Source organism: Hippocampus bargibanti, linkage group LG12, assembly GCF_051943395.1.
Source record: "Hippocampus bargibanti isolate YZ-2025 linkage group LG12, ASM5194339v1, whole genome shotgun sequence".
In the NCBI taxonomy this organism is placed as follows: Eukaryota; Metazoa; Chordata; class Actinopteri; order Syngnathiformes; family Syngnathidae; genus Hippocampus; species Hippocampus bargibanti.
In genome coordinates this window covers 6,964,082-7,077,447 of record NC_142745.1, presented here as the reverse complement: position 1 = coordinate 7,077,447, position 113,366 = coordinate 6,964,082, and the positions used below count along the sequence as shown (strand labels likewise).

Sequence of the window (113,366 nt, the reverse complement as noted above, 5' to 3'; positions counted from 1 at the left end):
GCATCATCACACGTAAATCGAGGCATTTTATGCCATAGACGACATGTAGTTCTCTTTGTTTGATGTTTAGTTTGACAGCAGAATTCATGTGAGTGGCTTTAAAGAACAACCGACGCCACTTTTTTGTTTCTTAACTGACATCAGAAAAACGTTTTATAGCATCTAAAATACTCAAAACATGCAATATGATATTTTTATTCAAATGCAAAACACTAATAAAAATGACTTAAAGTGTCCAAAATCTGCAAAAAAATTGAACTGCGAATTGGGCATTTTCAGAAAGTCCCGCCCCCAGTTCGTGACGTCACGCCAAGACGTCTTGCATTGCTGGAGAATCAAAACAATGGTTTCAGATTCAGAGAAGGTGCTTTCTTGTTACACATCCAGTTATGAATATGATTCAAATAGTTCTGAAGAGGAAAGCATACATGTTTGCAATTGATTAAATAATTTATTCTGTGCCATTATGAGGCAACATTGAGAGGAAATGTCTCACCGAAAAAGAGGCACAAAATGACAACCTCCTGTGGCCACCTCTGTTTCCACAGGCTGATAAATTCCTTATATGGAGCTTGGACGCCCTCTTCTGGCGGCTTTTGGGTGCAAAATAAGGTCCCCAGACCAAACAAGTACAGCAAAATACATTGACGTGATGAAAGGACCGCTACAATGCATGTTTTTTTTTTCGGTCAGGGGCGTTCCTTTAGTAACGTCACGTACGGACTCATCACCAACTCAAAAACAAGACTTTCTGAATATTCAGCATGAGTCTTAAAACGTAAAATATAGCTATATGCGGTGGAATCTTATTAAAATACGCTCAGTAGAAGTCATTTGAAGCCCTTTTACAAATTATGGACGCAACTTGTCAGGAGACGTCGGTTTTCCTTTAAAGTTCTTTTTTAAAGATTTCTATCTGGCAAACTGATGCTTGTTGTGCAGAATTGTGTTCACTGCCACCATGAGTATCACATGTCATTTTTTACCGCAAATCAAAGCAAAAATTGCGAATAATTCAAAACATGGAAAAAAAAGTAAGACCACTCTTTACACACAACCTCACTGACAGCGTCAATCAGGCAGTGTTACTTGGGTTAAATTATGAAAGAGCACCTAATTAATTGACCTATGACTGACTTAAATGCAGCACCTTTTGAACATATGCCGTTTAAAATAAGTAGGCCAAAAAACAAAAACAACTCAGCAGTGAGCAAAAGTGAGCCGCTCCCTTTGCCCCCAATCAACCTTCGCATCCCCAAAAAGACAGCACGCTATGAAATGACAAACACATTTATGTCGTTGGGTGAGGAGGACACAAGGTCTCAGCTCACCCGCGTCTCTCCAGGGGAGGCATTCGGCCCAACATTGCAATTCCCAATTCAGGCTGCAGGTGTGGAATAGGGAAAGCAAGGAGATCAACAGGGACCCACAATCTCCCACTCTGGGTTTTCACTTGATACACTTTGCACTTTTTTTTAATATCAAGGGGAAGAAACTCCGATTTTGACCTCTTACTCAACCGACCCAAAATGATCCGGTGAATTATGCGATGTTATAAAGCCAATGGGCATGTTACATTTCTAAACTCCTTATATTCGGTTTGTGGTGTACTGGCATGAATTGTGAGTAAAGACTCACAATTCATGCCAGTACACCACAAAAAAAATCTATTTTATTTTGCTTCTGCACCAATTGACATATCCAGTAAACAATATAACCCAGATTAATTTCATATCATCATGTTTTCATCGGTCAGGCTGATAACGGATCAGGATTTAGTTGCAGCGGGATGCAGGTGGTCAATTAATAACGTAAAAGTTACTTAGTACCATATTTTCCGGTGTAAAAGGCGCACCCAAAAGACTTGATTTTCTTCTAAAGATGACCCTGCTCATTATACACAGTTGCACCTTGTAAGTGAAGTAATATTGAACCACAACAGGTCTCGCAACTACTGTCAGCAGCCACCGACTCCATTTCCCACCGTAGAAGTCGTGCGTAACCCCAGCCTCGACTGTAGTGCCTTATAACGCGGTGTCGTTATATTGGGAAACATTTTTACATTTATATATTATATTATATATTTATTGGTCAACATTACACACCTGTAATGTCAGCGCGCCATGCGGGTCCACTCACTCAATCATCAAGCTATCGATTTGCTATTATATCTAGCTGGCTAGATAGCTATCTATTAGGTATATAGCTATCTAGCTGGCTAGCTGTTAGCTATATAGCTATCTAGTTGGCTATATATTAGCTATATAGCTATCTCGCTGGCTATATATTAGCTATATAGCTATCTAGCTGGCTAACTATCTATCTGTTGGCTATCTATTAGCTGGCTAGTTCGCTTTATATCTGTGTGAGTTACTTCCGGGTTGAGTGCGTGCGGCTGCCGCTGCTCACCCACAGAAAAACATATCCTGTGACTGTAAAGTGAGCTTGAGAGTTTTGACAGGCACTTATAAGTGAAATATATTATTCAAAGTCAAAGTCAAAGTCAGCTTTATTGTCAAATATGCTAATATGCATGACATACAGCACAGATGAAATTACTGTCCTCTCGGACCCAGCATGCAAGGCACTTATAATTACTGTAACAAACATAAACATGAAAACGCCAATTTGCCGGGAGAGGGGAGCCGCTGCGTGTTCACGCGCCGCCATCTTGGGAAAAAAAATTGAAAAAATAAATATGACAACACAAAGACACAGAGTCATTCATTATTATTATTATTATTATTATTATTAGTAGTAGTAGTAGTAGTAGTAAAACGTTTGTCATTCAATGATATTCGGTACACTCCTGGTTAGCAATAACTAATTACCATATTTTCCATTGTATAAGGCGCCCCCAAAAGCTTTCTGTTTCTTCAAAAGTTGACCGCGCGCCTATACTCTTGCGCTTTATATTTAGAAAAAAGTTTGAAAATACACCATTCATTGGGGGTGCGCCATATACTCCGGTGCATCTTATACACTGGAAAATAGGGTAATTGAATTATCCTATTTTTTTATATTTTACTCAATTGAATTGAATTGAAAGTTCCCGCATGCATCATCAAGTTTTGGTGCTTTTTTTTTTTACACGTGCATAGGACAACTCAATATGAAAAAGCTGCACAACCTCATGTGGTCCGAGTTGCCTCTTGGGTGAGATGAGCTCGCGCGCAACAGTTGATCAGGCCGCCGCCGAGGGACGACAGGCTGCGAGAGGGCATGCAGCAAACACCTGCTCACATGCAACTTCAAGCTGTCACATACAGTTAGGCTCAGGCCGATGAGCGCGTCTCCCCAAACGTGCTGCCTCACTGCAACAAAGGGCCCCCCCCCTCCGGCCATCCGCAACCCCCGCCACCACTGCAGTCCGCACACACACAAGCAGACACGCACGGGGGCGCCGTGCGGGGCCTCAAGCCACGGGCCGGCCACGCGCAACTTGCTCGATGGGGGGGAGGAGCTTGTCAGTGGAGGTTAAATCCAGAGCCCATGCAGGGTGACCCTCACTGAGACTGCGCTGCAGCTCCGCAGAGGCGCACAGTCACACACCTCTGATTGATGGACAGATGAGCAAAAGTTTGACTGTTGGACGCAAGACAAACTTCCAGAAGACAGGTACGTCTCTTACAAGTATTTTCCCTTCTTCTTCTGAGTTTTGAGCATGTTTGATTAACCTCGATAACTCATCAACATACGAAGAATAAACAACACCATTTGTGACATTTGAGCCAAATAAAACAAAAAAAAAAACGATCTGCTCAAAACAGAAGAGGAAGTCGCATATAACGCAGAGTGACATGATATTTCTGCATTTGGATCTTGCGTTTGAATTCATCCAGAGTTTTGTGTGTCTGATCTGGGGTCGTCGGGGTTTCCTTTTTAATCCCGTGGTCGCTGCTTCATCCCCGCGGAGCAAATCCTACGATGGCCCAGATTGGAGTCTCAACCTGTCAGTGACTTGATCCTCCCGCGGGCTTTACCAGTTCAGACATTGACTGGGATTACAACAAAGTGAGGCGGAGAGAGAAGGAATAGGATTGCGTAGATGTGTGGATGAACAGGATGCCTTAAAATGTTTCTTTTGGTGTGCTTTAAAAAAAAAAGTTTGGACCAATTGACAACTGTCAGTGAAGGAGAACTGTCCAGTGCTGAAAATGGAAAAACGACAAACGTTATCAAACACCCAGCGGAAACATTTGCATTCTTTTACACTTATTTTGTCATGAAGGTCAATGTTTTGGATTGTCACGTTATGTTATTTCACACATCTCCTCCCAGTTTCATTCGTTGTGGAGACATTGTAACTTCAACTGTAATGATTTAATAAGCCGCTCACACCCGCCATTACAAATGATATGATAGAAAATAGCATACTATGCACAAAAAAAGGAGTAAAGGCAGAAACACAACCAGCAACCACCATATTAAAATATAACGAGACCCATAACAGATTTGAATACATACTGAGAATAAATAAATAAATGAATAAATGAACAATTGAGTAAGTGAATAAGTAAATAAGTAAGTAAATGAATAGGTAAATAAATAAGTAAGCACATAAGTAGGTACAAACGTACATAGATACATGCATGCATACATAAAAAATAAATAAATACATAATGAATAAAAATGAACAAATGAATGAATAAACAAAGACAATAAACAAACAAATGAATAAATAATTTAAAAAAATACATACATACTTACATAAAAAAGTAAATAAACAAATAAAAATAAAGAAATGGATAAAGGAACATATGTATGAATAAACAAAAAAAATGAACTAATAAATAAATACACACACACACACACCGACACGCATGCATGAAAAATAAACAAGCAAATAAATAAAGAAATGGACAAACGAACAAACAAATGGATAAACAGAGAATATAAACTAACAATAAACTATAATAATGAATAAATAATAAATAAATAAAAATATTGAACTCATAAAAATAAATCCATACATAAATACATACACAAATAAATAAATAAATAAATAAATAAATAAATAAAATACATAAACGGATAACTAATTAACTAACTAACTAAATAAATAAATACTTACATAAAAAAGTAAATAAACAAATAAAAATAAAGAAATGGATAAAGGAACATATGTATGAATAAACAAAAAAAATGAACTAATAAATAAATACACACACACACACCGACACGCATGCATGAAAAATAAACAAGCAAATAAATAAAGAAATGGACAAACGAACAAACAAATGTATAAACAGAGAATATAAACTAACAATAAACTATAATAATGAATAAATAATAAATAAATAAAAATATTGAACTCATAAAAATAAATCCATACATAAATACATACACAAATAAATAAATAAATAAATAAATAAATAAAATACATAAACGGATAACTAATTAACTAACTAACTAAATAAATAAATACTTACATAAAAAAGTAAATAAACAAATAAAAATAAAGAAATGGATAAAGGAACATATGTATGAATAAACAAAAAAATGAACTAATAAATACAAACACACACCGACACGCATGCATGAAAAATAAACAAACAAACAAATAAAGAAATGGACAAACGAACAAACAAATGGATAAACAGAGAATATAAACTAACAATAAACTATAATAATGAATAAATAATAAATAAATAAAAATATTGAACTCATAAAATACATCCATACATAAATACATACACAAATAAATAAATAAAATACATAAACAGATAAATATCTAAATAAATACATACATAAATAAGTAAATCAATAAATAAACAAAGAAATAAATACATAAATAGTGCAAATGAGTGCTTCCAAACTGTCACAACTAGAGTATTTTTCTATTTCATAATTGAATTTTTTTCACAGGGAAATCCTTAATATTCCATTTGATACATTTCGTCTCATGATGAAGTGAAGAAAATATTGCATTACAGCTCACGTGAACGATTGCCTTTTTTGCAGAGACGATGATGATTAAGCCCTACGCAAGACAAGGGGAGGGAGAGGAAGACATCAGCCCCATGCAGTGGATGGAAGGTGACATGAGCTCACCTGACGGCGATGCACCTTTGACCGCCAATCAACAACTGGGAGAGGAGGGCAGCGAGGACGTCGAGGAAGACGAGGACGAAGGAGACGATGCCCGGGAGGCCGAATCCAAACAAGGCGGCCCCAAGAGGAAGCGGGTGACAAAGGCCAGGCAGGAGCGTTTCCGCGCCCGGCGCGTCAAGGCCAACGCCCGGGAGCGCTCGCGCATGCACGGCCTGAACGACGCGCTGGAGAACCTGCGCAGCATCATGCCCTGTCATTCCAAAACCCAAAAACTATCCAAAATCGAGACCCTGCGTCTGGCTCGCAACTACATCTGCGCTCTCTCGGCCGCCTTGGACGGGGGTCTGTCCATGGAGAGCAGGGCTTTCATGGAGACCCTCTGCAAGGGCCTCTCGCAACCCACCACCAACCTGGTCGCCGGGTGCCTTCAGCTGGCGGCGGCACCCGACGACAGAGTCCGTCCCCCCGCCGTGCCACTAGGCGGCATGGCGAGCTACGCCTCCCCGGGCCTGCCGAGCCCGCCCTACGGCAGCTTTGACTCCGCTCACCTGCTCCACCTGAGGGCGGCGAAAGGGGCGTACGAGAGCCACTCGCCAAATGAGTATAACACCGGCGGGGTCGGGACGCCCCCCTACGAGGGGCCCCCGACCCCACCCCTGAGCATCAGCAGCAACCTGGTCGGCAAACAGGAGCCGTCGCCGCACTACTTGGCCCCGTCGCACTACTCGCCGTCCCCCGCGGACCACGCCCTGTACCCGCCCCACGGTGGTTATGGCGTCCAGGCGTCCTATGACTCCTACCGTGCGCCTCACATGACCCCCCGACAGATGAGCTCCGTTTACAGAGACTAGCAGAGACTCTTGCAAACTATTTCGTCAGATGTGTGGTGCACAATAGGATAGCTGAAACTACTAGAAACTACTTGACATGCTGTACTTTGCATATTTCTTTCCAAAACGGATGACCAAATGGATCCAAGTCAGGGGTTTCAAAGTTATTTTTTGCCGCGGGCCACATTGTAGTTATGGTTTCCTCTCGAGAGCCGTTATGAATTTGGGGAACCCATTAGAATGTTTACATCCCTTCAAATATTACATATAGAGCACACAGCAAATTAATGAATAACTCGTTTTCAAATCTGAAGTCACTTTTATTGTGGTTGACATCCAAAAATATGACATTTTAGCTCAGATTTTAGCAATCATCATGGAATTTAACAAGTTTGATTTGCTTTCGCGGGCCGAAAAAAATGATGTGGCGGGCCGGATTTGGCCCGCGGGCCTTGACTTTGACACCTGTGATCCAAGTGATCATTTTCATGATGGATCATCTGCAAATGTCTATTCATACGAGGCCTTCGATTTTAGCTTTTTTGGGTAGCATAGCAACAAATATTTTACGTAAATGTAATGTATTTTTTATTTATTGCCTAATTTAATACACACAGTATTTCATTTTCTTGATGTATTTTTAACGATTGATTTTGTATTTGTGTGACGTCATTCCTTGACAGTCTTCTCTTTTTGTGTGTGGTTTTTCTTTGTTTTTGTGTCACCGATTTTGAAAGTCTGGAAATATTCCGTTTTGTAGCGCTGCATTGTGAAAACCAAGGAGAAAACAAAAAGCAAAATGAAAAAAAATGTGAAGAAGGAAATGAATAAGTGGATCACAAGAGAAAAAAATACTCTCAGGTTAGCAAAGCTTTTTTTTTTTTAAATGGGTGGGATGTTGCTTTTGGATTTGTTTATTTTGAAAACTGACAAAAGATAAATAAGCAAAGGACGGATGAGTTTTGTTGTATTATTTATCATCCTATCTTATCTATTATTTTGACAATTTTACAAATGGCGTCATACTGACTGCATGTGTTATGAAAGCAGTCAGTATCTAAATAAAAAGAAGTAATCCATTTTGTTATTTATATTTGTCTTACTGAGGTATGCTCAAAAATACAGTCTGTCGTCCAACATCTGCCGGCGACAGGCTTTTTAAATTCGAGTCACATATGGTCTGTTATGCCTCTATAACTATTTGCTATCTATTAGCTAGCGAGCTAGCTAGCTCTCTAGCTATTAGCTAGATAGCGAGCTAGCTAGCTATCTACCTATTAGCTAGATAGCTATCTCACTATATCTATTAGCTATCTAACTAGCGAGACAGCTAATCTAGATCTAGCTAGCTAAATAGTTAACTAGTAGCTATCAGTTAGCTCTATGTTAGCTAGCTAGCTAGCTTTCTATCGCTAGTGCATGTGGCTGCACCTGCTCTCCCACAAAAATTTATCCAGTGACTGTAAAGTGACCTTGAGAGTTTTGAAAGGCACTTATAAATGAAATGTATTATTATTATTACTAGTCGTAATATTATTATTAAAAATGAGTAATATTGTATTTTTGAGCTTCCTTGTAGATACCCCGACTTTATTTCAGTTGTTTTTCTTTTTAACAGATTTTGTGGTTTATCCACACTAATCCCGCAGCAGTCTTTGAATGAAACCGTCAACGCACAATGTAGGATTGAAAGATAGAAATGTGTGATTATGGCTTAAATTTCCACTTTGCTTTTCACAAACGCTGGGATGGCATCCACCATTGCCGAGTTGACACACGCATTGCTTTCTATCTGTCTACCCAGATACCCGTCCGTCCATTTATCTATCGGTAGATGTGAGAGCGTCAAGTTGAGCCGTTTCGTGGTTCCCCGTTGGTCAGTGTAGAGGCCACCCACTGAGAGGTCACTTAGCTAAGGGTGACAAGGTCAGTGCGGGTCAGAGCTCATTGGTGGGAACGGTCTTCAAGGATTCCCGGTCATCAATGGCACTGTCACACTTTGTCTCGCCAATAGGGTACGACCAAATATGGAGTTGTCAATATGCACTGGACTGTAATGTTTGCAAAGCACATCAGCTAAATACATTGTGAGCTAAATATGATGTTGGCAGATGATATATTGCAGATGATAATCCAGACCAACATCCCTTGCTAGGGAGAAACCTATCGCCTTGCCCCCCGCCCCAGGGATTAGCAAAAGCCTGAGTGTGTATTTGCACTAGACTGACCAGGCAAACTAAGTGTGTCGCGCATGATGAATAACAAAAACAATCCCTGTGGCAGACGACATGAAAGATATTTGATTTAAGCATCAATCGATGAATTGTTGGTGACCTGACCGTTGGACCCGACGACCCATGAAACCGCTCTGATGGAGGTTTCAGAAGCTTTTGCTCTTTGAGTTGAGCAACTCCAAATGAAGTCCAGGATACACTCACATGACAGTTGAATCATAAAAAAAAAAATCACAGAATCAGTGACTTCTCTTGACTCTGAACTCGCTTGATACATTTTTTTACCTCTCTTATTGTATACGAATATAACAAGGTCAAATGTAAGCAGCCCCACCCTGCACCCCAAAAACCTTTGCCGGAAACAAAATGTGATGCGGCACAATTGGGGCTGTGCACCACTGTAATCTACAACCATAATAATAAACTGTCAATCAAACATAAAAATGATGATTTTTGTATCTTCTGCTATACAACAAAGAAACTGCATTCAATAATCAAAAATGTATTTTCATATCTGACCAATTTATGTTAAAATTGCCCCAATGGGCACGAAAGTGGGAAAGTTGTTTGGCACATGTGTGAAGTTTAGGGTTCAATACCCAATGCAATAATGTGATAGTTTTAATGCTTCATATTAAGTGTCTACATTCATTTTAATAAGCGGGGTGTGGGAGCGGGATTGTTAGACACACGATATTTTTTATTTATTTATTGGTATACGTTATTCGAAATGGTGGTGGGCCGTTTCATTTCTGGTGTGTTCAATAAAGGTTGAGTGACGACGCATCGAATACCCTTTCGGTACGTTGATTCGAGAAAGAACAGCGAGGTTGTAGCGACGACTAGTGTCGAAATGCCATAATTACAGTCATGAAAGCGGTTTTGGATGACGTTGCAGCGTTTGGCCACTAGAGGTGAGCATTTCACCATGTGGCAACTTCACGAAACTGATATTTCGTCACGACTGTGTGGATAATTTGAAAAAAAAAAAATCTAATTTGGAAGAAGTCACTTAAGTCTCCGTCGTGTGGGTCATACGTGTTAGTGGGAATTTGATGAGATTTGCACATGCCACCAGTAGAGGAGGAGGAGGAGATGGGGTGGGTGGGGGGGGGGATAGAATTAACCTAATTATCTGCAAACTGGTGGATGGAGTGTGTTTGGATGTGCATAATCAGGCTAATGAAGGTACCTGGGGACTGCTCAGTCAAAAGTGCGCATCCAACCAAGGTTCATATCACACTTGGTGATTATGTGCCGTGAAAGGACATACGTATATAGCAAATTAATCAAGGAAATCTGGTTGATTAAATCTTCAAAGCAAAAAAAAAAAAAAAAAACTGAGAATCTCCGCCTCATTTGAAAAAAGGAATGTGATGTGTGCTTTTTATCTTGGAGGCGCACACGAATAGTGGGGAAGAAAAGCAGCCTTGCGGGAAAATTACATGACGAGGAGCCAGAAACAAAAGAAAGACTGGCACAATTTGAAATAATTGTTGGATTAACTGCCTGATGATGATAAAACAAAAGACTCATTGTTCGTTTTACTTATAAATAAAAAATACTGAGCTTGGCTTTTCTTGCATTTACAGTATTTAACAGCCATATTTCATGGCGCTGGGGGATATAATTGGACATAAAATGAGGGCTATATTTGACAAAAACTGATTTACTCTCAGGGCTTGAACTGAGATTCAAACCCAGGACCTTGGAGTCTTGCCTCTCAAGGTCATCAGAAGTGTGCCCCCCCCCACCCTCTCAAGTGAATTGCAGGACACTTCAAGACAAAAAATATTTTTTCCAGTTCACTTTAAATGTATACAGTAAAGTCTCGTTATATCGATATTCAAGGGAGTCCGAAAAAATATCGATATAACCGGGACTATCGATATATCCGACCCTGTTTGCATGTGATTTTCTCCGTGCGTGCATAGAAATAGTATCGATATAACCGGGACTATCGATATATCCGATATCGATATAACGAGACTTTACTGTATTTGGTAATTCGAGCAAGAACCACGGATATTGACACACGTAATTTGCTTTTGCCGGCCATATGAAAGTATGCGGCGGGCCAGATATGGCCCCTGGACCCTGACTTTGACACCTGTGTTTTAAAAAGCAAACGTGCACTATGAAAGCAAGCTGTGAGTTTGTAGGTTGTAAACAACTGGCCTCAAGAAACCTTCTCCGGTCATATAAGAACGATTTCTAAGTCAGTCACAAACAATGTCAAGGTAGCATCCTGAAAAATGAAGCAGGCTGGGCTTGTTTCTCGTGGTCGGTGGTGTGGCTTTCAAGCTAAAATGAGCAGCTACACAAGTTCAAAAGCCCTCACACATGGAGCCGAATGCACGAGTGTATAAACGCTGATGAGCTATAAATAGATCAGAGCAGAAAATTCGACTTCCTGCACTCCTCGGCCAGATGTGATGCTGAACCGACTGGTGAAAGTTTTATTGCGGAGGAGAGGAAGGGGCGCTTTTGAGAGAAGAGTGCAGTTCTCCTAGTGAGGGAGGATGGTACATATGGAAGGTAGTGAGAGGGTGGGGGGGTGGAGAGAAGTGTTTGCATGTAAGAGTATCCCCCTTGCTGAAACGTGCTTACTGCTCCACTTTGTCGCCCTTGTCGTTGTCCCCTCACCTAACCCCTCGGTGGCATGTTGACAGAAGGCGCATGTGTGTCATGCAAATGAAATAAAAATAAACCAGAGTTGAACAAATAATTGGGTCGTTTTGCTTCCCACGCAACCTCTCCCTTCAGTTTTGTAGCTGGAACGCTCAGGCCAACCAGGTTATGTTTTATTCAGCGTTTGTTTCCATCTCAGCGGCATCGCACAAAACGACCTAATCGAGAGACTTTTAAAGGGGGCGGGCGGGCCAAAGATGAACCCATGATTCATAGAAATATTTTTATGTTGATTCAAATAAATCTACCATAGTAGTTCTAAAAGAAATTTGCATTTGGGGTAGGTGGGTGTCATTTCAGTCTTCTGACATTTCTAGTATGCGTACAATACAGTGAGACCTCAACTTACACAAACACCTTTTCTTACAAACTTTTCGTCTTACAAACGTCAAATTTATGAAAATTAAACCTGATAATAAGCACTATTTTCATAATACACACCCACCACGACTGGCAGAGTGATCTTCGGCGGAAGCAGACGACCGAACAGCACCAGAGGTTAAGTTACCAACAGTCCTTATGGAAGGTGACTCTCCTTCCATAAGCCATCAACGACCATCAAAAAGGTAAATAAAACTTTATTTTACAGCACAGTTTATTTCTTTAATTACAGTCGTCATGTAATGTGCCTCTCTTTCCAAACAGCAATTCCCTTTGACCTTTGGCCTCAACGCCATTCCATCAAGCCATAAATGACCATCACAAATGTAAATAAAGTGACTGTATGATACAATGCAGTGTATTTCTTTCATTACAATACAATAGCACATTTATTATACATAGAATAAGGTATGTTGTGTGTAGTTTTAAGGCTTATTTAGTTGAAAAGTATATTTTATGGAAACCCGGGAACGGATTATTCCCATTTTAATGGTTTCCTATGGGATTTTTTTTTTTTGATATACACACTTTTCACCTTACACACTCTGTCTGGGAACCAATTAAGTTCGTAAGTTGAGGTCTCACTGTACTTTGTTTTAATTTTTTCACCCTCCACCCTTTCAATTTTGCTGCTGTAGATTGCAAATTTCCCCATTGTGGGACTATTAAAGGCTTTCTGATTCTGGTTAGTCTATAATATATTGCTATAGGTGTGTGTATTCACTCTATTTGCTATGAGTAATAGCTCCAAATATTTTCAATAGTTTCTTGGCCTCAATGAATTCTGTCAGGCAATAAAGGCCAGTTCAAAAACAAAATGATGTTATTTTTTTTAATTACGTTGACAAATGAACCACAAAAACATGATGCGATTGTCAACGAAGATGCAGATTACAAAAAAAAAAAAGAATCAAATGTAACAAGTTGTACTTTGGAGTTGGTCAGTACAACGTGACTGTTTGGATTTCCTTCACATAAAATTAACTCATCCGGCGTGATTTGGAATTTTAAATTATAATGCTGTAACCATCTGACTGAATGGGCCCATCTTATGTGAGTTAGGCCACATTCATCAAGATAAGTGTAATTGTAGAAATAGAACCATCCAGCTAAATGGCTTTTTGCATCATTTTCAAATCAATCATTTTAGGATAGTTAATGTTTTTGAACAATTACAGCAATATTTTTCTTTAATAAAAATGCACTGTAAATACAGTGATACCTTGGCTTATGAACCTGCTTCCCAGACAGAGTGTATAATGCGAAAAGTGTGTATCCCAAAAATTAATTTCCCATAGGAAACTATTAAAATGAGAATAATCCGTTCACAGGTCCGCATAAAACATAATTTTCTACTTTCTAATTTGCTAAGCCTTAAAAACTACACAAAATATACCTTATTTTATGTATCATAAATGTGCTATGGTATTATAACTAAAGAAATAAACTGTACTGTGTAATAAAGTCATTTTATTTACCTTTGTGATGGTCATTGATGGCTTGATGGAATGGAGTGGCCGGTTTCATCAGCATTAAACACTTGATGAGGAACGTAACCTTCTTCTTTCGCCATCTTGAGGAATGATCCTTTGTAGGTGCTATCTCTGTGATAATTGTATCTAGTTCCTCATCAATTGTGTTCTGTTTAGCTGAGTTGATAGCTTTTTGCATCAAGTGTACAGATGGCTTGTGCGGGTTGTTTGTAGAGCCTGGTTGATGGGATATTTTAACCGTGCAGTCTACACTCTGCCTTTGAACTATCAAAGTTGAAAGTCTCACTGTCGTCTGCCTGTCTCTTTAATGTTTAAACCACCACGTAAACCAATCACGTGGCTTTAACCGAAGACTGGCGGGGAATAGAGGACAAAAACAGTCGGCTGCCATTTTGTTGTTAGAAGAAAGGGCTCGTTCGCGAACCACACATCACTCAATGAGGCAGCTCCGTGTACGAAAAAAAAATCCTATGCCAAGGTAAAGCTCGTATGCCAAGGTAAAATCTTCATAAATGTAACGTTCGTAAACTGAAAAAGTTCGTAAGCCAAGGGCTTCGTAAACCGAGGTATCACTGTATACTGAAATAAAAATCTCTTTCAATCAAAAATAATTTGACAGCATAGTTAACGTGCAAATTCCAATAACTTAAATCCATCAAAGTTTCTTTACAGGGTGCCCAAATAGCCTCCCGGTGCTACTTTTGGGATATAAAATGCCTCCCGCCCTCATAAATCTTTTGCTACATCCGCCCACTTGAAAGTGCAGCTGATTTTTTTGAGGATGCTCCAACGTTTTCTCAAGAGACTCATTTTGTATCGTGACAATTAGTAGTGATGTTATTGTCACAGCCACATCAATGTCTTGTTAATTAAAGATGTGAGTGAATGTCACTTTCATATAAAGCCTGAAAGGTCATCAGGGTCTTCAAATATGACTTCACTCATTCAGTGAGAGGTGTGAAGCACTTAATGGGGTGGAGCTGTCTCCAAAAATGATATTTGATCCTATCAGAATTAGACTGACATTTATCCGACATTGTGTCATATGTCAGTCGGTCGGTCGGTCGGTCTATTTGGCTCCTGCACGTGCACTCAATAAATCCCTTACATGTGCAGAACATCACTTGTAAGCACATGAATGACATCTGATCTGATGTTACACCTTTAACTGGTAACGGGGAGGAATGCGGGCACGGTTTCAGTACGGTGGTATCATGTTTGATTTTGTGTGACCGTGTTCGTCTCGCAGCAGTCCAAATAAAATTGTGATGCGTTTGCAGCTGGCACTTTGGTCAATGTGTCTCGTTGCATGACAAAGTCAATCGAGAAGAGCGACAGAGATGCTGAGAACGCGAAGGAATTTTGAGCGCATCAGCATTTTTAAGTTGGAAACCTACTTGAATATTTTAGCTTGTGATGTTTGAGGCAATGCACCGTGACAGAAGAAAAGGTCTAAACAACATTTAATTATTTACCCTGTCAAGACATTGTGGGAAATTGTGTGGGGACAGTGTGGGGCAAAATCCAAATGGCAAGTTTGGAGCACAAAAAACAGAGACAACAATAATCTCCAATTGTGTATGCTTTGTCACTTTCCTTTTGATTTTTGCCTTCCACAGTGGAATCAAATACAGGCAACTGGTAACAGGAATTCTAGGGCAGGATGATTAGACGAGACTACACAAGCCCTCAATTTTGACACACCACCATTATTCCAAACACAACCATACGGGATGGAGCTCATTTAATAATCCCAACCATGATCTGCGCAAGTTTTCCTTTGATCACTTTTAATATGAACTGAGAGGCGGGAAAGGGTTCATGCCCCAATTATTCACAAGAAGAAGATCATATGATAGTAATACTGGAATGTTGATGAACCACCTGACTCCTCGTGCAGGAATTAGGACATGAGTAGAGAAAGGAGAGTGAAATAAGAGTCAGTTTTAGATGCTTTTCTGTCAGTTAGGAAACAAAAAATTGGTGTCGGTTGTCCTTTAAAGGACAACCGACGTCACTTTTTTGTTTTTTAACTGACATCATAAAAACGTTTTATAGCATCTAAAATACCCAAAACATGCAGTATGATATTTTTAGTCAAATGCAAAACACCAATAAAAACGACATTAAGTGTCCAAAATCTGCAAAAAATTGAGCTACGAATTGGGCATTTTCAGAAAGTCCCGCCCCCCTTTCATGACGTCACGCCAAGACGTCTTGCATTGCTTGCGAATCAAAACAATGGCTTCAGATTCGGATAATATGCTTTCTTGTTACACATCCAGTTATGAATAGGATTCAAATAGTCCTGATGAGCAAAGCATACATGTTTGCAATCGATTAAAGAATTTATTTGGGCCATTTTGAGGCAACATTGGGGGACAATCTCTCACCAAAAAAAAGAGGCACAAAATGGCGACCAGCTCCGGTGAGGAATTAATCAGTCCGTTTCCACAGGCTGAGATATTCCTTCCATGGAGTTTGCCTCCCTCTGCTGGCGGCTTTTGGGTGTAAGACATGGTTTAAAAAAAAACAGTACAGCAAAATACATTGACGTGATGGAAAGACGCTACAATGCGTCTTTTTTACGGTGAGGAGGCGGTCCTTTTCTGACGTCACGTACGGACTCGTCACCAACTCAAAAACAAGACTTCCTGAATGTTCAGCGCGAGTCTTAAAACGTAAAATATAGCTATATGCGGTGGAATCTTATTAAAATATGTCCAGTAGAAGTCATTTGAAGCCATTTTACAAATTATGGACACAACTTGTCCGGAGACGTCGGTTGTCCTTTAAGTGTGCTGTAATTCTGTATCCTTTGTGTATATTGACTGAAATATTGCTTTTTAAGAGACCTGTGAATGGTTTTTTTCTGACTGCATAATAAGTCTCCTAATAAGTCTCGTGAAATACAAGAGCTGTAATGAACATTCTGCCATCGCAAAGATAACAATTGGTAGTTATTAACCTTTGTGCGGGTGTGTTTCTCATTGCTTAGTCATTTATTCTGGCGACAGCTGCGATGCCTCTGAGATGGTGTCAACAGCTGTTCTATTCTACCTCTCATTCCGCCACCAAAGGACAAACAAGCTATTAGTCACATCACATGCCATAGATGCATTACTCAAAACATAGGTGTCAATCAAATGTTGCCTCGGGGAACAAGATTTTACCATTTAAGTCACTGGTGTCAAAGTCAAGGCCCGGGGGCCAAATCTGGCCCACCAAATAATGTTATTCGGCCCGCGAAAGCAAATCAAACTTGTGAAATTCAATATTGCTTGATAAAGTCCGAACCAAAATTTCAACTTGTCCTATATAAACCACTGTAACATTCATTATTTTTGACTTACTGTATTTTCCGGTGTATAAGGCGCACCAGACTATAAGGCATACCTTCAATAAATGCAAAATATTTTCCAAATATAATATAAAAATAGATAAAAGTTTTCCAAATATACAGTAAGGCACACCACACTATAAGGTGCTATAGTAGTGGCTGTTACGCACTACTTCAATAGGAAGAAATAGAGTCATTGGCTGCTGACAGTCGTTGCGAGACGTGTTGTTGCTTAATATTACTTCACATATAAGGCGCACCTCTGTATAAGGCGCAGGGTCATTTTTTTCAAGAAAATTAAAGGACAATTGACATCTCCGGACAAGTTGTGTCCATAATTTGTAAAATGGCTTCAAATGACTTCTACTGAGCGTATTTTAAAAAGATTCCACCGCATATAGCTATATTTTACGTTTTAAGACTCACGTTGAATATTCCGGAAGTCTTGTTTTTGAGCTGGTGACGAGTCCGTACGTGACATCACTGAAGGAACGCCCCTGACTGAGAAAGGACATACCTTGCATCACCCAATGCATTTTGCGGTACTTTGTTCGGTCTGAAAACTTTGTGTTGATCCGTGTTGATGGCGAAATTAGAAGGTAAACACATAAATAACGCAATTGTGAATCATTGTATGTTACACCGAGACAACTCTTTGATATTCGTTGAAAAAAATTACAAGCTGAAAAAGAAAACTATTTCCAACGGAGCTCTGGCGCCATCTTCTGCATTTTCTGTGACACTACACATCAGTCTTGAGCCATCAAAACGACCCAGAAAACCTTCTTTAATCAATTGCAAACATTTATACTTTCCTCTTCAGAACTATTTGAATCATATTCATAACTGGATGTGTAACAAGAAAGCATATTCTCCGAATCTGAAGCCATTGTTTTGATTCTCCAGCAAGGCAAGACTTCTTAGCATGACGTCACGAACTGGGGGCGGGACTTTCTGAAAATGCCCAATTCGCAGCTCAATTTTTTTGCAGATTTGACACTTTAAGTCATTTTTATTGGTGTTTTGCATGTGACTAAAAATATCAGCCTGCGTGTTTTGGGTATTTTAGATGCTATAAAACGTTTTTCTGATGTCAGTTAGGAAACAAAAAAGTGATGTCGGTTGTCCTTTAAGGCTTTTGGGTGCACCTTATACACTAGAAAATACTGTAAATTTTAAAAACTACTTATTCATTAATTTGGTGTGCGCTCTATATGTAACATGTGGAGGCGATTAAACATTCTAATGGCTTCCCCAAATTCATAACGTCCCCCTTAGAGGAAACCGTAACTACAATGGGGCCTGCGGCAAAAAATGACGGACCAAATTCTTGTTTCTCAATACTTTTCTTTCTTAATGTCTCTAATCATGATAGGTTTGCAAAATAGTTTATCCAAAATGACTTTGGGCAAACTGACTAGTTGCCAGTCGATTTCAGAAGGAGTGTGAAATACTTTGCTCATATTGTATCTGCTTTTGACCTCAAGGCGTTGACCAACACGCGGATGACAACACCGGTGGGCCTCCTGAGGACTTGCCGCTAACGGTCGCAGCTAAAATTAGAATACGACAAGTGTAACCCGCTGTTTCTGAGATGTGGTGCTCGCACGCGCTCACGTACACTTGCGTGGAATATCCTTCGCTCAACCATTTGGTCATTCAACCATTACATGTCCTGTACATATTTGATAACATTTTACGAGTCTTTGTGAATAAGAAGAGACGAAGCTCACATTTATACACACACACGTACGTACACGTATATTCTGGATAACATGTCACTTGAGTCTCCAGGTCTAGTTTCAGTTTACTTTAGTAACATCCATTAAAGTCATGCTATGACTGCCCCCACCCCTCCCCTCGCCACACATTAGCACCTGCTCTATTGGTTCCAACAATACGTCTACCTGCATTATTAAGCCCGGGCCCCACTAATGGGGAAACCTTATCTCTCACACACACATGAAACATGAAGGACTGACTGAGGAGGTCATGTGGGATGCACGCTAGCCTCGACTTCCGCCTGCATTTGGGGACCCCTATCAGCAGTGTCAAAACAGCCGTCAGCGCCTATCCTTAGCCCACTCTTTGAAATTCCACAGTCAGTGCGCATTAAACTCAATTTCTCCTCCACTCCCTCAAACGTTCCATCCATTCTCAGGGGCTGTCAGTCTCTTGTGACACCTCTGCCTCTCCATCTTATTTATTTTTATTTATTTTTGATGCGTTATACATCACAAGCAAGCGAGCGTAATTACATATTGGTGGATTATGATAGGGTGTGAAAACAAATGGCTGGTAAAAAGGAAGGAGAGTAACAAAACTGCTGCCTCCATGATTCAAACACCCTGAGAAAACACACCGCATGGACCGGTCTGATTGGCTGAAGTTGCAGCCAATCACGGCACGGGAGTGCAAGGTGCCTTTAGGTTATACCCAAACCCTAAAAATGTGAGAAGGAGGGGAGAGAGAGAATAGTGCAGAGGCTGCTCCAGTGAAGCGTCACCTCAGCTCTATTCGCCGTTTGTTCCTGCCGCCGAACTGTGAGCGTCGAGCAGCGACTACATTAGTGGCTGGCATGCAATAGATTATTCTGAAGCGTGTTGCAGCGGGATCGGTGTGCTTCTCCTCGGGCAACGACGTGACCTCGAGATCACAGGCGAGCGACGAGAGTTGGATGCAAAAGTAAAGCTTGTCATGTCGGAGGTTTCTTATGCATTGATGCTGAGTTTTGAGAGAGGTGCGCTCGAGTTTAAGGACATTTGAGAGGAAAAGGAGAAGGACGACATTGTGGATAAGAAGTTGTTCCCCGTGGAAGGCTTCAGGATGATTTTGGGTGAGTGTCACGTTGATGTTATGGCGCAAACTTTTTTTGTGTGCGTTGTGAATATAAATTCAATGCAGGTCGTCACTCAGTCACAGGCATATAAAACAAAGTGAAACTTTTTATGATTTATACCTGATATATTTTATATGATTTGACATGTTCAGCGAAACAGTGTTTTTTTTACATGTCAACAAAGATATATAAAGGTTAAAAGCCCATTTTCACAATATTATATTTCATTCGACGGATGAAATGATAATTCATCTCAGTTTGGTGCTTTCCATAATCCAACAGAAAACAAACGTCAAAATATTTTTCACATATATTCATCAGGTTAAATCTCCTTAGCAAGGAAACTTTTATTTTGAAATGCACTGTGAGTCAGACATTGTTTTAAATTCAACAATTCAACAAGAAAATTCATTTTAAAGCCAGAATGTCAAAAAATTCACAATAAAAAAACAAATTGAAGGGAGTAGATTAAATTTCAATTAATTACACAATATTATTTAAATATTTCAGTGAATATTATTCAAAAGTGGAACGACTGAAATTCCTGAATAATATACCTCTGTTAAATGAAATTTTAGCACCATAGGATATTTAGCGTGTCTTTTTTTTTCAATAAACAGATCCCACCATCTTTCAGCGCCATTTTTCTACAGTCGCCCTGAATGCACAAATGGTGAGGACGGTGTTTGTTTGTCAATCAAACGGCGCTTTGGTCAACATTTGAAACCACACCAGCGCTGAGTCAGTTGCATTGCTGATGCTATCATGCAAAGAAAATGTTGTATGATGACAACGTTTGAAGGTCATCTCCCCTCCTTGCTAAAAAAAAAAGGGGTGGGGGTGGGGGGGGGGGGGGTGTCAGTGAACAATATATAATTTCACTGCCCCCCTCCCCCTGTCCAGAATGTACCTCTTTGGTCAGGCTCCATTCTGAATGTTGTATTTTATTCAAAGGAATGCCACATGACGCAGGTGCAAATGCCAAAATTCCCCATCCCTAATTTGTTGGACCATACGGATTAATGGCGCCACGCAAGAAGGTGCGTTCATATCAGGTTTAACTCATTCACTGCCAGACATGTGAAAAATGTGTCCACTCCAGTGCCAGGGTTTTTGTCATTGTCACTCGAATTCCAGGACCCACAGAATATTGAAATTTAGGACTACATAAACATTCAATGCAGTGTAAGAAACCTTAGACTGTCTTCTTTCTTCAGGAAAAAAAAGTTAATTCCCAAATTATATGGGTCTGCAGTAATGTGAGGTGCAAGTGAGGGTGGCTGTACAAAAGACAAATGCTCTACAAAAAACAAAAAATTAGTTAATTCCTAAATTATATGTGTCTGGAGTTATATGATCGTGAAATTAGGCCGGTTGTCCAAAATACAATGCAATACGTATATATTGGTTTATATAGTGTTTTAACAACAGCTGAAGCTGGAATAAAGCGCTAACATGGAAAAAAAACCGAAATGCTGTGAAAGGGAAATACATTGCTAGAGGTCTGGCCAGCATTTTATCGGCACCAAAGCAAAAAAAAAAAAAAAAAAAAATCAGAACCCAAATTAATTCAGGAATGGCGCTCTACGTCATCTTTTAAATTCCCGATTAAATTCGTGAATGGCAGCGAATGAGTTAAGAGTGTACATCTTACTGTCATTTTGGCCTCGACAATTAATCGGATAAAGTGCAAAGACAGCGTTGCCCATTGTAAATTCTGTGACTGAATATTTGATTCCAATTTATTTTAGATTTCACGCTCAACCGATCACCCCCCCCCACCCCCACCACTCCTACGAGCCACAATAAGCATAATCAGATTTTAACAGCCGTATGCTGTAAATCTCAAAAAACACACTCGCATGTCATTATCAGTCACAACCCACAATCAACCCACAACCCTCAGCCACCATTTGAAAACCAGAGAGCAAAAAATTGACACGTTCTAAACATGTGCTAAATATGACTCATCTCCCCCGGTGCAGAGCAGCGGTCGGTGACTCTTAGTGATATTTATTTATTTTTTGATAATGAATATTTCACAGCGAGATGTTTGAGGCTTTTACTTATTCAGGATAAAGGACCTTTTTTTTCCTTTTTTTAACTCTTATACACATAGTCTGTATTTGGGATAAAAAGGGAGCTAAGTCCTGCAAATCAGCATTCCCGACTAAAAAGAATCACAGGGGCATGTTGCCTTCGATAAATAACATGACCTTTAAATCAAGGCGACACATCAAAGGATAACCGCCATTGACATTTTGAAATGTATGCTTGACAAAGTGACACACGCAAGACTGACCAAGTCAAGAATTATGAGCCAAAATGTCACATTTGATTGGATTGAAAAATGTTGCTACATATAAGTAACACATTTCATAAAGCAACAAATCGGATGTCCTTAACTCATCCACTGCCAGACGTGTGCATTCCAGTGCCAGGGTTTTTATCATTGTCATTTGAATTCAAGGACCCAGAGAATATTGACTTTTAGGACTACATAAACATGTAATACAGTGTGAGAACCATTCGACTCTCTTCTTTCATCAGAAAAAAAAGAGTTCATTCCTAAGTTATATGGATCTGGAGTTATATGAGCTTGAAATAAGGGTGGCTGCCCAAAATACAAGGTAACGTCTCCGGACAAGTTGTGTCCATAATTTGTAAAATGGCTTCAAATGTCTTGTACTGTGCGTATTTTACAAAGATTCCACTGCATATAGCTATATTTTACTTTTTAAAACTCGCGCTGAATATTCAGGAAGTCTTGTTTTTGAGTTGGTGACGAGCCGTACGTGACGTCACGAAAGGGACGCCCCTGACCGAAAAAAAGACGCATTGTAGCGATCCTTCCATCACGTCAATGTATTTTGCTGTATTGTTTGGTCTGGGGAGCTTGTGTTGCACCCAAAAGCCGCCAGAAGAGGGCGTCCAAGCTCCATATAAGGAATTTATCAGCTTGTGGAAACGGAGGTGGCCACAGGAGGTCGTCATTTTCTCTCGCTTGCTCTCGGTCACTCTCTCTCACTCTCTCGCTCACGTAAATGAGCAGGTGATTGATGAATCAGTTGAACTCTTCTTCATGTGTATTGCTGTCTATATATCCCCCCAGTGGCCAAGGTTGGCACATCACAAATAGCACAAGGGCTGGAACAGATTAATAGCATTTCAATTGTGTTAGTTAAAACATTGCCTATAAAGCTTAAAAATATATTCATCATTCTATTAATTTTCTGAACCGCTTATCCTCACAAGGGTCACTAACTTCGGCCATTCTCATGGCGCCATCTTGAAGTCAAACAACAACAAAAAACAAGACAACGAATTATGTAACACAACACAAAACACACAGTCAATCAATCTTACACACTTTTCTGTACCTTCTTTGTTGTATGAAGCAGTTGTAGATGAAAGAAGAGAGGATCAAAGCCTCCTTTTCACCAGTAGATTAAGGATATCATGGTGAAATGTGCATGTCTGCTACAAGTTACTGTAAATGTTGAAAGCTAACACAAAGCTGTAGCATCCATTGACAAAAAGAAATTGTCTCATCTCCTGTCCCACGTAAATCCGCTTCAATTCCATGCCGCGGCAGTTCCACATACGCATCAGCGCCCTGCACTGACGCTCCTTTCTTCTCATCACGGGCTACTCAAGCCATTCATCCATCATTAGGGTGGTAAAATTCCATTATCGTAGGTGTTATTGTCAGAAAAGTGACTGGGTTTTTTTGTCACAAAAATAAGCCAGTCGCTATTTCAAGAACCGGTCAGAATGTCTTTGAAGGCACAAATACAGTGAGACCTCAACTTACAAACACCTCAACGTACAAACTTTTTGTTTTACAAACGTCAAATTTATGAAAATTAAACCTTATAATAAACACTATTTTCATAATACACACCCACCACGGCTGGCGGAGTGATCTTCGGCGGAAGCACACGACCTAACAGCACCACAGGTTAAGTTACCAACAGTCTTATGGAAGGTGACTCTCCTTCCATAAGCCATCAACGACCATCAAAAAGGTAAATAAAACTTGATTTTACAGCACAGTTTATTTCTTTAATTACAGTCGTCGTGTAATGCGCCTCTCTTTCCAAACAGCAATTCCCTTTGACCTTCGACCTCCAACGCCATTCCATCAAGCCATAAATGACCATCACAAATGTAAATAAAGTGACTTTATGATACAATGCAGTGTATTTCTTTCATTGCAATACAATAGCACATTTATTATACATAGAATAAGGTATGTTGTGTGTAGTTTTAAGGCTTATTTAGTTGAAAAGTATATTTTATGGAAACCCCGGAACAGATTATTCCCATTTTAATGGTTTCCTATGGGAATTTGTTTTTGAGATACACACTTTTCGCCTTACACACTCTTTCTGGGAACCAATTAAGTTCGTAAGTTGAGGTCTCACTGTAAAGGCTTTCGCGGAGCCAAAAGTCTGGTGACCAGATATATAATAAAAAGGGCTTGGACACAAAGACAGAAATGTGTAGATCTGTCATTTACTGGTTTCAAGGTTGCCAAATAAGGCCTGAGGGCTACAAGCCTGGCGCCGACCCGTCATTATCTTTGTGTGTTGTGCTATGCCATCAAAACCACAGAGGCTCTCAAAATATAACCCGCAATTACTGCTCCCCAAGAAAATGACACCCTACTTCTATAGCGTCGGTCACCTGAACATCTATCCTTTGTCTTCTCCCCTTTGAAAGAAAACAAAACAGCAGTGGATGCACCTGCTGGCTTCATTATGATCAAGTTATGTTGACTCTTTTAAATATGATTTTTTTTTCTTCTCTCTGGTTCATTACACGCTCAGGTTGCACAGTACTGGGTCAGTGCGAGCCCTATTAGTCGAGTTATGGCAGGTGTGTAAATGCTCAAATAAAAGGATCATCATAATGTGGCGCGGCGGCAAGGCTGCGTGTTGTGTTGACACAGTGGATTTTTTTTTTCTTTCCATGACCTTCACTTCCCTCGCTGTGGTTTCATGCCATATGTTCCTCTGTCGGCCTCAAGACTGCGTACCGTGGTGACCTCGCTATAATGAAAAGAGACTTTGAAAACAAGCTTTGGGATGTTGTAACATCTCCCTAAACGACTGAAACTCGAGGGGAGTTAACAAGCTTCCTTGAATAGAGCTGTGATTGTATCTATGATCATGCTTTGGGGGAACTCACAATTATGTCAAGAGCAGTTATATGAAAAAAATGTGAAATAGGGGTTTTGTGAGCGTTTATAGTTGAATATCTTCTGCATTGGTTTAGTTCAGGGGTGTCAAACTCGTTTTTTGCCACCGGCCACGTTGTACTTACATTGTCCTCTTGGGGGCTGTTATTAATTTGGTTTAATCCCCTCCACATATCACATATAGAGCGCGTAACAAATTCATGAATAACTACTTTTCAAATTTCAAGTCAAGAATAATGACGACTGTTATTGTGGTTTACATGGGACAATTTTACATTTTGCATCATGGCACTTGACATGCTTGGTTTGCTTTCGAGGGCCAAATGAAATGAGGTGGTGGGCCAGATTTGGCCCCCGGGCCTCGACTTTGACACTGATGGTTTACTTGCTTTTTCTTGCGTTTTCGGGGTGGTTGCATGCTACTTACAATTCACATTATGCCCGTGTGGAGGTTTGTGTTCCGATTTATAGATTTTTATCTATTTTTATTTTATATTCAACATTTTATTGACGGCATTTTCTATTGATATCGATCAAGTGTTTATTGTGCTACATATTGATCTTGAATTATTGACCGGCCTACTTTTCAATTGAACATGGATTAGGTCACATAATAAATAAATAAACCAACAGACAAATAAATAAATGAATAACTAAATGAATGAATAAATAAATACATAAATGCACAGACGAAAAACAACAATAATAATAATAATAATAATAATAATAAATAAAACAAAAAAAAAAAAACCTTATAGGTGGGTTGTGGGGCCAATGACAGTTTGGTAAATGCTTTCTCAAGTAAAGCATTGTGAAGTCTGCATAGTTTCACAAAACCTCTATTATGGCAGGTTCATGTAAAATGTAATGGCATTTTCTTTTTTTTTTAGACTAATGTGCTGGTTTGTGTCATTTTATTGGTGTAAATGCTGCAAGTATGAAACACTATTGCTGTAGATCTCAGGATGTTTTATGGCTCGAATGAGACAAGACATATCTATCCTATGAGGTGAGATGCAAAATAAACTCCAAATCTCTCATGCCTATGTGACATTTTGCATGTGACAGCCAAAAGTGAAGCCTCGGAGGCAGATATAGCCGCATGTGTGGAAACTGCTTGATAAAACGAGCTAACCAATGCCCGAGTAATCTCCTACAACCGCCAATGATGTTCCTCCTGTACATTAACCTGCAGGTTGCACAGCTCTTTACATCCTCCGTTCACCTTGGACTCACCTTAAAACATGCGGCTTCCCCCAAGCCCCCTCCCCAACCTCGGATGCCTTCCCTCGCTTCTTATTCCAGTGCCACCCCTCCCCCCCACTCGTGCTCGATCGACTCCATCCCTCTCATCTGCTATTATTCCTCCCCTCCCGAGCTCATCTCTTTGCTAATCAGTGGATGCTTCCCTCTATCGTAATCCGGCAAAATGTTAAAATGGCGTATGCGGCGAACAGGAGATTTTGACACCAGCAATCAGAATCAGAATCATCTTTATTGCCAAGTATGTAGAACACACAAGGAATTTGTTTCCGGTAGAACACGCTGCACTAGTATCGTCGTCAAAAAAACTGCTAAGTGGCACTATACAGTTCCATTTTGGCTACTGTTGAAAGAGTTCAATTTACAGCGCGCTTACGTCCTTCTCATAATACACGTGAGTGATGAAAATAATGTCAAATGGTTAAAAAAAACTAAGAAATCAGAGAAGTGAACTGCAGAAAGACGAGCTGATGCGCACACAGTCACTCTTCCAGGTTGTGTGGCAGGCAGCATTTAAGCCTCGCCACTGGCGCGCATAGCATCTATCATTAAAATGAAGTGCAAACCTAAATCAAGTGCCTCTCGCAGATCTCACACACTGACAAAACATTCATCTGGACCGAACCCAGGAGAACACCGCAGTGTTCTATGTGCTCGGTCGCCTGTCCCCTCGCCCAGGTTGAAATAAACTGCGTATGACTTTGGGGGTAAATTGGATGTCATGCTGAGTCCACAGCAGCATCAGAGTCAAGCTAGCAAATGCAAAACAAAGCTGGCGGTGTTCCTTCACGGGTTCCACGCTTCAGATGGACAACATTACGAGCGCTAACACCGGAGCTCTTTGAATTATTTTACAGAGAAGTGACAATCAAATTAAATTTCTGTCAGCGAGGGAGCTAAAAGATGCTCGTAAATGACCGTCTGCACTTTACGGTGTCATTTACCACCGAATCAACTTGAGGATGTGTGACGTCACCGTATAAACTGGAGTGTGTGTGTGTGTAGGGAGTAAACACGAGCAGAGTGGGTCAAGACAGAGCTGCGGGCTCAGACATTGGAGGTTCTGTACACCAACGTCGTCAAGGGAGGCGGTTGAGAGGTATCTGCGCACAGTAGCTCATTTACATGCAGATGTGAGTCGCCTGGTGTTTTATGTCCATTCGGTAAACCAAGGTGGCTGTTTTCCTTTTCTCTTTTTGACTTATTTTTCTTCCTAAATTTATTTTGGCAGCCCACCTCTACAACGGTTCCTCCCACTCGCCGCCACGGTCCCAAACAGCGATGCAGTCAGGCCGGGAATACTGATCGTCGTCACTGACATTGACATTACCTCTGTGATCATTAAAGCTAAATTGGCCAAATGAATTGCCAATTTCAGAGCCCTTAGGCACAGCACGTTGGCGTGCATGTGCTTGCGTATGCGCGCCGTGCTTTGTGGTGATAAGCCGCTGGCCCGTGGATGTCATTTTTTTTCGCCCCCCCCCCGCGAACCCCCTACCACCTCTTTATTGCACTCCACCTTCCGTCTGCATGTCTTCATTTCAGGCTGCCTCTCACAATTCTACCCAAAAATTCAATAAGCTATTACATGGGCATTGATCTTTTTCACAACCAAACATTTGCATGAGAAAACAAAAAGGCAATGGCGAGAGGGGTCGGGAGAGGCGGGCTGGTTCCTTTTTCTGAGTTAAGGGCCAGTAGATGGTGTGGTCTGGATTTATAGAGTTTGACAGCACTTTGACGCTTTACCTCTCCTCCGAATGTGTACAATCAATGGCAGTCGTTTGACGTGAAGGGGTGGCGCATTCGCGTATCTGATGTCATTGTAAATCACGTTGGAAGGGCAGATAGGAACAGGAGCTGTACGAGAGATGATAGAGAATGTGACTCGAGAAAGGCAGCACGATAACTTGAAATATGCGACTCTATTGGGGCATGCTGGAACGTTAATGAAGGTACAGCAGAAATGATTTGACTTTTAAACTGTAATGTGGTGGAAAACGAGCAGCCGGTGCACGCTTGGCGAGGCGAAGAGGAAATACTGCACCTAGCGACAAAATCCATCCCGCTCGAGATTTGCATTGTTAACCAAGCATTTATTTACATCACGGAAAGGTTCCAGCCTGCTTTGATTTGTTGTAAAGGCAAGAAATAAATTGCAGGCATTTTGAGCCTCATCTTTCATTTTGTCAAGGTTTGCAAGGTGGTGGGGGACGTCAAAATTACAGCAATAGTGATGGGCAGGGTGTATTTGGCAAATTGTATTAAATAAAGTCAGCAGGAACAAAATCTCAAACAACAAAGTCATCACAACAGAAAGGTCCAAAGTAGCAAACAAAACCATTGGGTTAAAAAAAGGCAATTTATTTTGATTGTTTTAGTACAATTAATACAACAGAGTCACACAGTCACATTGTTGTGACTGTCACACATCCTAGAGGTGTGTTGGTGCAGCAAGTATTGCACCTGCACAGAAATCAGGGCATGACACCTGTCTCATTCTTTACTTCACTGAAATTTGGATCCATATTATTTTTTCGTGAACACCCTCTTAATTAACCTTTTCATGCACAAGTAACAATTACCAGTAACCCTATCACCGGACCAACTGTCCACTGTTGTAAACGATGTCCCTGTATATTTATATACTGAATGGGGTTATTATGAAGTACGTGCAGGTCAAATATGATCCATGTCATGTCTACAATGATCCTTATTATTATGATCATTATTATGATCGTTATTATGATCATTATTAATATTATTTATTAATATGTTTATATGCGAATCAAACCTCTGAAGATGGATGACTGTGGCTGTGGCGACCCCTGACGGGAAAGCCGAAAGGAAAAGAAGAGGAGATTGTTATGATTATTGATTATGATGATGATGATGATTATGAGTATGATCAATATTGTTTTTTTGATTAGTATGATTATTATCTTTATTATTGTTATTTTCATTATTATTATTATTATTATTATTATTATTATTATTATTATTATTATTATCATTATTATTATCATCATTATTATTCACATTATTATCATTATTAGCATTATTATTAGCATTATTATCATTATTATTATTTCATTATTATTATTGAAGAGGATTTCAAATGCTTTTGATTTCAGATCAACAGTCCAAATTTTGTACAATTATGTCTTAAGAGTTCTATGACACAGACTTGTAAAGTTGCCATCGGGAGGAATTGTTTGTCATCCCCATAAAAATAAGCTTTCTGCTTGTAATGTAGCATATGACTGCTCCAGGGTTGCAAAAGCTATGAAGATGAGAGCAACAAGAGGGAGAAAAAAATATTTCCCCTTTGTCCATGTTTGTATTCTTCGCATCGTTTCCCCACACCAACCCCATCAGTGAAAAGAACGTGTCTGGAGTCACCAAAAACAGCATTTCTCCCATTTCCCCTGAAACAATTTCTATTTGAATATTTAACAGCAATAAGTAAGCAGTCATCACAAAGCAGTAGCAATAAAAGATGCTGATTGCGTATCGTCTCAGGAGGGGGAGGAAGAGAGAAAAAAGATGCATACAAATTATTTCTTGCGTTGTTTGATTGGACCACGACGGTATTGCAGGTTTCCCCACCAAGCGCCTTGAAAGTGGGAGGAACGTGCAAAATAGTGGCAGGGATAAAGAGGCAGAAACAAAAACTAGTAGTATAGGTTGGACCGCTGCGGAAGCGAGAAAGCACAGATGCAGGCTGGCAGAATAAGAGACCGTAAAATGAGGACAGAAAACAATGTCTGGTGTCAGAAAGAAGCGACAGAGAAAGTGAGAGGAGGCAGATATCTGCAGCCTGCCAGTTTTGAGGCTTAAGGTGCTTATCCCCCCCCCCAACACACACACACACACACACACACACACACACACACACACACACACACACACTCCCCCGCTCCCCTTGCCCATCACATAAGAAGTCATTAAGTACAGGCAGCTACTATGACAGAGTTGCAAGTGAGAGGAAAGTGAGCAAGGGATGCCGTGGGAGGAAGTGGATGAGCATTTTTTTTATTCAATGCAGGTTTTTTATTCCCAATAAAATAGAATGACATGAATAACAAATACATGTCTCTGCATTAGGCCCAATCAGTTCGTTAAATTCAGGGCGATGTTGCGATGTCACGCAAATCCCAAATCATAAATTCTGCAATTTGGGGAATAATCAAATAACTGCTTCATTTTGTTGGGTTGGTAGGATTTATTTTATACATTTTGGCACTCGGTAAACGGTGTACCTTATTTTCCGGTGTATAAGGCTCACACAAAAGCCTTCCTTTTCTTCAAAAAATGACCCTCCGCCTTATATGCAGGTGCACCTTAGATGTGAAGTCATATTGAGCCACAACAGATCTCGCAACTCCTGTCAGCAGTCACTGACTCCATTTCCCCCTGTAGAAGAATTAGTACGTCACCCAGCCTCTACTGTTGCGCCTTATAATGTGGTGTGCCTTATATTTGGAAAACTTTTATACAGTTTATTTATATATTATAGTTGGAAAACGTTCATTTATTGAAGGTGCGATTTCTAATCCGGTGCGCCTTATATATGGAAAAAGTTTGAAAAGACACCATTCATTGGGGGTACGCCTTATACTCCGGTGCACCTTATACACCGGAAAATACGGTACCGACTGCTCAAAGACAGCTTGGAGAGGCTCCAGCACACCTGCGACTTCTAAACAGTTTGTGTGGTAGAGAGCCAGAATAATCTATTGACACACATCCTTCATTTTAATCTCATGTTGCCTTTTTTTGTACAGGAAGTGTAAACCGAGCGGGGCCGGTCCCTGCCTTCCTCAGGAGCCCGGCTGTCCTCCCACCTTCCCCCTTGGACATGAAGCCTTTCCTACAGTTCCCCCTGGAGTCGCCACACCCCGCAACTCTTGGTCTCTTCCCCAACTTTAATACAGTAAGTGGTCCTTGTCATGTCACCAAGAGCGGGTGCTAACGTGGTTATAAGATGACACCAAGTTGGCGTTTGCTAACGTTGGCTCCTAGCCAACAGAGAGTATGAATGATTTACATATTTTCTGACTATTTGACAGCTATTCATATTTTTATCCAAAAGTGAGACTTATGAAAAACAATAAAAACAAACAAAAATCAAGAAGTGAAGCCTTAGCAAGTGTTCTACAGCGCTAAAATGACTTGCGGCTAATCAATTGTATAAAGAGGCCTTAGCTGAGTCAGCATTTTCTGGTTCTCATTTCCAGATTGAGTTTCATGTGAAGGTCAACGTGACCACACACATTCACACGTCATCTCGGTCATCTGCGTGCGCTCGGGGAAAAGGACCCCTGTGTGAGTTTAGGATTCATCTTGCGTTGTCGAGGACGTGGAGTGTGGCCGCCAATGTCATCAGACCTTAGCAAATTACTCTTCAGGTTATTAGGAATTTTAAAAAATGGACTGCATTCTTTAACGGTCTTCTGAATACACTTGCCTACAATAGAATTTCATTCATAGTATTTAAAAATTTTCTTGGTTGGAGTTCCGTCATTATACTGCGTTTTAACTCATTCACTGCCAGACGATGTGCACAAATGTATCCACTCCAGTGCCAGGTTTTTTTTTGTCATTCTCACTCAAATTCCAGGACCCACAGAATATTGAGTTTTAGCACCACATAAACATTTGATGTAGCGTATGTAACCTAAGTTAATTGCTAAATTATAGGTGAGTACCTATAGGTGTGAGCTTGAAATGAGGGTGGCTTTCCAAAATACAATGCAATACATACATATTGGTTTATACAGACGATCCCCAATTTACGAACGATATACGTTCCGAATGGTCATTTCCTAAGGTGAATTTGTTCGTAAGTTGCTTCAGTACTATTTTTTGTATGCAATGTATGTTGAAAGCTTATAAAAGTATGTTTACGATTTATATAAATATGTTTAAGATTTCAGTGAACGCTGGCGCGTGTGGCTCCCGCTGCTCACCCGCAGAAAAAATATCCTTTGACAGTAAAGTGTCCTTGAGAGTTTTGAAAGGCGCTTATAAATGAAATGTATTATTATAAGAAACCTGCATTGGTTTGTACTGAAAAATAAATATTTAAAAATATATGCTCGATAAAGATACGCACATGTACAACTGGAGAGAATACTTCATGCAACAACAAAAATGTTCGGATGAAAGTTGGGGACCGTCTGTATAGCGCTTCAACAACAGCTAAAATTGGAACAAAGCACTAACATGGAGAAAAAGTGAAATGCTGCCCCCTCGTGGAAGACAAAAAACACTGCCAGAGGTCTGGCCAGCGCTTTTTTGGCACCCCCAGAAAGACAAACAAAAATCCTAACAAATTTGGGAATGGCGCTCATATTTTCAATTCCCGAACAAAATTCGGGAATGGCAGTGTATGAGAGTAAGAATCGTCAACTATTTTGGTGAGAATAAATTGCAGTTAGTTAAAAATGCTGCCATCCCTATTTACATTAAATTATCACTACATGGCTGGCATGGCTTCTATTAGAAATGCAGTATTGAAGCATTCTTACATGGATGATTACAGACAAATACAATCGGCAACTCTCACCTTAACCAATGCCAATGTTAAGTTTGTATTTGTGTGACCTTATTCACATTTCGCAGCTGTATGATGAATTATTTTGACTAGCCTTTGAGAAAAGACTGAAATGTAGAAAACTATGATAGGAGGACCAGACCATTATTCAGATGACACATACATTGATTCATTCAGTAGGACGACTGACAATGATTTTCATACACAAAGGCGATAAGGAGAAGAATAGGGAGACGACAAGAGGGAAAAAAAGCCCAAAATAAACAGAGTGCTTGTATATGACAACAATACATTCCAATAACATTCTGATTTTTCAAACCAACGCATTTTCCTCGGGTGTCTGCAGCTGTGGTGCGTAAACACTCTTTCATTTTAGCTGCATGCGTCCAAAGTGGAGGCAGCAGATGATAAGCTGTGTAAAACCACAGAGAATTTTTGGTGGTTGCTGAGGGCAACACCCTCACCGTCTGCATGTTTCGGAATACTAACAGGAAGCACCAGCGACTTCGCATGCAGTAAAGTCAATGCTGCATCCGAGCTCCTGCAATAAGATTGGCTGATTTTTTTTGGTCCTGACCTTTTTTTCCTGCATTAAGTGTTGAACCCACAGAGGCAACAACTGGGCTGCAGAGGAATTCCGACACAATTGCATTGGCAGCAATACGTCACCCGTGAATACAAAAAAATAACTTCCGTATTCTCTCATGCCCAAGTATTCATTATGAATCTTTGAAATAAATTAAAAGCAACAAACCCAATCACACACATTGGATTTTATATTGAATATATGAACTACAGCAGGGGTGTCAAAGTCATTTTTTTCCGCGGGCCACATTGTAGTTATGGTTTCCTCTCGAGGGTTATGAATTTGGGGAACCCATTAGAATGTTTAAATCCCTTCAAATTAATGAATAACTCGTTTTCAAATCTGAAGTCAAGAATAATGACTTTTATTGTGGTTGACATCCAAAAATATGAAATTTTGGCTCAGATTTTAGCAATCATTATGGAATTTAACAAGTTTGATTTGCTTTCGCGGGCCGAAAAAAATGATGTGGCGGGCCGGATTTGGCCCGCGGGCCTTGACTTTGACACCTGTGAACTACAGCATCTTTGTAGAATATGCAGGGAGTCTATATTTAGGCCCCTAAAGTCACAAAGTGAATGAAAGTATTTGAACCACACCCAAGAAGTGAGGCCCCGCAGACAACAGCAACTGCTGAGCCACCCCCCCTTCACCCCACCGCCACCCACATCAATCACCCCTGCCCGAATTCACGCTTCTTGTTTACAACTCTCCTTTTAGCGACTTCTCCGTCAGTCACCTGCACCCCCTGATCTCATCCGCTGTTGTTGAATCTGTCAAGTGACCTTTGCGCTAACTTAACCTTTTCAGATGGACCCCATCCAGAAGGCAGTTATGACGCACACCTTCGGGCATCCCGTGGCGAGGACAAAGCGCCCCATCATCTCCTGCAATGTCTGTCAAATTCGGTTCAACTCGGAGGTATGAAATTTGACATTGCACACCTCCCCGTAATATTGAATGGCCAATAAATATTCATTATTCCAAACCAGGCAGACTGAATATTTTTTCTTAACATGATTGTTTCTATTAGGTTGAATCGTGTCCTGAACACCAAAGGCACTTAGTTGATTTGTTGAGTCATCATAGCTCGACATAAGATAGCAAGTGTCAGGGTATAGGAGCCTATTAGATTTACTCTGATGACAATTTAATAGAAGGGGTGCGAGAAAAGACCCACGGCCAAGAAATGAACGGTAGTGTGTCTTTAAAGTTCCATTAAAGCTGATTAAGCATTTTTTGACGGATGGTGCACCGCCAGCTAAAAGCAATGTGCCTGAAGGAGAAAAAAAAAGTTTAAAGGAAAGGAATTTCATGTTCCCAGTAAGAGAAGTAATTTTGCAACTGGTTCCAAAATGATAACTAAAGTAAAGTTTCACCAATTAGATCAGTTGGCTTCTTTTAACGCTCAGTTCTTTGTTTATGTCACGGTCCCCATAAGGGTGCATTTGCACACAAAGCTGGGTGTAAATTGACACAAGAAATAAATGTTTATCAAAGTTTGTCTTTTACAGCCACATACCCAGGAAAGAATGACACATATCTCTGCATTTATGCCTCTCTTTGAATATATTATTTTACACAAATGAGTATTTTTACTATATGATTGTAAAACATGTAACAGTAGGTATACGGTTCCTGTTTGCATCATTATGAGGTAAAGTAAAGTGTAATGCTTGATGGAGATGGGGTTTTTAATGTGAGCATCTCAGAAGACGATTTATGTGTTGGCTGTTTGTTTGACATTTACAGCGAGAGAGCCCTTGTATGTCTGTCTCTGGGCAAAGTACTTTAAGATTTAAACCTTGTAAGATAAATGTTTTTTTTAAACTGTGTGCACTTAAGTAATGGTCGGTTCAAATGTATTAGTGTCGTTTTTAGGATTATCATAAAAATGTGGCTGTGTGAGCAAGAAGGAAACGGTCAGAAGTGATTTTTATTTCCTGGCCAAACATGTTTACACGCCAAAAATACAGTGAAAATATGTTAGTATTTATGCTTGAAAATATTTAACTCATTGACTGCTAGATGATGTGCAAAAATGTGTCCACTCCAGTGCCAGGGTTTTTGTCATTTTCAGTCAAATTGCAGGAGCCACAGAATATCGAGTTTAAGACTGCATAAATATTCAATGAAGCGTAAGAAACCTTCGACTCTCTTGTTTCATCAGGAAAAAAAAGTTAATTCCAAAGTTAAATTGGTCTGGTGTTATCTTAGCTACAAATGGGGGAAGCTGTACAAACGGCGAATGCTGCCTCCTCGTGGAGGGAAAAACTTTGACAGAGGTCTGACGAGCGCTTAATCGGCAAGAAAAATCAAAACCCCAAAAAATTCGGGAATGGCAGTCAATGAGTTAATGACTGGCTGCAAGTGCAACACAGTTTTGTGTCAGCATTCTGGCTGTAAACTACTCATATATTCCTGCACAGTTTGTTTTCACAGAAGACACGTTTTGTTTCAGAGCAAGAGATTCAATTTAAAACAGGGGTGTCAAAGTCATTTTTTGCCGCGGGCCACATTGGTTTCCTCTTGAGGCCCGTTATGAATTTGGGGAACCCATTAGAATGTTTAAATCCCTTCAAATATTACATATAGAGCACACAGCAAATTAATGAATAACTCGTTTTCAAATCTGAAGTCAAGAATAATGACTTTTATTGTGGTTGACATCCAAAAATATGAAATTTTGGCTCAGATTTTAGCAATCATCATGGAATTTAACAAGTTTGATTTCCTTTCGCGGGCCGAAAAAAAATTGATGTGGCGGGCCGGATTTGGCCCGCGGGCCTTGACTTTGACACCTGTGATTTAAAACATGTTGGAAGTGCAAAACTACCACGATCTTGTAAACAAACATACGAAAATGACAAGGACTACAGTGATGATCTCAAATCAAATCACTACTAATATTGTTTCTGGGCGACTTGAGGGGAAAAAAAGAGATGGATGACTACTGTATTGGCAGTCAAAAATAAAGATGCTCCCCATGCAAAGAACATGAAGGACCTGAACCAGCCTGCAAAGTTTAGTGAAACAAAATCAACTTAATTGATCACTAAAAATAGAAACCACAAACAGAAATAAATGGTATTCAGACAAAAATTGAATAGAGCGTACAAGCGGAGCCTAAAATATAAATACATTGTGACGATTAGGTGCTAAATACTTGTCCTCTAAATGCAGCAGTGCAGAAAGGACAGAGGCAGCGGAGTCATCTGAAACTAGTGTAACCCTGCGCAGTTCTCCGTGAGGGGCCACATAATTATATCCCCCCCACTGCTGTTCTCACATGGTCCACAAGTGCAGCAGATGTGAACATTTCGTTCACTACGGTATGATTTCATTTACATACTATAAACCGTAAGGTAAAGGTGTCAAACTCATTTTTTACCGCGGGCCACATTGTAGTTACGGTTTCCTCTTGGGGGTTGTTAGGAATTTGGGGAAGACGTTAGAATGTTTCATGCCCTCTACTGTATATTACATACGGAGCGCACAACAATTGAGGAATGACTAGTTTTCAAAATGGAAGTTAAGAATAATCATTGTTATTTTGGTTTACATCTGACAATTTGAAATTTTGGTCCAGACTTTAGCAAGCGTCATGGAACTTGACACGCTCAATTTGCTTTCGTGGGCCGAATGAAATGATGTGGCGGGCAAGATTTGGCCCCCGGGCCTTGACTTGGACACCTGTGCCATAAGGGCTCTCTTTTTAAGACCAAGCCAAGTCTAGTGAGCGGTGCAATCTGACTCTTCGCAGGGGCGGACTATAGACTGAGTTTTGGTATCTTGCAAGCAGGTAAAAGAAAATGGATGCTTTGCCGTTGTGGGCGTGAACAGAGCCGACTTGATTTTTGTGAATTAAAGTGGCTTCTCTAGCGGTGTTTAAAATTGATCTATAAGGAACTGCAAGCAAATGTTTACTCTGGAATTAAGAAAAGTATTGCCAAAGAGAGACAGATCGGTGACATGGGTATTTAGAGACAACCTTCCTTTGACCGGAGTTTGATTTTTAAAAACACTGTTCAATAAAGATAGTCATGATCTCTAGCTATGACTCAGAAGATTCTATGCACGGCCCTGTTATATTTATATATGACATCCATCACACGTCTCCTCAACGCATCGAATCTGTCTTCATCCACCTCAGTCAAATTAACACAAATCACTTCACACTACCTGCGCCAATAGTTGGCTCCAGCACACATGATAATTACTCTAATTTCAGTCATCAAATTGTCAGCTGCGTCAGGGGCACGACAAACGAAATGTCCTCCGTATGCCAGAATACCCACTGTGCCAAAGAGAGATTCCTGAACAAGCAAAATGAGATTCATGATGTTCCGATCCTTACGCTCGAGTGCTACCGCGCATGCTGTCTACAAATAAAGAGCCCTCACGTTTCATTTCCCAAAGATGCACGTCAAGTCGATGTGCGATTCCGTCCTTCCAACCTGTACGAACGAACACAAAGTTTTGCACCTGTGCTCAGGAGCAAGGACAAAAACTTCCCAGCGTAACAGGAGAGGATGGGAACTTTGCGAACGCACTTTAATAATGAAGTAATAATCTGTTGGGAGTCGAGTTTCAGCAGGTGGAAGGTGGACCGTTTTTTTAAGCCTTCCCACGACATCTTTTGCATTTTCGTCGTAAACCTTACCCCCGACGTTTTCTTGTTTACGCCTGAGGGAAGCCATTGTTAAACAGATGTCAAAGTAAAAGTGACTGAAGTGATTGATGTAACCACTCCGAATAAAGTGCCTTTCATGGCACCCCCTTCTCCTCGCTCTACACGTTGTAATAATAACATTGCCAATTCATCTGGGGCCACAGAGGACATATTAGCCTGCAAGTGTTGGAGCACAGTCCTGCTGCAAGGCTGACGTCACGTCATGCTGCATTAGCCGTCGTCAGCACTGCAGAACGACAGCGCACATCGTTCGATCCAGACTACTCCGTCGACGCACTTTTTCTCTTCACCTTCCTTCCTACCGGTTTTCGACGCTAGTTTATAATGTTCCCCTTTCATCCTTCGTGGGGTTTACTGTCTTCTTCTCGCCAGTTTTTTCCCACCCCCCCGTCACGTGACTGTCGCTGCTGCCTGTACCCTGATTTGTCAGAGACCGGCTCGCTCCATTTTCTGTGCCTTTGTCACTCTATAGATAAAACATCAAAGCATATCCTGCTTTGAGAGAAAAAGGATTTCAGGGACATTCACTGGCTCCCGTTTTCTCCCCCCACACTCACTTTAAAATCCCATCCTTGCCTTTTCACTCATCCTAATCCCCTTTCTACGTGGAGTCGTCTTTCGTTTTGTCAGTTTACTCTTCTGCACTTCATTCATATTTGATCATTATTCACTTCGTCCCTTCACCTCAACGACCCGTTGGCGTAATCCGTTTTCTGTCCTTGCACCTAGCTAGCGCATCCTCGCGCCATTTCCCCCCCAAGGCTTTCCTGATTCTTTGATTCATGGCAGACTTTCATTGATTTCTTCGGACCTGTATTTTAAGGTCACGCAGATAGTGAAAGTATTTGAAGTATGTCTGAAAGACAGCAACCGAGTAGTTACTCCTAAAAGAACGACTGGTGCTCTACAGCAGTTGTTTATCGACATGTAAAGCATCATACCCTCCTCTAATTGAAGGCTTAAGGAAAGCAGCAGCCACTGGGTTGAGTTACAAAAGCAGCGAGCTGTGGATGCCATACTGTCATCGCCAATCAGGATGAGCGCTATATATGGGGAACTGTCATCGCTAGCTAATACTTGAGGCTTACAGAGGCATCTTGAATACCAGCCAGTGGTCCATCGAGCTCCAGTTGTGCATCCATTAAAAAAAAGACTTATGGGCTTCTTTCAAAGTTGTTTTGAACATCATCTTAAATTGTTTTAGCTTGTATTTATGCACTCAACATTAACACCATGCAATGTGATCCAATACAAAAGTTTTGTTTTTTTTGCCTTTAGTGGATTGATAATGCTCATTTCTCGTCCTCCTCTTCCTCAACTTTATGTTAAATAACACATCTGTGAAAGTATGAACCCATATTCAACTTTGGTGAAATGTAAAGACATGTTTTTACACAGCTTTTCGTGATACTTAGAGCTGTATCTAGTGAGGGGGGAGCCTAGCAGCTTTTGGGGGGAAAAAAAATAAAATAAAGTGAGCAAAAATAAATATGAGACTAATAAATATTACAAGTTCTAAAATCAACAAGGTCACACGCATTAAGGGAGATCAAATTAACTCATTCGCTGCCATTGTTCGGGTTTTGTTTTTTTCTTGCGGCGGAGGGTGGCCGATAAAGCGCTGGTCAGACCTCTGGCTATTTTTTTTCCTTCCACGAGGGTGCAGCATTTTCCTTTTTTCGATGTTAGCGCTGTGTTCTAGCTTCAGCTGTTGTTAAAGCGCTATATAAACCTAGCGCTATATAAACCACTTGCACCTCAGATAACTCCAGACCCATATAATTTAGGAATTAACTTTTTTTTCTGATGAAAGAAGAGAGTCCAAGGTTTCGAACACTGCATTGAATGTTTATGTAGTTCTACAACTATATTCTGTGGGTCCTGGAATTCGAGTGAAAATGACAAAAACCCTGGCATTGGAGTGGACACATTTTTGCACAGCGTCTGGCAGTGATTTAGTTCAAATGCGTTCCCACTGCAATATTCCACATTTACACCATAAAGTCATCAAACACTGGAAGGAGTTGGACACCTGCAAATTACAGTGAAGATTTTTTTTTTTAAATCTACCAAATGGCCATGTCAGATTACTCCCCACCCCCAAATAAGGCAACCTAAAGATTGAACTAGAATTGCCTTTTATGTGACAGACACACGGCCCCCGTTGGCTCTGTGACTCAGTTGGACGTCAGCAGGTAGATAAAAAAAATGATGATGATGCAAGTGAAATGAACATCCTCACAAATCTTTACACAGCCACGAAATTGTTTTTTTTTTTTCTTCTTCCAGAGTCAAGCGGAGGCTCATTACAAAGGCAACCGACACGCTCGCAGGGTCAAGGGCATCGAGACGTCCAAGACAGGTCGTCTTCAGGATGGCGACAAGCAGCACTCTCCCCCCACCACTTCACCCTCACCATCAGGTCCCTCGCCACTCAACCTGGATCCTGACCCAAATAAGCAGGGTGAGCATCACCTGTCACTCCGACGTGTGATGATCCGCACACATACAGACACAAAATCTGGCACAACACGATCCAGATGCTCGACACATCTGCTCGGAGCTTTCAGTCCTCTCTGGGTAGTTCACATTATCCTACTGCTGTATCCGTCATAGTGTATTATTCTATCATATTCATATTGTCCCGGTATGATTTGACAGCAAAGCGTTGTCTCGTTATTTTCACACATTTATATAAAGTTCCTACGATGTAAAGGTTTCTTCAGCCCTGATCTGTACTTCTTTGAAGGTGTCGGACGTTTCGCTCCTCATCCGGAAAGCTTCGTCAGGGAACAAAAAATTTGCTGGTAGCTCTGAGCGAAACGTCCGACACCTTCAAAGAAGTACAAATGACGGCTGAAGAAACCTTTTCATCGATGAACCACTCCTGTACGATTGAGAGCTTACACAGACAAAGTTCCTACATGTTGAAGCGGCTTTTGGAAGTCTGCTTACTAACCGGCAAATATATCTACTGGTTTTAGACGACACTCAATCCCATGCCAACTCAGAGTCACCTTTGACCCCGAGCCACCTCACGACACCCACGGTGAAGTCAACAGAAGCAGCGTGCCCCTTCTCGGAGTCGACAGGCGCACCTTTGCCATCCTCCCCCTCGCCGGCCGCCATTGACAGCGCACCACTCGCGGACTCAGCGGGGGCGCCGTTGGCTGACAACCCGTCGCCGGCTCCCAGCCCTCCCTCTGGAGAGTCTGAGGAAGAGAAAGCAAAGAAGCTTCTCTATTGCTCTTTATGCAAAGTTGCAGTTAATTCCCTCTCACAGCTGGAGGCCCATAACAAAGGTAATTTGTACATATGCATGGCTCCACAAAAACATGCACCAAAAATGAGGAATATGCGTAATTGGAATCGGCGGATAATGGCTGCCGGGAATGTCAAGTAGAAGCGGTAGCACTTCTGCCACCCAGTGGTTTAAAATAAATATTGCAAATAGCATTTTACCACCCTCCATGTCAAATATCATAAAATTTGAATATGACCTGGACCTTGTCACACTTTTTAATCACTCCAGGTACAAAACACAAAACAATTTTGGAAGCACGGAGTGGACTGGGCCCCATTAAAGCCTACCCACGACTGGGTTTGAAAGGCAGCGCTGAGCAGGGCGGGGACCTGTCGTCTGATTCCAACACTCAGGAAAGAACCTTTCACTGTGAGATCTGCAATGTCAGAGTCAACTCTGAGCTGCAGCTTAAACAGGTGAGACATTAAAACGTATTTTAAAGGAGGGAAGAAAAAAAATCAAAGAGTGAAGAAAAGCAATCCATTTCTTTGATCTGGCCGGTTTCTTTTCGCCTTGCAGCATATTTCCAGCCGGAGGCATCGAGACGGGGTTGCGGGGAAACCCAATCCTCTATTGAGTCGTCACAAGAAACGTGTTGACTTCATGGTATTGTATCCACCTTTCCTTTGGCAAATGGACATTCGTTTTGTGCCAGACTTCACTGTCAATTACAGACGCTTCTCAACTTACAAATATTCAAGTTATGAAAGTTTGGTACATACGAACATTTTTGCGTGTACAGTATGTCGAAAAATGAGATGCTGCAAGTTAGATTTTGTGTTCCGCGCCTTTTTCAGGCCAAGCTCGCTTGCGATTGGCTGCATGGCTTCACACACACAGCCACATTAGAGTTTTCATGGGCTGGATGTTTACGCGACGGACAAGGCTGCCCAATCTGCACCCAGCTATGCTGAAGTGCTGCAAACGAGTTCAGGCCCCGATCCGCCGAGCTCGCTTACGATTGGCTGCGTAGAGTATGTGGGCTGGGAGGAAATCCCTCTTCCCAGTTGACACTCCAGAAGGACTCGATGCATAACGCAAAGTAATGGCTGCTGGCACGTAATTCAATAATTACAGGCCAGTAACTTCAGTAATGGCTGACTGAAGACCCAAGGACATATGTCGTCGTCCTACAGTATGTGTGAATTTATTTTAGGAATGTTAGAGCGTCTGTGTTTCATACTTCCCCGTTCAGTGTTTGAATTAAACATACATTCAAAAAAAAAAAAAATAACTGAAGCAACTTACGAACAAATTCACCTTACGAACGAACAACCGCTCAGAACGTATCTCGTTTGTAAGATGGGGATCGTCTGTACTACAATTCATTGATTATTTAGTGTCCCGGTACTTTTGTCCATGTGTGTTTTCGTCACTATCTCCTTGTCTCTCTCTCAAAGGAACTTCCAAAAACACTAGCGGCGGGGCTCTTACCAAATCCTCTGGCCGTCGCGGCAGCCATGGCCGCTGCGGCGTCCTCAAATCATCTGGCACTGCGACCTCCTGGCCCGCCAACCCACCCCCATCACCACCTGCTACAGGGGGCACCCCTAAGCCTGCTGAGGCCCGCCCCGGGGCCCATTCGCACGACTCACGGGCCAATTCTCTTCACTCCATACTGAACGCGTGAGAATGAGGAGTCGGGCAGAAGCACACTGTGAAGCCGCAAGCTCAACTCAGGTGGTGTTTCATTTGAGTCAAGCTTGCGAGCGACGCTTAACGGTGCAGACTGGAGTTGCAGACTACCGCTGTTGTTGCGCTAACAGGCAGAGCCAAAAGTATTTCACGATCTGAGAGACAACATACATTTTCATCTTTCCCAGCGGCCCCGCATCGATAAAATACCAACAAATCACCGATCATGACTCTCCAAGAAGCGGACTATGACATGCGGTCTGACTTTGCAGATGGCTTCACCGCTGAATTCCAAACCCTACCTCTTCAACAATTTGAATTTTCTCCATATCCGATGCATCAATTTCATCAGAAAAAAAGCCCACTGGGTTCCATATCGTGGTCTACTCCGATATTAACTGTTAGCAATCACTGTGTACTGGGTCCCCCACTTTTGTGTGGTCAATGAATTTGTGTTGCTGCTGGAGTCTCCTGCAACATTTTTCTGTACTGTAAGTCTAGATCTTCCCAGCTGGCTTAGGGGGTCTGTACGTACCTCTGTGGGACACAAACGGGGGAGGGGGTGGTAAAAGAGGAACACAATATACAATACGTCTTAAAGAAGATAGTCAATGAAGCACCTTAACCATGTCAATGGGTTGTTGGCAAAGTTGTAGTTGTGGTAAAGAAGTACTATGCAGCTATCAGTGTTTATATTTGTGGTCTGATTAGATGTTGGAGAAAAGGAAAAAAAAAACAATATCAGGGAAGCCTAGGCAAGTATCTTTAGGTTTAGGTCTACATGTTAATTGTCAGATAAAACTCCAGATTTGATTCCCCAGAATTTCCCTGGTGACTTGTACTAAAAAAATGTGAGTAGGCACTGGGGTAAACGTTTGCATGTAATGTTAAATGCATTTAAAGTGCTTTAATTTACGTTTCACTGCACAAAACAGAAAAGTTTCAGGATCTCAGAGAAAGACTTTCAACACTGTGAGCAGAGCAGGCCAATGAGTGAGGAATAAAATAGCAGCTATTTGCAACATGGACATATGCAGCTCACAAAAACACACACGTAGATAAAACCATAAATATTATAATAATAGACATAATAGAAATAATAATAATAATCTAAGAATATAAAACATGCTAGCTTTCTGTTATACAATATTAAGAAACACACACAGCAAAAAACATCGTTTTCGATAGCTTTGTAGGTGTGCGGTGGGACGAAACAATGGTTCGTTTGCTCAGCTTCGTGACTCAACATGAACCCCAATGAAAACTGTCACAGCAGCATGTCACACATTTGTGGGAAACTTCAGCAAACAGAAACTAGCAATACTTTCTGCTCTATTTTTTATGTAAATGCAAGAAATGCAATAAAAAAACGTCAAAGTCAAAAGATTATTCATTGTTTTTAGAAGTGATGCATAGAAACATTGCTGTAAATGTTGATTATTTAAAAAAAGACAAATGGAAAATGTGTGTGGGAGGGGGGGGGCTTGCAAATTGTTGGAATTAAATAGAATTGTAACCAAAATCATTAAAGTCAATTAATGATTTTACTGGAAGAGGACAGTTTTTATTTATATTTATTTGTCCACAGTTGAGATGTATTTTAATGATGGCCAGATTGGACAACATCACTGAATGAGATTCCAAAACTGGGTTAAAAATGCAAAAATAAATTCAGAAAAACAAACCTAAAACAACTAAACAGATTTAGTCTTGGGTTTGATCAACATGACATTGGGCACGTATACTGAATCTCTCAACTCGACATTCATTTTTGCATGTTACCTTGTTACGGCACGTCTTTGCCTTGACTCCAATGAGATACAAATGCGTGGTCACAGGTGGCAAACAAAGCTTCACCTGAAAGTGAAGAGTAAAACAACAAATAAATATAGCAATACCCCCATTATTTTAGGTACGCGATTTAAGTGGAAATGCTGAGACCAAAGTGGTAGTGGGGAGGTAATTGTGATGTTATCGAACATTTTAAATCACGATAACTATACCACGTTCGCGATACAATATTTCAGTTCGGGGAGGAGAATTACTGTACATAACACTTCACAACTGCTTGCCTCACTGCCGAATAGAATTAACAAATGGAAACCGAAAAGGCAAATAGCCATGTCTAAGTGACACAATTGAATCGATGGGAGAATCTAGGCAACCGAAAAAAAAACTACAGATCACCGTGCTAAATGCTCATGGTAGAATATGTCCCTATGTGCGTACAAAACCTTATCAAATTAGCTGTGATTAACTTTGTTATTGAATTTTGCACAATAGGTGTGTTAAGTGTGGTGGATTATGACTTCCCCGGGTTGTGGCTTGGTATTGCCAACATATCACAGATGTGTGGAAGAAGCTAAGTGAACGCTTTTTGGCAATCAAGTCAAGCTGCCCCTTGCATTCTCATTACTCACCGTTGCAGTCAATCTGCCATGAGATATGTAAATATTCGCCTAAGAGAGGACATGTGATGACATGCCTATGAGAGAATTGGCTACCGTGAAAGAAATCGACACATGGTCGTCGGGCTCAATAGTGGACTAGCTCAGGTGTGGCATCAAGCACTCAATTAAACTCAGATTGCACAGTCACTCACTAAAAAAAACTTAAATTGCAGAGAGCAACAGCACCATCAATTGGTACAATTGTTGTACTAAAACAAAGGAGACAAATATCACGGCCAAAACGCTGAGAATAGTACACAGCGGGTCCACACTGAGGACAAAACACGGTACTACAGTGCCATTTTGGGATGAAAATAACCCATTACAGTCAATTGTAATGAAAGTGAAAAAAAAATCTGCATCAAAATGAAAACAAAATACTATGTAGGAACTCTAGACTTCGAGGAATACCGTTTTCTGTTAAACATGTTATCTTTTCAAATATCCCTGTTGATACGAGCAAAACTCGCCAACCAAGTCATTCAAATGCTAATGAAGTGAGGGCCGGTTTGTCGCGCATAAACTGCTCACGTCACCCGGGGAGTGGGGTCAGTGGTCATATTGCTGTGACAGCTGTCATATTAATATTTCACCATTATCGTCAATTTACGTGCGTTTCTTCTTAACGCAGCCGTGTCATCATTTAATTATGCATTTGATTTATGGGCCAACGACCATTTTGCAGCTCCAAAATGTGCATAGAAGAGCCTGCTCCTCTGGTCACTGAGGCAAAAAAAAAAAACTTCTGAAAGAAACCATATGGTCTCATGAGGACATCTAGTAAATATTTTCTCAAATATCTGAATAAAAAGAAAACATCATCTGTTACTTTTGAAACCAAACGTACTAAAAGAATACATGCAACATTGTTCTCTTCCTGAATTTCTCATGACACAAGGCGGAAAAACCCTACCTCCAACAATTACATCATACCTATAGGGTACTTTACCAACACACATGAATTAAAATGCCGACAGGAAGCCAAACAGTCGAGCGGGTCGGTGCACAGAAAGAGCTTTGTGTTGATTTTTCTGATAAGCGGCAGAAATATTTGGCTTTGAGGTAAGAACATGTTTGAAAATTGACTTTGACCTTCATGGATTTCAGCTCCAATTATAGTGAAAAGTGAATATGGTGTGTTAAATAAGCTACAGTCATCAGATGTGTTTAAAAAAATACCCAATCCAATGAGGTTTTTCAGATCTACGTATCTTAACTCATATCCATCATATAGGTTATGACTAGCTTTCTCTATATTTTTAAGAATAAGCATGGTCCGTATGACACGATATATTTTTGTACTTTGCAGTTATGTGTGTATTTAATGTATTTGAGTAGAATAAATAAGATTGCGTATAAGCGCTTCCGAAAAGGTCAGCATTGTTTTTTCACTGTATTTGCAGATGAGTGCACGTCTCCCTGGCCTCAACGTTTGCATCATTAAAATGAAAAGCAAATACATATCTTGAACTAATGCTCATTGAACTATTACTAAAGAAATCAAAAATATGTTGCTTTATTTGGGGGATAGGGAGGCAAATGACCAAGTTTGAAATCAAACACAAGTGAAAGTCATTTGTCATCTTCAACTGCTATTTTTGGGTCATGCTGTCCGACAAACATGTTCCTCTTTTGGAAGAGGAAGAACATGTTAGCGAACAGAAAAACATGAAAGGGAGGACGTTAACGTTTTAAATATTCGAATCTCACCAGAAAATGGAGATGAAATTAACCGTTTGACAATAAGCAATAGTTATGAATTCGCTGTTGGTAAAATGTATGCCATATTTTCCGGCGTATACGCTGCGCCGGTGTATAAGGTAAACCCACAATGAATGGTGTCGTTTTAAACTTGTTCCACATATAAGGCACACCTGTGTATAAGGCGCAGGGTCATCTTTTGAAGAAAATTAAGGCTTTTTGATGCGCCGTATACAGCGGAAAAAATGGTTGCTAGTTATTGCTAACCAGTAGCGTACCCAATATATCATTGATAAAATATGACTATTTGTCTGATCTTTCTTCACAACAATATCGTCTACGGTCCCATGCACAAGAATTAAATGTTCTGCTAAATCACAGAAGTTATGAATACACAGTTTTTACTCTCATTGTGCATTTCTGTGAGAGGATGATTATGAAACCCTATTTTTAGATTGCACATTTCTTGACGTTGGGAATTTGAGAATTGCACTTTCTAGGACATAACAAAAGCAAAATCATTTGACAGGATGTCGCTGAACGTCACCGATCAAACAGAGAACGACTTTTCCTGCTACAGTGCTTCAGTGGAAGGCTACCGCTACTTTGCCGTTCTGTGGGGATGCGCCGTTATCATCACTGGCACAGTTGGGAACCTGATGACCATTTTGGCTTTTGCCTTGGACTCGCAACTGAGGACCCGCTTCAACGTGCTCATCATCAACCTGGCTCTGGCTGATCTTCTCTACTGCACCATACTGCAGCCCATCTCGGTTGATTCCTATCTGCATCTCAGATGGCGCAGCGGCGTGTTGTGGTGTAGGACCTTCGGGCTGCTTCTCTTCCTGTCCAACTCTGTCTCCATTATCACCCTCTGCCTCGTAGCAATGAGTCGCTACCTCCTGGTTGCAAAAAGGGCCTTGTTTGACCGTGTTTTTTCAAACTGGGGGTTGGTTTCCCTCGTGGTGTTGACGTGGGCGGTCGGCATGGCTAGTTTTGCCCCACTGTGGTCTGTTTTTGTGTTTGTGCCTCAGGTGTGCACATGCAGCTTCCATCGAACCAAGGGCCGCCCCTATACCACCATTCTGCTCTTTTTCTACTTCTTCGTGGGACTAGCTTGCGTCGGCACGTTCTATCTCCTCATATACCGCCGCGTCCGGGTTGCGTCAAAGGCCCTGCTCCGCTATAGGTTCAGCCGGCGGTCTTCTAAGAAGAAACCAGCACAAACAGCACCAGTCACTGATGACATTAGTGTGGAGAGTGGGATGGCCACGGCGAGTAGCGATCTGAGCTCCCAGTGCAAATCCACACAGAATAAGGAGGACATCAACAGTGACAGCGCCCCTCCAAAAACATACGCTGAGCCAACAAATCAAGCAGGAGAAAGCCAAACAAAGCCTGATGTTGTCAGTGAGCCGCACTCAAGCGCACCTGCGCCGGCTTCCGCGGCGTCCACCACAAAAACCTCAGGAGACGATACAGAATTTAAGCGTGTGACCCGCATGTGTTTTGCAGTTTTTCTGTGTTTTGTATGTTGCTTTGTCCCTTTCCTGATACTCAACATTGTCGATAAACAAGGGCGTGCCCCGCAGGTGTTGCACATGTTTTGTGCAAACCTCACCTGGCTCAACAGCTGCATCAACCCACTTCTCTATGCTGTCATGAACAGACAATTTCGAAAGGCCTACCAACAACTGCTCACCAGTGCGGTGAAACCCTTGACATGCCTCTGGATGAAGAGTGCCTAAATAACCTCAGCGTAAAACCTTGCTAAATGCCAAAACAGATTCAATTATTATCTTCTGCATTGTGTAAATCAGGGGTCTTGATCATAGCACCTGTGAAACTCAGGTAGCCCCCCCCCCTTGCCCCCATAAGTAGACCACAGGCCAATTCTAAAGTAAGGGGAAGTCGTGATTTACTTGGAATGCTGTAAAAGTGCTCTATTGACACTTGCAAAGATTAAGCAAGTGTGGCATGCTGCTTTGTTACTTAGGTTGTTAAAGCTTGCTTTTAACGCTGGTCAATAGACAATGAGAATCACAGATGACCTCATTTGTAGCTATGACGATTCCGAAACGAATGCCTACCTGTTATGAAACCTAATTTATAATTTAAGAACTATTACCTTATTGTCAGCAGCCACCGATTTCATTTCCCCAGTAGTAGTAATGCGTGGTCCATGTTGATATATAAAACGCCATTTCATTTAAAAAATCTCATTTTTTTCCCTCAATTTCGCCATAATTCTGTTTTTTTTGGGGGCACAAAGATTAGAAATGGATTTTTTTTTGTGTTTTTTTGTTCTTATTTTTTGTTTTTGTCTCAAGAAAAACAACATTTGTACATGTTTGAAAATGTTAAGGCCAAAATATTCCATGAAAACCATTAAGGAACATCAAGGTTTGAAAGAACAAAGATTTGTTATCTCTGAAAATTATATTTATTATTGTATTGTGAAAAACTCTGATAAAACCCTGGAATATTCAGCATCTAACTGTTTTGTTGACAATTCCTTCAGCGCAGGACGGTCTAGTGCTGGCTGCCGAGCCGAGTATGCAAATTTCAACTGCAGGTAGTCTATGTTTGTGTGCTCGGCGACGGTACACGTGTTTTGTTAGCGCGTGAAGGCGAGAGCGTCAGTGAGGAGTTTGTTGAGCGCGCGGTCAGGACAAACCATCTATGATTTGGCGGAATTTAACACAAGTAGGTATTATTGAGCTTGAATATTTCGTTGTGTAATAATATGTTTTGAATGTTGAAAGTGATTCCATTTTTCAATAAATGTTGATTTCTTTGCCCCTTCGATGGAAACTTAAAAACAGACGCAATCTTGATAAATCACAGTGCATATGTTATTTTAATCTATTTCCATTTCCTCCTCCAAGTATCTGCGAAATAGTTTGTAAATGCCATATCTTGCATATTCCTTGAGACAAATTTATTAACTGATCAGGGATATTTTTCACATTTGAAAGACAGTTAATAAATTGGGTTGTAGTGTTTTTACTGTGCTATGAGGTTTGTACATACTACATTCTTCATAATGTACTGTAGCGCCTTATAATGTGGTATGCCTTATATATATGGAATAAAACATTTTAAATGTCATTCATTGAAGGTGCACTTTATAAACCGGTGCGCCCTATACAGTATATGGAAAAAGTTTGAAAATACACCATTCATTGGGAGTGTGCCTTATACACCGGAAAATACGGTACTTACTAAAGAATCTAAGTACAGAGTAAAGAATCTACCATAGAAAAGTCACCTGCAAATGATGTGAAAGTGGCCATAAGAAAGAAATAGGTTAGAGATACTGATTTAACATCTCAAATTCCTTTCAGATCCTCTTTAATTGATCAGCCAGATTTCAGATTTTTACTGTCAAGTGTTTGCTTTAACCTTACTAGAACCTTTGTAAATAATATTCCATTGTTACATGATGTGTCACGCTGTATGAAACCTCATCGTGTTGCGGAATCAGCAGGGATTTCCCATTTGGTGCAAGACGATAAATTTTGTGCTGTCGATTGAGGAATTTGTGATTCTTTTGGAAACTATTGAGGCAAGTTTGAAAAAAGTGAAGAGTGTGTACCAGTGTAAATGGCAATTGCATTTCATGGTGACTATTTCACCCTGTATGAGACTTGAAGTTCAAGTTCCTGTTACTTTTCTTACATAATTGGAGACAATGCGGCTGTTTAAAAGTTGTTACTGAGTAATCCATCTTGAATATTGATCTTAATTTTGTATTTACTGTCCTATGTATGCTTTTCATCTTGTGGAAAGCGTTTGGTCCCGATCGTGTTTTGCATCCATACGTACTTGTTATTTGCATGGAATGATTTCAACCTCGTCCAAAGTCAGCAGGGATAGGCTCCAGCTCACCCACAACCTAAACAAGGACAACAACTATAGAAAATGAAAAGACTGGTTAAAAAAAGATCCACTGGATTTAGAATTTTAAATCTATATGATATGTTGCATTGAAGAGTAGGTATATAAAACAGGTCTGCACTGAATTTCCAGTGTGTTATTATACAGTATACTGTTGTAGTTGTTCCACAATCCTTTTCAGAAAATCTGAGAACCTACAATGTGTCTTTTTCAACATTTGTCATCGACCCCACAATTAGTAGTGTGAGTCCACATAAAACAGTATACAGTACTGTATGTATACGGTGTATTACCCAACCACAAACACCATTTCCAAATGTGTCATTTATTTCATGAATGTCTGATATTTTTAAACCACGTGTCCCAAACAACAGTTGGAGAGGAACACAAAACTGAGAGTGAAGGAAGTGATCTTGGTAGGATGGAGCAATGTATTAGAGACTGGTCGGCAGCGAGGGGTCATATATACTCATTTCCGAGTTTAAAAAGTGATTCGAGTCGCTAGCATACAGCAAGTCATCTCTTGAGGTTCCAATAAAGTCCGACAGCATGGGGTCAAGAACCAGAAGGGGCTCCAGAGAATCCACGGTTTTCCCTAAAAGCAAGAAATGACATGAAATGAACTCAAAATGGCAATGTTTTACTCATATTTGTATGTACTTCTGTGACAAAAATAAACACATTCGACTGTAATTCCTTCACACTATGGTTGTTGCACAATAATTTTTTCCCATATGACTATTTTTTTTCCCTCAATTGATATATATATATATATATATATATATATATATATATATATATATATATATATATATATATATATATATATATATATATATATATATATATATATATATATATATGTATAGTAAAGTCTCGTTATATCGATATCGGATATATCGATAGTCCCGGTTATATCGATACTATTTCTATGCACGCACGGGGAAAATTACATGCAAGCAGGGTCGGATATATCGATAGTCCCGGTTATATCGGTATTTTTTCGGACTCCCTTGAATATCGATATAACGAGACTTTACTGTGTGTGTGTGTGTGTGTGTGTGTGTGTGTGTGTGTGTGTGTGTGTGTGTGTGTGTGTGTGTGTGTGTATATATATATATATATATATATATATATATATATATATATATATTAGAATCAGAAAGCCTTTAATCGTCCTACAATGGGGATGTTTGATATATACATACATATCATAATCTGTCATGAAGTGGGTTTTCGTCCCAGGAGGCAAAAGAACAATGGCAATGTGTAGCCACAGACTGTATTTTCTTAGCAGGCTATCATAGCTCAAAATTATTTTTGTAGCAACACTGCCCCCTAGTGTAGAGTCAGATAACACAGCAGTGGAAAGGGACACCCATTTAATTAACATCAACCCAGGCGGTGAAAAAAAGGCTGTGGTGAAAAAAGGCTGTGCGGTCTCTCTCGGTAACCATTAGACATGCTGATGGCTACGATTTCCAGGTTACATTTTATCATTATGATTTCATTTTATCAGAGTAACTAGAACTAGAACACTAGAACAAAGAAAAAATAGTGTATAATGAATGTGAGGCCATTTTGTGTGATTGATTGATGGATGGATGGATGGATGGATGGATGGATGGATGGATGGATGGATGGATGGATGGATGGATGGATGGATGGATGGATGGATGCTCGCTCACCGGCAACCTCTTCACGTAGGCTATTCATTGACTGCAGGACTTCATCCTCTGTCCCGTCTGTGGTCATGGTTGGAACAGCCTCCAGTGAATCCCTATATGACCATTGACAAAGTATGATGATGACAGATTATGATTCAGTTCTGATAATGAAGTTATTTCAAAAGTGGAAAGGATTTTATTGTCTTCGTGAGTGATTTTTATTTCACATAAACAGACTGAAGTAAACTATGTTTGTGGTGCAATGCTGCTAATTGTGGCCTCAGATTAGGTGTTCAAGTTTGGACATGAAAATTCAGCAAAAAAAAGTAAATACGTGAATTCAATTTACCCCTTCAAGACAAACACAAGCCTGGTTTTGATGTACTTGATGTAAGGAGACTCATCTAGAAAAAAGAGATTATTTTAAAGCCTGCCTTCAAATATAGTTAAAAAAAAAGTGCCTTACCTCCATTCATTTCAACATAGTACTTTCCAAAGGCCTCATCTTTGGGAATGTTGGGGTATAAATAAAGCAAAGGATTTTGAGGGACCTCTTTTAAGATAAGGAAATGCCTGATGATTTCATGGAAGGGAATCTTGGAGAGGTCCGTTTTGGTGAATGGCTGGATTGTCTTGACTTCCGGATCACCTGTTGTTATACATGGCAAGTGGACAAAAAGTGATCACGCCATCGCTTATAGTAGCAAATTTAACATGCTCACCAGTTGTGCCGATTTCCACCCAGGAGAAAGTGATCCCTCCAATTACACTTTCACTAAAACGAATTAAGAAGGTTCCCTTCTGTTTTTTCTTCAGAAGGAGCTTCTCTTTACATTTGGTCACAAAGCCCATGATGAGGCTACGATACAGATGAGGGCAAACTAATTGAAAGAAAATGAAGGCCTCAAATTTGAATCAAGCATTTCGTATCCTCCACATACCCGTCCCTCCACAGGTTTTCAAGATACGTTTTCACCATCACCACGATGCTGTCAAACCACACCCAAAAGGTGTCAGGACTGTTTTCCTAGACCAGGGGGCAAGACAAAGCAGGTGACAAAGTTGCATGTTGGAACGCACGGGCAATGATGCAACACATTGATTCAGGTTGTAAAGACCGTCAGAATAAGAAACAAGAAGGTCATTTAACTCATTCACTGCAATTCACGAATTTATTTGGGAATTGAAAATATGGCATAGAGCGCCGTTTGGTTGTTTTTTTCTGAATTGTATGCAGGTAAAGCGCTGACCAGACATCCGGCAATGTTTTTCCCTTCCACAAGGGGGCAGTATTTCCCTTTTTTCCATATAGCGCTTTGTTCCAGCTTCAGATGTTGTTAAAGCACTCTATAAACCAACCATTATGTATGTATTGCATTGTATTTTGGACAGCCACCCTCATTCCAAGCTAACACTCCAGATCCATCTAATTTCGGAAATGACTGTTTTTTTCCTGATGAAAGGAGAGTCTGAGGTTTCTTACACTGCAATGAATGTTTCCCTGGCACTGGAGTGGACACATGTTGTTTGGCACATGTCTGGCAGTGAATGAGTTAAGTGTGAGGTTGTCAATTAACTAGGCAAGCTGTTGTTATGCTCCCATTTTCTATTTATGGAGTCATTTGGGTGATTTGTAGATTCTTACCTTTGAGAATTTAGACCAAGATACTCTACAGATGTCGTAGCTTTGTTGCTTTCCTGGATGGACAAAAACATATAATAATAATAAAGTGTAAGAAATGTTTTTTTATATACAGTATATCTACAGTGTATATCCTATATTATACAATATTCCAATGTGTATGTCAACAGAATTGTAAATAAAAAAATGCTCTTTCTAGTCTTGTCTGATTCTAAGCTCTCACATTTGTCCATCCATGCTTCAACCTTATGGCGGAATACATTTAAGCTATTCAGAATTTTGTGCAGGACACAAGAGGCGGCAAATCATGGTTTTCTATTCAATCAACTACTGGTTTTGGCCATGGACATCAACTTACCAAAGAGTCTGTGAGCGATCATTTCCAGTTGGGCGTCATTTAAACCACGTTGAGTGGCAGACAGAAACTGCCAACTCAGCATCTCTCCAAATTGCGGCCAAGTGGCTGCCGGACATTTGGCAAAGAACATTATATCCTGTGGGGAATGAAAAATAATAATAGTTTAGATCTCATTTTTTTCTGGTGGCTTGTAGTAGCTGACAAAAGATTTCTCACTTTAGTGTCCTGACTGAGCATGTTGAACCAGAGCACAGATGCCCAGGCACTTTGCTGTTGACTGGAATTGGAGATAATAACCACTGGTAGAGAGGTGGCCTTGGTGGGGTGCAGACATTTTATTTACAACTTAAAATTGCTCTAGTCATTTGAAGTGACTGCTTGACTTTTCTTTTTATATGGAATAAATATACTTTACCTGCAACTCAACAGACATCCCTTTCAGCTCAAATAAAGTGTTGAAGTAGAGAATGTGCAGCTCTTCCGTCACGCTCAGAGAAATCTTTCACAAACATATCACACACAAGAACGGTTAGAAACGCTTTTATTAAATGATACGCATTGTGTGCGTGTTCCTCATGTTAAGGAGATCAACCTACCTCACCTTTACCACCACCTCCTGACTTTTGCTCCTTCAGATTCTACCAAAAAAGCAAACATAAGGCATAGAGGTTGGACAATTGACAACAATTTATACAATTTTGGATGCAACAACAATAACAATCAATCAATAGGACCGGGAGACGTTAGGAGGGATCATACTGGAGTTCAAATGGTCTATGGGTGAAAATGAAAATGTTATGTGTTCACAAAACCGAGCCATAATGTTGGGCACAACTGAAAACTGGCAGATATTAATCTTTCAGATAGCCAAAACAAATCTACTCATGGCACAACTCCTCAATGTGGCATTGTTCACTGGTGGTAAGGAAACAGGAGTTAAGAAACGTCAGCAAGAGATTTTTTTTTTTCCCCGATAGGGAATCAGGAAAATCCCTAATTTGAATCACTTCCGCTTGAGGATGCAATTGAAAAGCAAGGTCACTCACGATATGCCTGAAGTCTGCCACCATGCTTCCACTCTGACTCGCTGACAAGGCTTTGCTTGTGGTGCCGAGGACATTAAAATGACGATATCTATAAGCAGGAAAAGGCTTGATCAAAACAAAACAAGCTTGAAACAATTCATAATATAATTACTGTATCACTTGGAGGCGAAAAATGAAAGAAAATGTTTACCCTTTTATCTGAGGGGCCTCCCTAAGACGATAAAAAAATAAGGATGAAACACAAAGTGCAACAAACCATCATAGACGCACGCGTGCGCTGAGATTTTACCGGTCCATGGATATGCTGACTTTCATGGAATTATTCAACTCGGGAAACTTGATGAGGAGCCTGGAAGATTTTCAAAACATGGTTTTCACTTCTCACTCATTATTATCATTATTTTAACTGCAAAAAAAAAACAAAAAAAGCCCATGCTCAATGCATCTACTGGCAAGCAGGTCATGCATGTCAGGTGCTAGCAGATAATTTAATATCTTAAAGGAACCCAATTTTTCATTCATGCTTATCAGCTGTTGGATTTTTAAAATGGCAGATGTTACACAACAAAATGCCAAATATCGGCTCCAATAATCTGGGCCGATAATCGGTCTGTCACGAAAACAGTTTTGAATAACATAGCATTTAACAGATTTGAAAACTGACCTGGTCTTAACACCAAACTGTATACTTGTGTGGAAAACCAGAGGCACTGACCTGGTTTTAACAGAGAACTGAACACTTGTGCGAAGAACCAGGGGCCCTTTCCCCAAATGCATGGACGGCTGAGTCTCAACCACGAATGAACTTCAAGAAATTATGACAAAAATACTATCAGTATTTTTTTAAACGGAAATAATCGGGGAGAAACATAATGTAGCAAACAGTGAATGAAGCTGATACCTCTTGAGTAAATCTGTGAGGAATTTTTCGGTCCTCCTTTGCAGAAATGGTTTCTGTGCCTTCACTGGGTCGTTTTCATAGCTTATCTTTCCAACCAGCTCCTCCAACTTACTGAGGAACTCACGCACTTGGAAGAGACATTCTGCAACGCAGGTAAACCTATAAGGCGAATGAATGGCCGCACAAGTGTTAGACAGTAGAAAAAAAATGAATGACATCACAGCCAAATAGGCTATGGAGACTTTTGTCTGTTTCATTTTTAGGGATACCAATTTCTCAAGTGAGATGATGACCATTAATACCTTCTGAGCATGTGGCACTTTTCATTTATATTTAACTTGCATTAAATTACATTTCTCAATGTAGCAGACAGATAAGACCAACAAAAAGCACCAGTGTCAGAATAGTCACAACATAAAAATAAACATAACTTGCAGATTTCAATCGATATTATTTGAAATAAATCTGAACCCCCAAAAAATGCTGTGTTTATCCACACAATGCAGCATACCATTTCTCAAGCGGATCCAAACAAACTCTGTCTGGAGCTCCGATGCAGGATTTTTGCTGTCTCCTCTGCCATTGCGACATCTCTTGGTTCACCAAGACATTTGTCAAGTCCTCGGCTCTGTCCAGGAGTTTATTAAGGCCAGATAGAGCACTCTGAATCCAAAAGACAAACATGAGAAAGGAGAAAATACAACTAAGGATGAAACTGATTTCATTCTGTGTATCCACTGTCTCTTACCATCCTGCTCTTGTTGAGGTTGTTGATAAGTAACTGAAATTTGTCTTGTTGTGGGTTTGCGGAGTTGTCTTTCGTGGCGGCATTTTCAGTTTCCAAGCAAGATCAAAAAAAAAAAAAAGAATGTGACACATTCTCAAAGAACTTTCAAATTTAGTAAGACATTGCTCTTTGCTTACCTTCTAACAAGTATGTTTTGTATTTAAAATCAAACTCATCTTGCTGCTCCTCCAGACACATCATTGTATGTTCCATACACTGTAAGCCCGCAATTAAAAAAAAAAACACAGAAAGTCACATATTTCATCTACATCTTCAAAACTAAATCAACAATATCTTGACCTGCACTTCATTTTTAAGGCTGGCCATTTTCCGGTCAAGGTCACGCTGAGTGCTGGTCTCAAAGCCTCCTTGTTCTACTTGCAAAACTCGCACCTGATAAGGGACAGTAGAACAAAATAATTAAACATAGACTGTCTTCTAGGACAGTGGAATCAAATGTGGCAATATTGATGTGATTTGGCCTACTTGATTTCAACCAAAATGTTCCCACGAAGGAACAATCTAAAAACCACCATATTATAATACTTTGTATGTAAATTTGTAACATTAAACATGAAGTATCATATTAGAATGAAGGTACACATTATGACTATTATATAATTTAAAACAGATTCTTTACTTACAGATAGTGTAGGTGTTCAAATACGAAGGCGGAAGTAGATGCCGAAACATGTCAGGTATTTGAACACCTACACTGTCTGTAAGTAAAGAATCTGTTTTAAATTAGATATCAAGTAGACAGGATGAACTTAGTACAATGACTATTATATATTTTTCCCCAGGATTTTTTTCCTGTAATTCCAATTGTCTTTTGTAACGTCTTCACTAGAGTGTGCATAATATGCATGACTTCTGTCACACACAAAAAAAAATGTTTCAACCTGCTCAGCCAGATCCGCAGTCTGCAAGATCTCTTTCTCTTTATGCAGGAACCAATACACTGTGTTAGCCAAGGCACATGGGTACTCCTGGTACCTCTGTGAGAGATTGCGCAAATCATAAACAATATGAAGAAATTATCAGTTTCAGTTTGGCGGAAAAAAAGCATAATATCATTAAGACATTCATTATACCCTTAAAATGTGGAAATGTGTACCAGAAGATAAAAATTAACATTTTTTTATTCCCATAAAATAATTAGCGTGATGCATATTCAAAACATCCAGTCCAGACCTGAAAATTCTGTTTATAACGTCGAATCTTATGCTGCATTACGAAGGACTCCTCTTGTACAAAGCGGCTATACTGAATGTCAAGATTCTCCAACAGGGCCTGGAACAATACCATAGCCAAATCATAGTCGCTCACTGCTCGTTCCCTGGAGAGAAGCATACGTGAGAACAAATCGGTGTTTTGTCAAAAAGGTGAATTAGATGTTCATTGCAGTCAAAAGTGATTTGTATTTTTACTCATGAATGCAGCTCTGGCACTAAGGTGTCAAATTGCTGGTGGCCATTTGTATTCAGATCTGTCCATGTGGTGCAGTAATAATTCACGTCAACAATTCTCAGAGCCACGAAGAATGGATGTGGGAGTTGTTGTCAAGTGTTTTATGTGTTCACATTTGTTTCTTGAGGATGGCACAGACATTGTATCAATGCGAGAGCCCTTTCCTTAAATTATCTAATATTAGTACAGTATATTCCAAGTGTTGTTTGAAGTTGCCCAAGCTTACCACTGCTGTGATTCGATCCACCCAGACAAGTAATGGCGGACATCCATGGGAAGGCCCTTCCTGTCATACAGGTCGTCTAACTGTTGACTGAAAGCATCAGGCAGCTGCATCAGTCTCTCCCACTGGGACATCTTGGGGACAAGGGAAGAAGAACAAGGAGTGATAAGGTGACATTTTTGCCGATGAAGATGATTAAATACACTGCTGATAACCTTACACCATCAAAAGTCAGCTGAACGGTAAAATTGCAAACTTTGGACTTGGAGTAGATACTGTACTACCCCTCTTCTCAAAGTGGAGACTGTATCTTTGAAGAGAATACTTCTGTAAATGTATACAAGTTCACCTGGGCAACATGTCCATACCTTGCTATCGGCAGATTCCAACGTCAACTCGTTGTCGCGACAATGGTCTATTAAATATTAGATTTCTGGCCGTAAAAAGTAGACTGGAAGTAACCGACGGTTTCCATCAGACTGCGAATCGAACGAAGGCGTGACAATGTTATGGACTGTATTTCCTTGACTCTCGTTTTCGTCGAATAGCTTCCTCCCACAACTGTTAAACGCGACGACGCCATTTTGGTTCCAAAATATTACACTAAAGCGCCATTCAGAGCCACAATGGACGTTCGTGATTCCACAGTTACCGTAACAAAATCAAAACAAACTGCTGATTGGTTGATTCGCAGCCGGAGCAGCGCATGTGGTTTGTCGAGCAGTCCGTCAATCAAACAACCTCATGATAAATCGAAACTTAACTTGGGTATGCGATTTACGAGGAAATTGACAATGAAAGTGGAAAGTCCGACCTGCTTTCTTTACGGGGGGAAATTCATTTACCACTTCTCTGCATCCACGCATGTAACTCAACTTGATTTTTCTTTAGTTCCATTTGTTTGGAAATAATTAATTTGTTGATATTTAAAGAACAACCGACGTCTCCGGACAGGTTGTGTCCATAATTTGTAAAATGGCTTCAAATGACTTCTCCTGAGCGTATTTAAAAAAGATTCCACCGCATATAGCTATATTTTACATTTTAAGACTCACGCTGAATATTCAGGAAGTTCTGTTTTTGAGTTGGTGACGTCCGTACGTGACACCACGAAAGGAATGCCCCTGACCGAAAAAAAGACACATTGTAGCGGTCCTTCCATCAGGTCAATCTATTTTGCTGAACTTGTTTGGTCTGGGGACCTGGTGTTGCACCCAAAACCCGCCAGAAGAGGGCGTCCAAGCTCCATATAAGGAATTTATCAGCCTGTAGAAACGGAGGTGGCCACAGAAGGTCGCCATTTTCTCTCATCTCATTTTCCGTACCGCTTCTTCCTCATTAGGGTCGCGGGGGTTGCTGGAGCCTATCTCAGCTGTCTTCGGGCACGAGGTCGTGGTCGCCATTTTGTGCCTCTTTTTTGTTGAGACGTCTCCCCTCAATGTTGCCTCAAAATGGCATGGAATAAATTCTTTAATCGATTGCAAACATGTATGCTTTCCTCTTTAGAACTATTTGAATCATATTCATAACTGGAGGTGGGACAATGAAGCATATTCTCTGAATCTGAAGTCATTGTTTTGATTTTTCAGCAATGCAAGACGTCTTGGTGTGACGTCACGAACTGGGGGCGGGACTTTCTGAAAATGCCCAATTCGCAGCTCAATTTTTTGCAGATTTTGGACACTTTAAGTCATTTTTATTGGTGTTTTGCATTTGAATAAAAATATCATACTGCGTGTTTTGGGTATTTTAGATGCTATAAAACGTTTTTCTGATGTCAGTTAAGAAACAAAAAAAGTGACGTCGGTTGTCCTTTAAAGATTTTTCAAAAGCCTTCATTTTCTGATGACCCTGCGTCTTATGCTGGTGCGCCTTTTGTGTGAAGTAATATTAGCAGATCTCGCAACTACTGTTAGCAGTCAACGACTGTAGAAGTAGTGCAGGGTCCCTGCTGGAATGTATGAAACGTAAGCCCAGCCTCAACTGTTGCGTCTTATAATGAATGCAAACGTTTTCCATACATGGAAACCTTTTTAAAAACATGTAATTATTGGGGGTGCGCCTTATAATCCAGTGTACCTTATACACTGGAAAATACGGTACTTAACAGGTTCCATGATACATACCATACTTGTTCTGAGTAAAAGTAGTAATTGGTTTCATCATTACCATAATGTCTCATTTGGGGGTCATCATTGGACAATACTGTATAACCATTGGATGGCATGTCTGAAAATGAATGGATGGATTACTACAATTGAGAAAATAATCAATCGACATTCATATGCAAATTTTATATATGTGTTTATATATGAAACTCAAGACGTGACATATTAACCTTTTCACAAATGTAAGTATAGTTGCACAGACTCATACACTTTGGTCTCTAGAGTTCCAGATAAAAAGCTCAGCAAGACTCAGGAACTTAAAATTAGGCGCTTGAAAACATAAACACCAAGATCCATTGTATTTGTTTTGTTTTATTTAAGTAACAGAAAAGAAAGCCAGTGTAACGCTTGTAGTTTAAAAATTAAGACAACACGACTCAGACAACATATTAAAAACGTTTTATTTTAAGTAGAAAATATACAAAGAAAAACAATTTTGTTCATGTCAAATTGTAAACAAAAATACTGGATATCGCTTGTTACATGTTCTTTTTTTTTGTCCTCAGTCCTTGCTCATATATCTGTAAATGCCCCACTGGCAATCCTGAATACAGTAGCGTACATTAATAATATTTATCGCTCAGTTGAAGTGGGCTACATTTTAGCTGTCCTGTCTTGTCATGTCCTTCATGAATAGAAATAAGCATGGAGCAGATGAGCCTTCTTCATGTGGGCACTGCTTTGGGCTTGAGGAACATCCTGCTGTGCCAATAGTCGGGATTGTCAAAGGATCGGTCTCCACTTACAGTATCTCCGACATCAACTCCAGCTCGCACTTTTACATAAGGATCAATGCCAAACTGACGGGCTGTGGCGCCATTTGTCTCTCCCTCGTTGTCTGTTTGCATGTTCTGGTACACTGCTGCGTCTGCAGGCTTCATTGCGGCGAAGCAGTGCATATCTTCGTATTCATAAGACCTGCCGTCATCCCGATCCTGAATCTTTAGCTTTTTGTTTTCTCGAAGAGCTTGTCTCAGCTTTGGCTGTTTGTTAGTGTAATGATAATCACTATCTTCCACATACTCCTCTTCTATATCCTTCTCTTGTTCTGTCATCCCAATAGCTATGGGAGGAGGAAATGGAGGAGGGAGAGGGGGATCGTGGGCCGGAGGATCATCATCCTTCTCACTACACCTGATATCCATGTACTCATATTTAACCTCTTGAGAAGCAATCTGTTTGGAGTTGTGATTATTCCTGATGAATGGCGTGACATCGCCTGAGCTGCCCATCATCTTTGACGATAGGGAGGATGCACGCTTCTTGTTGGGCTTCAGAGATGGGGCGTTGTCCATTAGGTGACTGTTAATTCGGGGCGAGAAACGCGTCTGCTTGTTCATGTACTCGTATTCCTCATCGTTCAGGTTGTACAAGAGCCCGGACGATTGGGACTTGCCTATCCCACTGGGAATGACCCGAGATGGACACAGCAAGGTTTCTGTGAAGAGAGAGGAACATTTATTTACAGAGGCAGAGGTGCTCAATCATTCACTTATAATGATACATCGAAATACAAAGGTATAGTTCATTTTTTTGTAAAGTCCACGCTATTATTCCTACAAAAAAACATCAAATACATCACCTCTTTCCGGGCTGTCTCCAGGCAGCACATAACCGTTTTGGTCCTCTTCATCCATTTCTGGGGGTGGCGTTTCAGGCGGCCCGCCAGACAAACTGTCTCTCTGCGACATATAGGCGCTGTCCAGCCTCTGACGTCTACGCTTTGGGCTCCCAGTCAGGCATGAGTCCTCGATCATCTCCAATTCGGTGACGGTGCCGCCGCCCTCCGAACTCTCGGACACAGTGCGAGCAGAGTTGAGTCGAGAACGTGACTGCCACACAGCCTGAAATATTGTGAGTTGTGCAATATTAGAAGGGCATTTTGAACACTTTTAATGCGTAATTTAAAAGACAAGCGACACCATTTTTTTTGTTTCCTAACTGACATCCGAAAAACGTTTTATAGCGTTATACGTTTTTATAAAATACCCAAAACACACAGGCTGATATTTTTAGTCAAATGAAAAACACCAATAAAAATGACTTAAAGTGTCCAAAAACGACTTCAAAATGAAACCGGAAATGGCGAGTTTCAGAAAGTCCCGCCCCCAGTTCGTGACGTCACACCAAGACGTCTTGCCTTGCTCGAGAATCAAAACAATGGCTTCAGATTCGGAGAAGATGCTTTCTTGTTACTCATCCAGTTATGAATATGATTCAAATTGGAAAGCATAAATGTTTGCAATCGATTAAAGAAGTCATTTTGAGGCATCTGGACTCCAATGTAGCGTCCCAGAAAATGCACAAGATGGCGCCCAAGCTCAGTTGGAAATGGCCTGATTTCTCTACTGGGAATTTGTGTCAGCTAGTATCAAATAGTAGTCTTGGTGCAACACACAACAATTCACCATAGCGTTATTTAAGTGTTTTCTTTCTAATTTCACCATCAACACGAAGTTTTCAGACCAAAAAAGTACCGCAAAATGCATTGCGTGTCGCTTTCTCGGTCAGGGGCGTTCCAAACGTGACGTCACGTGGGGATCGTCATCAACTTGAAAACAAGACTTCCTGAATATTCAGTGCGAGTCTTAAAACGTAAAATATAGCAATATGCGGTGGAATCTTTGTAAAATATGCTCAGTAGAAGTCGTTTGAAGTGATTTTACAAATTATGGACACAACTTGTCCAGAGGCGTCGGTTGTCCTTTAAGGATGATTATGAACATACAGTAAAGTCTCGTTATATCGATATCGGATATATCGATAGTCCCGGTTATATCGATACTATTTCTATGCACGCACGGAGAAAATTACATGCAAACAGGGTCGGATATATCGATAGTCCCGGTTATATCGATATTTTTTCGGACTCCCTTGAATATCGATATAACGAGACTTTACTGTAGTTGATTTCATGGCACACTTTCAGTGTTTTGAAGCTCTTACCTGTCCGGGGTTGTCAACACCTGATGTCATTGGCAGATAACCAGCACCACCCGGTGAACTCAGAACCACCTTAAGAGACACCAGTTGTATTTAGATCAAGGAAGTTACGTTAGAATATGTCTGTTCATAAAAAAAAGATAAATGCAGAGTGACTTTCTGATAGAAAATAGACAGAATAGAAGTTATCATATTTATAAGTTTCATTTTGTTGTATGCTTTGGTGGCCGAACACAAGGCCCACAATGGAAGCACAGAAAATCTCAGGTCAATCTGAGGTGAACAGACACAGCCTGTTAAATTGTCAACCTCAGGTAGGAAATCTGGCCTTGGGCGGAATTTATGACTTGGTAAACCCCTTCACACGAAGAGCTCATTAGCCAGGTTACAAATCTGTCAATTCATGGAAATACTACCCATTAAAATGTATGTTCTGTTGGTTTATGGATGTTGGTGCTTGGGACGTCCAGGGGCGTGTTATTCAAATCAAGAAGACTTTGTTTTATTCGTGTATCACTTAAATTTGCATATAGTCTTAATAAATAGCTTGGCAGAGGGTTGGGTGTCAGTCATGAATGGCTGCGTCCCTGCCGGCAGTAAAAGACAATCTTCCTGTATTCGACCCTTTGTTCACAGTGTCCGAATAAACATCTCTGACACTTTCCCAACGTCCTGTATTTTAAAACGAGATGGGAATGAATTACTCTGTTAGAATCCAGCCTGCAAAGAGCATTGAAGCTCCTCGACTTAGTAGGAGACAGGTAGTGGGAGGGCGGGTTGAGGTCTTCGAATGATATTTGCTCCGGCTGGTCCTCCAGCTCAAATTCGAGATCATCCAGGTCATGGTCTAGGTCTGCGCTACGTTGGGTGAACTCATCAGAGGGGCCATCATGCTGGCTGCACTCCTCCTGTTGATGGCAAATAAAATGTGTGATACAAAGAACATGACCACACCCACCTGTGTACTGCGTATGCCATCTCACCTTGATCACCAGGTAACGAGGAGGATCTCGTGCCATTCTGGTAAATTCAGTGGCGAGCTCTTTGAATGTGGGACGGACGTTCTCATCAATCATCCAACCTGTGAGGTTGTTGTCACATTTGACAAGATCAAATCCAATACAGTATATTGAGGAGGATGTAATTATAAGCAGAAACCAAACTTAAAGATGATAAACTCACACTTGACCATGACCATGTACACATCAATTGTGCAAATAGGGGGTTGGGATAATCGCTCCCCCTTTTCCAACAGATCCGGAACTTCTTGCGGGCGCATGTTTGAGTACGGCTCCACTCCGTGCGACATCATCTCCCATATTGTTACTCCTATCAATGAAAGACAGATTTAACGTGGCATCGAAAGAGCACAGCAAAGAATTATAGTGAGACCTCAACTTACAAACACCTTATCTTACAAACTTTTCATCTTACAAACGTCAAATTTCTGAAAATTATAGTAAGCACTATTTTCATAATACACACCCACCACGGCTGGCGGAGTGATCTTCGGCGGAAACACGCGACCGAACAGCACCAGAGGTTAAGTTACCAACAGTCCTTATGGAAGGTGACTCTCCTTCCATAAGCCATCCACGACCATCAAAAAGGTAAATAAAACTTAATTTACAGCACTGTTTATTTCTTTAATTACAGTCCTCATGTAATGCGCCTCTCTTTCCAAACAGCAATTCCCTTTGACCTTCGACGTCCAACGCCATTCCATCAAGCCATCAATGACCATCACAAATATAAATAAAGTGACTTTATGATACAATGCAGTCTATTTCTTTCATTACAATACAATAGCACATTTATTATACATAGAATAAGGTATGTTGTGTGTAGTTTTAAGGCTTATTTAGGTGAAAAGTATATTTTATGGAAACCCGGGAACGGATTATTCACATTTTAATGGCTTCCTATGGGAATTTTTTTTTGAGATACACACTTTTCGCCTTACACACTCTGTCTGGGAACCAATTAAGTTCGTAAGTTGAGGTCTCACTGTACAAAAACCCCCATGTTCGTTCCACCATTAATATTCACTCATAATTGAGAACAAGCCATTTTCAACAATTGGTAATGATCAATAATATAATACACACATGAAGATTAACCAGTGGCGGACTGTCAAGGCCTGCAAAGCCTTCTCTGCTGGCCTAAAAACATCTGAATCATGGACTGATATTAATTATATTTTGTCCATGAATTCTTATTAAATAATTCCTTTCATTACTTTTCCCCTGTTGCACTGCTTCCCAGTGTGTGTTTTCGTATTTAAGCATTTAACCAAATGACCCACGGACCGGTAACGGTCCGCGGCCCGTGGGTTGGGCACCTCTGCTCTAGTGGAATTAGTAGTAAATCACACCACACACGTACGCCTACTGAAGGCCTAGCGATGAAATCAAGGGCCCGCCGCGGGTAATGGAAGAAGCACTTTGCAACAAAGAGAGCAAACGTGACAATTGTGAAGTTACAGATACATATGAATTAGAACATTTTTGTGTATTATTGTAAAAGAGTCAATCTGCTATATTGTATTAGTACAGCAAATAGAATGAAAACATGACTCACCATAACTCCAGACATCACTTTGATGAGTGTATCTGCGAAACAGGATGCTCTCCAAGGCCATCCACTTGATTGGTGTCTAGAAATGAATTTCAAATATTTAACAACGCATATATAATCCAATTATCTTTATTTAACAGAAAATCAATGTTTTAGCCAATATACAAACCTTGATTTCATTATAAAAATACTTTTTGTCATCAGGGTACAGTAGGTCGGCAATGCCGTAGTCGCAGATTTGAATGGTGTAATTTTTCTTCAACAGCACATTTCTGGCAGCCAGGTTCCTGTGGACCAGCCTGTTCTCCTCCAGGTAATGCATACCCTGAGATGACAATGAGGATGTCACCTTGTCTCGTCTTGCATAGGAAAGCGATGCTCAGTCAGACCATTTGACTTTTACCTTTGCGATCTGCACACACCAGTTGAGGAGCCTCTGGGGACTGAGTTTGTTCTTGTTGCTTCGGACGTGCTCCAACAGGGAACCTTGGTTGTTGAGTTGGGTGATGAGCTGGAGGTCGGCACCAGGGCAGATACCGAGGATCCGGACGACATTGACATGGTCCAAGCTTCCCATCACCATCATGTGCTGTGGTCGACATTGAGAATTTGTCACGGTTGTTGAACGTTAAGTTTTAATGGCACATTTATGCATAGTTTTGCTTTTTTTTTGAATGGGCTGTGCCGATGACCATTTTGTCTTTGGGAACCTTTTACTCAGCATGTACATATTTATGAAGTTTATATGCAGTAGTTGCTTGTTCTGTAGCCACAAGGGGACAGTGTCTTCTTGTGCCGGTCCCAAGCCCGGATAAATACAGAGGGTTGTGTAAGGAAGGGCATCCGACGTAAAAGCTTGGCCAAAACTAACATGCGAATCAAACCTCTGAAGATGGAGGACATTGATTCGCTGTGGCGACCCCTTGAAGGGAAAAGCCGAAAGGAAAAGAAGAAGAAAATGCATTGGCCATGATTGTTTGGCTTTGAATCTTACAGAAGCGCAAAAGCCTTCCTCAATACACATTCTGATTTTAATTGAGTTTTCCAGTTTGCTAACTAAAAGAAAAACAACAATAACATTATTCACAACTTTTTCTCAATTTTCATCCCTTAAAAACACTGTTTAAAAATTGCTAAGAAATCAATCTGAATTGTTAATTGAATTAAATTTATCGCCTAGCTCCCAGCTATTCTCTTTTTCAAATAAGCGGTGTTCGGCTTTCTCACATCTGTCACTTCGAAGAACGTCTGCCGCCCAGTGCGATCATGAATCGTTTTTATGGCAACCGGAAGCTTGACCGTGTCTCCTTCAGGGATCCAAATACCCTGTGAAATGCAGGAAGACTTGAACATGCTTTTCAATAGTCGCAAGGGGTGACACCATTTTCACTACCTTATGAACTGATCCAAACACGCCGTTACCCAGCAGCTTGATCTTACGCAACTCAGTGGACTTCAAGATCCGAGCGTGAACTTTGGGCCCCTTCTCACCAGGATCAGGTGGCTCACAACCCTGAGTGTACACAACAAAAAAAGTGTATTTTAAACTTTTAAAGTCTTAGGTGGAGGTGACGACATTGAATTTCACTGGACATCCTCCAATTGTTTAAAAAGAGAACACAAAAATAGTGTTAAATCAGTGTTAAATAGTTAACCAAAAATCACATTATTTGATATTTGAGTCCCATGGGGAAAATTCGCACTAAGCATCAGTGTAAATATAACCTGAACTTAATTAGATTTTCTCCAAACCTTTAATGTCAAACCGTTCACATTTTATTAATCTTAGCAAAATTTGATGTTCTCTAACAAGGAACGTTATGGTAAATTTCACAACAGGTGTTTGCTCCAAGAAAATGTGCAAAAATGTCAAATTATCTCCTCTGTTGAAACATGCTTTTAACAGAAATCCTGTTTAAATCTTGGTAATGTCAAAACACTGTGGGTCAATTGTTTTTTTGTTCTTGAAATGCACAACAGTAAGAGACTAGTGGTTCTTAAGTCCCACCACATCAAATATTGCTCTCTCCACCACGACGAACCGTATTAAAGTTGCATCGTGGACCAAAGTGTTTATGTACAATGTGCCCTAAACAACCCCGGGTGTATGTACATACTACTTCAAGGTTACCTACTGTAAAATTAAAAATACTGTAAAAATTCATAAAACTGCTCAAATACTACCTAATAGGAACCTAAATGTACCACGATATATGCAAACCCTTACACTTAAATAAGTAAAATAATCCCCAAGTGTTCTAAATACACAAATATTTCAAAATTACCCAAATACTCGTAAATATATGAATATAAAAACAACATAATTCAAAATGGAATTCTGTAATTTCTTTGTACAGTATGCCACCAGAGGGAGCCCGCGTATTCCAACTGGTCGTGTACGCCTGAGAATTGGCGACTGTCGAGGACTGTGATATTGTCTTAACCTTCATTCCAGTTGAAACAACAAATGCACTAACTGGCCCATTCATGGCTTAACAACCTGTTATGGATTTTGCCTCCCAGCGTTTTAATACAGAACCGAAGAAAAATACGGACACAATGAAGAGTTGGACATGTACATTCAAACATTAGTTGGCTATCTATTAGCTATCTATAAGCTATCCGTTAGCTAGCTAGCTAGCTAGCTTTCTATTAGAGTTACTTCCGGGTTGAGTGAACGCTGGCGTGTGTTGCTGTCGCTGCTCACCCACAGAAAGAAACTTACCCAGTGATTGGAAAGTGACCTTGAGAGTTTTAAAAGGCTTATAAATGAAATGTATGATTATTTAGAGATGGTCAAATTAAGTTCACCACGAATGCATTTTAGATTCATCCTGAAATTTCCTCTGGAAAATCCCTAACTTTTTGTGGGTGATTGTGGCTTCTTTTGAGATATAAACTACAGTTTCAAACACAAAATTTGATCATAATCCATTTGCAATGACAGACTAACAACTATAAATTCAACGTATTAACCAGAATTCCGCAAAAATAAGCCAATCAGGATATAATAACCATTATCAAACTGAAACTAAAGACTCACCTCCCCACTGGCCATGTACCTCCTCATAGCTCGTTTACGGCGGATGACAAGCCCTCTGTGGTACAAAACGCTCAGCACGAAAATAGAGGAGCTGGCAAACAGAATGGCGATAACTCCCAGTACTATGCCTGTGGTTGCTTGTCTAAGAAAACACAATTAGAGAATACAGATTTCAAATTGCGGACATGTAAAACATGAATGCAAATTCTGACACATGTGAGGGGAATCCTACCCAGAAATGTATCTGGAAGACCCAATACAGCCTCCAGTACCTGGACCAAAGCATCTAGAGAGGAATTATATTTGAGCAAAATGCCGAACAAATAGAGAGTTGACAGAGTAACACGTGTTTGACTTACCCTTGAGTACAGTTGATGTGACACGGCTCACAGCGACCTTGCTTGTTCGGGTACTTGAAGATGACCCCCTCACCTCCCATGACACCCTCCGGACATGAGGAGACACAATGTGGGCCGTCCTGTTGGTTGGCACAAGCTACACATTCGTCTGCTCCCTGCACATATGAACAAACGGATGGACTTGGTTTCAATATCATTTAAATATAGAAATAGAACAAGAAATGTACTTAATGCATTCACTGCCATTCACGAATTTATTCGAGAATCGAAAATATGACGTAGAGCGCCATTCCCGAATTTGTTCGGTTTTGTTTTTTCTTGTTTGGGTGCCGATTTCCACAAGGGGGCAGCATTTCCCTTGTTTCCATGTTAGCACTTTGTTCCAGCTTCAGCTGTTGTTAAAGCACTATACAGTATAAACCAATATGATTGTATTGCATTGTGTATTGGACAGCCGCCCTCATTTCAAGCTCCTATAACTCCAGAACCATATAATTTAGGAATTAACTCTTTTTTTATGATGAAAGAAGAGAGATTTAGTTTTTTTACGCTGCATTGAATGTTTATGTAGTCCTAAAACTCAATACTCTGTGGGTCCTGGAATTCTAGTGACAATGACAAAAACCCTGGCACTAGAGTGAACACATTTTGCCATGTCTGGCAGTGAATGTGTGAAATAATGATTCAGTTCAAAAATCAAAAAAAAAATCCATCCATCCATTTTCAGATTAATTTTATTCTCATAAGGGTTATGATGGAGCCTATCCCAGATGCCTTTGGGCAGTCGACAAGGGACGTATGTTCAATACACCATAACTGTAAGTAACAAATGCAGTATACTGGAGGTTTAAGGCATGATGATATTTAAAAAAAAATTGATTTGGGTGAGCATTTTTGTGAGCTTTTATACCAGGCCCGTGCAGGTCTCCTTTCCATCTTGGACTTTACACTCAGGGTGGCAGGGCATACACTCTCCTGATGCATCAGCAAACTCACGTGTCTCCCTACATTCACATAGAAATCATCTCTCAAAATATTTCCACAGACCACAGATGACAAAATAAGCAGCATCGGGTCAGAAGGACCTTATGGATGAATGGATGAAAACTGACCCTGTCACAAACATGCAGTCTGGCACACAAGTTCCTCCTCTGCTGTACTTTTTGCAGGAGAGACACTGATCCGGGCCTGGACCCCAGCAGCCTTCCGATGAGCATAGAGGGTCGCACACGTGGCCCATCTCAACTGCACAAAAACACAGAGACATAAATGTAATAAAAAATGTCACAAAATGTTTTTTTTTTCCCAAGCCCTGACCCAAACCAACTCACCGCACTCATTTCTTGGCCTGTTTTCCTTAATGTCAATATACTTTTGGCGTCGCTGCGGGCGTGAACTGCTGGTCAAGATACGCGTCCAGTTGACGGTGTCGTGGTAGCACAGTTTCTTGTTTCCTGTGATATAGACGCTTCCGTCATTTATTCTTTGAAGCGATCGTAAGCCCAGAGATGTCAAAGACGGGATCTTCATCACCAGCAGAGAGTAGCCCCTGGAAAAGAATGGCAATGAGCTCCAATGATTGACAGGCAACCATTCTCTGTCTCATTCACTGCCATTCTGAAATTTATTTGAGAATTGAAAAGAATGACGAGGAGCTCCATTCTCGAATTTGTTCGGGTTTTGGTTTTTCTTGCAGGGGGGCGCCGATAAAGCGCTGGTCAAACCTCTGGCAATGTTTTCCCCTCAAAGGGGGCAGCATTTGCCTTTTGTACAGCCGCCCCCATTTCAAGATGAGATAATTCCAGACCCATATAACTTAGGAATTAACTCTTTTTGATGAAAGAAGCAAGTCTAAGGCTTCTTATGCTGCATTCAATGTTTATGTAGTCCTAAAACTCAATATTCTGTGGGTTCTGCAATTTCAGTGAAAATGACAAAAACCCTGGCACTGGAGTGGACACATTTTTGCACATTGTCGGACAGTGAATGAGTTAAAAAACATTAAATTCCAAATGAGATTAAATCAGGGTTTTTGTCATTGTCACTTGAATTCCAGGACCCACAGAATATTGATTTTTAGGACTGCATAAAAATTCAATGGAGCGTAAGAAACCTTCAACTCTCTTCTTTCATCAGAAAAAAAGAGTTAATTTCTGATTTATATGGGTCTGGAGTTAACTCAGCTTGAAATGGGGTTGGCCGTCCAAAATACAATGCAATACATAAATATTGGTTGATATAGCGCTTTAACAACAGCCGAAGCTGCAAATAAGCGCTAACATGGAAAAAAGGGAAATGCTGCCCCCTCGTAGAAGGAAAAAAAAATAGCCAGAGGTCTGACCAGCACTTTATCAGCATCCAAGCATGACAAAACAAAACCCGAACAAATTAGGAAACGGCGCTCTATGTCATATTTTCAATTCCCGAATAAATTCATGAATGGCAGTGAATGAGTTCAGAACCCGAAAAATGTGGCCATGTGAAAACATTAATATACCTTCGAGAGCTCACGCCTCTAAATAGTTTGAAAGGATAGAGTGACCAAGGGAAAAAAAACAAGATACAATATGATTAGAAAGTGTGTCATTTGATATTGCAGATAGAGAATAAAAACATTTTTTAAATCACCGGTAAAGTGTTCTGCCTTGAATGGTTTGCAGGTTGGAGAACACGGATAGATCCGTCATATTTTCAGGCCACGACTGGATACTGAGGATGTCTGAAAATATTACATTGCGAGTGTTCAGTGGTCATATCAATCAAAAATGTCCACGATCATTGAAGAATCTTGAGATCTGCGTAAACACAAACCTGTAATCTCTCGCACCGTGTTGAAAATCTTCAGTTTTTCAGGCTCAAGGGCTGGGATGTTGTTGTAATCGTCTCTTTGATTGGCATAAAAGACAGAAATGTAAGTTCAAATAGCGCTAATATGAACATTTATAGTGCGGAGAGTGTTGTTACCCATGGATCCCGGTCACCAGGAAGTGAAGACTGCCTTGGATCTTTGTGCAGTTAATAAAACTGTCGATGTTAAGAGCATCCACTGTCTGTCGGTTCTGAGTTCCTGTACCACGGCAGGCTACAAGGGACAATTTCACTTTAGGAATACTACAAATGCTCAATACAGTTGTAAAATTGTTGAGTTCGGGAGTTGAAGAAAGTGAAGAGTGTAAACAAATAGATTTTTTTGACAATGCTTGGTGGACCACATCAATGAACAGAGTTTTTTTATTTATTTATTCCATGATTGTTTCTTACATGTATCCAGCATTGTATGTTTAAGAAAAACGCAAAAAAATCTCAAATTGTAATGACATCACAGTCCTTCTTTGAGCATTCAATGCAGTGCATACCTTTAGGACAGAGGCCTCCACAGAGCTCACACCTTTTCACCCCGTTTTTCTCCACCTCCATTTTATGGGTGGGACAATTGCTTACGCATGAGCTGCCATCCACCACAAAATTTGCTATGTAAATAAAAACATACAACATGTCATCTTAAGAGACAAACGGCACAAATGCATTACAAATAGTAGTAGACCGATAATTGCTTCAGACTCACTGGGACACTGGGACACACAGATGGAGCCATACTGGTACTTTGCATCGGGATTGGGTTCGAGTTTGAAGGTGTGCTTGTTGTAGATCACCGTCTGAGGACATTGAGGAACGCAGGAACCTGAGTTGTTGAAGTTTCGACAAGCCTGCAAAACGGGACAGATGACTAAAATTAGACATTTGAAAAGGTGTGAATTGGTGACAAAAAAAGTGCTAAGAGTCCTCAAATGTTATTTCGTTTTTTTTTTTAACAAATCAATAATTTCAGTACCTTGAATGTCATTGATAAGAACAGTAATCAATATTTAATATAGTTTTAGCATTTAGTCGCAGTGAGTATTCATATATTAATGTTGAAAAGCAACTCTCGTGCCACTTTTTAGTACTGTACATACATCTCCACACTGTAATTTTCCTTCCAATGCGCCGGAAAGTTTGTGTTGCTCATTTCTATTCTTTTCCTGAATCATGTAAAAAGATGGAATATTGAATGAGAAGACAGGGGGTGACCTCATCTTGTGATTCTTAGCATTTAACTCATTCACGTGGAAAAATGTGTCTACTCCAGTGCCATAGTTTTTGTCATTGTCACTCGAATTCCAGGACCCACAGAATATTGAGTTTTAGGACTACATAAACATTCAATGCAGAGTAAGAAACCTTAGACTCTTTACTTTCATCAGAAAAAAAGTTAATTCCTAAGTTATATGGGTCTGGAGTTATATGAGCTTGAAATGAGGGTGGCTGTCCAAAATTCAATGCAACACACATACATATTGGTTTATAGAGGGCTTTGACAACAGCTGAAGCGGGTACAAAGCGCTAACATGGAAAATGATGCCCCATGTGGAAAGGAAAAAAGATTGCCAGAAGCCATAGCCAGCGCTTTATCGACACCCAAAAAAGAAAAACCAAAACCCGAACAAATTCGGGAATGGCGCTCTACATTATATTTCCAATTTTTGAATAAATTTGTGAATGGCAGTGAATGAGTTAATTGATATTTGGTGGACCTTCAAAATCTCCGGTTTGTCTCATACTAAGTCCAACTATGTGGATAGGCAACGGTTGTTTTTGCCCGATCAATAATTTGACTTCATTATGATAAAACGACATCAAATGATGTGGAATTTGGGTGAATGTTTTACTATTGAATTCAAAGCCACGTTAAAGCTAAAGCTAATTAGCTCAGGATAAAGAAAAACAAATTTTATGCATAGCGCCCACCTGTACGTTGTATGTGAATCAACATGCTTTTGTGTCAATGCTAATATAAACTACGCTCAAAAACTGTTAAAGAAAGTTAGCTTCATGTAAAACGCAGGCGCATTTGGCTACCGCTGCTCACTCGCAGAAAAACCTCTGCTGTAAAGTGTCCATGAAAGTTTTGAAAGGCGCTTATAAATGAAATGTACTATTATTATTATTATTATTATTATTATTATTATTATTATTATTATTATTATTATTATTATTATTATTATAACAACTTACAAAGCAATCAGTGTCAAGGGGTCCAGTGCAGCCTCCCGCACATTCATTGTGACAACACTCGCTCGGGTTCCTGCCAAAACAGCGGCCATTGCATTGGGGGGCGCACACCGTCTTTGTCACTGGAGCATATTTGAGGCAAGATGTCAGTCAAACAACCATTAAAAAAAGTAAAGTGATGCTGTTGTTACTTACAGATCTGACACGTGTCATTTCCGGGACCCCAACATGGCACGTCCTCACATGCTTCACTGCAAGGTTCTGATGCAAACAGAAGTACGTATTGAGGCATGAGAGAAAGTAAAATGGCTTATGTTCTTTTATAACTAAAAAGCACGTTTAGATATTCCTGCAAAGATTTAAAAAAGTCATTGTGAGGCCGTGATGTTTTAAGTTAGAGATTTGAGGTGATACCAAAATTCATTAAATTCTTCACACTGTTGCATTTTGTACTACAGTGATACCTCGGTTTACGAGCCCCTTGGCTTACGAACTTTTCGATTTACGAACGTTAAATTTATGAAAAATTTACCTTGGCATATGAACTTTACCTTGGCATACGAACTTTTTTTCGTACAAGGAGCTGCCTCAATTAGTGATGTGTCGTTCGCAAACGAGCCCGTTCTTCTAACAACAGAATGGCAGCCGACTGTTTTTGTCCTCTATTCCTCGCCCGCGGTCTTTGGTTAAAGCCACGTGATTGGTCAAGAACGCAGTAGTGAGGGGGGGTGGTTTAAACATTAAAGAGAGAGGCATGCAACAGTGAGAGGGTTTCAACTTTGATAGTTCAAAGACAGAGTGTAGACTGCGAGGTTAAAATATCCCATCAATCAGGGTCCACAAACAACCCGCACAAGCCATCTGTACACTTGATGCAAATAGCTATCAACCCAGCTAAACAAAAAACAATTGATGAGGAACTAGACAAAATTATCACAGAGAAAGCACCTACAAGAGATCATTCCTCAAGATGGTGAAAGAAGAAGGTTACGTTCCTCATCAAGTGTTTAATGCTGATGAAACCGGACACTCCATTCCATCAAGCCATCAACGACCATCACCAAGGTAAATAAAACGACTTTATTATAAACTACAGTTTATTTCATTAATTATAATACCACAGCACATTTCTTATACATAAAATAATGTATATTTTGTGTAGTTTTAAGGCTTAGAAAATTACAAAGTAGAAAATGATTTTTTTCATGGGTACGTGGGAACGGATTATTCTAATTTTAATGGTTTCCTATGTGAAATTAATTTTCGGGATACACACTTTTTGCATTACACACTGTCTGGGAACCAATTAAGTTCATAAGCCAAGGTATCACTGTATTTCCTTTACGTGCACAACGCAAATGTTTGTTTGAATGTATAGTGGTTATTAAAAGTCTACACACCCCGATTCTAATCCCAGATTATTATGATAACCCCCAAAAATATTATCACAATTTCTAAGATAATTTCACAAGATTTTCCACCACCACGTTTCAACTGGAGGGGGGGGGGGGGGATGAAACGTTTTAAAAGGTAGAATAAAAATAGCTTGCACCACCTGTTTCAACAAAGGTGTAATCAAAAGACCTCTATTTAAGGCCAAATAAAGTTCAGTCATGAAATGTTTTATCTTGGGCTCATTTTTTTATATCACAAAAGCATTTAAACAAGGGTATGTAGACTTTTTAGATACACTTCAGCTGAAGTCAGTTAGGCGTGTTTACGTTTTTATCCCTCAAGCGACTGCATTTCCCTTCAGCCTTATTTACCCCTTGGTAGAGTTAACCATTGATTTGAAATTCAGGAACAAACCATTCTGTAGGCATCTGCACATCATCTTATTTTTTTTACCGTCATGACAAACCTCGTTGACCAGTAAACTGCAGATGATTGAATTTGAGAGTACTCTTCACTCACTTTCAGGTCCATTGTCCTCCAGTACAAGAGGCGCTGCCCCATCCTTTACAATATCCTGCCAGATGACCTGTGAGGCGTAGCTCAGGTACTTATTTTGGATGATCTTGACTCCTCCTTCCAATATTTCTGTGGGTGGCATTACATGTAAATAATGAGACACAAATAACAAGACGCAACATGCCCATAACTCAATGATATCAGCCTCAGACATTATTTGATAATGCAGCCCTGGAAAACACATTATCATGGGCAAGGGCTCATGTTTCGCATGCGGTTGAAAGGCATATTCAAGGTATTGCTGTGACCTCACCAAATACAATACACAGTCGACACACACATACGCACATACTAATGCTGTTCAACGACAGGTATGCTGAAGGCGTGGCAATGTGTGGGGCTCCAACAAGCAGCCTCTTATCTGCACGGCCGCCTACACTTACTGTAAGCATACAATACTTTAACAGACTTTAACGGTGCTTTTTACTGCACACCAAAACGTACTTTTTCAACTCACAGTAATACTCTTGAACACACACTGAACTACATAGAGTGAGCCTAAACATAAATTAAAAGTACTGTACTGTGAAATGAACCATCTACATTCTGACAGAGTAAACTAAATAATAATATACATCTTAATGGATGCCCTTAAACCCATCCAATAAACATATACATTATGAAACATAGACTTCATACACATTGTATACTGTACTGTGTATTCTAACAGAACATTTTGGGGGGAGTTATCAATTTTTAAAAATTGTCATATTTGTTAAAACTGTGTATAAACCTGACAGTAGTAGAAAATCATCAGTAACATGAATCAATAAATGAAACATCTACCTCTGGCCTTATCTTAAGAAACCACCATTTTGAAGAACAGGCAATGCTGAAAGTATGCTGGAACATCCACTTCTGATTTTTGATATTTGATTTTACATTCCAAAATACAATTTCAAACTGATAACATTGACAGACATAAAAACACACTGTTGTTTAACAAAAATATGAAAAAAAACACTTGCAACGTAGCAGCCATCGCTAACATCAGCATATTTACAGTGCGAATGCTATCTTAATGTTGTCATCGCTGTTTTTTTCGGTCATTCGTGACTAGCTATCACAACTATGCACCTTCCTCATCGCATGCCATCATGAATAGTCACGTTAGAGAATTGTGTTCGTGCACGTCACGGTGGTTTTGAATCGAGGGCGGGCGGGATTAGCAAAGTGAGGTTATATTCAAATCTTGCTAGCGAAGCTACACAAACTTATACATACGCTACTCTTCAAAAATAAACTGTGCATTCTCACATAGTTAAAAATACACCAAAAGAAACACTGTAAAATATCCTTTATACCACAGGTGTCAAAGTCAAGGCCCGGGGGCCAAATCTGGTCCATCACATCATTTTATTTTGCCCGCCAAAGCAAAAATCTGTGTAAAATGATGTTTGCTAAAGTCCAACAAAAACTTCAAATTGTCCCACGTAAACCACAATAACAGTCATTATTCTAGACTTCAGATTTGAAAACTAGTTATTCATTAATGTGTTGTGCACTCTCTATGTAATATGTGGAAGGGATGAAACATTCAATTGGTTCCCCAAATTCATAATGGCCCTCGACAGGAAACCGTAACTACATTATGGCCCGCAGCAAAAGATGAGTTTGACACCCTTGCTTTTCATGTTAACATATAATGTACACTGAAACATGTCAATTGTAACATAAATCAAACGTTTTATGTGTAAAGAAGGCCATGCTAATTAGGCATATTCAACAACAAGACATATCGATATAATAACTCTGCTACTAATGCTCACATTTCATTCAAAATCAGTACCTGTGAGGTGTGTAAGGCCCAGTTCCTGCAGGCCGTGCTGGCCGTCCTTCTGGTAGTTGACCATCACAGCCAAGGCATACTGGTCCTCGTATAAGGTGGTCCCCCTGATGACACGAAGGTGGTCCAACGGCAAGCGGCTGAACTCGTTGATGGCAAACAGGATGTAGCCTGTCACCTCCCTGATTGACTGCAAGGGATTTAAAGGGTAATATTTGTGATTTTGCCCAGAATTGGGCTCTTAATAAATCAAACTGTAACATATTTGCTGACAATTTATGGTCACAACATTGTGGATATGTGCACAAAATCTGGGGTCCATTTTTTTTCTTGGTTGACATTTTTTATTTGTATGCTATATATTCTAATAGTACAATTAAAACAGGCCTGCATCAAGGGTTATGAGAAAAAAAATACAATCTTGAAAGATAACCTAATTTTAAACCAGATTTTTATAAACGTAAAAAAAAAGTTCAATGAACCCCTTTAGAGTCTATCTCATAATGTGTCCCATTCGTCTTTTTCCTTTTCAGTGGCTCACCTGCAGGAAGGAAAAATCTCTGGTGTGTTCCATCATGGTGATCTCAAGGTTGCCCATGACGATCTCACAGCCGGTGTACCTTTCCCGCATCAAGTTATACTGGATCTCGGAATTTCCCGTTGTGCTCAGAGCATTTTGGGTGCCGCTACAAACTACCACTGGGGGAAAAAAAGAGAAAAATGATGATTCGAGATTACAAATACAGTTCCTTTTAATTCCAATTGTGGCCACAAACAATTCTATCATTATTGGTTCTAGTTTTGATCAGGAGTTACTATTTTCTTTATGATGTCAACAAAGGAGCAATGATAAAAATGGTGACATATTTCCATGTTAATGGTAACAGTTATAATAGGTGTAATATAGATGATGGTAAAAAAAAGTCGCTATGTCTGTTCTTTTAGTCTACTATTAATGCATATATTCCACGCAAAAAAAAATATATTGCCTAATAAAATATAGTACATTGGTTTGAGATGTCCAACTATTATCTGGCCGCTATTTTATCATGCTTCTCCAATATCAATCACCATGATTAATGTTCCGCAGTGACCTTCTGGATGACAAATTGACAACGTATGAAAAAAAAACACACTCAAGTGAGTCACTAAGTCCAAATGTGGGAAACAAGCCAAAGCTGCATGCATGTGCACTATGAATGGATTTGTTGCAACAAGGCCTGTATATAAAGGGGTGTGACTGTGACAAGCAAACACAACACAAGGCCTTTCCTCTGTGCTAAGGGGGGTAAGGGGTTCATTCATTCATTGAGTCTCAACACGTGGCTGCTGCCCAAATGTCATAGCATCAAAAAGCACACAAAACTGTCTGATGAAAACTCATTATTTGAGGTCTCTTTTTATATCAGTTAATGTGAATATGTAAAATTTTGGGTTATCCCATCACTTCACCAAACAATTACAGTGTGTGCTTTGTTCCAAAAATAATGTGTTGACTTAACATCTATTTTTTACATTGTACCCCAGACATTGAAAAATGAAATATTCAGCTTGTTTTGACGAAGTAAGGAGCACAGAGTACAGATATCAATTTGTAAATACAGAGAGTGTAATGGAACGTGTGTATTCAATTTTGCTCATCACTTGGCATGACAGTACAGTACTTTCCAAAGCGACTCCGGTTTGTCTAATTAAGAACAATAGCGAAAGGTGGAGGCGTCAAACCGACTGTATGCGTTTTTCCTTCGAGGAACTAATTGTGTGTAAATAAATGTCTGAATCTTGATGCAATCCGAACCATTTACAACCTGGTCACCCACCTTCTCGTATTCGTATGTCTCCATGTGGAATTATCTTGATATCTTTTGCGAAGCTAATTAACAGAGTTACTTTGTCTTCAGGTATTTATTTATCTTGTTCTGAACAAACAGTAGCAGTAGAAGTTAAATGTTAGCATAAAAATACACTGTTTTGTCAAAAATAACCCTAAATTGTGTGAAATAGTCAACTTAATAGCTATCATGCTAGCTAGCTATAATCCATCCATATATATATATGCATGCATGCATGTATGATGGTATGTTTTCCCATCTCAAAACCCACCTATTTAAATTTGCAGTTTCTGTGTAGCTGTCTCTTGTTTCTATTTATGTATTTTATTTATTGCATTCTATTTGTGATTGTATTTTATTTATTATAGTACCTATGCTTGTCTGTGACTGTAAAGTGTCCTTGAGAGCTTTGAAAGGCGCTTAAAATGTAATGTATTATTATTATTATTATTATTATTATTATTATTATTATTATTATTATTATTATTATTATTATTATTAACCGCGTTGAGACGCACATGGATACGCACCATGCAAACAATGCACAGACCGCAACTGGGGGAGGCTGAAAATGTCAACAGGCTGAATTTTTTTTATATCAAAGGACGACTTTCAGCCCTGTTAGATGAATGGCGGGCAAGAAAGAAAGGAATGGGGTGGAGGGATTAGAGTCAACACGCACACAGATAAACAATGGCCCCCTTTTTCAAAAATGTAGATATTGTAGCACATCAGTGTCGCACAGCCGACCTCTGTGCGCCTGTGCTGATACTCGACTCTGTGTCGGCTCAGTCCATCGCTAACCTTCGTGAGCCAGTGGATGTCGTGAAAAAAGGGATGCCATTGTCCTCAGAGTTGCACTGTAAACCAACACACCACAGATCGGGTTTGCGCATTATCATTACCCAGATTCCAGTTATGAGAAGAAAAAAAAAAGCAGGAAGGAGTAGAGCTACATTGAGGAGGAGGCGATGACAGCCTGGGTAAATCGCTTGAGACAATGAGTGAAGCAAACAGAAACTTGGCACGGAGCGATGAGAGATTACTGCTCGATGAACAAATTCACATGCACATACAACTGAGCGTAGGCGCCGTTTAGTGCTATGCTGTCACACAGTGAGCACAAACAAACGGAAATTCTCAGCGACTTATAATTGAAACAAGTCAATTTATGCCGTCAGTCACGAAGTTGCACAAAGTTTGGCAACAGGGGCAACAACTATTTGCTTTAATGAATCATTGTTGAGCTGAAATAGCTTGTTGTAACCTATGTTTGATTTTTGATCTTGAGATAAACACAATTTATCATCTATAAGGTGCATGAGCAAGCTTTCTGATATATTTTTCAATGTATTGTGTGATATTTTTGGATTATGAGTTTTTAAACCAATTATTTACTGGAAATATCACTTATTGGATGCTTTGGTGTGATTAATAGATAACATGCTTGTACAAATCCTGGTTAGATAGATCACCATAGAAACGGCTCTCCATTGTAAACCAAGGACCTCCTCCATTCTGAGAGAGACTGTGCCTCAAAGAGTTGCACAGCGTCATTTTCAAAGAATGAACTCCTCACCTCAAAGAGATTCTACTTTTTTTTCCAAAGAAGCGATAGCAAGATTTAAAACAAGCGGTTTCATATCACAGTTTCCAAGCCAAATTTTGCATTTTGCGCCTCAACACGTTGAATAGCAAAACTGAGAACCACCATTTTTTTTCCAAACCTGGAAAACCAATCTGATATTTTGGTATGCATTATACAAGTAATGTCTAATTTATATTATGAAGAAATTTGGTAACATGTAAGTGCTTGTGGAACTGTTTGATTTAGCTTTGCTAGCAATACATTTACGTTTGCTTATTGAGCCACAGAAAATAATATTGTGCCTTTAATTTGACACCTATGTACTAAAAAGGCAGTTCACCACACTGCAACCTGATTTGTTTGCCTAGAGTTGTCCTGCATGGCAACGTACGACAAGTGTATTTTGCCAGTTAACTGAAGGAACAACTACTAGGTTTTTTCCCTCTCATCTATTTGCTATCTAGCTGGCTAGTTAGCAATCTAGCTAGCTATCTATAAGCTATATAGCTAGCTAGCTAGCTTTTTATCTATTTGTTACTTCCGGGTTGAGTGAATGCTGGTGCGTGTGGCTGCTGCTCACCCATACAAAAACTTATCCTGTGACTGTAAAGCGAACTTGAGAGTCTTGAAAGGCCTTATAAATGAAATGTATTATTATTAATCCGTAATGTACATAGCACACAAAGGCACAGGTGGCAGATGAAGAGAAACAAGGCTTAATTTGTCATGATCTGGTTGGCGCTGTCGGCCCCGCCTGCACCTGCACAGGTGCCGGTCGTTTCCAATCAGTCACACTCAAAAGGACACCTGGCACGACCATTCGGTGTCGGGTAATTGTTAAATGTCATTGAATGCTGTTGAACACATTGTATGCTGTTGGATGCAATTGTATGAACTGTGTGCAGTGCATGTGTTTGTTTAATCTTGGTGGATTTTTAATTTTGGTTTTCTTTTGATACTTTGTATTTTTTTCCATTCAGATGATTTAGATATTTTACATTTTGTTCCTGCTGACTTTATTTTAATACAATTTCTCAAATACAACCTCTTGCTCCCTCCTGCCTGCTTTTTGGGATCCGCACCCGCCATCACCACCTTGCAAACCGTGACATAATTGCTTCATAACATAAATCAGGCAATACTTGGATACTGTATGCTAAAATAATAGATTGGTTTTCCAGGTAAAATAGAGGTTAAAGATATATAAGCATAAGCTTAAATAGATCATAGCTATTTGGCACTCGCATGATGAAAATGCTCAACTAACGTATTTTTCTACTGTGTGCCATTTTGTTGTTGAGGAGGACATGTTTTGAATTTGTGACGAATGGAAACTCAAGCACGAAACAATTAACTGCGCCCTACTAAGTGCACATCTTTGGAACTGAAAATATAAACAACACACAAATACAATCTGCCAAGGTGAGGCAATGGTACATTCCATTCCCGTGGCAAACACAGGAGTAGCTCTTTTTCGGGCACAGGTCAATTCCAGATTTTTAATGCAAACGCTCGCTGTGCACGATTGAGCATTTACTAAACTAAATGCCCAATTTTCTAAGTAGACAAATAATATAAATATAAACACATAAAATAAATGAATAAACAAATAAATAATAAATAAACACAAATTGAACTGTACACTCATGTCTAAAATTAATCAACACAGACAAAAACAAAGGGCATTTACACCACAATAATAGTGTGATTAGTTAGTTTTGTAACTCTAAAATATAGTTTCTGTGAGTTCTAATTGCTTGAATTTAGTATTCCACTAAACTAACACAGGAAATAGTTGAGATTGTCTATATTTTATGTGATGTGTTTATTATTTTACATTGCAGTAATTGTTTTGTTTGTTACAGCTTCAGCTGTTGTCACAGCTCTATATAAATCAGGATGTACTGTATTATATTGAGTGAAAACCTAGAAACTCCTAATTGTGAGGCACACCTGCTAAGCATGAGGTCAACGTGCTGTCATAAAGCAAGATATGAGAAATAAAACAAATTGCCTTGTCGTAAATACTCATAAATGCCAGCTTGATACAAAACATCCACCATCCATTTTCTGAACCACTTTATCCTCACGTGCTGGACGTGATAATTTCAAATCGCACCTGTGGACTGCAAATTTCCCCATTGTGGGACGAATAGGGGTTTTCTGATTCTGATTTAAAAAAAGAAAAAAAGCTCAAGGGCTGTTTACTGCACAGTAAAATTCTAGTTTAATAATAGACCCAGAGAACTTTGGCCTCAATGACATTAACCTTCAGATGTATTTAAATGATGTGAGTTCCTATGTTGTCATTAATGTTTTTTTTTTTTTGAAACATGAAGCTGAGGTCACACGCGAGAGGCATTGTTGTTGTTCCTTGACATTTGAACATCATCTGCCACATTCTGATGATGAGATGATTAATGTTGTTTTGACCACATTGTTTTTCTCAGTCCCGCTCGCCACTGTTGTCTCAAGTCGCGGGTGACAGTAACAAGTAGGTAGGGTCATAGTTCACAGAGTCTCCCTTGGATTCAAATCACAACAACACTTAGTGATGGTGACGTCACGCTGTGGACTTCCTTTGGGGCAATTTGGCGTGATACAATGTATCACTTGTGCCATTTGAACTCATTGTGTTTTGTTCTTTGTAAAGCGAGTGACAGTAAGTTCAAAAGTGGCAAATGAGAAATAAATAGATGTTTCTATTTGTTAGCCCACAAACACAGAAATTATCACATTTAGTTATTTATCTTTTTGAAGTAGCAATAAGAATACAAATTGTATTACTATATTATTATAATTAATGGTTTTGATTTTTTTTCCTTTTAATGTATAGTATCACATATTCTATAAATGTTGATTCGTGTATTTTTTTCAATGTTGATTCATGTATATTTTATAATTGTTGTGTTTTTTTTCATTTAATGTATAGTATCACATGTTTTACAGTGGTTGATTCGTGTCTTTTTTATATTGAAAGGCGCTTATAAATTAAATGTATTATTATTAAAATGTAAAATTCATGTCAGCAGAAAAAAAATGTCTTGCTAGTTAGCTCGCTAAGCTAGCTCACTGGCTAGGTACCTATCCATCTGTTACCTGGCCTACTATTCAATTTATTCCACAAATGTCAAAAATTAATGCAAATTGTTTTCATTCCTAAGGTGTCGAAACTTAAACAAAAACACGTAGAACCACTGCGAGTTTTCAGGGTGTTGAAATGAGTTGGCCAACTCTATGTGCGTTCCAGAATCGTAAAAGAGTGACAAGTGAGATAACGCTTCGCCCCACAGAGTTGTGGGAGGGGTGCAGGTGACTCATTGCAAACAGGTTTTGAAGTTTGCAGAGCAGGTTGTGATTGTACAGCGGGACAGGTGTTTTTTTCCCGACATAGTACATCGCATTACGAAGCTAATACGTAAAAAAAAAACTTTAGATTGTGTGTGTATGTGTGCACGCGGGAGCTTACCTCCTTGTGTCTGGGCACTGCAGAGTTGCAGAACTAAGCATATCTGGAGCAAGAGCAGCGGGACATACCGCACCTGTTGGCTTTTCCTCCCAAGCGTGGTCATCCTCATTCAAAATGTGACGCCGTTCCGAAGCAGCATTACTATCCCATGAAACCAATGAAAAAAGTCCCAAAAGTTCATTTAGAGTATCAACAGAAGTAGATCCCGTCACGATGGTAGTAGATCCCGTCTCCAGCTCATAGTGAGAAGTGGAAATGAGTGAAGCAGTGATTGGAGCTTCGCTAGAGGCCAATCAGAGACTGGAGCGACTTTTTACTCCCTTGCTCCGATTTGAATGGGAGGGACCAGTGTGAATAGAGCACGCACACGCACACAACAACTTGCAAAACTGGAAACCTTGGAAACATCTTGGAATACACGAATGAATTAGACCACGAGTGGAACATTTAAATGTTATGCAAATTATTCTCGTAAAACATTAATTCCTGCATTTTCTAATCCCTGTATCCTCACGAGGGTCGCAGGCATGCTGGCAATAGGCAGGAGACACTTTGAATCGGTTGCGCACGAACAAACATTCATACTCACGATTTAGAATGTTCAAAAAGACTGCCATACATGTTTTTGGAATGTGGGAGGAACCCGGAGTACCCAGAGAAAAACCCCGCACCTCTTCACTGGGGTAATAGTCGACCAAATTTGATTCATTTATATATTTGTATTATTGTTATAGCCCACTTTTCAAAACTATATTCTGTAAATGGAAATTTGAAACACAATAGACTTTTAATCCTGCATTTAAGAAACACTAAAACTAATGCTAAATCTTTCCAAATGTAAACTAAAATAATCTCTTTATATTAGCAGTTACCAACATTTCTCATTGTGACTGTGGTCAATGACATGTGAGACACGTTTTACAAAACACTCAAACCAGCAACAACACAAGCTACTGGTCATTTTTGAACGAGCAAAATTCATCTGTTGTCCGAGCAAAATTTGCAGGAAATGTGTGACGCGTGCTCCAATCAACCAAAAAAGACAAAGGTCATTACAATAATCATAAAAGTCGATGTGAAATAGGGTTTGGTTTTCTATTCTAACTTTGTCATAGGTGACTAACAATGACACACACACAGAAGTGTTACAGTACCGCCCGTCTTGAGAGGCATCACACGAACAAGACGACTGTGTTCTTCTATTACATTTAACAGTCGTTTAAAACTTAATACATGAGGAAATTACTATCATGGCGGCCTAGTGGTGCAGTGGTTCGCGTGTTTACCTCTAAGTACACAGGTAACGGGTTCAATTCCAGCTGCCCTGTGTGGAGTTTGCATTCTGTGGTTTTGTCAGCTCTGTCACAGGGGGTGAGCCAGCCTTCATTGCACAAAATTGAAAGGCAAAAGTGAAAAATCACATTGACCTAGTGTGTGTATACATAATAATTCACAACCAGCTCATAATCTTTGTTTAAGGTGCTTTGGTTGGACTTTGAACCTTCCACTCCTTCATACAGAAGGCCTGAAGATTACTAGGAGTATTTGGTGATTTCACCTCCTTGCACTTCGACAGTCTGAGGCACTGTCTCGTGTTGGCATACGTGGCACCCTGAGAGGACAAATGTCAGGATCTTACTCAAACATGTCTGCTATAATATTAGATTAGATGGTCTTTTATTTGTCTCACGGTAAAGAAATTTACATTTCACAGCAGTAAAAACAAAATACAGGAGTCGCTGTAAAGGCAGCCACTCTCGTGGTAGCATCTTGAAGTAAAGGAAAAATATAAACATATCAAATAAAATAATAATTACATATCCAGGTATTAATTTTTCAATAAAACACTGTCAGTTTGTTTCAGTTTGCGACCAACGAGTAAAACTGTAGGACCCTGCCTGCAGCTGCACCGGTGTTGGTCGTTTTAATCAGTGGCAATTAAAATGACTACCGGCATGACGATCCAGGGTCGGGTCATTGTTTCATCCTGTCAGGTTTGTTTTGTCTTGTCATGTGTTACTCGTGGTTTTGTTTGCTACTTTGGACCTTTTTTGTTGTTCGGAAGTTTTGTGCCCCCCTTGAATTGTAAATTTTAAACGTGGGCATGTAGTTATACATCACTTTTCAGACATACTGGAATTGGTCTATGGTGTCCCCTGTTGTTCTGGTTGTGTGCTAAATTGTGAGTACAAAAACTGTACTAGTAGAAAAACAATTTCTTCCTGAACTCTGGAACCTTCATATCAAGCTTGTTGTTTTGCCGCCTATAAACGTGCTCCAAACAACATACTACCGTGAGAGAGGGCGAGCCAGCCAAACTGCTTTGTGGAAACTGGCTCTGCCTGCAGATCCAGTCTGTTGTTGTTCTACTTGCTTCATAACAGCTCACTCTCAATAAAACAATATTTATCTTTTAGCAACTTTAATACAAAATGAAAAAGGCGACAGAAATATATTCGGGGACCGACACATTCGTTCCAAAAGTAGAAGTGCTGCAGACTAATAGTTAATATTTCACCGCTCCAAGGAAGTTCTGCTAAAATGCTTCCGCCTTCACCATTTGTCTTTTTAATCAGAGAAAGAAGAGTCTGTTCGGGGAAACACAAGAAATCATAGCATAGAATAGCATAGCATAGAAGTCGCGTTCACGCAGTCACACGCACTCACATGCACACACACGCGCACACACACGCGCACGCACCCACACACACACACACACACACACACACATGCACATTGTCTTTGTTTTTCTTAAATTGATGCGAAATAATATGTCAAATTTGTTAACATTCAAATGATTAACACGTGAAAAAAGACAATCATAAAAATGAAGAAAAATAGTTTAAAAAAAAATCACAGTAGCGACTATGTCAGTTTCTTCTGAGTTTAATGTAAAGAAATATAAAATGGTCATGGTTTTTCTGATTTTTTTAAAGAACCCCAAGCATACGGTTTGAGAAAAGTCCAGATCGAAAAATATTTGAGCATATTTGGCTATCGTGACACTTTATATGATAAGCTGATGAGAAATTGATCCATCAAAAGTTTTAATTTTATGAAGAAAAAAATCGAATACGTATTAATTCTGTATTTGAAACAAAATTAAAATTGCCCTGGTAATAATAAGATGGAAAAGAAGATGGGTTATATACGTACAGTAAGTAAACTGTATACCGTGATAATTCCGTGTTATTTATTTTTTTTATTCGACTGCCCTCTAACGGTAAGAGTCTGTTACTGTAACGAAATGTTGTGCAGAGAAGCACAGAGCCGTACAATATTTGCTTAAAATTTTCCAAAGTATGATTGCCAACACATAAACCAGACTTCACACACAATTCAAATGAATCTGCTCCAAACTCAATTTGCTATCATAAAACGTTTCGTAATGACAGTAACCCTCAGCTATTTTTAATTTGTATTTATTTTATCATCCTCAGCCATTGTACATGTATAAATAGAAGTACGCTCCTGCACAATTAAATTAAATAAATCTAAACCTGATTTACGTGGCGAGGTAATGAGTTGGATGGTGTCATGTGTACGTTATGGTGTCATGTGTCAGTTATCATGTGATTAGCATATAGTTGGCAACGTTTGCTTGTGACTCGTAATTTGTTTTTAATAAATTGAGCTGCTGAAATTGTCATAAAGAGTCTGTCATTTTATTTATTAAGTTGTTTTTCTCTACTGAACTTATCACGTCCTTCTATTTGGCGCGTCATCATCAATACATTTCTCAAGATGATTGTAAATCTATATTATGCTTAAATTTGTAACTAGAACTATACCATATTGGACCTTAAATTGTGTTAAATTTGTGAATTTTGAAAACTGTGACATGGAGCACAATTCTCGGATTTGTTCGGGTTTTGGTTTTTCTTACAGGGGGTGCTGATAAAGTGCGGGCCAGACCTCTGACAATGTTTTGTCCCTTCCACGAGGGGGCAGCATTTGCATTTTGTCCGTGTTAGCGCTTTGGTACCTTCGAGCACTATACAAATGTGTATGTATTGTATTTTGGACAGCCGCCCCTATTTCAAGCTCAGATAACTCCAGACCCATATAAATTAGGAATTAACTCGTTTTCTGATGAAAGAAGAGAGTCTAAGATTTCTTACGCTGAAATGAATGTTCATGTAGTCCAAAAACTCAATATTCTGTGGGTCCTGCAATTTGAGTGAAAGTGACCAAAACCCTGGCACTGGAGTAGACACATTTTTGCACAACGTCTGGCAGTGAATGAGTTAATATGATTATGAAGGCAGTAGGGTATTCTATTGGCTCTATTCATAAGATGTGTACACATCAATTGCACAAGTGACATGAGTCCAAAGTGATGAGACTGATCTTACAGAAAATGGTTTTATTTGTGATACAGCAGGAAATGATCATCACATACTGTAGATGTCTGATCTCCATGCATTAAGCACTGAAACATAGTCGTTTATGTAACTAGAACGGTACAGAATGAATACCAGTGTTCTTAACTTTTTTGCATTCCTTTTACTGATGTGGTCACATGATTTTTTTTTTCATACACCCACCACCCCCATCACCCTAACAAATAAGACCTATCACTAAATATGGATCAGGTATACAGGCAAAACAGAAGCTACAGCAAGACAAACCTTTGCCTAATCATTTCAAACTACAGTGCTCAAACTTATTTTTGACAGCGTAAGAGAGAAAAAATAATCAATACATTATTCCTGATAAATATTCAGAAGCAAAAAAACTCAATTTTAGCCGCCACTACATATAAGGCCACGAAACTCAAATGATCAAACTTGAACATGGAATAGATAGATGCACATATACATATACAATACAGTATAGTTGTTGTCATGTCACGGCACAAAGAAAATATTTTTCAGATTACGGGGCGGAAGCCTGCTGGTATCAGTCGGTTGCTTGTGCCCACATTTTGATCTGCGTTTGTTCATCAGCTAACTAAATGACTTTATGTAAAATAAATATACTGTACTTACTGTACTTTTTTCTAAAGCCACGTCTAACATTCACATTCAGTAATCAAAACAGCGACAAGAACGACAACATGTTTTGATACAAGGAGAGTTTTGTAGCGTTCCCGCGTTGTGCGATGTTAATGTATTCAACTTGGAACGGATCGAATACACATCAAATCAGAATGGGGTGATGATTAATCAGCGGGTGGAAAGCCGTTTTGAGTATTGATGAGATGTCCTTCAACAGTCGATACGCTGTATGCACAAGTCAGAAGATAAATCAGTGTTTTAAGCGTAACCTTTTTTCCACTTTTTTATGATATTGCTCGGTAGTCACCTTTGGCATACAAGTAGGACAACTACATGTCACTAGTAAGGTAAAAATGCATCGGTTGGTATCTTTATACTATTATACGAATTTTAAAATGTTTTGGTGATTTGAGTAAACTTAAAATTTCAGGGTAATAGTTCCAAAGTAAAATTCTCTTTTAGCACCCCAAAAAAAATACATGGTGGATATTTTTTAACAGTGTAGTTATGGCTCAGTTGTCCACTTACTAGAAATATGTATTTTCCTACTGGTACACCAAAGTCCTTCTCATAAGATATCCTTCATTGATCTCCAAATGTGAAATTTCAGCAATAAAATTAATATCAATATTATCGGAAAATTACTTTTTTTTCCTTTTTATTAAAATATTACTCTATAAAAAAATTACAACCAGACAAAGTGCAGACAAATACACGGACCTTAAGATGAAATTCAAATAAAATACTCACACAGCGTCCTATAGTGTTTGTCGTTGTCCAACATGGCTCACAGGGAGAGGTGAAACAAGATGACTGAGCATGAACCTTTTTTGAGAAAACAAGCACTCTCCGCAGCGGTGAAGTCACATAACGTTACAGTACATTGCACCAAAAGATGATGGAAACAAGAAAAGCATAGTCCAGAGTGATTATTTATGGTGTTTTTGTGTGCGCGCTTGGTTCAAACTGGGCTCAGACAACGCCAACATTGAAAATGAAAGCCGAAAATCTTGCATCCCCATCCCGCGCTGTCCCCAATGAAACGAGAGAAAAAAGAAAATAAACGTGGACGTTTGTGGCTGGCGAACGTTTTACCGCCTTCTACTTTTTGTTCTTGAGCTGATTGGCCAGCCAATCGAGGCCCTCGTAGAGGCCGTCGCCGCTGGTGGCGCAGGTGGCCTGGATGTACCAATTACGATGGCGCAGGGAGTGTAAACCCAACTTGTCTGTGATCTCAGCGGCATTCATGGCATTCGGCAAGTCCTGGAAAAGGGAAGAGTTTGGAAAGTGAGGGATTGTATGCAGTAAGCGCTCTTAAATTTTAATAGACTGTAAAGGACAACTGACGCCATTTTTTTGTTTCCTAACTGACATCAGAAAAACGTTTTATAGCATCTAAAATACCCAAAACATGCAGTATGATATTTTTATTCAAATGCAAAACACCAAGAAAAATGACTTAAAGTGTCCCAAAACTACTTCAAAATGACCTCAGAAAGTTTCAGTTTCAGATGGTCCCGCCCCCTTGTTCGTGACGTCACGCCAGGACGTCTTGCCTTGCTCGAGAATCAAAACAATGGCTTCAGATTCGGAGAAGATGCTTTCTTGTTATTCGTGCAATTATGAATATGATTCAAATAGTTCTGAAGAGGAAAGCATAAATGTTTGCAATCGATTAAAGAAGTCCTTCCGTCTCATTTTGAGGCATCTGGACTCCAATGTAGCGCCCAGAAAATGCACAAGATGGCGCCCAAGCTCCATTGGAAATGGGCTGATTTGTCTGCTGGGAATTTGTGTCAACTAGAATCAAATAGTAGACTTGGTGCAACACACAACGATTCACCATCATGCTATTTATGTTTTCCTTCTAATTTCGCCATCAACACGGATCAACACGAAGTTTTCAGACCAAACGAAGTACCCAAAATGCATTGTGTATCACTTTCTCGGTCAGGGGCGGTCCTTTAGTGACGTCACGTACGGACTCGTCACCAACTCAAAAACAAGACTTCCTGAATATTCAGCGCAAGTCTTAAAACGTAAAATATAGCTATATGCCATGGAATCTTTGGAAAATACGCACAGTAGAAGTCATTTGAAGTGATTTTACAAATTATGGACACAACTTGAGGCGTCAGTTGTCCTTTAAAGGACAAACGATTGAAATATTTCATTCGTCCTGGTGTATGTGAGTGTTTCCTGCCTGCTTATTGGCAAACACGAGGAGCACTGCATCTCTCAGCTCATCCTCTGCCAGCATCCTCATAAGCTCCTCTCGTGCCTCATTAACACGCTCTCTGTCATTGCTGTCCACCACGAATATTAAACCTGTGGGCAGACGAGGTGGGGGGGGGGTATGAGAGAAAAACATAGATTCAACATAAATAGATTCAACATTTGGGATCATCTGTACTGCATCTATTGAGCTCACCCTGTGTGTTTTGAAAGTAGTGTCTCCAAAGGGGGCGAATCTTATCCTGCCCACCCACATCCCACACCGTGAAGCTGATGTTCTTGTACTCTACCGTCTCCACATTAAAACCTGAGAACAAAGTGTGCCACATGATGTCATGCAACAAATATCACACACCCGGTAGGGCCGCTTTTAATATTGGACAATCCGCGCATACCAATGGTTGGGATTGTAGTGACTATTTCCCCCAATTTGAGCTTGTAGAGGATTGTAGTTTTTCCTGCAGCATCGAGACCCACCATCAGGATCCTCATCTCTTTCTTCCCGATGAGGCTCTTCAACAAATTGCCAAAAATGTTCCCCATGATGCAGAGAGGCTTCCAAACGACTCTAGATGATGCAACGTCTCCAACAAGGGATCCGCTACAAAGGACTAAACGAGAGAACAAAATGGTCATTCATTTAAAACAGTATTAGGTACACCTATACAAACGAAAGAGATGCAGAAATGGGAATTGAGAGGAGAGTGAGGTAGGCAAAATACAAAGGAATCTCCAGAATTTAACCCAGTCTGTGATGCTTTCACTTTGTGATAATGTTCCTGGTTCTAACAGAACAATAAATAAATAAATAAATAAATAAACATAAATAAATAATGGCAAATACAGACTCTTGGCAGCACATTAAAGGACAACCGACGCCTCCGGACAAGTTGTGTCCATAATTTGTAAATTCACTTCAAATGACTTCGACTGAGCGTATTTTACAAATATTCCACCGCATATAGCTATATTTTAAATTTTAAGACTCGCGCTGAATATTCCGAAAGTCTTGTTTGTGAGTTGGTGACGAGTCCTGACGTCACGTCACGGAAGGAACGCCCCTGACCAATGCATTTTGCGGTACTTTGTTTGGTCTGAAAACTTTGTGTTGATCCGTGTTGATGGCGAAATTAGAAGGAAAACACATAAATAACAAGATGGTGAATCCTTGTGTGTTGCACCGAAAACTATTTGATATTCGCTGACAAAAATCCCCACAAGAAAAAAACAATAAGCCCATTTCCACGGAGCTTTGTCGCCATCTTCTGCCTTTTTTGGGTGCAACATTTCTCTCCAGATACCTCAAAATGACATGGAATAAATTCTTCGATTGCAAACATGTATGCGTTGCTCTTCAGAACTATTTGAATCATATGCATAACTGGAAGAGTAACAAGAAAGCATCGTCTCCGAATCTGAAGCCATTTTTTTGATTCTCAAGCAAGGCAAGACGTCTTGGCGTGACACCATGAACAAGGGGGCGGGACCTTCTGAAACTCATTTTGAAGTAGTTTTGGGACATTTTAACTCCTTTTTATTGGTGTTTTGCATTTGACGAAAAATATCAGCCTCCGTGTTTTGGGTATTTTAGATACTTTAAAACGTTTTTCTGATGTCAGTTAGGAAACAAAAAAGTGGTGTCGGTTGTCCTTTAAATGATTACTCACTGCATATTTAGCGTCTCTTTACAATGGGAAAACTATGACGCTTCACATAAAATATATTGTACCGTATTTCCCAGTGTATAAAGCACACCAGAGTATAAGGCGCACCCCCAATAAATAGTGTATTTTCAAACTTTTTCCATATATAAGGCGCCACTGTAGCGCCTTATAATGTGGTGTGCCTTATACAGTAAAGTCTCGTTATATCGATATTCAAGGGAGTCCGAAAAAATATCGATATAACCGGGACTATCGATATATCCGACTCTGTTTGCATGTAATTTTCTCCGTGCGTGCATAGAAATAGTATCGATATAACCGGGACTATCGATATATCCGATATCGATATAACGAGACTTTACTGTATTTGTTTTATCATTGGGGATTTTTTGGAACTACTTTGAAGAAAGGAAAAAGAAAGGATATCCAGTGCTTTAGTCAACACAAAAATGGAAACGGGTAAAATTGACCCATATGAGGGTTAAATGTGAAATTGACTAAAGGTTTTAAAATAAAGAAAATAATTTACACTTGTCTTTCAAAACGTTCACACGTAACAAGCAAGTTCCACTCATCGCCCACATTGATGGTCATAGTGAGTGGAAGAGAGGCATGTCAGCGTCATAGCTCCAGGCTGCAGAGCAATCTGTTCAGAAGCTTCTTTCTATTTTATCCTCCCTCAAACATTAGCCTGAATGAATGGCCTCATAAACCAACACTGAGTGTCCTATATTCTCAGGGATGCCTTGAAAAGCTAACATTATAAAAGGCCTATTCGAGCCATAATCTACACTCAAACATCTTCTTGAGATTTGGAATGAGGTTGTTTCTCAAAAACATAGATTAAGAGCAGTGCAAACAACACAACACAACGCCAGGTGTGCAAAAATATGTCGACTCCAGTGCCAGGGTTTTTTTGTCATTGTCATTCAAATTCCAGGACCCACAGCATATTAAGTTTTAGGATGACATAAACATTAAATGCAGCGTAAGAAACCTTAGACTCTCTTCTTTCATCAGAAAAAAAATGTTAATTCCTAAATTATATGGGTCTGTGGTTATATAATCTTGAAATAAATACTGTACATACATACATACTATATCATGACAGATTTTTTTTCCATATTACAATGGCAAATGAAAGAATCATGCTTTGAAGTAAAGTTCTGTTGGATTTAACTTTTTAGTACAGCACGTTTACAATTAACCTTTAAGAACAGAACGAGTCTTAACACACATTTTTATATTATTATGTATATATATATATATATATATATATATATCGAACTACAGTGTTTACATACAAATTGTGCATAATGTAACAATGTCTTAATTATTTTACATGAATTTTTAGGAATAATATCTCTGTTTTTGATGTATAAAATCTAAGTATTATTAAAGTGGTTTGACATAATTTTGATACCCACTGAGTTTATGTACTCAATGAACCTTACATGCAAGTTTTTAGAATGCTTACAGAAAATCCATATAAGCACGGGAAAAATGAAACCTCAGAACTGTGAGGGAAATGGGGGCCCAATTTTTTTTGCACCAATATCATTCAGAAATTTCACATTTTTATATCATTCCTATTCATGTTCAAATGAGTAGCACACCAAATACTATACAATACTATACTATACTATAAAATAAAATAAAACGATAAATTAGAAGTTGGTCATTAACATCCCTGTCCATGGCACTGAATTTATTTATTCCAAGATGTAGTGTTGTGGTATTTTAGATTTTAAAAAATAACTGTTTTAACTTAAACACGTACACACACGCACGCACACGCACACACCAGATGGTTGCCACCAGCCCCTGAGTAAGCCAGGGTGTCACATGATAGGAATGCGGCCAGGGTGACCCATGTTAGCTACGTTAGCCGCATATGCTACCATCGTTAACATTCCTGCTAACTTGTCGCAAATTAACCCGTTGACGTTGCTACCTCTTGTACAGAAACTGGACCGAGCAAGTCACGTCTTATTTCTCCATCTTCACAAGAACACACCCTAATCATAAGCCATGTTAGACGACGCTAAATCAAGTTGATTGCCATTTTCATAGCGAATCGATTAGATGTGTTAGCAAGTGTTTCTTCCACCCCACCCCTCCATTCATCCGCTCTCATCTCATCCACCTCCTCCGCTCCGCGGGCATCCTCCTGTCACGAGGCCGTTACAGCGACTCCATTCCAGGCAATAGTGATGCCAAAAGCAGGCTACACACCGGCCACACGATACAAGGTCAAAAAAATCAACAGCTGGGACTTACTTTGTCGGATTTTAGTAATCGTCAGTGGGTACCAGTTTGGGTAGTCACTACTTACCTAGCTCGCTTTGATGTCTCGCGAGATTTACTCAAAATCAGCGGTCTGATAAGAGAAGATCTCGCGAGAACATGTGTGAGTCAACGGACTGTGGCGAGCCCCCAAAAGATGCAAAAGCTTATGATTAAAACGAGGCCAAAGAATTAGCTCTGTGTTGTATGTTAGCTCACTTCACGATGTGTTTTCATTGAATTTACTACATACATCTATGGTTCACGGGTTATACTGTACGAGTTATTTGGTTGAAATTTGCTTGAGCCTTCATGAAAATCTGCAGTGATTATAACTACACACATACAAATGTCACGCACCCCTGCAATACGAACATGAAAAAAATGCAAGCATAGCTATCATCCATATTACGAGTCGTAAATACCATTATGTAAATATTTTGGGGAAACATGTTTTATACATTTAATGGAACCTATAAGTACTTTGTATTTTATTAAGGGTCAACGACGTTTTAAAACGAATTATTTATTATTCTTCTTTTCCTTTCGGCTTTTCCCTTCAAGGGGTCGCCACAGCAAATCAGTGCCCTCCATCTTTAGAGGTTTGATCTCTGTATTTATCCGGGCTTGGGACCGGCACAAGGAGACTTATGTCCCTTTGTGGCTACAGAACAAGCAACTCGCTCAGTAAAAGGCTCCCAAACACAAAATGGTCATCGGCACAGCAACATTCAAAAAAGCAAAAACTATACTCACCATTTGATGACAATGCTCTGATCTTACCGTGAAAACACCGAGACTAATAAAGGCAAATCCAATGCAATCCAATTACACAAACATCACAGCCTGTCCCATTCAAGCTAAGAAAAATCATTGTGTACTGATTAATCGTATATACACTTCTAAAAGTTGTTTAATTTGCCTTTCATAATGTTATTAATCATGAATGACATGTATTAATGTGAAGTCTCGTGTGTTAATTACCACTCATAATAATTGAGAACCATATAAATATCTCTATGTAATATTTCTATATATTTTCAGGCAGCAGGTGGATAACTCGTTGCGAGCCAATTGCAGGGCAAAATGGTTTATACACTACATGTATTATTATTATTATAACCAGATTCCACATTGAAAGTGACTTGCTCTTGCTGCCCCCTGCTGGCATATGTGTTTGGAAAACCTTAGTGTGTTGAACTTTAGTGACTCAAGTCCATTTTAGCTTGTCTAAAGATGGAGGACACTGATTTGCTGTGGCGACCCCTTGAAGGGAAAATCCGAAAGGAAAAGAAGAAGATCAATGTATTATTTGGCAAATGTGTAATTTAGCTTTAATAGTACGTTTTGCAAATGCAGGGTTGTTGATATGTCTTTTATTGTTATTCCTTTTGGTGAAAGTCCTATTCTGTTCAGCTCTGTATTGGAAAAAAAACTTCCTCTAAAATCTGTTATATAAATCTGAACGTAAAGTTAATTCTCGACTTGCCCTGGCATTAGGTGCTTTTAACGGCGCTTGTAAATTAAATGTATTATTATTATTATTATTATTATTATTATTATTATTATTATTATTGTTAAACGTATAGCAAGAAGCGGTGGTTGAGAGAGGCGACGTGGCAGGCCTCAAACACAACAGCGCCCCCAGCGTACAAAAGGTGCATCGCATCCTCTGCTAATGTGCAGATGTGTAATGTTAGCGGAAGGTCTGAGGCGGGCTCGTCCCATTGAAACAAACGTCGCGAGGTCAGCGTCCACGAAAAGCTGGGGTTGATCTCTGTACGCTTTTGAACACATCAGCATTGGAAGCACGGGCACTTTTCACCTGTGGGCCCAGCCAGACGAATTCACTCGCGGATTCCCACGGAAATAGCTTTTATACGTCTGCTTTTTTTCCCTCCACCCCGTAGAAGTTCACAATGCAGGGCAGCTTTGTTTTGCTGCTGCTTGCAGCTTTCACATTCACGGGGGGACTTGTGCAGGGCGACGAAAATGCGGCCGAGGAGGTACAGGTGGAGACGTTGGTGAGTGGAAAGCGGTATTCTATGCAACATTAACCATGCATTGAAGAAGACCAATCCTAACTGTCAACTATTTCGTCCTAAGCTGAAACCCGAAACTTGCTCCGTACTCTCCACAATGGGAGACACGTTGCAGATCCACTATACGGTAAGACAATCGAAATCACTACACGATTTATAAATGAACACAATTCTAGCCGAAAATGATGTATTTGGTGCGTCTACCATGCCACGGCAAAATGATGGCCGTCGACTGCTGTTGCGTGGCGTGAGAGTGTGGTGGCCCTTGTGCAACACGTCAGCAATAACACAGGAGCAATTTATCCACGCGTTCAGATTGCCAAACTGGCGATCTGGAGTGCTTTGCTGCACATCCACGCGCACACGCGCACAGTTACACTAATGCAGTCAACCGTATATTATGTTGGTGTCCATCAATCATGATATTGCATTCATTCATTCTCTCTATATGGTTCAGCAAAGAGATTTCCCAGTGCAATGTTTCCTCCTGAACATTTTGACAGCCATATACATCGAACCATAATTTAAAGTTTTTAATGAACCAAATATACAGTTTTTTTTGTAGTCTCTAAGAAAGAGAAGAGCATGGATTTGTCTGCATAAATCATATTCCAAAACACAATATTTATCAACATTTATGTTTCGAATAATAGAAATCTATCAATTTTATAAAATATTTTAAACATCTTTGATGTAACTCACCCTTTTAATTAATTTATTGTGACTTAGTTGCACAAAAAAAACAGAAAATTACACTTTGTGTATATAACCCAACCACAAAATGTAAATTACGAATGTCAATTTACTTACTATTAACAGATAATGGGGAATCTTATATAGAGATGATGAAACTAGTATCGCAAATACAATATTTATACACGTTTAGTATATCTTAAAATTGATTACGAACCTTCGAAAGAACCTGTAAGCAGCATGTACAATGCTCATATAAATATATCCAAAAATAATACAATAAAAGAAAAACAATTACACGACTGCAGCTTATTTGAAATAATATTTTTGTTTCATCATCAAACCTACCTTGTAGTACGTTTCAATGTATGTTAACTCCCCCTGGTGGCTCAGGCGTACAATTCAAAAGTAGAAGAAAAATGAATGAACACAATGTTTTTTTGGGGGGGGGGGGCGAAACGGATCAATGGCGTTTCCATTCGTTTCAATAGGGAAAGATGATTTTAGATACACATTTAGTAACGAGCGTGGTCATGGAACGAAGGCATCACTGTACTTTATTTGTAACTATTGGCCTCCTCCCAGGACACTATATCCCCAATTTTCCATCCATGTGGAGCCAGCATGATATTCTGTAATAATGTAACCAGCACGGTAGCGTGATAACAACATGTGTCAGCGTTCACAGCTGGTTGGGTAAACGTTTTCCTACACGGTGCGTTTCAGCTCTTACAGTGGGGCAAGACAATACGTACTAAAGTCATACAAGTCACAATATATTATGGAACATCTGTGGGTTAAACGTTTTTTTTCCGAAACATTCCTCTGAGATTTGTTTTTGAAATGTCATTTAAAATGTCATTATACTGCTCACCAGGGTAAATTGATGGATGGCAAAGTCATCGACTCCTCACTGTCCCGGGACCCTCTTGTTGTTGAATTGGGGAAGAGGACTGTCATTTCTGGTGGGTTGCAAATTTCTTACATTGTGAAACAAATACAGTGATATCTCGGTTTTCGACCATAATCCGTTTCAGAAACCTGTTCGAAAACCGATTTGTTCAAAAACCGAAACAGCACTTTCCATTAAAATCAATGTAAAAAATCTTAATCCGTTCAAAGTCGAGAAAACAACTTTTTAACTATTTCATCGCATAAACCGGATAAAAACTTAATAATAGAGCAGGTCATGTGTAAAATTCTATAAAAACAAACTTATTTTCTCAAATTTTTAACATCAACATCTGTACATAAAAATCTCTGTTTCTGCCATGGACGTGTTGGCACCTATCCCAGCTGTCTTTGGGCAAACACAGGCCACACTAACTTTTCAAACTATCCTCTACTTGCTTTAAAATCATACTATTCAGGGGATCTTAACCAAATATGTCAGCATTTTCGCAAAAATAAAACAACAACAATATTAATACGTCGGTCACAATGAGACAATGAGGAAGACGTGACGTATAAGGAAGCAGAGGGTAGTCGAGTGATGCATTCAGATGCACTCAGTTTGGTTGAGAACCAAATTTCGGTTGTATACCAGGGCATAAAAAAAATATAACATTTTTGGTTGAAAACCGAATGGGATGAGAACCGAGACGTTCGAAAACCGGGGTTTGACTGTAAAGGTTCTTTTTCCTTCAATTTCTTTTGCTTTTTTTATTCTTCTTCTCCTCTTCTTCTACTTCGGAATGGATTGCATTAGCCTTTATTAGTCTCCTTCTTCTACTTGTTTTTTTTTTTTTCGTCTTCTTAAGAGCTAAATTAATTAATTTGGGTGAGTTGAAACATGTTTTTTTAAGAAATTAATCTACTCACTTTGGGGATTTAACTTTGCCTTTTATCTGTTGTTTTCTCAGGTCTGGAACAAAGCTTGATCGGCGTGTGTGAAGGGTTAGTTCACAAAAAGCAATAACGTTTTGCTGAAAATTTTGTAAAAACTTAGTAATGTTCAGATGGCCTCATGATAGAATCTGTTAAATACAGAATTTATATTTAGTTTTCTGCTTTGCCACTCTCTTCCAGGCAAAAGATCAAAGCCACAATTCCATCTCACCTTGCCTATGGGAAAAAAGGTTACCCTCCTACGATTCCAGGTAGAGAACACAACACACATGCATTTTTTTCTCAATGTTATTCTGCACTATGCTTTATATATATATATTTTTAAATATTTTCCTATATTTCAACAAAACCTTTGATTACTAGATCCTACTACAAGACTAGTCTGCAGTTGGAGGGCTACGAATAAAAATAAAAAAATAGTTTAGTTAGCTAGCTATTAGCTATCTATTAGCTAGCTAGCTAGCTTTCTATCTACTGTATTTGAGTTACTTCCGGGTTGAGTGAACGCTGGCGCGTGTGGCTGCCGCTGCTCACCCACAGAAAAACATATCCTGTGACTGTAAAGTGACCTTGAGAGTTTTGAAAGCCGCTTATAAATGAAATGTAGTATTATTATTAAACGTTTTTGTAGCTGGTACTTTTTTTTTTTAAGTTACCTGACCACTGGTCTCAATCAATTAGAGTTGCTACAAGTTTTTTTTAATGGGAAAAGTGAGGCGCCTTTTCATGTGAGGCTTTTAGTCAGTCACAATGTGATTTGCCTTTTTTTTTTTTTCAATTTAACCCGACTACTCCTTTAGAATAAAGCCTGCTTTGTTTTTCATGTGTTTGGGGATTATATGAGTTTTTTTCAGAGGTACATTTTTTGTTGATTACTCTAATCCCGTCATTTGTTGCTCTCAATGTGCACTATAGGCGACGCTTCCCTTGAGTTTGAGGTGGAGGTGATCTCACTGACACAGCAAACACCTTGGCAGAAGATGGTGAACGACGTTTTCCCCCTTGTGTGTTTGGCGCTCGTGCCCACTCTGCTCGGTTTAGTGGGACTCTACCTCTACAACAAGGCCAAAGATCCAAAACCCAGCAAAAAGAAGGCCAAGGACAAGAAGAGCAAGAAGAAATAAAAATGGGAAAATGAACTATTTAAATAAAAAAAATAAAAACGTGTTCTTTGTGTTGATTTTGGAAAAACATGCCTTTGTTGTACAGGAATTAACATCTTCCATTTAACAGGTGTTGATTGTACAGTAAGTAGCTTCGGTGACCCTGATGTTTACACTGCCTGTCGATGTTGCATCTCTGACAGATTTTCAGCCTCCATGAGTTTGAATAAACTGTGTAATACACCCAAATTACAAAGGACACATCTCCAAATCCATGAATCATTGTTTTTTTATTTGATTGCATGTTTTGAGTCAGAATCTGTCAAATTGGTTGATGATTTGTATGCACACAATGTACAATTTTTTTAGACATTGTGTTTTACACTATTGGATTGGATTGGATTTGCCTTTATTAGTCTCACAGTGGAGAAATTTATTATCCCCGTCACCTTCATATTTTGTTGTTGCGTTGTCAGCGAAACAATTATTACATGGGGAAATTAAATATTTGTTCTCATGAATCCCTCTTAAAAGGGTGTCTTGGTCCTTATTATTTGTCTTTGCTTTGAATATGTTAGTTACATCCTTCAAAGGTGAAAAATATGATATAGTATAATTATGTTTTGAAAGCCCACAATACCTCCAAATACACACTGTACACAACGTAGTGATACATGTACGTCTTTACTACGTATGACAGGTTCAAATGTTTTACAGTCATGGACCCGAGGCCATGCAGCTCAGAAATGTAATACCAGTCTGATATATATATGGTGTTAGTGTATTATATATTAATAGAGCATTGTTAACTTAATAATACGTTTGATATAGTGGTCTTGCTGGACACCGGCACTATTTTTTCTCGCGTTGATAACTGGAAGTAAATTAACTACTCGTTTTAACACGCATGCGTAGACTGGTAATATCCCTCCGCGTCAAAAAGTCATTTTGATTGAAACTTCACATCTAATCAAATACAGTAAATACATTTAAAAATAATATTAGGTCCCCTAAATGAAATACGACATCTAAAATGTATGTATTTTACTTTAAGAGCAACAATTTGGTGCCCAAGGCAAACCGGAAATGCAATTTGTGCACGGTACAACCTCTTCCTGCCCTCTTTCCAGCTTCCCGTGCAACATGGTGAGTGCACTACAACGGTAGGCGGTTGATAAAACCAGAAATAAACCGCTATATTTATCGGGAAACACCGCCGCTTTAAATATTCAAAGTTCATAACAAAACAAACACCCACCACGTTGTGTTTTATTGTCGTTTAAAGCACATGAAAACATTTAAAAAGGTGCACGGGCCTAAATGCTAGCGGTTAGCAAGCTACAATAGCTCTGCATGTGTTCTCTTGCAAGCGGTGGATAAAGCTATATTTTGTGAGATACAAATGAGTTGAATGATATGAGGCTTTTTAAATATGTACCTTATGTATCACTGATAACTATAACTTTGAGCAGTTTTTTTGTTTTGAGAACGTTTGCTGCCGTAATGCAGAATCAATCACGTTAGAAGCCACATTAGCGAACTTTGATGTTATCGTAAATGGTGACTACGGTCAGCTCGTTTAATCTATTTTGACCCAGATTTGTTGTGCGTAGAATTATAACTATTCATATAGTGTGGAAAACAAACAAAAAACATTAATATTTTGCGTTTCAGACCAAGAAGAGAAGGAACAACGGTCGTGCCAAGAAGGGCCGCGGGCACGTGCAGCCAATCCGATGCACCAACTGTGCCCGATGTGTCCCCAAGGACAAGGCCATCAAGAAATTTGTCATCAGGAACATTGTGGAGGCTGCAGCCGTGAGAGACATCTCAGAGGCCAGTGTCTTTGATTGTAAGTGTAATTTCTCATCCGTATCAATGATGGCAATACACAGTCCACCGCTGATGTGCTTTACCCCCCGCTTCTGTGTAGCATATGTCCTGCCTAAGCTCTATGTGAAGCTGCACTACTGTGTCAGCTGCGCCATCCACAGTAAGGTGGTGAGGAACCGCTCCTGTGAGGCCAGGAAAGACCGCACGCCGCCACCCAGGTTCAGGCCCAATGTGAGGAACTGCTACAAAGACATTTTTCTCATACATTGCAATCACCACTTCTAATTTTTATGTATTTGTTTTTTTTAGGCTGGTGCACCAAGAGCTCCTGCAAAGCCCATGTAAATGACATGCTTTACATATGAGGAATAAAAAATCTTCACAAAGTCTTGTCCAAGTTCTTGATTCAATGCTTCATTTACTCACAAGACAAGAGAATAGTTGCTTTTTTTATTTGGAGTAAACGCTTGCAGTACAAAACTTACAGTAAGTTAAGATGAAAGTAGTAAAATTGATAACTTGTCAACATTTAAGAGTTTTCATTAATTTAAAGCGATTTCACGTTATTTACAGGAGGTGGGAGGCATATAAAAACATTGCCGTTTGAAAAAAAAAAAAACATTTAATGTGGTGTACTTTTGAGTTGAGGATTTTTAGCACATGCATCAGGGTCTGAAGCATAATTAAGTTGAGGGTACAATTCCTACAGAAGGCAAATGTGGGTATCCAATCCTCATAATAAAAATTTAGAATAATGAGTGCCTTTTGAAAATGATATTTTGATACTTAAAGCCAGCAAAGTTTTTACGTTTGCAAGGAGTTATCTTTGGATCTTAGCAGCAGCATTGTATCCTACGGGCATCTGGTAGTCAAAAGTAAAATAGTTCTAGCAAGGGGAAAGCTGGCCTGGCATGGTGAAACATTGCAGAACTCTAGAATGAAGGCACAATATGAAAACGTCTACATACAGGAAGAAAACCAGCATAACTTACTCATGGCCCTGTTCCATGCTTTTTTTTTAATATTCAAAACACATTTCTCTGTATGGTCACAATCACTTTAAAGTTTAATGTAAGGCAAGCTAACTTAGAAGACCGCTCTTGGAGCCTAAATCTGTCTTACGTTTAGAATTGTGCGTGACTGCTGCACTAGCGCATTCATGTCTGTAATTAACACCAACTTGAAATTGTCCAGACATGACCTTTAACCATGAAGGTCACCATAGCAATATTCAGGATTCAATCCAAGTGGGTGAAAAAATGTGTTCTTGCAGTTACTTAGTCAACATTTTATATAAAAATACCACCACACACTTCACAATGTAGCGACAAAATGTCATTTTCCCGTTGGAATCAATCACAAAAAGGGCTAATTCTTATCATTCTTTACACTATTTAGGGTAACATAAGTCGGTCTAAAAGGGTTAGGGGAAAAAAACATGGACGTGGGAGTCTTGCCGACACAAATTGAGGTTTCGGACTAGTTCTTTTTTTTCACAGTTAGTGCTTCTGTCATTTCTTGGCTTATGCTTAATGTTCTGCTAAGTATACATTGAGATTTGCAAGAACAGTCAGAATCCATTTTCCCAAAATAAAAAACATCACCCATAGCCAACCTTTGAACAAGTAGTGTATAAACTGCTATATTTTACAACTACATTGATAAAAGCTGATTTTTTGCTCTTGTGTAGATCTATATTTCTAACAACTGCAGATCTTAAATTCTTTGGTAACTCATCGCAACATGAATTCTTAAGTTTGAGAACATGATTTTTAGTTAACTCATTCAGATGTGTAATAAAGTGTCCACTCCAGTGCCAGTTTTTTTTTCGTCATTGTCACTCGAATTCCAGGACCCACAGAATATTGAGTTTTAGGACTTCCTAAACATTCAATGTAGCGTAAGAACTCTCTTCTTTCATCAGAAAAAAAGTTACTTCCTAAATTATATGGGTCTGGAGTTATATGAGCTTGAAATGAGGGCGGCTGTCCAAAATACAATGCAATACATACATATTGGTTTATAGAGTTGAAGCTGGAGCAAAGCGCTAACATGGAAAAAAAGGAAATGCTGAAAGGGGAAAAACATTGTCAGAGGCCATGGCCAGCGCTTTATCGGCACTAGAACAAGAAAAACGAAAACCCGAACAAATTCGGGAATGGTGCTCTACCTCATATTTTCATTTCCCAAATAAATTCGGGAATGGCAGTGAATGAGTTAATCGCTTAAACTCTAGTCATTGAATTTCACGATGAGGGAAGGCACAATACAAACCAATGATAGCCAATTTGTAACTTCATTTACATCATTTCTATCATTTGATGTTTTTTTCTCATATTTTGAGAGAAATGTGCAGCTCGTGAATGTCATCTATAAAACAGTTTAATATGATTAAAATTTTCTGGCGAGTCTCAGTGCAACAGAAGCAGTTATAGAACAAATTAAAAACAACAAAAAAAACTCATCAAAGTCATCCAAATACAGTAAAGGCCTTCATTGTACACTTACAACTTCCACCGACTTCCAGTAAACGAACAATATCTCACACACGTACACTCAGTTCAATCACCTGACGACTTACATAAAACAAAAAGTGCATTTATGATTCACAGACTACCTTCTAAACAGCTCGTGACCTATGACCTGGCTTTTTTATTTGGTCTGCGCTAAAAACAAGGACAAAAAAAATTGTTAACGGATGTGAATGTAAGGTTTTGAAGAGCCATTTCTTTAAATAAAGTCTTCACATTGATTTTTTTGGGATGAAGAATCTGTTAAAGTGCTGAAGAGTTTTCAGGTCGGATTGGTCAACCACAATATGTGCAGTAGGTGGGAGTCCTGAATCTGGGCGCAAGGCACACACGTGTGGATGGGAAAAGTGCATGTTCGAAGTGCATTATGAGAAATCATGGGTTTTCCTTTGTGCTGTGCAGACCAAAACATGCCAGGCCGAGCCCATCGGGACTTTTTCCTCAATCGGGGATGTGCTCTCCACGGACGATGTGCGACGAAAACTCGTAGCGGTCTTTGCTCCGGTGGCCGCAGATGTTACACTGGAAAGGCTGGCGGAATCCGTGGCACCCCATGTGGATGGTAAACATGACGTGGTCCATAAAGAGCACGCGGCAGTGGTCGCATCGGAAAGAGCGCACCGTTCTCCCTTCGCCGTCGACCACTCGCAAAGTCTCCCTCGAGGTGGACGAAGGCGTCGTAGGGGAACTGGGCATTGGGGCGAGGCCCGACGGAGGAGCCGCGTGGTGACCTCCGCCCTGTCTAGCGGTCTCCCGGTCTTTGGCGTGTCCGTCCCAATTTTTGTAGTGCGAAGGAGTCGCCGCCGCGTTGTGGATATGATGCCCGTTGTTCCGATGAAGCGAGGTCGGCCCAGGAGCGGTGCTGTTGCACGGCTCGTCCTGCATGCTTTCCGTGTCCGTAGAGTCCTGGCAACCGTTGCTAGGGGACGCTGTCTGACTGCGACCTACGGGCAGGTCTTCGTGACCCTCCGCCGCTTCCCTTCTCCCCACATTGGCGGGCCCAAGCCTTGCGCTGCCCCCCACGCAGTCCAGCCTCAAGCCAAGAGCACCCGGCGCATAGGCGGCGCTATGCATTAATTGGTGTTCGGATAAGCACGAAGGGTGAGTGATGGGGAGATGGAGAGGGTGCAGAGTGTCCGCCATCCCCCCTCGTCCTCCATCACTGCCTCCATATTCTCTTCGAGGGACGCGTAGGCCTTCAGAGTCTCTTGGATGTGTCTCTCCATCTTTCTCCAAAGCAGCATTTAACTCGTAAGGTGCATTTCCACTGTGTATGTGCTTCTGTTCTGCAATTAAAACATAAAATCTTAGACTGAAATTCTGAACAGAACTCGTAAATTTCTTAACTTTGCAGCCATAGTTAAAGGACAACCGACGTCTCCGGACAAGTTATGTCCATAATTTGTAAAATGGCTTCAAATGACTTCTACTGAGCGTGTAGCTATATTTTATGTTTTAAGACTCGCGCTGAATATTCAGGAAGTCTTGTTTTTGAGTTGGTGACGAGTCCGTACGTGACGTCACGTCAGGAACGCCCCTGACCGAAAAAAAGAAGCATTGTAGCGGTCTTTCCATCACGTCAATGTATTTTGCTTGTTCCACCCAAAAGCCACCAGAAGAGGGCGTCCAAGCTCCATATAAGGAATTTATCAGCCTGTGGAAACGGAGGTGGCCACAGGAGGTCGCCATTTTGTGCCTCTTTTTCGTTGAGACATTTCCCCTCAATGTTGCCTCATAATGGCACGGAATAAATTCTTTAATCGATTGCAAACATGTATACTTTCCTCTTCAGAACTATTTGAATCATAGTCATAACTGGATGTGTAACAAGAAAGCATATTCTCCGAATCTGAAGCCATTGTTTTTATTCTCCAGCAATGCAGGACGTCTTGGCGTGACATCACGAACTGGGGGCGGGACTTTCTGAAAATGCCCAATTCGCGGCTCAATTTGTTGCAGATTTTGGACACTTTAAGTCATTTTTATTGGTGTTTTGCCTTTGATATTTTTATTCAAAGAAAATCATCAAAAAATATCATACTGCGTGTTTTGGGTATTTTAGATGCTATAAAACGTTTTTCTGATGTCAGTTAAGAACCAAAAAAAGTGACGTCGGTTGTCCTTTAAAGGACACCCTACACCATTTTTTTGTTTCCTAACAGACATCAGAAAAACGTTTTATAGCATCTAAAATACCCAAAACACGCAGGCTGATATTTTCAGTCAAATGCTAAACACCAATAAAAATAAGTTAAAGTGTCCCAAAACTACTTCAAAATGACCTCGGAGATGCCGAGTTGCAGAAGGTCCCACCCCCTTGTTCGTGACGTCACGCCAGGACGCCTTGCCTTGCTCCAGAATCAAAACAATGGCTTCAGATTCACAGAATATGCTTTGTTGTTATAAATATGATTCAAATAGTTCTGAAGAGGAAAGCATGTTTTCTCGTGATAAAGGGCTAAACACGAAGCACCAATTTTCTTAAACCTCACCAAACCGAGGTTACATGCTCACCTACAAATTTTTGTGGCATGGATCTTTTGCGTTTGGTGACGCTGCTGGTGAGCCGATCAACAAACGTCATCTTGTCTGAGGAGGCATGAAGCGGGGAGTCTGGGATGTACTCCATCTCCCTCATCTCCTCTCCTACAAAACATGAGAATATATAACATTAGCTCTGGTTACAGATTTTAAATAATCCAGCTAGATTTTCAAAGCAAATGTGTGTATAAGCCAGTGGTGGGCCTGCAAGGCCTTCTCTGCTGGCCTAAAAATGTCTGAATCACAGGCTAATGTGAATTATGGTTTGTCCATTTATTCTTATTAAATAATTCCAAAATGCTGCAAGGCCTTCTCTGATGGCCTAAAAATGTCTGAATCACAAGCCCATGTGAATTATATTTTGTCAATGAATTATTATTAAATAATTCCAAATTGTCTTTCAGCTTCCTTTTATTGTTTTTTTTCCCCTGTTGTGCTGCTTCCAGATGTGTGTTTTCGTGTTTAAGCATTTAACCAATCACATTTCAACCATCATTTGTTACCAGAGTCAGAAATCTACCTGTACGCCTTCATAATCAGTTCTGCAGGCCCCGGAGCATAAAAATCAATGTTGATGAAACTGTTGCGTGAGCCAATCAGAGTTCAAGTTGGCAACTCAAGGCCTGCTGGAAAGCGCTGGAAACGTCAGAGTTTTCACAAACTATGATTGCCTCGTCACATGAATGGCTAGTCACTAGCCAATCATAGTATCACTAGGCACTAATGATAATCGCATACTGGCCAGAGCTGGCACAGTGTATCTGTAGCGAGCTGCATAAGCAAATATATTGTTGTGTTGATTTAAGAGCGGTTTTGTCAACCCACAATGGCTGAAGGAGGAGACGAAATGGATTTTGTTGCAGATTTACTTTTCAAGAATAGATGGATATCATTAAGGTTGGACAGCGCCGAAGCTAGCAAAAATAGCAAATAATACTGCAATTTTATGAGGTTATCATGAATCCACACGTTCATAGTAAATATTAGAACAGATTAATGATCGTAGTATTTCTAAAGTGACTTCATGTCACAAGTTATTTCCTGGTCAAAGGGACCTTCTTCTTGAAGCTGATTGATTCAGACATAGCACGACTGAAGGCCTAGGAGTGACATGCACAGCCCAGCACTGGTATAAGCACTCTACAGCCGTGCAAGCGACCATGGTGATTTTGATATCATTGTATCCTAAGTATAGATAACATGCTCTATTGTGACTCATATGAACCATGCTCACCTGAATGCTGAGCACGATTAGGCTGTTTTGACTCCACACTCTGAAAGTAGTTGTAGCAGCGTTCAAGGTGCTCCTCTAGTGTGCTCTGTTGCTTGTAACTGCGACCACAGTAACTGCATTTGTATGGCTTCCCGACAGTTGGAGAGGATACTGGAGAAAAAAAGTGGAAGAGGGACATTACTGTTTGCCGACATTATTTGGAGTGTTGTTAAGAAGGAGGCAGACTTATTAGGCCTAGAGATGTCCTACCGGCATGAGTGCGAAGATGGCCGGTGAGGGCGTCTCTTCTTCTACAGGCATAGCTACACAAAGGACATTTAAAGGGTTTCTCTCCGGAGTGCAGCTTAATGTGACGGAGCAGATTTCCTTTTTGAGTGAAGGACGCACCACACTGATTACACTGGAATGGCCGCTCACCTGCACACAGATCAAATTGTTACAAACTAGAAATGCATATGGCATCGTTATTGCTGAACAACTGATCAGAAGACGGATCAGCATCCTTCAATTAAATGGGTTTGATGTTCCAATGTGGGAAAATAAGGTAATTTTACCAATCCCAAAGCAAAACATATATTGCATGTGTTGGAAATCCCTTCACAACATGCCACTTTTGGACCGACAAAACAAATGTCATTTTACATATCAAGCTTTTTTTTACCTGTGTGACTGCGTTTGTGCACCATGAGAACATTGGGTCCAATGCAGATCATGCCACATATGTCACACTTCAGCTTCCCGCTGGGCAGTCGAACGTTGTCATGATTGGCAAGCTCTCTTTGACAGGCCGTCTCTGTTCCTTGATCCACGCCTCCTTCCTCTGCATGTTCCACTCGTTCATCATCGTTACTAGGACCAGGGTCTTCATCACTGTACAACTCCATTTTAATGGAATTTGCTAAAAGAGTGGAAAAAAACGATTTTTTTAAACAGGAGGATTAAGTATGAAGTATTGATTACTTACCACTAAGGGAGCGGTGAGGTGAGGTTTCCTTGCTGTTTGGGGTGCTTACTCTCGGACCACCAAGGCCCTCAGAAAACTCCTTTTCCATTGAAGAGTCTCCACTATTAACTGCAAGTACAAAAATACTTCATGAAACATACATTGTTAGTTATGGGATGATTTTGTACACAATAAACACATAACTGACCTGACATGTAAGACTGGCCATTGCAGTCATCAACGTCCATACTAGATTTCGGCCCAATACTGAAATGACAGTTAAGTCCACATAAACTTGTCATTACAAAACCAGACGTGTGATGATGATGTCACTACACTTGTTCCATCTCCAGAACTTGAGAAAATCGCATTGAGTCAACCCATAACATCGAACTGTTTAAATCAGCTTTTAGACATTAAAAAACAAAAAAATATATATTTAGGATGACACCTGTCATTAAAGCTACACGAGAGCTAACTCTAACACTCGCGTCTACAGATCAGCTGATCGACTGACTTGCATTACATGACAGCACTGACAAAATCATGGAAGACTCATTTGCCACAAATTAGTCTTCAGTTCACCTCATAATTCATTTACGTCTACGTAATTTAACAGCTATCACCAGTCGGCCTTGGTAGCTAAAGCTAAGCGAAGGTGAAAAATAACACTCCAGCATTTGCATTTGTTGCACTCGCTCACTGAATAGCACGGTATAAAAGTTAGATACCGAATGGTGTAATGTGTGTGACTGACATACGTGATAAATTCCCAGACAGACAAATGCGATATTTGGCCCACTAGATGCTAACGTCAGCGGCCAGTGTTTCCGAAATGGTTGCTATGGCACCCGCAGCCTCGCCGAATGCTATGAGGAGCCAACTATGGACTAACTATAGAACATGCTCTCCTTGATTCATGTGACGACGACCGGCAATGAATAGGTGCACTTCTCGTATACGTGTGGTAAATCACCTATACCCGGCGAGGGCGACGACTGAAGTTATTCTGTGTTTGCATCTGCTTGTTTTGGGTTTATGATGGCGACATCCTTAGCCGGCAGCATTACACTACCCGCCAAACTACTTCCGGTTAAAATTTCGAGTGCGTCATAAATATTGATAAATATATCCCCACAGACTTTATCACTTGTATTAAGCCATAAAATCAATATAGGTTGTTGCTATGCAGACAGTCTTTAAACCATGGGTTTCCAAACTCGGTCCTCAAGGGCTGGTATCATGTCTGTTTTCAGGGTTTGGGTTTATGATTCAGAGCTATGAGGTTAGCTGATCATTTAAATCAGGTGCGATGCCTGACGTTCGCTATTTAAAAAAATATATTTCAGGCACCGTCTATTGCAGTTCTGTTGCG

At 39.9% G+C, this 113,366-nt stretch overlaps 9 protein-coding genes across 18 annotated transcripts; 5 read left to right on the top strand and 4 right to left on the bottom strand.

Moving 5' to 3' along the window:
- The first annotated feature begins 2,494 nt into the window (after positions 1 to 2,494).
- Positions 2,495 to 9,063, top strand: LOC148890240 (neurogenic differentiation factor 4-like). Its single transcript, XM_089011066.1, has 2 exons — positions 2,495 to 3,618; positions 5,965 to 9,063. Exons 1-2 carry the CDS (start codon positions 3,570 to 3,572, stop codon positions 6,903 to 6,905), a joined length of 990 nt encoding a protein of 329 aa, XP_088867192.1. The 5' UTR covers positions 2,495 to 3,569; the 3' UTR covers positions 6,906 to 9,063.
- A 10,435-nt stretch (positions 9,064 to 19,498) lies between these two features.
- Positions 19,499 to 43,108, top strand: LOC148890239 (zinc finger protein 385A-like). Of its 3 annotated transcripts, XM_089009639.1 has the most exons (9): positions 19,499 to 19,859; positions 20,817 to 20,902; positions 31,116 to 31,264; positions 34,284 to 34,394; positions 40,456 to 40,630; positions 41,151 to 41,468; positions 41,699 to 41,886; positions 41,990 to 42,076; positions 42,871 to 43,108. In XM_089009639.1, exons 3-9 carry the CDS (start codon positions 31,190 to 31,192, stop codon positions 43,090 to 43,092), a joined length of 1,176 nt encoding a protein of 391 aa, XP_088865765.1. In that variant the 5' UTR covers positions 19,499 to 19,859; positions 20,817 to 20,902; positions 31,116 to 31,189; the 3' UTR covers positions 43,093 to 43,108. The 3 variants fall into 3 exon arrangements, with proteins under 3 accessions (XP_088865765.1, XP_088865764.1, XP_088865766.1); XM_089009638.1 differs by lacking the exon at positions 20,817 to 20,902; XM_089009640.1 differs by lacking the exons at positions 20,817 to 20,902; positions 34,284 to 34,394.
- Positions 43,109 to 43,516: 408 nt separating this feature from the next.
- stat2 (signal transducer and activator of transcription 2) lies at positions 43,517 to 59,777 on the bottom strand. 6 transcript variants are annotated; one of them, XR_016116582.1, is made up of 27 exons: positions 59,619 to 59,777; positions 59,254 to 59,384; positions 58,752 to 58,896; positions 58,460 to 58,555; positions 57,858 to 57,950; positions 57,695 to 57,773; positions 57,519 to 57,586; positions 57,282 to 57,433; positions 56,771 to 56,929; positions 56,585 to 56,674; positions 56,159 to 56,218; positions 56,060 to 56,080; positions 55,870 to 55,957; positions 55,420 to 55,461; positions 55,239 to 55,322; positions 55,040 to 55,138; positions 54,824 to 54,959; positions 54,469 to 54,521; positions 53,765 to 53,850; positions 53,546 to 53,682; positions 53,290 to 53,472; positions 53,173 to 53,227; positions 52,845 to 52,936; positions 51,667 to 51,751; positions 51,085 to 51,154; positions 44,888 to 44,962; positions 43,517 to 43,642 (listed from the first exon to the last, which is right to left on the bottom strand). XR_016116582.1 is itself a non-coding variant. In XM_089009634.1 (26 exons), exons 2-25 carry the CDS (start codon positions 59,382 to 59,384, stop codon positions 51,088 to 51,090), a joined length of 2,301 nt encoding a protein of 766 aa, XP_088865760.1. In that variant the 5' UTR covers positions 59,619 to 59,777; the 3' UTR covers positions 44,822 to 44,962; positions 51,085 to 51,087. The 6 variants fall into 6 exon arrangements, 4 of the variants coding, with proteins under 4 accessions (XP_088865760.1, XP_088865761.1, XP_088865762.1 ...); XM_089009634.1 differs by lacking the exon at positions 43,517 to 43,642 and having other exon boundaries at positions 44,822 to 44,962; XR_016116583.1 differs by lacking the exon at positions 43,517 to 43,642 and having other exon boundaries at positions 44,887 to 44,962; positions 51,085 to 51,171.
- Positions 46,051 to 49,789, top strand: gpr84 (G protein-coupled receptor 84). The gene is made up of 2 exons (XM_089009637.1): positions 46,051 to 46,617; positions 47,786 to 49,789. Exons 1-2 carry the CDS (start codon positions 46,523 to 46,525, stop codon positions 49,002 to 49,004), a joined length of 1,314 nt encoding a protein of 437 aa, XP_088865763.1. The 5' UTR covers positions 46,051 to 46,522; the 3' UTR covers positions 49,005 to 49,789.
- A 2,025-nt stretch (positions 59,778 to 61,802) lies between the features above and the next one.
- Positions 61,803 to 86,334, bottom strand: erbb3a (erb-b2 receptor tyrosine kinase 3a). Its single transcript, XM_089010088.1, has 29 exons — positions 86,039 to 86,334; positions 79,691 to 79,848; positions 79,153 to 79,339; positions 77,307 to 77,432; positions 75,588 to 75,653; positions 75,396 to 75,514; positions 73,906 to 74,047; positions 73,697 to 73,810; positions 73,305 to 73,422; positions 73,152 to 73,225; positions 72,969 to 73,059; positions 72,838 to 72,855; positions 71,672 to 71,889; positions 71,453 to 71,585; positions 71,251 to 71,344; positions 70,341 to 70,495; positions 70,214 to 70,267; positions 69,982 to 70,123; positions 68,332 to 68,451; positions 68,166 to 68,264; positions 67,342 to 67,527; positions 67,108 to 67,263; positions 66,942 to 67,017; positions 65,544 to 65,690; positions 65,345 to 65,442; positions 65,066 to 65,269; positions 64,365 to 64,433; positions 63,001 to 63,262; positions 61,803 to 62,856 (listed from the first exon to the last, which is right to left on the bottom strand). The coding sequence occupies exons 1-29, from the start codon at positions 86,145 to 86,147 to the stop codon at positions 62,084 to 62,086; spliced, it is 4,308 nt and encodes a 1,435-aa protein (XP_088866214.1). The 5' UTR covers positions 86,148 to 86,334; the 3' UTR covers positions 61,803 to 62,083.
- Positions 86,335 to 90,389: 4,055 nt separating this feature from the next.
- On the bottom strand, positions 90,390 to 97,283 carry arf3b (ARF GTPase 3b). 2 transcript variants are annotated; one of them, XR_016116619.1, is made up of 5 exons: positions 93,669 to 93,884; positions 93,470 to 93,580; positions 93,242 to 93,366; positions 91,789 to 92,301; positions 90,390 to 91,263 (listed from the first exon to the last, which is right to left on the bottom strand). XR_016116619.1 is itself a non-coding variant. In XM_089010158.1 (5 exons), the coding sequence occupies exons 2-5, from the start codon at positions 93,814 to 93,816 to the stop codon at positions 92,140 to 92,142; spliced, it is 546 nt and encodes a 181-aa protein (XP_088866284.1). In that variant the 5' UTR covers positions 93,817 to 93,884; positions 97,218 to 97,283; the 3' UTR covers positions 90,390 to 92,139. The 2 variants fall into 2 exon arrangements, 1 of the variants encoding a protein (XP_088866284.1); XM_089010158.1 differs by adding an exon at positions 97,218 to 97,283 and having other exon boundaries at positions 90,390 to 92,301.
- Positions 97,284 to 98,921: 1,638 nt separating this feature from the next.
- Positions 98,922 to 102,973, top strand: fkbp11 (FKBP prolyl isomerase 11). Its single transcript, XM_089010121.1, has 6 exons — positions 98,922 to 99,247; positions 99,330 to 99,392; positions 100,836 to 100,923; positions 101,821 to 101,854; positions 101,987 to 102,057; positions 102,722 to 102,973. The coding sequence occupies exons 1-6, from the start codon at positions 99,143 to 99,145 to the stop codon at positions 102,928 to 102,930; spliced, it is 570 nt and encodes a 189-aa protein (XP_088866247.1). The 5' UTR covers positions 98,922 to 99,142; the 3' UTR covers positions 102,931 to 102,973.
- Positions 102,974 to 103,927: 954 nt separating this feature from the next.
- On the top strand, positions 103,928 to 105,129 carry LOC148890233 (small ribosomal subunit protein eS26-like). The gene is given in 5 exon segments (XM_089010795.1): positions 103,928 to 104,000; positions 104,003 to 104,055; positions 104,584 to 104,761; positions 104,843 to 104,973; positions 105,052 to 105,129. Coding segments are annotated over 5 exon segments (456 nt in total). The 5' UTR covers positions 103,928 to 103,942; the 3' UTR covers positions 105,088 to 105,129.
- A 30-nt stretch (positions 105,130 to 105,159) lies between these two features.
- On the bottom strand, positions 105,160 to 113,041 carry LOC148890232 (zinc finger protein Eos-like). 2 transcript variants are annotated; one of them, XM_089010793.1, is made up of 8 exons: positions 112,968 to 113,041; positions 112,200 to 112,258; positions 112,013 to 112,120; positions 111,710 to 111,946; positions 111,298 to 111,465; positions 111,049 to 111,198; positions 109,788 to 109,919; positions 105,160 to 108,559 (listed from the first exon to the last, which is right to left on the bottom strand). In XM_089010793.1, exons 2-8 carry the CDS (start codon positions 112,237 to 112,239, stop codon positions 107,715 to 107,717), a joined length of 1,680 nt encoding a protein of 559 aa, XP_088866919.1. In that variant the 5' UTR covers positions 112,240 to 112,258; positions 112,968 to 113,041; the 3' UTR covers positions 105,160 to 107,714. The 2 variants fall into 2 exon arrangements, with proteins under 2 accessions (XP_088866919.1, XP_088866920.1); XM_089010794.1 differs by lacking the exon at positions 112,968 to 113,041 and adding an exon at positions 112,753 to 112,771.
- Between the last annotated feature and the right edge of the window lie 325 nt (positions 113,042 to 113,366).

Coding starts and splice junctions, on each gene's coding strand:
- LOC148890240 (XM_089011066.1), top strand. CDS start 3,570: ATGAGCAAAAGTTTGACTGTTGGACGCAAGACAAACTTCCAGAAGACA. Junction 3,619..5,964: donor GACAAACTTCCAGAAGACAG/GTACGTCTCTTA, acceptor CCTTTTTTGCAG/AGACGATGATGATTAAGCCC.
- LOC148890239 (XM_089009638.1), top strand. Junction 41,469..41,698: donor GCTGGAGGCCCATAACAAAG/GTAATTTGTACA, acceptor TAATCACTCCAG/GTACAAAACACAAAACAATT. Junction 42,077..42,870: donor AGAAACGTGTTGACTTCATG/GTATTGTATCCA, acceptor TCTCTCTCAAAG/GAACTTCCAAAAACACTAGC.
- gpr84 (XM_089009637.1), top strand. CDS start 46,523: ATGCCGACAGGAAGCCAAACAGTCGAGCGGGTCGGTGCACAGAAAGAG. Junction 46,618..47,785: donor CAGAAATATTTGGCTTTGAG/GTAAGAACATGT, acceptor ATCATTTGACAG/GATGTCGCTGAACGTCACCG.
- stat2 (XM_089009633.1), bottom strand. CDS start 59,384: ATGTCCCAGTGGGAGAGACTGATGCAGCTGCCTGATGCTTTCAGTCAA. Junction 57,951..58,459: donor CTGCGGATCTGGCTGAGCAG/GTTGAAACATTT, acceptor GTCCCTTATCAG/GTGCGAGTTTTGCAAGTAGA. Junction 56,930..57,281: donor TTGGATCCGCTTGAGAAATG/GTATGCTGCATT, acceptor TTCGCCTTATAG/GTTTACCTGCGTTGCAGAAT.
- erbb3a (XM_089010088.1), bottom strand. CDS start 86,147: ATGAGGATGACCACGCTTGGGAGGAAAAGCCAACAGGTGCGGTATGTC. Junction 75,654..77,306: donor GGAGGACAATGGACCTGAAA/GTGAGTGAAGAG, acceptor TGTTTGCATCAG/AACCTTGCAGTGAAGCATGT. Junction 68,452..69,981: donor GGTACATGGCCAGTGGGGAG/GTGAGTCTTTAG, acceptor GTGTACACTCAG/GGTTGTGAGCCACCTGATCC.
- arf3b (XM_089010158.1), bottom strand. CDS start 93,816: ATGGGGAACATTTTTGGCAATTTGTTGAAGAGCCTCATCGGGAAGAAA. Junction 93,581..93,668: donor CACTACAATCCCAACCATTG/GTATGCGCGGAT, acceptor CTTTGTTCTCAG/GTTTTAATGTGGAGACGGTA. Junction 93,367..93,469: donor CTACTTTCAAAACACACAGG/GTGAGCTCAATA, acceptor GTCTGCCCACAG/GTTTAATATTCGTGGTGGAC.
- fkbp11 (XM_089010121.1), top strand. CDS start 99,143: ATGCAGGGCAGCTTTGTTTTGCTGCTGCTTGCAGCTTTCACATTCACG. Junction 99,393..100,835: donor CGTTGCAGATCCACTATACG/GTAAGACAATCG, acceptor ACTGCTCACCAG/GGTAAATTGATGGATGGCAA. Junction 101,855..101,986: donor TTGATCGGCGTGTGTGAAGG/GTTAGTTCACAA, acceptor ACTCTCTTCCAG/GCAAAAGATCAAAGCCACAA.
- LOC148890232 (XM_089010793.1), bottom strand. CDS start 112,239: ATGGACGTTGATGACTGCAATGGCCAGTCTTACATGTCAG. Junction 111,199..111,297: donor CCATCTTCGCACTCATGCCG/GTAGGACATCTC, acceptor TTTTTTCTCCAG/TATCCTCTCCAACTGTCGGG. Junction 108,560..109,787: donor CATGCCACAAAAATTTGTAG/GTGAGCATGTAA, acceptor TTTTAATTGCAG/AACAGAAGCACATACACAGT.